Source organism: Chionomys nivalis, chromosome 19, assembly GCF_950005125.1.
Source record: "Chionomys nivalis chromosome 19, mChiNiv1.1, whole genome shotgun sequence".
In the NCBI taxonomy this organism is placed as follows: domain Eukaryota; kingdom Metazoa; phylum Chordata; class Mammalia; order Rodentia; family Cricetidae; genus Chionomys; species Chionomys nivalis.
In genome coordinates, this window is record NC_080104.1 from 62,880,968 (window position 1) to 62,984,865 (window position 103,898).

Below are 103,898 nucleotides of genomic sequence, written 5' to 3' on the forward strand. Positions count from 1 at the left end.
CCGCAAAGGGAGACAGGTCTCTGTGTAGACCAGGTCAGCTATGGTCTAGATAGCAAGTTCCAGGCTAGCTAGACCCACACAGCAAGACCTTGTCTCAAACACTAAAATCCAGCTCATGAATAAAATATGACTGCTAATAAAATAGTTTATTCAGACTTTCAGTGACTGTCTTTTTCTCTTCTGTGTTCATCTTTTTTTTTTTTTACGATTTATTTTATGTGCATTGGTGTGAAGGTGTCAGATCCCCTGGAACTGAATTTACAGTTGTGAGCTGCCATGTGGGTGCTGGGAATTGAACCCAGGTCCTCTGGAAGAGCAGTCAGTGCTCTTAACCGAGCCATCTCTCCAGCCCATTTTTCTTTTTGAGGGACAATTTCCCACCCACATCTAAGGGATGCCATTTCTAACTCCACGCACGCTGTTCATGGGAGAAAACTGGTGGACAGCCTGGGCTTTGTGCAGCTGGCCAACCACACACACACATTCTTCACACCAAGTTTCTCTTTAGCTTTTCCAGACAAGGTTTTTCTGTGTAGAGTGTTGCCTGCCTCTGCCTCCAGAGTACTGGATTAAAGGTGTGCTCACCACCCACTCACACCCACGTTCTTGGTATTCACTAGACAACACCCTGTCATTTCTGCAGTCTCATCTAGATGTGAGGGCATGTAGTGTTCTCCCCGGCAGCAGCTTTGGACTGACTACCATCTACTACCTCAAGAGCACACCAGCTCCGCTGTCCAGATGGGTACCAGGTCAGCCAGGATTTCCAGCACTGAAACTGGCTACACTGAAAATCCCTTCAGAGGTTCTACAGCTCACCACGCTGTCCACTTCTGGACTCCCTTCCAAGTGAGTGGATGGCTAAACCCCACCAGTTGTGCACCAGTTGTTCCGCACCGCTGATCTGCCTCTCTCGGGCGTGGACTGGCTTTGGTCCTCACTCCAGCTCCATGAGCTGTCACCAAATAACCCATCTCTGGAACTGTCCTTTTTGGACACATGGCAATTCTTAACCAAAATTAGGTACATGGCAGTCAGTTGTATCATAAATGTCCTTAGTTTTCAAGTCTTCTCTAACCATTCACGGAAGCAGAGCCTTTCTCTTCCCCGGTCTTCCGTAGTGCCACAATTTTAAGGCATGACTCATACAGCCAATGAGCTTCCCTGCACCCTTGGGCTGGAGCTACAGCTGTGTCCTGTGCCCACAGGGACTGCTGACCTTAGATCAGTGTTCTGGAGCCCTAAGCACAGGGTGGAGCACCACTTCATTCAAGGGGTGGGCTTGGTCATTTTCCCTTCCCTGAGGGTACAGCAGGCACACTAGCTGGGGAGGAGAGGAAACTCCACACAGGGACAGGGCATCAACACCCCTCTCCTTTATTTCCTCCCCTCTAAAAGGAGCTTCCAGTTCAGCAGCTCTCCTTTCCTGCCCGAGTCCCCACCAGACAAGTGACCACAGCTGCCTGTGGTTCCGACTGTTTGTGTCAGTGAGTCAGGACCAGACCTCCTTTCAGAAGGAGGACCGGACAGTGTCAGTTCTGAGTGGCAAGAGGGGACTCTACCACAGCAAAGGTCACCTCAGCTATCTGAGGGGAACAGCCCTTCAGTGGGAAGGACACAATCCACATATCAAGTCAACACTCCACCTCCATGGCCCATGGGCTGCAGTTGCAGCAGACACAGCAGGCTTCTAGGTGGAGAGAAAGGAGGTGGGCAGAGATTCTGGCCACAGGAGCTTGTCTCAGCAGGCTTCCAGGAGGGGAGATCAATCCCGTGGTCGATTGATCATGACTTCACCCAGGGCCTCCAACACCTCTCGCTTGTAGTCATCAAAGTCGCCATCGATTTGACTGACACTCTGCTCCTCCACCACCCACAATTGGCAGTTGGTTTCTGTGATGAGTCGGGCATCGTGGCTAACAACAATCACAGCTTTGGAGAAAGAAGGGAGTCAGAAGAGGAAAGGAGAGCCCAGCTCACACTTTTTGGGCTCCTCCTCCCATCCGAGCAGACTTACCTCCTTTGTACTCATTGATGGCCTCCCCCAGGGCGTCGATAGACTCTATGTCCAAGTTGTTGGTTGGCTCATCCTGTGGAGAAGGAGCAGAGCGTTCCATGTCCGAGCACTGCGGCTGTGTCTGCAGCGCTCACCCTCTAGCCCCTTCCTGTGACTGGCCACTTACCAGGATAAGAACATCAGGCTCCCGACAGGCCAGCTCTGCAAACACAACTCGAGCTTTCTGCCCACCTGCCACAGAAGGAAAGGTATTGAGACTCCGTTATGTGCTCAGGACATGGGGCTCCCCATTTATACGCCTCCTCCTGCCAGTCTCCAGAGAGAGTCGATGAGGCCACCTCCTCGGGCACCCGAGAGTGGTAGTACCAGAGAGTTTGCAGATCTGGATGGTGTGGGCGTGGCTCTCCAGGCCAAAGCGGCCCAAGCACTTCCGGGCATCCTGGTAGGGCAGGTTGAAGCTCCTCTGCAGGTACTCAGTGGGCGTCTCCTCCATGTGCAACTGCTCGGCATACTGCTGGTTAAAGAAGCCAATTTTCTGCCCAAGGGGAGAGGGAGGTGGTCAGTCCGAGTCCTGCTTCCTGCCAGACTTCCACACCTCAGTCCCAAGGCCAGCTTACCAGGCGATGGTTCTTTCTCATTTCCCCGTTGGTCTGCAAGGAAAATGCAAGAACAGGGAGGCAGAAGGGTTGTGCCACCGTAGCCAGTTTTCCCTTTTTCCTTCCCTTCCCTTCCCTCCCTCCCTTTTGGAGATGGCCTTATTCTACAGCCCAGGCTAGCAATACCCATCTCAGACTCCACAGAGCTACATTTATGAGTGCAAGCCACCAGGTCTACCTCAATGTTTTCTTAAGAGAAACAAATATCAGAGTTGGGCTGGGAATAAATGAACCCAAGAAAGTGAAAATGGGTGCAAGGGGGTGAGGAGGGCACTGAGGGAGACACCAGGTTCCCCTGCAGTGACCCAGAGCTGAGCTGGGTGGTGGCACACACCGCAATCCCAGCTACCTAAGGTGAGAAAGGACAAGGTAATTTAGCAAGACCATATTAAAACAAGCTGGAGGACACGGTGTGTCAGGGTCCCAGGTTCACTCCCCAGCATTACGGCCCTACTCTGGAGTGAGGGTGCAGCCCTCAGCAGTGCACACTTCTATCAGCCTACAAGGGTGGATACTGGGCCCTCTCCTCTCTCTTCTGGCTTTGGGACTCACTGGTGTCAGCTTGCCAGTCAGCAGCAGCAGCAGTGTGCTCTTCCCCACACCGTTGGGGCCCACGATACAAACTGGAAGGAGACAGGTGGTCAGAGAAGCAGCCTCAGTCTTGAGACTCATGCTCCACACCCCACGTCACCCAGGACCAACTCACTCCGCGAGTCCATGTCGATGCCAAAATCCAGGTTCTTAAAGAGGGGCTTCTGCCCCTCATAGCCAAATGTCACACCTGAGAAAAAGCAGCAATTTATAACTTCCCAGTCATTGTAGAGGCCTGACCTTGGAGGAAAGGGCTAGAGCTTTGGTGCAAAGCTAAGGCTCGGGGGCTCTGCTGTCCATGGCAGCAGTGGTCACTCACCGTGCAGGCCGAGCACAGGTGGGCTGAGAGGTGGAGGGTCTGGGAAGGTGAAGCGCACGGTGTATTCCTTGGGGCGCTTCAGGAGCTCAGGGGGCTCCTGAGACTCCTCATCCTGGTTTTTCCGACGGCATTTCTGCTGTTTTCGAGTCAGGACTTCCTTTGTTTGCTTTTCCTGGACGAGGGAAGAAAGCAGCAATCCATGCAGGCTCACTCCCACAGGCTCTCCCACCCTGCTCTCCATAAGTTTAGACACGCACTGCCTGCTTGGTAGACTTGCCCCCAGCCTTCAGCTCCTTCAGCTTCTTCTCCTGTTTCTCATATTGCTTTAACAGTTCTTTCTGCTTCTGCTGGTACATCTTCTTGAAGGTCACTGGGGGCAGAGGAACAGCCAGGGACAGGTGAATTGGGGAGAGAAGCCATGTATGGAGGTTTGAAGACACAGCACATCGCCAGCCCAGGGCCTGCTACTCAGGTCCTGCCCGGGGGTCCACCTGCCCCCCCCCCTGAGAGCTTCCTTACTGTAATTGCCCCTGTAGTAATGGAGCCTCTGGGCATCGAGGTGGATGATATCAGTGCAGACGTCGTCCAGAAAGCCCTGGTCGTGCGAGACAATCAGCAACGTCTTCCTCCAGCCCTGAAGGTAGCTGCAGTGTAGAAAGGGGTGTGGGGTGTTATAATAAGCGGCGGGAACAGGGAAAGCAGCCAATGGGAGCCAACGACACAAAGGTGGAGAACAGAGGCCACGCACTTATTGAGCCAGATGACAGCGTTGAGGTCCAGGTGGTTGGTGGGCTCATCCAGCATCAGCAGTGTGGGTTCCATGAACAGTGCCCTAAGGAGGAATGGAGGACAAGGTCAGCAGACCCGGAGCCCCTGGCTGGCAGAACTTAACAAGAACTTTCTATTAGACAGGGACCACAAGGGAGAATGCCCCAAGCTCTCGCAGTCCGCAGTGAGGGTAGTGTACCATGGCCTCGAACCTGATTGCTAAAGTGGCCTTGGAAGAAAGGAAAGGGAAGAGAAACGGGCAGAGTAGCAGTAGGGCCCACCTGGCCAGGGAGACGCGCATGCGCCAACCCCCAGAGAACTTCTGTGTGGGACGATTCTGCATCTCAGGGTCAAAGCCCAAACCAGCCAGGATCCGCCTTGCCTTGGCCTCTGCAGCCGCTGCCCCAGTAGCCCTCAATTCCTCATAGACCTGGGAGGAGGGAGAAGAGGACCCATGTCCAAGGGTCCCAAGACCCCCAGGCTCACCCTGCCTCCCCGCGGCAGCTCCTCTACCTTTTCCAGCCTCTCAGCGGCCGTGTCATCCCCCTGCTCCAGCTGCCCCTGAAGCTGCCGCTCTTCCTCCAGCAACTTGAGTCGCTTGGTGTCTGCACGAAGCACAGCCTGTACTGCTGGCGTTTCATCAGCCACCACCTCTAAGGAAGGGCAGGTTCAGATGTCAACGCCAGTCCTGGCCACCTGACTCAGGCAGAGCTCCTAGTGCCCCCCCCATCACCCCTCTCCCCCTCTCGCGGCCTCACCCTGCTCGCACAGCAGCACATCAATGTTAGGGGGGATGCTCAGGGCACGGTTGGCAATGTGCTTCAGGAGTGTGGTCTTGCCTTTGCTGTAGAACAAGAACCATGAGGATCCAGCCACCCAGAGCATCCTCCTTTCCCCTTCAGCCCCACCTTCTCACCCATTGGGCCCCACCAGCCCGTAGCGGCGGCCGGCGACGATGTACAGGTCAGCGTTGACAAACAGCTCCTTGCCATGGGCCGAGATGCTGAACTTTTCCAACTGTAGCCGACAGGTTGGAGGAACTCAGGACAAACATGCACACAAACACACACAGGAGAAATCTTCACTTTCCTCAGTGGGGCCAGCCTTTCTACCCCTTCCCTCCAAGCATGGGTCCTCTTATTTCTGCCACCTTGCTCAAGCCAGCAGAACCTTCTTCCCAGTGCATCCACTCCTTTACACGCCTTCTGGGGCTACCAAGAACCCGAGAGAAAGCGAGGACAGGCCTTTCCTGAGGTGAGTAAGTGGGCAAAGGCCTACACATCTCACCTTGATGTCAGATGCATTTTCTAGCATTGCCTGGCGAGAGGACACCTCTGCCTGGGACACTGAGAAGTCATTTTCTGCAGCATTAGCTGCTTTTAAAGACTCCACCTGGCGTTCATAATCCATCTGGGGAAGGAAAGGATGCTCATGTCACCACACAGCAGCTCCACCCTGTCATGGCTGAGAGGGGCTGAGAGACACACCCCCTCCTTTCAGCTGCTCTGTGTCAAGCAGTCCCCAAAGCTCTCCTCATACCTGGCCTTACAAACCCACAGACACCATGAAGAGCAAGGCTGACCTGTTTCTTAAGCTTTTTCTTTTCCTTTTTGCTAAGGTGGGCATAGGGGTCATTTGCCTTCGACTCCCCCTCCTCCTCTTCTCTCTCTTCCTCTCCGCCCTGTGAGAACACGTGGCAATCAAGAAACAATCAGAAGCAGCAGCAGCAGCACACACCAAGGACTGACATCCTAGAGAGCTGATTCTGGGCATGGTGGCTGAGACAGTGAGTGCTACCTCCTGGTCTACAGAATGAGTTCCAAGACAGCTAGGACTACACAGAGAAGCCTTGTCTTGAAAAACCAAATAAGGGGGCTGGAGAGATGGCTCAGAGGTTAAGAGCATTGCCTGCTCTCCCAAAGAACCCGAGTTCGATTCCCAGCAACCACATGGTGGCTTACAACCATCTGTAATGAGGTCTGATGCCCTCTTCTGGCTTGCAGGCATACACAGAGACAGAATATTGTATACATAATAAATAAATATTAAAAAAAACAAATAAAAAACAAATAACAAAAATAAAACAAAACAAAAAACCCAAACCCAGAAACAGACAAACAAAAGCTCCCTTCGCGCCTGCTATGCATCCAAGTGGGGCAGGGAGCTGTCCTCCCCACCCAGCCTGGTCCAGCTTATGGTCCGCTCTTACTCATCCCGAGCCACTGGTCTGCATACAGTCCTTGTTCAACACTGCCACCAGAAACCACCGGTGTGAGATGTGTGGCAAGTAATGAAAGGAAAGGCCTGTAACTAAAGAACTAACTTGCAAGTGTAACCGAGGGTGGGACAAATGAATTTCTGTCACTAACATGCAAAGAAAAAACTGCAGTGTGCAGCCTGAGGATGTTAGAGAGAGAGAGACGACAGCATCCAGACATGATAACTGAGACCAGCACACGACAAGGCATGTTCTAGATCACAGTGCCAGCGAATGGCACAGACAGAGGCAAGCTCATCAGAGGTAAACTCCAGGCCTTTTCCTCTTCCATTCAGTGCTGCAGCTCCAGCCTCTGGGCCAAACCTGACCCAATGTCTGTCTTCATGTGGCCCATGGGATAAAATGGCTGCCACTTTCCAAGAGTTGTAAAAAGATGAGACAGAGAGACAAACCTAAACACTACTTCAGTGCCCTTTCCTACAGTCCCGGCTGTGCTGGAACTCAGTTCTGCCTCTCTCCCGAGCACCGGGATTAAAGGTGGGCTCCACTGCCTCGCAGGACAGCAACAGACTTCACCCCTCCCGCCCTGGGCCCCAGCAGAACACAGACCTGCTCTGCCTTCTTGGCTTTTTCTCTATCCTTCCCTTGCTTGGGAGGCTCCTTCTCTTTAGTTAGTTCTTCATCATCTTCTCCTTCACTGTCTGGAGCAGCACATTTATTCTGAGGCTAACAAGGGAAAGACAGGCCTGAGGAAACGCTCCACAGATGAGAGCTGTCACCTGCAGCCGTCACCTGCAGCTCTCACCTTGGCCTTCCCTTTGGACTTTTCCTCCTTTCCTCCCCGTCTGTTCTTGAGCCCAGGCTGCTGCTCCTCAGACACAGCCTGCGGGACACACACAGATGACTTTGTTACTCTGTCACTTACAAACACATTTCCAGAGAGCCCGCCATGGTTCAAAAGGGCTACGGGGGGTGGGGTGGGGGGTGGACACACGACATGAGACCCAGAAAGCGCCACTCAAGCAGGAGTAAACCAGACAAGGGCTAGAAGGCTGGGGGGAGCAGCAGCAGAGCGGGCAGCAAAGGCTTAAGCAAGGAAAGGATGCAGCCAAACTGCTCAATGCCATGGCAGAGTCCCAAGGGGAGAGGCAGGCAGAGGGTCTTTGTTTCAGATTTGGAGTTTTAACCTCTGAAGACTGTGGCAAGACAGACAACTCTAATTAAAGATGAGTTTTGGTGGCACAACCAGGGCAAACTTAGGAGAGCTGGTTTACAAACAGGAAACCGCGCCTCACCTTGTTGATGCGATTCTTCTCTGGCTTGGCAGGCTTGGGAGCATGCTTTTCTTCCTCCTCCTCGTCATCACTGTCATCCTGAATCAGGGCTTCAAAAACATTCCCACCCTGCAGGAAAAGACCTCCGAAGTCAGTGGGGCTGCGGCGGCTGCCCTTAGGAGTCTCTGCTCGCCTGTTGACAGCTCACCTTGGCCTTCTTCCCTCCTCGGGGAACTGGCGCAGGCACTGAAAGGACAAGGAGAGGAAATGGTCAGGGGGATTCCAGTGTCTGGTTCCTTCACTTCACCAACACAAAGACCTTGCAAGGAATGAGGCCTTACTCCCCACCAACCATGAATTTTGGATGCCTCCCCGCCCCTCAGGTTCCTTCCCCCCCTCTTTTTCTTCTTCCTTTCTTTCTGAGACACAGTTTCTCTGTGGAACAGTCCTGGCTGTCCTGAACTTGCTTTGTAGACTAAGCTGGCCTTGAACTCAGAGATCCCTGCCTCTGCCTCCAGAGTTTGGGGTTAAAAGCGTGCGCCACCACCTCCTGGTGTCCCCTCCAGAAACTTACCCTCGTCCTCCTCATCACTGGCTGGCACAGAGAGCTGCTTAAGACGCTCCATGAGCTCTTTCTCTTCACCATCGTCGTCCGCATCCTTCTTCCGTCGGCCTTTTCGGGTGTCTCGCTTTTTCTTCTGCTGCTGAAACAATGTGGAATTAACTGAAGTCCTATCAGCCGAGGGCTCAGAGGGGCTGGTGGGTCCGAGATGTCCCGGGATTCCCAGCCCGTCATGGGTACCTGCTGCTGCTGCTGCTCCTTCTCCTTCTGGACTTTCTCTTCTTCCCCAGCTTGTTTATCTTCTACTGCCAGTTCCTCAAAGAACTGTAAAGGGGACAAGACGCAAGCTGCTCAGAGGCCGCCAGCTATGTGCATGGAGGCCTCATCTTGCCTCTCTCTCCTTTTCAAAGTACCAGTGGTCATCTTTTTATTATCTGAATTCACCATGCCTAACTCTCACTCATGTTTGCTCCCCAAGAACTTCTGGTTTCCACTTTTGTACAAGTATGACACACGCGTGCCCACTGAAGCCATGAACCCACTGAACTCCCCAACCTGAAGACCTGTAAGACAGCAGTATTTGTTCTTTTATGGTTTTTGTTTGTTTGGTTTTCTAGACAGTGAGTCTCTGTAGCTTTTGGAGTCTGTCCTGGAACTTGCTCTGCAGACCAGGGTGCCCTTCAATTCACAGATACCTGCCCCTTTCTGCTTCTGGGATTAAAGGCGTGTGCTACCACTGTCTGGCCACTGATTTTTTTTTTCTTCCTAGACAGGGTTTCTGTGTAGCCCTGGCTGTCCTGGAACTCACCCTAGTGGACAGGTTGGCCTTGAACTCAGACCTGCTTCTGCCTCCTGAGTGCTGGGATTAAAGGCGTGCAACACCATCATCACTGCCCAGCTCTTTCTGAATTGTTAAAAATATGAATTCTTTGAGACTCTCCCAGGAGCCCATGTGCCTCCTGCTTCCCGAGTGACAAAACTACCCAGCCACCCAGAGTCCCTTTTCTTAGCAAGCCCTTTCCCTCCTCAGACCTCACAGGTCCATTTATACACGTGGGAACACCCACAGCCACTTCTCTTCCTGGATCCTCATTTTCTCACCGTCTTTTTGGTCTTCTTGTCCTTTTTGCCTTTTTTCACCACTTTGTCTGGAAGATGAAACAGAAATCACATCATTAGGTCGTTACTAACACCCAGCAGCCTGAGCTTCAGCGGAGCTCCAGCTGGCTCTGCCCTGAAAACACAGTCTCACAAAACAGTCTGCTTTCGTTCGCTCTTCCAAACACTATTTCCTTAGAACATTTTTTCAAGCTGGGCAGAGGCAGGTGGATCTGTGAGTTCAAGGCCAGCCAGCTCTACAGAGCTGTTACTCAGAGAAACCCTGTCTTGAAAAACAAAAGAGCAAGGGCCCTGAGAAAAAGTAGATTTTTGGGTGGAGAGGAAAGGCTAGCTAGCCTCACACCTAGTGCCACACACAGCTCCTATGGAGGAAGCTTCAAGGAGAAGGCACAGGTGGGTCACAATGCCATGTCTAGACCAGCTGTGAGAAGAAACACTCATGTGGAAACACGCGGGTCAAATGGGACACGGTCAGGCTGCGGGGAAGGCTTTAGTTAGCCGAGGAGCAGTGTGTTATTGGTGTGACCTTTGGTACCTTCAAGCCTAGTGTTCACTTCAGAGTGGGGCAAGGATGGGAAGGAAAGTCTGTTGAGAGAATGTTACAGTATTTTCAGGGTGGTCTACTCTGGTGATGGCAAGGGGACGGACGGGCAGAACCCACAGGGTGGAGAGCACTGAGAGGTAGAGTCTTGCAGCACGAAGGACATTCAGGGAACAGCGGAAAAGAACGGCTTTTCCCCATCCCACTGTACTGTGTGTGTGATCCCCTACCCTACGGTACCGTGTGTGTGTGTGTGTGTGAGGGCTGCAGGCCACGACAATGACCATCTGCAGATGAACACCCAGGCTGTGCTGAAACTACAGTGTAAAGGACAACTGGTCACTTTCCCATGCAGTCTTCTAGCCTAGAGAGTTACCTGAAAGACTGTCTCTCAGGGCGCAAAGGAGTCTGGTCCACTGCTCACTTCTGCCCACTGTTACACATGCAACCCTCCACTCTCTGTGCACAGAGGAAGGGTTAATCATGACTTCCCTCCGTGGCCGGGCCACTACCATGGTTTCTGAAGGCCACACTCACTCAGAGACATCAAAGTCGCCTGCTAGCTGTCACTGCTTCCTTTTTAAAGGAAGGGGCGTCTATCTGCACGTGTCAGAATGCCAGCAGAGGGCACTAGATCCTTTGGGACTAGAGTCACACCTGTTGAACCTTTCCAGCCCCACAGTGAGCATCGCTGCATCCGAATCCCATGTGTTCCACACTCCTTATTTATCAGAAAAGTCTTACTGAATATCTGCTTTGCCAAAAACGAAACAAAACAGAACAAAAAGCCCTGGATATAATAAAAGACATTCTCTCTACTTTATAGCCTCAGAGGCTAACAGAGGCCCTACCCATCTTTCCTGCTTCCTGCCCCAGCTAGGCTGTGGACTCTTATCCTCCCAGGTACCTCACTAAGTCCAGACATAGAAACCTACACTAGTCTCTGCTCTACGCATCCTACCCAGAATGCTTTTCAAGCCTGAGCCTGGAACTCACTGGGTGACTGGAGCACACAGGTCAGAGGAAGTGGAGGGTTAACACTTAGGACCTTCACGTGCCAGCCAGCCCGTGGAACCCAATCTCAATGACCTAGGGCCTCACACAAACTGGCTCGTCACAACTCAACCACATCTCAGTCCTTTATTTCCACCTTTAACTTTGAGGCGGAGTCTCACTAAGTTGCCCAGTCTGGCCTCCAGCTTTGGCCTCCCACATATTTGGAATTACAAACCTGAGCCACCAGGTCTGCCCCGCGCCTCCCCACCCCCACGGTTTCTCTGTGTACCCCTGACCGTCCTAGAGTTCACTCTGTAGATCCTGCTGGCTTCAAAATCAGAGATTCATTTGCCTCTGCTTCCCGAGTACTAGAATTAAAAGTGTGAGCCACCATGCTTGACATCTTAGCTGGAGGAAGAAAAGCTCATGCTCAGGTCATCGCAGAGGTCTGCGGGACCAGAGCTCCACCGCGCCTCTCCTCTTCCTGCCCCCATACTACAGCTCTTTCCTTAAGCTTTCCTGAGTTACAAAGCAGGAAAAAAACACTTGAATATTAACATTCCTGGCCTATATTTGTAATCCAGCTAACAGGCTAAGGAAAGAGAACTGAGTTTGAGCCCTGCTTGGGCAGCTCAGCAAAACCTTGGTCTCAAACAACAGCTGAGAAAGAGAGAGAGCGTCCTGAGCAGTTCAAGGCCACATCTCCACTCAAGTCTGTGCTGACAACACTGCAAGGCCAGGCTGTGATGGAGGAAGGTCATTGGTTAATTAATAAAGAAACTGCTTAGCTGGGCGGTGATGGCGCACGCCTTTAATCCCAGCACTCGGGAGGCAGAGACAGGCGGATCTCTGTGAGTTCGAGACCAGCCTGGTCTACAAGAGCTAGTTCCAGGACAGGCTCCAAAACCACAGAGAAACCCTGTCTCGAAAAACCAAAAAAAAAAAAAAAAAAAAAAACCAAAAAAAAAGAAACTGCTTGGCCTCATAAGTTAGAACATAGATGGGTGGAGTAAACAGAACAGAATGCTGGGAGGAAGAGGAAGTGAGCTCAGATGCAGGGCAGCTCCTCTCAGAGGCAGACATGCTGAATCTTTCCCGGTAAGACTGGTGCTACACAGATTACTAAATATGGGTTAAGGCAAGATGTGAGAATTAGCCATTAAGAGGCTAGAACTAATGGGCCAAGCAGTGTTTAAAAGAATACAGTTTCCATGTAATTATTTCGGGGCATAAGCTAGCCAGGCGGCCAGGAGCCGGGTGGCAGGAACGCAGCCCGCAGCTCTCACTACAAGCGTGGTTAAGGCCATCCCTGGCCTGGGCTACATTAAAGCCTCTAAACTGTGTTTATAAGATGTATAAGAAGCAAAAGTGAATTTTATGTTTAGACTTGCATCCCATCCCTGAGACAGTTTATTACATACATGCAAATCTTAAACACTCAGAGGTCTAGAAATCTGATCTGGATAGCACGTCTTTTCCTTTTCTGCATGGTAGCCCTGGCTGTCCTGGAACTCACTATGTAGACCAGGCTGGTCTCGTTCAGAGATCCACCTGCCTCTGCTTCCCAAGTGCTGGGATTAAAGGTGAACGCCCCCATGCCTGTTGGGTAGTATTTCATAGATACTCCCCCCCATTTGTTCCTCTGGCTGTTCTTAGAGCCAGCCTGTCAGACTCCTTCCTGGTGAGGCTCTTTAGGCAGGAACCCCAATTCTCCAGGACTGCTTCATCTACGTTCTTACTTCAACTTTTCTCTCACTAGACACGTCTCTTTGTCATGTCTGAGAAACCTCTAACCTAGCCTTCAAAATACACTGGGCTGGCCAGGTGGCTCAGAAAGCACAGGCATTTGCTGCACAAGTTCAGAGAGCCACGCTCGATTCCCAGAACCCACATCCAGGTGGAAGGAGAGGCTCACTAAGTTCCTGGGCGCCACAGGCACTGGACTGCTGGCTTGGTCGTCTACAGCACTGGCTGCTCTTTCAGAGACCAGGTTTTGACGGCCAGCACTCAGACGGTGGCTCACAACTGTCTCTAACTACAGTTTCGGGGGATCAGACGCCCTCTTCTGACAAGGCACGGCACATGGTACACTTACGTTCACGTAGGCGAACTGTTCATACACAGCTAACGAGACACCAACACCATCTTTGCGTGCTTTCCATCCTACAGCCCAATACCACTCTCTCGCCTTCTTCCTCGTTAAAAACTTCATTTTCAATGGGTGGCGGTGGCACGCACCTCCAATCCCAGCATATGGGAAACAGGGGCAGGGGAATCTCTGTGAGTTCATGACCAGCATGCTCTACAGAGTAAATTCCAGGATAGCCAGGGATACACAGAGAAACCCTGTCTCAAACAATCCAACAAGCAAATTTAAAAACAATTATATTTTCAGGTCTGAAGAGACAGCTCAGCAGCTAAGAGCACTGGCTGCTCTTCCAGAGGACCTGAATCCAATTCTCACCTAACAACTCTCTTAACTCCAGTTCCAGAGAATCCTCTTCTTCTTCTTCTTCTTTTTTTTTTTTTTTTTTTTTTTTGTTTTTTGTTTTGTTTTGTTTTTCGAGACAGGGTTTCTCTGTGGCTTTGGAGCCTGTCCTGGAACTAGCTCTTGTAGACCAGGCTGGTCTCGAACTCACAGAGATTCACCTGCCTCTGCCTCCCAAGTGCTGGGATTAAAGGCGTGCGCCACCACCGCCCGGCCCCTTTTCTTACTTCTGAAGGCACTGCATGCATGCAGTATAAAGGCAAAATACTCATACAAGTAAAGTAATTTTCACCAGCATTCAAGAGGCAGAGGCACATGGATCTCTGTGAGCTCCAACCAGTCTGGTCTACATAGTGAGTTCTAGATCAGTAAGGCTACAAAGTAAGATCCTGGCTTAAAAAACAAAACACACACACACAAACCTTTGAATTAGAAATATTTTTTCCAAGTACTACTATCAACCAACATTCTGTTACCTACTCCTCTAAGGCATCTGGATTAGCGGAGCTCTCAGTCCACCTTTGTCTAGTCAGCCTCCAGGTACACGGCACTCCAGTCTTCACTGAACTATTTCCTTGCCCCTTCTTACAGAAGTCATTGCCAGAACCTGGCAAAAGGTGTTCCCGAGTCTATCTTGACCAAGGGAGTCTATCTTGACCAAGGCCATTCTCCGTTTTTCACTGTTACCGTAATAAGCCGATCATAAGAGATTCGTGGCAGTTTTGGCTACATAAAACTGAATTAAGCCGAGGTGTGGCGGCGCACGCCTTTAATCGCGGCACTTGGGAGGCGGAGGCAGGGGGATTCTAGAGAACAGAGCGGTCTACAGAGTGAGTTCCAGGACAGTTTGGGCTATGTAGAGAGACTGTTGTCTTTAAGTTTGTTTTAACTAAAACAAACCAAATGTGAAATTACTGTAGTCCTTCCTGTCTATGATCTCCCCCAAAGTGACTTCAAGCCCCTTCTTGTTCCCTTCATTCCACACACACACCACATCGCACAAGTACTAAAGTAATCCCTGACCACAGACCCTATCCGAACTCAAGGCTAACACTCGGGCAGTCCCGTCCGACCGAGTCCCGGCTCCTGTCCTCTCGTCCCTCCCTCGGTGCCATATGCTCCGGCTCGCCTCCCGTCGGCCTCCCGGGGCTCTGGGACGGCTCCGTGAGCGCGGCCTCTGCCCGCGGCGCACATGCGCAGGACCCACGCCCCACGGCGGCCGCCGTCGCTCTGGCCGTCCCCGCCTCCTCCCCGCTCACCCGCGGGGCTCGTGCCTTCGCCGTCCCCGATCCATTCGGGCTCGGGCGGCTGCTGCTTGGGACCCTTCGGCATCACGGCGGCAGTTGCGAGTCCTCCGCAGGCGTCTGGCGCCGTTTCCGCTTCCGGCGGCGTGGGGCCGCCAGTGGGCGGGCTCTCCATTAGTCACCGCCCCGTCCCCGGCGGCCCTGGCGCGCCCACGCCCTGGGCTGGGGGGTGTGGCCTGGGGTGGGCAGCGCCCTGTGACGGTCCCCACGCCTGAGCTGCTGATGGCGACGCGGTGACACCCGAGGAACGACATAATTTCTGGGTAGGGAGAAGAGGCTGAAGCATCTCTGATCTCACTGTGTCACCCTAGCTGGTCTGGAACTCGCTGTGTAGACCAGGGTGGCCTCCAACCCAGAGGTCCGTCTGCTTTTGGCTCTGGAGCGCTAAGTTGGTGGCCTGTGTCACCACATCCTGCTCAGGAAGCACACCTTTTGGTTGTCATTGAGACAGGGGCTCACTGTGTAGTACTTGGCTGTCCTAAACTCACAATGTAGACCTGGCTGGCCTGGAGCTCCTAGAGCTCCGCCTGCCTCGGCCTCTGGGAGAGCTGGGCTGGGATTACAGGTCGGCACTATTACGCGTGAGTGGCCTCTTTACTAAAACAGAACACCTCACCAATCATTCCCCACTACTTTCTAATCTTCTTGTATTTATTTTTATTTTAGACAGGGCTTCTCTGTGTAAGTCCTAGAACTCCCTTTTAGATCAGGCTGGCCTCAAATTCAGAGATCTGCCTGCCTCTGCCTCCCAAGAAGCATATGCCTTTTAAACCACAATCAGGGCTTAGCTGGGCTTCTAACTCTAAGAATGGCAGGCATAGGAGCTGGAGGGAGGCATAGGAGCTGGAGGGTGGCATCTCTACCACAGGGCCAGCGCCCATCCTTTGGCATGCCTCAAGGCCATTAAGTGGCCAAAGAGGACCTTGAATTGCCCCATTTTCTTGTCTCCACCTCCCTACTGAGTATTGAGATCACACACCTGTTTTTTTTTTTTAAAAAAAAAACTTTTTAAAACGTCTTATTCTTTTTTATGTACATTGGGGTGTTTTGCTTGCATGTACGTCTGATCTCCTGGAAGTGGCGTACCAGACAGGGGTGAGTTGCCATGTAGGTGTTGGGACTTGAACTCAGATCCTCTGGAAGAGCAGCTGGTGCTCTTAACTGCTGAGCCATCTCTCCAGCCCCAATTTATATGTTCTAAGAATTGCACCTAAGGTTTCATGCATACTATTCAAACATTCGACCAACTGGGCCACACCCCCAGACCCCCATGATGCTTCTGTCCCCATCAACTTTCTAATCTACTACCAACAGATCAGAAGCCAATGCTGGCTTTGTCCTAGTGACATAGTTGGGTCACTTTCCCCCCATTTCTCCAGAGACATATTTTTAGTGATGTGGTCCTCCTCCCTCCCTGGCTCGCCTCTGCTGCTGGGGTAGAGATGTACTTCCAAGCTCCATCTTTGACAGTCTAAAAAAAATGCTTTTATTTGTGTTTGGCTTGCATGTGGGCACTGAGTGCATGCCTGGTGCTCTCAGGCCAGAAGAGGGTGCCAAATCCCGTGCACCTGGAGTTACCGGGATTGGTGAGCTGTAGTGGGTTCTGAGCACCAAGCTCAGGTTCTCAAGAGCAAATGGCAGAGCCGTGCCTCCAGCCCCAAATGCTTTCGATTTGATTGCTCTACACACTGAAGTTCCTCCAGCTCCACTATTCAAGCCTGTGCCACCATTTTACTAACTCAAATATCCATTTCTGGGGCTGGAGACATTGCTCAGTGTTTAAGAGCACTTGTTGCTCTTGTAGAGGACCCTGGTTCAATTCCCAGCACCCACATGGTGGCTCACAACTGTCTGTAACCCCACTCCCAGGGGATCTGATGCCTTCTTCTGACTTCCAGGGGCACCAGGCACATAATCACACAGGCAAAATAGCTATACACATAAAATAAATTTTAAATTCTTGTTTTTTACATCTCCATCTCCAAGTCTGATCCCTGACCTGAGTGGACAGGCGTGTCCAATCTCTCCACAGTGAAACAGGAAGTCCTCACAAAGTCCAACATCATCAGATCCAAATGCTACGCTGTGTGTCTAAGGTCACTCTGTACTCTCCTTGGCCATTCCTGCTCTACCTGTGTCTCCTTCAGACCGCAATCCTTGCCATTACCTGATCTGCTCCCCGTTTCCAGAGTAAACTACTCTGTTGCCTCTGATGAACTAATGGGGTGAGGGGACCCTGGTGACCGGAACACAGAAACAAGGGAAAAAATACCGGTTTCCACTGTGTTTATTACTAATATAAAAAAACATTAAAAAGAAAAAAAAGTCACTCTTAGTTCTCCAACAACTCTCGCCCTCCTGCCCACACCTCCTGACCCACTTCCTCAGGGCCAGCTCAAAACCCAACATGTTCACTGCCGTTTTCACAGAAAACAACCAGTGTCAGGGACGTCAGAGAGGACGGTCAGAGGGGACAGTACTCACTGTCCAGGGGGAGAGTCACAGAGTTCAAATGAAAGGGCTGGTGGTCCCACAATGATAGGGCCCAACTAAAACAAGACAGGCAGGAGCTGGGTGGGGAGACCCGCCTGAGGCTTTGGAGGACATCACTGGCTGTGTCAGACCCAGAATAACTGACACCAGGGGAGAGGGCACGACAGGAAGTCTCACGTTCTCCCATGCTGGGAGGTAGGTGAAATCTGGAGGGCACCAAGAGCCTCGCTTGATTTGGCAGAAAAACTTATCTAGTGTGGGGAAGTCACAAAAATGCCACAGACACTGAGGAAGGCGACAGGGGATGCACAGTTTCACAAAGCACAGTGACCACAGGCCTTAGCGGTGGGACTCATGCTACCGACAAGAAGCTAGGACGTCCAAAAGCAGGGGTAGGCTGTTCGGGGAGCAAGCCTGGACCAGTCACTCAAACCTGACCCCAAGACCAGACAACCTGGTGCGCTTCCTGGGCAGCTGCAAACACTGGGGCTTCCCGTCAAAGGACTGCAGGCTGCTCCAGGGTCCTTGGGAACCGAGGGCAATACTGGGGGACAGGCCAACAGATGCACAAGAAACAGCACCAAAGGTTTCCTGTTCAGCAGTCACTTGGCAGAGGGGGAAGATCCAGGAGGCAGTGGAAGGGAGCAAGACGGGGTCCCAAAGGTCTGGAGCCTGGATCAGAAGACAGTGCACACCGCACACCAGTGACAACTACAACTCTGGACCCCAAACGGGGGAGGTGATGAATGGGGTGGACATGTCGCTGACTGAAGGTGATAGAAGAACCTTCAAGTAGCTATGATGGGGCCACAAGGTCAGCCTGTGTGGGAAGGCACAGTCTCACAGAGGAGGTCCATTGACGCCTGGATGGTAGAAGGCACAATGGTCTTCATATCGACAGTGGCCCTTTTTAGAAAAGTGTCGGCAGACAGGGCGGTCAGATTTGTCTGTGAACAAGGGAAAACAACAGCTTAACACCTGAGCGAGTACCCCAGCATTCAGGAGCTGAGACAGGAAGACTGCCACAAGTTTGAGGTCAACCTGTCTACTACCCCAAAAACCAAAAACAGCTTTCCTTCCCTAACCCCCCAAAAATCCTATGGAAGAAAATGAAATAGGATGCAGAGAGCCCAGTTCTCTGCCACACACACTCCCTTCTGGTTCTGGTGTTAGGGTAGAGCCCAGTTCTCTGCCACACACACTCCTTTCTGGTTCTGGTGTTAGGGGTAGAGCGTGGAGCTCAGGGACGCTATGCAGCTTGCTCAACCACTCCCAGACTACCAAGTATTTTTTTTTAAAGATTTATTTATTTATTATGTATACAACATTCCTTCCATGTATGCTTGCAGGCAAGAGGGCACCAGATCTCATTATAGATGGTTGTAAGCCATCATGAGGTTGCTGGGAATTGAACTCAGGACCTCTGGAAGAGCAGTCAGTGCTCTTAACCTCAGAGCCATCTCTCTAGCCCCGAGACTACCAAGTATTTTGGAAAGGCATTCTTTCTGAGGGAAGAAAGATGTTTAGTGCTACAAGTATCTGCCAGCTAAGAAGCTGGCAGTTCAGTGGCAGAGGAATCCTTAACTCGGGAAAAGCCATGCATTAATTCTCAATGCTGCTCAGACAGCCCAAAGGAGAAGAGACTGGAGGGAGCATGCTGGCATGCAGGACAAGGCACAGGCATAACAAGGTGGGCCTTACCTTCCATCACCGGGGGAATGTCCGGAGGTGGGCAGGTGTTCTTGACAAGAGACCAGCTTTTGAGCCTTCGTGGATTTCTTGGCTCTTTGTAAAAGCTTTCCCTAGAGGGACCCCCATAGCCTGGCCCAGGAAAAGGAGGCTCAGTATTGACACCCCACCAACCACGACCATATGGGCTAGCTCTAGGACCAAGGCCTCCTCGAATAGGGCCTCTACCCCGTGGAAGAGGTGGGAGACTCAGCAGTGGTGGAATCATTGGTCCCCTTGATCCTGGAGGACCCCTGTGAAGAGCTACAGAGAGAAAGACAGGGAGGTTGATTGGGGAGCAGCTAACCCCCGACAAAAGCCCTTCCCCCATCCATGGGGCAAAGCAGTCTGACACACCACTTCAAGTGCACAACTATCACAGCTCTACCTGGGCTTCCATCACCCAGGCAAAGAAATTAGTTTTCTTAGTGCTTCTTAATCCCATGCTGGGAATTGAACCCAGGACCCTGTGTATGCTAGGCAATTACTATACTACTGAGCTAAATCCCCAGACTCAAAGAGAGACATGCATCTATGTGCCCTTTCCTCTCACAGAAGGTAGCAACTATCCTGACCTTTTCCCCCCCGAGACAGGGTTTCTCTGTGTAGCTCTGGCTGTCCTGGAACTCCTGCCTGACTCCCAACTGTTGGGACTAAAGGTTTGCACCGCCACACCCGGGTTACATCAGCTACTTTCTAAGTATATGGTTCAATACTCTAAGTAAGTTCACGTGCCATGACACAGAATCCTAGCACCAGAACCAGAACGGGTTCCTCTGAACAAGCCCTTTCCTTATATACCCAGCAGCCCCAGTAGCCCGCATTCCACTGTTTCTACGAATCTGACTTTAGACAGCGCGTGCACTTATCTTTCCGTGCCCGCCGTGCTCTCAAAGTTCACCCATGCTGGGCCCTAACAACATTTCCTTCCTTTGTAAGATGAAACAATATCCCATTGAAAAGATACATACTGTTAGCTTTGATGGCAGCCTGGGCTACATAGCAACCCTTTCAAAAAAACCCAACCCCAAAAGACCACGCTTTCAATTCTTGTAAAAATACATCCCGAGCCGGGCAGTGGTGGCGCACGCCTTTAATCCCAGCACTTGGGAGGCAGAGGCAGGCGGATCTCTGAGTTCGAGACCAGCCTGGTCTACAGAGTTAGTTCCAGGACAGGCTCCAAAACCACAGAGAAACCCTGTCTCGAAAAACAAAAAAAAAAAAAAAAAAAAAAAAAAATCCCGAAATGGAACTGTTGGCTTGTGTGGCCGTTCTGTCCTTCTGCTTCCTTACACAGGGTCTGTAGCTCAGGCTAGCCCCATAACTGCTAGTCCTCCTGCCTTACCCTCCAATGTTGTAAACATTCGCCACCACGGGTTTTATTTTTAGTTTTCTTTCTTTTCTTTTCCTTAAAGATTACTTATTAAGTATACAGTGTTCTACCTGTATGCATGCCTGCAGGCCAAAAGAGGACACCAGATCTCATTACAGACGGTTGTGAGACACCATGTGGTTGCTGGGAATTGAACTCAGGACCTTTGGGAGAGTAGGCAGTGCTCTTAACCACTGAGCCATCTCTCCAGCCCCTTATTTTTAGTTTTGTAATAAATCTCTGTACTGTTTACACAGTAGTTATATGGTCTCAGGGCTAGCTTACAGTGTTATCTGATTAACAGAAATTCGTATTGTTTGATGCAGCTCCTTTATGACTAGCACAGTGTGTGTATGCATAGAGGCCAGAGCCTAGTAGGGTTTCCTTGAACCCGGCCCTCACTTCTTCAGCCACACTCACAGCTGGCAAGCCCTGGAGCCCCCACCTCTGCCTCCTCACCACTGCCCTGTACCTAGTTCCTGACACAGCTGCTGCAGTCTGACATCAGGTCTCGTTTGTGTGACGCAAGCACTCTGTCAACTGGGCACCTCCCCAGTACGTCTCCTCCCCAGGGTCTCATGTAGACCAAGCGGATCCTCAACTCCTAGCCCCTTTGCTGCCACTATGCCTGCCTGGTCTGGGTGTTGTTTACAAACTTTTTTATTTTAATCCTTTTTATTTTACAGTTTACTTAGACTTGATTTTTTATTTGGTATTTCTACAACGTCAAAGTTCATAGTTTTCCCTAAATGTCTAACTGAGACATCACCACTTTACTGACAGAACCACTTCTTTGGTTACATCTTTATACGTAAATGTTCATATATTAACAGGCCTCCGGATTATCTCAGATAGGGTCTCATGAATCCCAGGCTAGCTGGTCTTAATTTGCTATGTAGGAGAGGTGGCCAGGAGCTTCTGATCCTCGTGCCCAGTCTTTCAAGTATAAAAATTACAAAGAATGTCAATCATTCTATGAAAACCACAATGTCATAGCTACTATAGCTTTACACCAAATCTTCCTAAGCTCTTCCTAATTTAGTCTGTGTTTCCCTATAACGGAGGTTCATTCCTACACAAGTGGAACAGACAGGCTGTGAAAGCCTCAGACCTAGGAGTTAATTTGGAAGGAAATCGACATTTTGACAGCACCATGTTTCCAAATACATACACAATCACTCATTAAGGTACACACGCATCAGGGCCCGTTCCTCCTCACCTGACTTGGGGTCACCAGGCTTTCCATTAGCCATGGGGGGAGGGCCCAGAAGGCTGGGTGGTCCTAAGAGCAGACGTGAAAACACAGTCATCAGAATGGTGCAAAGGACTGATCATCTCGCTCTTACGTGGTCTTTAACACTCATTTTTTTTAACCAATAAAGTCAGATATATTCACTCAGCAGTACCGCAATCTCTCACCCCGTCCATCTGCCCGTCCCTCTGCAGAGTTGTCCGAGACTGAGCAAAACAGTGGAGATTCCATCACAGCTGCATCCACAACATGCCCAGTGATTCCACAAACCCCAAATCCCTCACCTTAACTGTTGGCCCATCATAGTTTTTTTCTCCTCTCCTTCCCTCGGGGGAGTAGTTCACAGAAGGCTGCACTTTCACCTAACCAGTGGAAGTGTGGTCACAAATTGTCTTCCCGGTCATCACAATCTGTAATAACGCTGCCGCCCCTCTCCCCCGCCATCCTGCGGCTGCGCAAGCCAGATCTTTAGCCGCCACCTCCCCTGCCTTCTCCAGAAAGGGTCAGGAGCCAGACTGAGGTGGAGGGTTCAAGCAAGCAAACTCCTCATTTAAGGTTCCACCAGCAGCCCTCCCCTAGCCCGCCCCCGCCCCACCTCCACGCGTGCGCCCTTCCTCCTTCCGTTCGAGCCCCCTCCCCCGCACTGCAACCCTCGCCTAGCCCCCGGCCCGCTGACAGGCGTGTGCACGCCCTTCCCCTCACCAAGGCGACTCTCGTCCTCTTCGTCTCCGGGCTCGTCCCGGTCGGACAGTGCGGGACGCTGCGGCGGCTGCTGCTGCTGATTCTGCTTCTTTCGTTTAGGCATCGTGGCTGCGGCAATGGCTGCAGCAGGATTTGGAGGGCAGTGAGGAAGGGGCACACTAGGTTTGTTTCCGCTTCCGGGTGGGCGGTGGGCCGGGAGACCGAGGCTTTCGCCATGCCACTTCCGGCGGGTTGTGGATCCGCGGTAGCATCCTCCTACCCGGGGCCTCGCTCGGTCTGCCGCGCAGCGGGAGGCTTTGCTTCCCCGATGTAGCCCCTGCTCGCTCGCGCACCTGGAAAAGCACCTCCGCCGCGTTACCGGGAGGCACTGGCCGGACTTCGGGCCTCCGGCGGCACGCGAGCGACCCGTCGCACCCTGAGGTTGCTACATCCGGTCCCCCGGTTACCATGGCAACAGCTGCAGTCACAACTCCGCGCTCTCTGACCTCCTCTCCAAAGTCCTTGCCCCGCTTGCGTTTCCTCCTCTCCCGTCCGCGCTTGCACGCGTGGCCCGTCGGCCGCCAGCCTCTCGGCATCCTCCGCCGCGAGTCCGTGCGCCGCGGGCGGCCAGCCCCTCGGGGCAGCCGGCGCGCCCGCGTCGCTTCGGCTCGGCAGCTAGGGGCCATCCCGGTGGCTGCCGGGCAGAGAGGCGTGTCCGGCTCGCCCCCTCCCGCCCCTCGCCAGGTGAGTGGCAGCTCCGGGAGAGCTCCAGGCAGGCGGGGATGACACTTGTCTCCCCTCCCGCGACTGCCACTTGGTAGCGCCCGTGACGGAGACGGCCCGGGCCTCCCACGCGCGCCTCCAGTTCGCCGCTCCGCGCCGCGCAACCCGGAGCCGCCGCCGCCGCCGCCGCCGCGGGCTCTCACGTGCCGCTTGCAGCCCGGCCGTCCCGCTCCCCGCCGCCCGCCCGCCGCTGACGTCACCTCGGCCCCGCCTCCCCAGGGCCCCGGGCCGCCGGCGGGGGCTGCCCGGGGGAGTCAGTTGCGGCGGCGGGGAGCTCGGCGAAGGGCGGGCCGGGGACGCCGGGGCCATGCCGAGGAAGAAGCCCTTCAGCGTGAAGCAGAAGAAGAAGCAGCTGCAGGACAAGCGGGAGCGGAAGCGAGGTCAGGGAGGGGGCGGGGCCGCTGCGCTGCTCGGGAGGAGGGGTGTGCCGCCGCACCGCGGGCGTGCGGGGTGTGGGGGGGAGCGGGCTCTCGCGGTCCCTCGTGGGCTGCCACGGTGGGGGTTTCCCGCAGCGGCGCGGGGGTGTGTGCAGGGGCCGGGGAGGGGAAGCCCTGCCTCTGCCACTGGGCGCGGTGACGACTTACAGGCCCATCCGGGAGGGAACTGGGGCGCGCGGTCGGGAGGATGGAGGAGCCTCTGGAGAAGTTGGGGCGGCTGAAGAAGGGCTTGTCCTACCGGCTCGGGGGGCTTTGGGTATCCCGAGAACCGGTCTACACTGGCGTCACCGGTCCCTCCCCTCAGGGCTTCAAGATGGGCTTCGCTCCAGTTCCAACAGCCGCAGCGGGAGCCGGGAGCGGCGGGAGGAGCAGACCGACACCTCGGATGGGGAATCCGTGACCCATCACATCCGCAGGCTCAACCAGCAACCTTCCCAGGGGCTGGGGCCCAGAGGCTACGATCCCAACCGGTGAGCGAAGGAGAAGGGCGCCGGCCCGTGATTCCTCGTCCTGAGCCTTGAGGAAAGCTTCTGAGGAAGGCTGGAAAGTGGAGCTTATTGAGGCCGGAAGCCACGGTGGTTCTCCCAGGGATGGGCCACAGTCGTAGAGTTTGTTTTCGGAGATTGGGGGGGGGAGGTTACCGAGAGACCTGAACTGCCAGGGGAGGAGGTTTTGCAAAGTTGCCTGTTCTGGCAAGAAGGCGAAGAGATTGTGGTCAGAGGACTCCAGTAGATGCGTGTGGTCCTTCTTCCCTCAGATACCGGCTGCATTTTGAACGGGACAGCCGCGAGGAGGTGGAGAGGAGAAAGAGAGCAGCCAGAGAGCAAGTGTTGCAGCCTGTCAGTGCTGAAATGCTGGAGCTGGATATCCGGGAAGTCTATCAGCCGGGCTCAGGTGAGTGAGTGCCCTCAGCTTGGGGAGATTGCTGGCCGAGAGAGAGGAGAACTGGGATCCAAGATGCACCATTGAGTTTGAAAAAAGACCTAGCCGTGTGGTGGTGGCACACGCCTTTAGTCCCAGCAGAGGCAGGCAGATCTCTGAATTCGAGGCCAGCCTGGACTATGGAGTGAGTTCCAGAACAGCCAAGGATACACAGAAACCCTGTCTTGAAAAACAAAGCAGAGAGAGAAGAAAGGAAAGAGTCCTCAGGTTTGTCTGTACTTTCTCTCGTTTCCCAGTCCTGGACTTTCCCCGCCGTCCTCCATGGAACTATGAGATGTCCAAGGAGCAGCTGATGAGCCAAGAGGAGCGGAGCTTCCAGGAATACCTTGGGAAGATACACGGCGCTTACGCTTCGGAGAAACTCAGCTACTTTGAGCACAATCTGGAGGTGACGGTGGTGTGGGGACAGGGTTGACATATTGTGTGTGGTCCTGGATAGCGTTCTGGGCTCAGGCAAGAGGACTCTAGGCCAAATTCCCTTGTGATGTTTGCAGACGTGGAGGCAGCTGTGGCGTGTGTTGGAGATGTCTGACATCATCCTGCTCATCACTGACATCCGACACCCGGTGAGTGCGTGGGAACCTCTGTGAGGAAGATCCTAGTGGGGGTGCTCAAAGGCAGGAGTGGGAAGACGGAGGGGGTGCTTTTCATTTTCCTGGTGAGTGTGTGTCAAGGGCTTGCCATCCACGGTGGTGTCACCTTGTTTTGTGGGCTGGGATCTTTTACTGGCCTGGAGCTCACCAGATAGCCCCGGGGATCCCCCTGGTCTCCTTTCTAGGTGCTGCGGTTACAGCAGCTTTCTTCCTTTCTCATTTCAGTTTTATGACTTGTTTTAAAGTCTTCAGTTAGAAGTGACTTTTTCTTTTCCTTTTGTTTTGCTCTGCTGAGGATGAAACCCTGGGCCTTGCATGTGCTAGGCCTGAGCTTTACCACCGAGCTACACCCCCAGGTTGAGGAATTTAGTGTTACATTCGTCTCTTATAGTCTGCCATTCCCCTGCTGGCCAGCTTACACACACACACACACACACACACACACCATTTTCCTAGTTTACCAGAGCTAGACCAGTAGAAAGTCCCAGTACAAAGCTCCAGGGAGTTCCAAGGCAACCGGTGACTTCTTAGGCTCAGCCCAAAGGTGCCTTTCTCCCTCCTCTCCTTGCCCCAGCACACCATCGCCACAGATCCCGCCTGCAGTGCTAGGGTAGTGGGCGGGCTGCAGCCCACTGCTGGACAGCCCTGACGGCCACCTCACTGTTGTTTCCAGTGCAGAAGGGGAGGTCTGTGGGGACCTTTAGGTCGGAGATCCCATGAGTGCACACATATGTACAGTTACAGGCGTGCATGTGTGCGTCCATATGAACCGTCACATGCACGTGTGTTACAGTCATACACACTTAACACAAATACGTACACACGTGCACATGCTTTTGTGCGTGTGGCTGTGCATATGTGTGGCTGTGCACGTGTGCACTTATACAGTTATGTGCACAAAGAAGCACCTGTTGCTTCTTATGCAGTCCGCATTCCTGTTCCTGATCCAGTTGGTGTTGTCGTATTTCCCGTCCCTCCTTCTCTCTCTCTCTCTCATTGTGACCTGCAGGAAGCGCCCTGAGACTTGCCTGGGTTGTCACTAACACCTGCTTTGCCTTTCTTGTTTGGTGTGGCTGGTTTACTGTTTTTGCCCTTACTCTGTCTACATCAGGCAGGGCCTTGCGTTTTTTGCTGTGCCTGGTGCCGGGAGCTGGACTCACGTCTCATCACTCTGACAGGTCGTGAACTTCCCCCCAGCACTGTATGAGTACGTAACTGCAGAACTGGGGCTGGCGCTGGTGCTGGTACTGAACAAGGTGGACCTGGCCCCGCCAGCTCTTGTGGTCGCCTGGAAGCATTATTTTCACCAGCACTACCCCCAACTCCACATTGTCCTGTTCACCTCCTTCCCTCGGGACACAAGAACTCCACAGGAACCTGGCAGTGGTGAGCCGAGGAGGCCGTGGAGAGGGGGCTGTGGGTGAGGAGAGCGGGGTGGAGGGTGCTGTGAGTGAGGAGAGTGGCACGGGTCAGTGAACAGAGAAGCTTGTTGGCAAAGGAACCTGCTTTGGGGTTAAGGGTTGCGGAAGAGGTGAGAAGCATGCATCTTCACCCTCTTGTCTCAGTCTTAAAGAAGAATCGGAGACGGGGGAGAGGATGGACTCGGGCGCTGGGGCCGGAGCAGTTGCTGAGAGCCTGCGAAGCCATCACTGCGGGGAAAGGTGTGTGGCCTTTGGAAGGGGTCCGTGGAACAAGGGTTCACTTCTCCGGATCTCTCTATTATACATGTTTGGGAAAGTTGTGGAAGAAGGAGCGACCTCTGCTGGTGGGAAGGACAGCATCAGAAGGTGGACAGGAGCCTCCATGGTCTTGTTAGATGCTTTGACAGAGAGTAGGGTCCAGTGAGGACTGGGAATTTCCGTCTGCTGTGGTGCACACTGGCATGCCGTGGTATTTCAGAATGCTGGTGACATCAGCTGGGCATTATCCGTAGTGGGGTCCAGTGAGGATTGGGGAACATGCACACTGGCATGCCATGGTATTTCGGGATGCTGGTGACATCAGCTGGGCATTATCCGTAGTGGCCACCTGGGGGTGAGGGAAACCCCCTTTATTTTTTTCTTCTTTGAGCAGTGGACTTGAGCAGCTGGCGTGAGAAGATTGCTAGGGATGTGGCTGGAGCCTCCTGGGGTAATGGCTCTGGGGAAGAAGAAGAGGAGGAAGATGGGCCAGCAGTCCTGGTAGAGCAGCAGACGGACTCAGCAATGGAGCCCACGGGCCCCTCCAGGGAGCGCTACAAGGATGGGGTGGTGACCATCGGCTGTGTGGGTAAGGACTCAGAGGCCTGTCATAACGGCCTCCTCCTTATGCAGTTTCAGTGTTTGTGGAGGAGGAGCTGGGCCTCCGTGGCCTCCGTGGGCTCCGTGTTCTCAAGGACAGAGCTCTGCTGTTGGTCCTGGGAGCTGAAGGGCACCAACTGCAGTGGCGGGCGTAGCACTGAGCTTCTCGGTGCCCAGTGCTTCTTAGGTATTGCTTTGAGTGACCAATAGATATGCCCTGGTTCAGCTGTTCCTCCTACAGGATTCGTAAGTCGTAGCAGGAGGGCAGTAAGTGTCAGCTTCCCCTGGATTGGAGCCCTTTGTCGCAGGGTCCCTTCACGGAGCCACGTGTCAGATGTCCCCACATGTCAGATGTCCCGCATATCACATGTTTATATTATCATTTGTAACAATAGCGAAGTTACAGCCATGAAGTAACAATGAGAGCAGTGTTTTGTTTGAGGTCACCACACGAGGAACTGTGGAACTGTGTTAAAGGGTCGCAGCCACTGCAGTCGAGGAGAAGTGCGATGTGTGGTTAGGGTAGGGTCTAAGGTTCCTTCTCATTGGACCCATGGGCTGAGAGGGGTATCTTAGCATTTGTGGGATTTTGTTTTGTTTTATATATTTATTTTATTTTTTATGTGTGTTAGTGTTTTGCCTGTATGTACGTATGTGCACGTGTGTGTGTGTGTGTGTGTGTGTGTGTGTGGTGACTGTAGAGGCCAGAAGAGGGCACTGGATTCCCTGGAGTTGGGGTTGTGGACTGTTGTGTTGTAAGCCGCTGTGTGGCTGCTGGGAACAGAACCCAGGTCCTGTAAGAGCAGTGACTTCCCTCAACACGGAGACTTCCCTCCAGCCCTGGCAGTTTGGACCTCAGCTTAAGTTCCGTGAGAAGCCCGTGGTGGGTGGCAGGATCTGGTCTCATTCAGAGGTTTGTTGTTTGTACTGACTGGAGGGAATGAGGGAGAAGAACAAGAAAGGAGAAGAGGATGCGCAGGGGCTTCTCTTCGTCCAAGGGACAGCCCAGAGCTGCCGGGAGGAGCTGGATGTGCTCAGCCTATAGCCCCAGATTTGGGGAGGCTGAGGCACGAGGGTTATGAGAGTTCAAGATCAGCCTGGACTGTGTGCGGAGTTCCAGGCCAGCTTGGACCCTCTCAAAGAAGAAGAACTCCCTCCAAGGAGTTGGTCAGAGAAAGGTGATAGAAGCGCGCGCGCGTGTGTGTGTTGGGGGGAGACTGAGACGTATTTGAAGGTGGAGAAAATGGGAATTCTGATGGCTTCACTTGGCACACAAGAGAAAGCAAGGGATAAAGAAAGCTTTTTGCTTGTTTGTTTTAGAAAGCCTGAGCAGCTGGGACTGTTGAGCCAGGGAAGCTGGGAAAGGAGCAGGTTTGGAGGGCTGGAGAGTGGAAGGATAACTGAGAGTTGCTGTGGACGGGCATGTGGGAGGATTTCAACTTAAGGAGCCTCTGAGGAGTATTCGGGGATGTAATACCATGGCATGGGAGAAGGTAGGCGGAGAGAAAGCTGGAGACTGAGGCAGAACAGTATTTAGTTTGGGCAAAGGAAAAGGAGAGTGGGAAACCCAGGGACAGTCTAGAAGTGAATACAGTGTGCTCACGTCTGTGGGGCAGGGCTGACTCGGGAGAGTACAGTGTGCTCACGTCTGTGAAGCTGGGCTGACTCGGGAGAGTACAGTGTGCTCACGTCTGTGAAGCTGGGCTGACTCGGGAGAGTACAGTGTGCTCACATCTGTGAAGCTGGGCTGATGGTGGCCAGGAGACGGAGGAGAGTTGTTTACCTGGTATGATGGGAAGATTAGGTTTTCAGAGGCAGGGAGGAGAGAGAACCACATGTATGATGGGAAGATCAGGCTTTCAGAGGCAGGGGGAGAGAGAACCACATGAGGACCACTTGAGAGAAACGGTACAACAGCATCCTCTGCCTAGTTCCAGCCAGATGGAGTGCACAGGCTGACCAATGGTGCCGTCTTGTTCTGAAACCAGGGAGCATGGGTTAAAGTTTCTAGTCATGCCAGGCAGTGGTGGCACACACCTTTAATCCCAGCACCTAGGAGACAGAGGCAGGCAGATCTTTGAGTTCAAGTCCAGTCTGATCTACAGATAAAGTTCTAGGACAAGCCAGGGCTACACAGAGAAACTGTCCCTCCCCCACCCCCCAAAAAAGTGTGCAGTCACAGGGGTAAGTTAGCAAATGGCGGCAGAATTAGATGAGCCTACAGCCTTTTGCACTGGGGTTGCGGTTTGTTGTTTTACATCGGGGTTTTGTTGTTTTTGAAGCAGTTTCCTCGTGCAGTGTAGGCTGGCCTCAGAGTCTCAGCAATCCTTCTGCCTCAGTCTTTGGAGTGCTGGGATTGCAGCATGTGTCGCAGTTGGTGGGTTTGTCCGGAGAGCTGCTGCCAGTGTCCTCTCTGCTTCTCCTTTGGAGGAGCCAGCCAGGCTGTGCATCTGTTCTCAGGTGTTCCACAGGGCCAGGCTTTTGTCAGGTGACTGAGATGCAGGAAAGCCAGGATCAGGAGTTTAAGGTCAGTGTCTAGACTTGTCAGAGAGCCAGAACCTGAACCCTGAGGTGAAGCAGAGAAGTAGGGCGTGCTGGGTGTTGCATAGTGTTGTGGTTACTAAGGCGACTTATCAAAGACGACATTTAATTGGGAGTGTAAGGTTTCAGAGGGTGAGTTCAGGGTCATGGTGGGGAGCATGGCAGCAGGAGTAGCCGAGAACTTCCATATGATCCACAAGCTGCAGGCATGGTGAAAAGCTGGGGCGGGGAGAGGGAGGGAGAGACAGACAGAGACTGTACCTGGTCAGTGGTTCTCAACCTCTGTGCATTTCGAGCCCTTTCCAGTCTGCGTATTAGTTACCCTGCATGTCAGATATTCACATCACATTACAGTTATGAAGTAGCAATGAGGAACTGTATTAAAGGGGCACAGCATTAGGAAGGTTGAGAACCATTGTCCTAGTCCTTCCCAGAACGGCCCCAACATCTAGGGACCAAGCACGCGAGCTTATGGGGTCACTCATTCAAACCACCAGTGTTGCCATGCTGGAGTCGCATACTGGGCTGCAGTAACTTGAAGGGTGCTTGTCAAGCCAGCCTTGGGCAGCTCATACAGGGAAGGAATGAACGTGGGTCAGGCAGTGAAGGCCTGAGTGGGACCGAGAGGTCTGTGCAGGTCCAGCACCTAGGCAAAAAGAAGGTGGTGTAGCCACGAGGTGGGTGAGCCAGCAGGCATCTCCTTGGACACGTCATGATGGCTGTTCTAAGGTACAGTTGTGTCTGGTGTCTAAATCCTGACTGATGTGGAGGGAGGCATCTGTCCTGTAAAGGGAGGAACGGACCCCCAGGAGGCCAGGGGATCGCCTGGGAGCCACAGCTGTGTCTGGTGTGGTGGTTGTGGTACTTCCTTAACTTGAGCTGGTGCTCTCCTGACAGCCCCTCTGGCCGCAGTCAGGGCCTTCCACAGTCCCTGCATTGTCTTCCTAGGTTTCCCCAACGTGGGCAAGTCCTCGCTGATCAATGGGCTGGTGGGGCGGAAGGTGGTGAGTGTCTCCAGGACGCCAGGCCATACCCGGTACTTCCAGACCTACTTCCTCACGCCCTCTGTGAAGCTGTGTGACTGTCCGGGCCTTATCTTCCCCTCTCTGCTGCCCAGGCAGCTGCAGGTCTGTTGTGGTGGAGGGGGCTGTGGGAGGGGGAGGGTGGGACTGAGGAGGCACTGAGTACTGTTTCCACAGGTCCTGGCTGGCATCTACCCCATCGCCCAGATCCAGGAGCCCTACACTGCCGTGGGCTACCTGGCCTCCCGCATCCCTGTGCAGGCTCTGCTACACCTGCGCCACCCAGAGGCCGAGGAGCCTTCAGCTGAGCACCCCTGGTGTGCCTGGGACATCTGCGAAGGTGGGCTTCCTTCATGTTCTCTGTCTACCCTGCCCGAGCTACTCAGATTCTGCCCTCGCAGAAGGAACCTAGTGCCTGGACTGTGTGGGCGTAGGGCTGACAGGACTGGAACCTGGTTCACAGGCATCCCTTACTCACGTTTTCTCCCTTCAGCTTGGGCAGAGAAACGAGGTTATAAAACAGCCAAGGCAGCTCGCAATGATGTGTACAGGGCAGCCAACAGCCTCCTGCGTCTGGCAGTGGATGGCCGCCTCAGCCTGTGTTTCCACCCTCCGGGCTACAGTGGGCAGAGAGGTGAGGCCCTGCTGACGGGTGACGCTAAGGGGGTGGGTGGACCTCAGGACCAGACAGCTCTGAAGAGAGTTATTGATCTGCATATGTGTGTGCCTGGGATGGAGGACAGCTCTGCAGACAGGTGCTCAAGCAAAGGGGTGCCTGCCAGCACTTGAGGAATTTCTTTGTCGCCACCTGCCCGTGTGTCTCTGTCTCTCTCTTACACGCGTCTTTGTGTTCCTCAGGCACCTGGGAGTCTCACGCGGAGACGGCAGAGCTAGTGGTGCTGCAGGGCAGAGTGGGGCCAGCAGGTGATGAGGAGGAGGAGGAAGAGGAAGAGCTGAGCAGCTCTTGTGAGGAGGAGGGAGAGGAGGACCGGGATGCGGATGAAGAGGGAGAAGGGGACGAGGACACCCCAACCTCGGGCCCTGGTTCCTGTCTAGCTGCCCGCAACCCGTACGCCCTTCTGGGCGAGGACGAGTGCTGAGCCCCACCCGGCCCAGTTTTCCTTCCCTAGCTTTGCTTTTGGACTGAGCTGGAGGCCCCTGTTTGCAACTCTGATTGTGAATAAAGATTGTCTGCTTTGTAGCCCTTCCCCGGGCGGCCTGAGTGACAGCTGTGGGAGGCAGAGTTATCTGAGGCCTGGTGCTCACATCCCCACGGGCTCCCCTGGAGTTAGTCCTCCAGCCTTTGAGCGCCCCCTGCTGCCTGACCTTGGTCATATCAGGGATTGGGGGGAAGTAACCACAGGTGTGTCTCCAAGAGAGCGATCCAGACCTCATGGAACACAGGTTTTTGGATTAAGATGGGTGTGCCAGGTTCTCCAAATCCTAGGGACTCACAGAGTACAATTCTGGAATTGACTGATAGACATAAGTGTGGCAAAACACTTGTGAAAGTGTGAGTTTGTACAGGTGGAGACTCAGTTTCCAGTGAGCATCCGTGCACACTCAGTTTGAGCGTTTCATTAGGAGCCTGAGAGCTGGGCTGGAGAGATGGCTCGATGATTAAGAGCACTGGCTGCTCTTCCAGAGGACATGGGTTCAATTCCCAGCGCCTACATAGCAGCTCACAACAGTGTGTTTCCTGCCTCAGGGAATCTGGCACCCTCACATAGACATGCATGCAGGCAAAACACCAATGCATTAAAAGCAAATCATAAAACCAAATAAAAGAGCCGGGCGGTGGTGGCGCACGCCTTTAATCCCAGCACTCGGGAGGCAGAGGCAGGCGGATCTCTGTGAGTTCAAGACCAGCCTGGTCTACAAGAGCTAGTTCCAATACAGGCTCTAAAACCACAGAGAAACCCTGTCTCGAAAAACCAAAAAAAAAAAAAAAAAAAACAAAAGCCTAGGAGCGAGAATCGCTAGACAGCACAGAACCATTTCCTGAGCTCTCTGGTTTGGGGATGGAGCTCAGATTGTTTTAACACCTCAGCTAGAAGTTGGTGCGTGGCTGAGGCCATCTTTAGTTCTCTATTCCTGCAGAGGTGAGAGCCCTAGACTGAATTCTTGGTGAAAAGGGAAAGGGAGGGGGCAACCACATTGTTGTCTAGGGTGGTGGCATGCAGACCGCAGGCCTGGCTTCCCATATGGGTCCTGGGGGCAGCAGCATTTTCTCCGATGTCAGCACTGATCTGCCAACCAAAGAGAAGGGAGCCTCCATCGAGAAGAGGCTGAGGCCTCGGGCCACACCTTCCTCCTCGTGTCCTGGCTTAGTGGCTCAAACGTGGACCTGAGTCCTGGCGGCTGTTACAGAGTTAGAACCAGAGCATGTAAACATGCAATGAAGGTCGCTCAGAATGTGCTAGAAAAGAGGAAGAGCTCAACTAAAAAAACCCAGTCTCCTATCTAGGACTCCTCAGTTTCACAACAAAACATCAGAATTCTGCTTGTCCCTTTCCCCTCGCTCCTGCTCGCTGTCTTCTGTTGGCTCCTAAGATTGACCAGGGGCATTCGGGTGGGTTAGGCTAGGATGGAGTCGACACTGGGAGGTCGCTGGACTTGAACTGAAGACCTCTCAGGAGGCAGTACTGTCTTAAAGGTTGGATCTCACTACGTACTCCAGGGCTCACTGTGTAGACCAGGTTGTCTTTGAATTCACATAGATCTAGAAGGAACTCAGTCCCAAAGAAATGTGGGACATATGTCCTCGGTCACTATCAGTGACTTGCTCTTTTTTTGTTGTTTGTTTTTTGTTTTTCTTTCTTTTTTTTTTTTTTTTTGGTTTTTCGAGACAGGGTTTCTCTGTGGTTTTGGAGCCTGTCCTGGAACTAGCTCTTGTAGACCAGGCTGGTCTAGAACTCACAGAGATCCGCCTGCCTCTGCCTCCCAAGTGCTGGGATTAAAGGTGTGCGCCACCACCGCCCGGCTTGTTTTGTTTTTCGAGACAGGGTTTCTTTGTGGTTCCTGTCCTGGAACTAGCTCTTGTAGACCAGGCTGGTTTCGAACTCACAGAGATCCGCCTGCCTCTGCCTCCCGAGTGCTGGGATTAAAGGCGTGTGCCACCACCGCCTGGCCTTTAAATGTGTAGCCCAGGCTGGCCTCGAACTCGTGATCCTCCTGCCTCTGCCTCCTTCAGCAAATCCTACCGGCATGTGCCACCACAACCGGCGACTTGCTCATTTTTTTTTGTTTTGTTTTGTTTTGGTTTTTCGAGACAGGGTTTCTCTGTGGTTTTGGAGCCTGTCCTGGAACTAGCTCTTTTTTTTTTTTTTTTTTGGTTTTTCGAGACAGGGTTTCTCTGTGGCTTTGGAGCCTGTCCTGGAACTAGCTCTTATAGACCAGGCTGGCCTCGAACTCTCAGAGATCCGCCTGCCTCTGCCTCCCAAGTGCTGGGATTAAAGGCGTGCGCCACCACCGCCCGGCGACTTGCTCATTTTTATAGGAAAATCATACCAGACAAAGAGCTGTCTTAGGGACGGCCAGGTAGGGAGAAGGGAAGACATGCCTTAAGTCAGCTCTTCAGTTTCCCTCCAGGCTCAGATGCCTGTAGCCTTCCTTGCTCCTTCTCACTTGGCTCCACCAAGTGGGGCCATAGTGACCTGGGGCTCTGGCTTGCCGCTAGCCAGGCTAGCAGAATAATCGAGTCTCATTAATGCAAGAACTTTGTTTCCACAGCTCTCATTCTGAAGCAACCATGTGTGGCCCAGGTGAGTTCAGTTATCCGGCCTCAGAGCCAACGATGCAATCAAGAAAAGTTGAAAACTATTTGTCAGAAGTTATGGGACGAAAAACTGTTTTAACTCCAGGAGAACATAGAGCAACAAGACATCACTGCTAACACAGTTACACGTGTCACGGAACTGTCACAGCTAGAAGAGTACAGCGAACCCCAGGGGCTAGTTTACCCAGTGAACATTTGTTGAGCAATTAGTGCCCGCCAATCACTGCTAGTTGGTAAGAAGGATAAAAACGGCCCTTTGTGGAGTTCGTGGTTTATTGGGTGAAGAAAGTAGTAAAACACTACTTTAAAAAGGGATTTATTTATTTATGTATTGTGTTCTGTCAGCATGTACAGCTGCAGGCTAGAAGAGGACACCAGATCTCAGTACAGATAGATGGTTGTGAGCCACTATGTGGTTGCTGGGAATTGAGCTCAGGACCTCTGGAGGAGCAGCCAGTGCTCTTAACCTTTAAGCCACCTCTCCAGCTCCTAAAACACAACTTTTTTAAAAAATGTGGTAAGTGCTTGGAGAAGAGTGGTAGGAGACCCCCTGGGGTCCTGATCGGGAAGTGTTGGGACACCGTGACTGACTCTCCCTGGACTTGGAGCTCACTGATTGGCTAAAGTGGGTGCCTACTGAGCTCCAGGGAGTCTCCGAAGTGCTATGGTTAACCCGCACCCTGCCACAGCTGGTTTTTTTTTTTTTTTTTTTGGTTTTTCGAGACAGGGTTTCTCTGTGGTTTTGGAGCCTGTCCTGGAACTAGCTCTTGTAGACCAGGCTGGTCTCGAACTCACAGAGATCCGCCTGCCTCTGCCTCCCGAGTGCTGGGATTAAAGGCGTGCGCCACCATCGCCCGGCCCACAGCTGGCTTTTTACAGAAGTGCTGGGGGTCTGAACTCAGTTCCTCCAGCTGGTGTGGTCATCTCTGTGCTCTGGAAGCTGGGTCTTAGAGCACTCATACCAGGCTGAGAAAAGTCAGCTGGCCATGGTAAGGACCGCTGTGGGAACTCCCGAGGGAGCAGCCAGGCCCCCCACATGGAACTGAAGAGGGCAGCCATTGGTACAACAGAGAGGGAGGAGAATAAGGCTCCATACAGTGTGGTGCGAACAGCAAAGCCGGGAGGTGAAGAAAGTGGAGAAATTACAGAAGAGAAGGCAGGGGGCAGTGAGCCAGGGACAGAGGAAAAGCTACCGTGCGCCCAGGTGTTGAAGGGCAAGGCCTCCTGGGACAGCGAGTGCAAGGGAGGTGGGAAAGGTGGCAGGGGTCTCCATCTACGGAAAAGATGCTTTCTAGTCCCTGGAGCTAGGTGTGATGGGGCATGCCTTTCACTGTTAAATTGTGTTACTTAGAAGGCAGAGGAAAGAGGATCTCCTGAGTTCCAGTCCAGCCAGAGCTTCACGATGAGACTCTGTTGCAAAAATAAATAACACAATTAAAAATGTAACCCTTTGACTAAAAGGCAGAGAATTAATTGACTTTAGACCACCGTGGTTGCAGCATAGACACTGGGAAGGGAAGCCCGGCTGGAAGGTTTTGTAGCCATCCTAGGAGGAAGCTGAACCAGAACCAGTGGAAAGAAGACAGTTAATTGTGAGCATGCTCAGGGTGGAAGGGCAGGTTGTTAGCTTGTTCTGTGGTGTGCGTGTCTGTTGGGTGGCAGGGTGGGAGACTAAGTCAAGAGCGTACATGGTGCTTCTGACTTGGCAATGGGGGGCGTGTGTCCTGGGCAATGGCTGGAGATATTTGGTACCAAAGACAGAGAAGTGGGAGGAGAGGAGTAGGGTCACCTAGAGTGCAGTGTGAACCAAGAACCTGGCCAGGAAGAAAGTGTGAAAGAAACAGTCATTTTACTTCCCATCTGGGGGGAGAATCCAGCCAGTTCGAGAAAACCAGGAATGCCCTGGAGAGGGAAGAGAGAGTGACCAGAGAAAGATGTTGAAGATAATTTCACAAGTATGGGGGGAGGTTTTGAGCACTGTGGTGCAATGGATCCATTGGAGACGTGGACTCAGAGGTCCAAATATCAGAAGAATACATAATAATCCAGTGGATGGAGGTACAGGCATTGGAATAGGGATGTAATTGTCAAGGAATTGGACTGTGGGGCGGAGAGAAGGCCAGTAGTCCAGGGTTCTCAGTACCCACATAGGACAGTAACCAGCTGTGCGAAGTACAGCTCAGCCATGTGTCGAAATATTTATGTATCAGTAGGTAGTGACGAGTAACTAACTGCAACAGTAGCCTGGTCTTCCCTCCGCACCTGTGACTTTGCAGTGCCACCTGCTGGTGAAGATGCGTCATGGCAGCACAGAGGAAATGCTAAAATAGAGTTTGTCCGAGCAGGGCTGTGGTGTTTGCCTTTAAACCCAGCACTCCAGGCGAGTCGAGAGGATTGCTGTGAATCTGTAGACTCTTCTGAGCTAAATAACAAGACCTTATCTCATAAAACAAATGAAGCCGGGCGGTGGTGGGGCACGCCTTTAATCCCAGCACTCGGGAGGCAGAGGCAGCCGGATTTCTGTGAGTTCGAGGCCAGCCTGGTCTAGAAGAGCTAGTTCCAGGACAGGAACCAAAAGCTATGGAGAAACCCTGTCTCAAAAATCAAAAAAATAGGGTTGGAGAGATGGCTAAGAGGTTAAGCGTATCGTCTGCTCTTCCAAAGGTCCTGAGTTCAATTCCCAGCAATCACATGGTGGCTCACAACCATCTGTAATGGGATCTGGTGTCCTCTTCTGGCTGGCAAGCATACACACAGACAGAATATTGTATACGTAATAAATAAATAAATAAATAAAAATCAAAAAAATAAAATAAAACAAATGAAAATTATCTTTCAGGTCTTGGGTTGCTACTGCTTTTAAACATTTAGCTTCATTCTTCTATTTGTAGCAGGTTTCAATGACTTGATTAAATATTAAAGCTGAACTTGAATGATAATATAACAAAGTTTGGGAAAATTAAAAAAAAATTATCTTGGGGATAGAAAGAGGGCTCAGTGGTTAAGAGTACTGGCTGGCCGGGCGGTGGTGGCGCATGCCTTTAATCCCAGCACTCAGGAGGCAGAGGCAAGCGAATCTCTGTGAGTTCGAGGCCAGCTTGGTCTAGAAGAGCTAGTTCCAGGACAGGAACCAAAAGCTACGGAGAAACCCTGTCTCGAAAATAAAAAAAAAAAAAAAAAGAGGGCTGGAGAGATGGCTCAGTGGTTAAGAGCATTGCCTGCTCTTCCAAAGGTCCTGAGTTCAATTCCCGGCAACCACATGGTGGCTCACAACCATCTGTAATGGGGTCTGGTGCCCTCTTCTGGCCTGCAGACATATATGCAGACAGATTATTGTATACATAATAAATAAATAAATAAATTAATTAAAAAAAAAGAGTACTGGCTGCTCTTCCAGAGACCCTGGGTTTGATTCCCAGCACCCGGGTACAAGGTGGCTCACGACTGCCTGTAACCCCAGTTCAGATCCCTCTTGAAGTGTGAGAACCTTTTGATTTTCAGGGGGAAAAATGACACTAATGAGATAAAGCTCAGGATTCTTTTGTGGTAGTGTAAAAATTAGAATGAAAGACCCCCCCCCAATGGGGATGTCTTTTTTCTGGAGAGACCTCCTACCCAAGGATCAGTCGAGACCACTGGTGCGGATGCAAACAGCAAGAGGTTTATTCAGATGCACAGGTACCTGGGGCTGCAAAGTCTTTTGAATGACTCGCGCACCCACCCGCTGGGGTAGGGGAATTTTTATAGGGGTTGAGAAGCAGAAGCGCGGGCACAGAAGCGAGAAGCGTAGTTACAGTTCCCATTGGTCAGTCTGAATATGGCCGAGTCCAAGGCTAAGTCAAATTCCCAAATATCAGATATGAACTGACTTGGCTCGGTCTAGGGTTTTCTCGGTGCTTTTCGTTCCTCCTTCAGACAAAATGTCTGACCACAGATATCTTGTTTTGGCTGTCTCTGCATTTATTTTTATTGGCAGCCTCTCATACTGTCCTCAGTTGAACCCTGAACGTGTAGTACAAGCCTTGCAAAATGGCGTTACTGGTGCTAAGCTGGGCAGGGGTCCTTCAAGAATAGTGTGGAAATTATTTCTAGCTTATGGTATGTTTTTTTTTTTTTTTTTTTTTTTAGGTGGGGGTCTCATTTAGCCCAGTCTGGCCTTTAACTTGCTGTGCAGCTGAGGCTGGCCTTGAACTCTTTTTTTTTTTTTTTAAAGATTTATTTATTTTTATTATGTATACAACATTCCTTCCATGTGTGCCTGCAGGCCAGAAGAGAGCACCAGATCTCATTATAGATGGCTGTGAGCCACCATGTGGTTGCTGGGAATTGAACTCAGGACCTCTGGAAGAACAGCCAGTGCTCTTAACCGCTGAGCCATCTCTCCAGCCCTGTTTTTGTTTTTTGAGACAGGGTTTCTCTGCAGCTTTGGAGCCTGGGCCACCACGGCCTGGCCTGTTTCTAATCTTTAATTTTTAATTTTGAAGAATAGGGCTAGAGAGATGGCTCAGCAGTTAAGAGTGGGCTTACTTGTAGCTGGGTGGTGGTAGCACACACTTTTAATCCCAGCACTTGGGAGGTAGAGACAGTTGGATCTCTGTGAGTTCTAAGTCAGTCTGGTCTACAGAGTGAGTTCCAGGACAGCCAGGGATATACAGAAAAACCTCATCTGGAAAAACAAAAAAGCCAAAACCAAAGCCGGGCGGTGGTGGCGCACGCCTTTAATCCCAGCACTCGGGAGGCAGAGGCAGGCGGATCTCTGTGAGTTCGAGACCAGCCTGGTCTACAGAGCTAGTTCCAGGACAGGCTCCAAAACCACAGAGAAACCCTGTCTCGAAAAACCACAAAAAAAAAAAAAAAAAAAAAAGCCAAAACCAAATGAAAACAAAACAAAACAAAAACCCAACCCAAACCAAACAAACAAAAAAAGGACCTGCTCTTGCAGAGGACCTGGGTTTGGTTCCTAGCATCCAGGTCAGATAGCTCACAACTACCTGTGACATCAACTTCAGAAGATCTAACCCCTTCTGGACTCTGTGTGCAACTGCTCTCACACGCGTATACTTAAAGACAGACAAACACACACACATACAGGTAAAATAATAAAAAGCCAGGTGTGGTGGTACAGAGTAGGGGCAGTTAGATCTCTGGGAGTTTGAGGCTAATCAGGTCTATGGAGCGAATTCCAGGCCAGCCAAGCCTATGTAGTGGCTGGAGAGATGCCTCAGCAATTCCAGAGAACTGGAGTTCGGTTTGGTCCTTGCACCCATGTTGGTTTATAACTGTGGTTCCATCTCCAGGGGACACAGATGGTCTCTGTGGGCAATTGCACTCACAATTACCCCATGGAGACCTACATGCATGTACATAGACCAGGCCGGCGTGGGACTCAGAGATCCGCCTGCCTCTGCCTCACGAGTGCTGGGATTAAAGGCGTGCGCCACCACCGCCCGGCTAGAGTTAATTTCTAGCCTATCTTCCGAGTGAAATAGTCCCCACTAGGTTCACGTCTTTAGAACTTTGAGCCCCGCGGGTAGCCGTCTAGCGGAACCTTTAGTGGGTAGGTGGAGCCGCGCCGACGGAAGTAGGTCACTGGAGGGTGGGGTGAGGCCAGCTTCGGTCTGGAATGGTGGCCATGGCGAGCTCCGTGCGTCCCGTCTTAAACGGTAAGCCAAAACAAGCTTTAAAATCGGTTCTTGTCAGGATCTTTGGTCATCTAAACAAGAAAGGAGTACAGACCTCAAGGCTTTCCAACTTGGAGCGCTTTCTCTAGAACTTTTGATTTTGTTCTCCCGGCCCAAGTTTTCATTTTCCCCAGCTTCCCCTTTTTAGGTCTAGTTGTCAGACTTGCTCGTCTTTGAAGTACGTAACATGGCGTTTTAGAGTACACTGTCTCGGGCGGCGGGGGCTGCTCGGTCGGTGAAGGGTTTGCCTCGTAGCCCAGCGCTTGGGAAGCAGATCGTAGAAATCACGTGAGATAGCGGAGTGCGGTGACTTGTGTTTGAAAACAGCTGAGAGGAAGGGGCGGGCCCGCTCGGCCGGCCCATCTAGCCCTATTGGACAGTGAAAAACTTCCTCAGAGCGGAGATGGAGGGCGCCTTCGGATCGCTGTGTGAGGCTACGAGTTCCTGACCAGCCAGGGCTACATAGTAAGACCCTGTCTCAAAAAAAAAAAAAAAAAAAAAAACCAGCTATTTTAATATTAGGAGGCAGAGACAGGTGGATCTCTGTGAGTTCGAGGCCAGCCTGGTCTACCGAGTGAGTTTCAGGACAGCCAGGACTGTTACACAGAGAAACTCTGTCTCAAGAGAAAAAATAAAAGAAGAAAGGAAAAAAAAAATGAGAGAGATGATCAGTAGGAGTGGGGGGTATGGCGGGGTGGATATGAACAAAATACACTCTATGCATTGTGAAAAGGTATTTTCACAATCTATTTAACTGTAAAAAAAATAGGAAAGGGAGGGGCATTTTTAAAAATTATTTATTTATTTATTATGTATACAATATTCTGTCTGTGTGTATGCCTGCAGGCCAGAAGAGGGCACCAGACCCCATTACAGATGGTTGTGAGCCACCATGTGGTTGCTGGGAATTGAACTCAGGACCTTTAGGAAGAGCAGGCAATGCTCTTAACCTCTGAGCCATCTCTCCAGCCCCCTGGGAGGGGCATTTTTAAAATGCAATGTGAACAAATTTGTTTTTACTTTTTTGTTTTTTGAGGCACGGTTTCTGTTTGTAGACTTGGCTGTTCTGGAACTGGCTCTGTGGACCAGGCTGGCCTCAAGCTCACAGAGATCCACCTGTCTCTGCCTCCCAAGTGCTGGGATTAAAGGTGTGCAGCACCACTGGGCAGACACAGCTACGAGCTAGACCTGGGTTCTTACCTAGCAGTGCTGGTGTTGCTGTGCCCGTTAACTATGCCTTGTGCTCGTCTGCTAAGGAGACCGATGGAGAACCTGGCCTGCTGCTCCCTTCCTCCCCTTTCAGGGAACATCTTGCTTTACAGGTGTTTGCAGGGGTTAACTGTGCCAGGCCCATCCCCACACTTCTTTTTGCTCCTAGGCTGATAATGAGGATGCCTTGGAAGGAGACGGTTACAGTAAAGAGTGGCAGGAATTTGCTCATCGTTCCCCACCCCTTCCCTGTTCCGCGTCCCGTGTTCTCTGGTTGGAGAGAGAGGGACCAGTCCCCCTCCCATCACATCTGTCACCTCTAGGTGATGCCATCCACTTTTAAGGTCCATGTGGTGATAGGAGCCAGGCCCTGGCATGCACGGGTGTATAGTTACAGCAGCCCAGAGTGTTTTCTGGTGGATGCCCCGATAAAACGGTCGCCGTATTGAACCTCTTGGTCGTACCCCCTAATGACCCTTCCCATCTGGCTTCCTGAGAGCTGGGAGAGAGTGGGGTCCACCTCATTCTACGTTTTCCTTATGGTTTATGGTGTTGGTTTTGCCACTGAAGCTGCTGGGCACTGATGGGGTTGAGTGATGGCACCCCACTAATTTTGTACCACTGGGGGGTGCCAGCAAGTCCAGCCTGTGGTGCAGGTTAACAACTCCAGGCAGTCTGGTGCCACCTAGCAGCGGTCGCTGTACACTGTTCTTGACTTTGGGACCCTGGGAGGTGGAGTCACAGTGAGTCTGGGAGGCAGGCAATGCCCTGCCACAGTGGTCAAGGGACTTGTAAAGCTCGAGACTGTAAGGTTTGAAATCCCAGCACTCAGCGATGGATCTCTGAGTTTGAGGCCAACCTGGTCTACAGAGTGACTTCCAGTACTGCTAAGGCTACGCAGAGAAACCTGTCTTAAACACCAAAAAAGAACAAGGAAAAAGTGCAAGGAGATAGTCTTGAATTAGCAAAATGTCCACTAGAGGGCAGCCTCCGATAGGAGGTTGAGTGTGAGCCGGTCTGGGGTCAGGTCAGACTGCCTGGGCGGCAGGGACAGAGGCCTGGCGGGTACCCCAGAGCACAGCCCTGTCACTCTTCAGTCCAGCCTGCTGGGGGTGAAGGATGTCTGATCAGAATTCTGGCGAGAAGCAACCAGTCTTTCACAGCTTTGATTTTATCTTTCTTTGAATGTGTCTTCACAGGATTAATGCCTGTTTTGTCTCACTTCCTGTCTTAAATGGTTATTTCTGCCAGAATTATCACTTATTCACCGTGTAACCTAGGGTTGCCCCAGCCCTCAGGGAGCTGTGTTTATAGGAATGCACCCCCACACCTACCCGGCCTACTAGCAGCAAACGCTCAGAACCTCGGCTGTCTCCCCCCACTTTGCTCTTCTCTGTGCTGGGGGGAGTCTTTGTCTATATTGTCTCTTTGCAGCTCATGTTCAGTCTCTGTAGTTTCGTTTTTTAAGATTTATTTATTATGTACACCTGCAGGCCAGAAGAGGGCGCCAGATCTCATTATAGATGGCTGTGAGCCACCATGTGATTGCTGGGAATTGAACTCAGGACCTCTGGAAGAGCAGCTGGTGCTCTTAACCTCTGAACCATCTCTCCAGCCCCGCCCCTGCAGTTTTTTCATCACATAAATGAGCAAACTGGGCCAAGCAGATAGTTCAGTCGGTAAAAATGCCTTTTCTGTTATCATGAGGATCTGATTTCAGATTCCCAGAACCCATGTGAAAAACATGGCATGGTGGCCACATGTAACCCCAGCCAGCGCTGGGGCGGCAGAGGCTTGAGGCTGCGGGGGCATCTGGGCCAGCTAGGCTTGTTGCTGGATTAGCCGGCTCCCTTGGGCTTGGGTTGCAGGAGCGCTCATCACTCTCTGCTTCCTGATTGACAGTGTCATTGTGACCACTGCTTTGCCTTCCCTGCTGTGGTGGGCTGCATCTTCTCAGAGGGGGAGCCAGGAGGAACACTTCTTCCATGGTGGGTTGTTTTTTTTTTTAAACCTTTCCTTGTTTTTCTGAGGCACTTTGTGTCAGTACTTCGAAAAGCAATGGACACATTCATAGGTCTTTTCCGACCTGTAATCTATTCATTTGGCTGCATCACTCTGTGGCCCATGGGCTCAGCTGAGTAGCTGAAGGTGTGGCCTTGGAGGGTGTGTGTCCCTCTGTCCTGCCTGTGGATCGTGATATAAAACTCTCAGCTACTCTTCCAGTTCCGTGTCTGCCTGCATGCACATCGTGGCAATAATGGCCTCTCACCCCCTGAAACTGTAAGCAAGCCTCCAGTTAAGGCTGTTCTTTTATTTACGAGTTGCCTTGGTCGTGGTGTCTCTTCACAGCAATGGAACGGTGCCTGAGACGCTCGGGAATTCCTGACTTAACCCACGAAGTTCACTGAAATGTCACAATAGTCACAGTATCCTATGCCTGGCACTGTTGGTAGTGGAAAACATCAGCAGAGTGGGGGAGAGGAGGGAGTGAGCAAGCGAGCGACTTGGGTTGTACAGGAATCAAAGTCTGTGTCACCATGTCAGGATCCCCGGCAGGTGCAGAGGCAGCACGGGTGGACACCAGGGCACCGTGATTGGCATCGTGAGTGGCATGGGGGCCCCAAACACCTGTGAGGAGAGCCGCACCTCTGCTCCCTGATGTTTTTCCTTTTCTCTTTTGATGCTAATTAATTCCCTAAATCGCTATGTTGTAGACTATATTATGCAGGGACGTCCCCATCTCCTGCTGTCCTTTGACTCCTAGGTTTGCTTAGATGGAAGTGAGGGAACAGACAACTGGGGAACGAGGGCTGGAGAGATCGCTCAGTGGGCAAAGGCACGCGTCACCAGTCTTGATGGAAGTCCAGTCTCTTGTGCCCACACTGTGGACAAGCTGTCATTTGCCTTCACGTGTGCACCTGGCGCCTGTGTCAAATTCCTAGCAGATGTATCAGCTGTACAAAATAAAACAATGATGGATGTTAGCGCACTATCTTAGTACTTTAAATAATAAACACGCTTCTTCAGATTAATGACTTTAGTGCACACGTCAGTGGCAGTGAGTCCACCATGTCTCTGTGTGACCATTCCCACTGTCTGCTCCCAGAACTTCTTCACCTTGTAAAACTGAACTCTGTACCCGTTAAACAGAAACCTCTCGATTCTGCCTCCCACCAGCACCCGACAGCCTCAGGTCGCCCTTGTGTGAACCTCCCATTTATTGTTAAGGCTGAGTAATAATAGCATTAACACCCACGTGTTTCTCTTTTTAAAATGACTGTCTTTTTTTTTTTTTTTTGGTTTTTTGAGACAGGGTTTCTCTGTGGTTTTGGAGCCTGTCCTGGAACTAGCTCTTGTAGACCAGGCTGGTCTCGAACTCACAGAGATCCGCCTGCCTCTGCCTCCCGAGTGCTGGGATTAAAGGCGTGCGCCACCACCGCCCGGCAAAATGGCTGTCTTTTAAAATGAGTGTTTGCCTCCCTGTCTGTGTGTGTACCATGTGCCTGCAGTGCCAGTGGAGGCCAGAAGATGGCGTTAGATTCTCTGGAACCAGAATTGTGGGCCGTTGTGAGCTGCCCTTCATGAGTGCTGGGAACTGAACTCAGGTCTTTTGCAAGAACAGGCAATGCTCTTAACCACTGAGCCATCTCTCCAGCCCCCCAGGTGTTTCTTGATCTAATCAAGCTGATAATTGGTATTTACTATGGCCACTCTGGGCCACTACCGCACGGGTCACCATATCTTTCCTTCCATGTTTTCTTCTAAAGACTTCATAGTCTTATTTCATTTGTCTGTCTGTCTGTCAAGACAGGGTTCTTCTGTGTGACAATCCTGGTTGTCTTGGAACTCACTATGTAGGCCAGGTCGGCCTTGAACTCACAGAGATTCCCCTACGACTATATAGTTTTACTTTTCTAGGACTTTGATCCATTTTGAATTAGTTTGTAAAAATACAGCATAGTCAAGCATTGTGGCACTTGTCTTTAGTCCCAGCACTCAGGAGGCAGATGCAGATTTGCACTCTTATGAGTTTGACCCCAATCTGGTCTACATAGCGAGCTCTAGCACAGCCAGGGCTACAAGAGACCCTGTCTCAAAAACCAGAAGAAATAAAAACACAGCGTCAGGGTTCAGCGCTATCTTTCATGTGTAAATCCCTGGCTTTGCAGACTGCTGGCTGGTCTGAGCAGTCATATATGTCTGAGTGTATTATTACGTGTGTCTGCGTGTGTGTGCACATGCTTCCCCCTGCAGGTGCATGTGTCTGAGTGTATTATTACGTGTGTCTGTGTGTGCGTGTGCTTCCCCCCACAGGTGCATGTGTCTGAGTGTATTTGTGTGTGTGTGTGTGCGCACGTGCTTCTCCCCCACAGGTGCATGTGTCTGAGTGTATTATTACGTGTGTGTGCCTGTGTGTGCACGTGCTTCCCCCTCAGGTGCATGTGTCTGAGTGTATTAGTGTGTGTTTGTGTGTGTCTCTGTGTGTGTGCACGTGCTTTCTCCCGCAGGCGCATGTGGGAGCTAACCGTTGGTGTCAGGATGTCTTTCTCAATCACTTTTCCACCTTGTTCCTTTCTTATTCTCTAAAGATTATTTTAGGTGTTTTGCCTGTATGTATGCCTCTGTGAGGGTGTTGGATCCTCTGGAACTAGAGTTACAGACAGTTGTGAGCTGCCTTGTGGGTGCTGGGAATTGAACCTGGGTCCTTTCGAAGAGCAGCCAGTGCTCTTAACCACTGAACCATCTCTCCAGTTCCCTTTTTAAAAATTCTTAATTATTAAATAAGTCTGAGCATGGTGGCACACCCTTTAATTCTAGCACTTGGGAAGCAGAGGCTGGTGACTATGAGTTCAAGGCTATCTTGGTCTGTGTATTGAGTTCCAGGTTAGTCAAGGCTACATAGTGAGACTGTTTCAAAAATAAAGTGTGTGTGTGTATGGGTGGGTAGGTGTATATATACACGTACCACTTGCGTACAGGTGCCTGAGAAAGCAGAAGAGGTCAGTGGGGTCCCCTAGAACTGACGTTACAGGTGGTTGGGAGCCATCCACCTTGGGTGCTGGGAGCTGAAGTCTGGTCTTTGGAAGAACTGCAGGCTCTCCTAACTGCGGAGCCATCTCTAGCCTCCTGTCATGCCTTTTTCGTACCGTGTGTTAAAAGTGATCGTGTTTTCCTTCGCCCTCTCAGTGTGTCACATGGATGACTTGTATGTTGCGGGTCCCTTCCCATGCTGTGCTTCTTGCTCATTGCATCACGTCACTGTGAACAAGATGCTTGCCAGACACCACCTAAGGGAGCTTTACTTCTGCTGCCATTGTAAGGTTCCACCCATAGGGGCTCAGCCTGTGCATTTGCTTGGTTTCCTGAGTAGCAAGGGTGTGGTGTAGAACAGCAGACCCAGCAACAGACTAGGAAATGGAGACTGGAGAACCTGCCTGGCTCTAAGCTTCACAGGCACACCCAGCTACCAGGGCACAGCAGGACCAGCACACGTGGTACCTGTGTGTGTGTGTGGGCAACACGCTTGCTTGAGTGCTGGTGGGGCACCCACATCCTGCTTGTGAGAAGCTGTCACATCAAGAACAAGAGTTAGCCAGGTGCTGGTGGCGCACGCTTTTAATTCCAGCACTGGGCAGGCAGAGGCAGGTGGATCTGCAGAGCGCATTCAGGACAGCCAGGACTGTTTCACAGATAATCCCTATCTTGGAAGAAAAAAGAGAAAAGAAGTTTTTAGAACATTACAGTAGAAGGTCTCTAGAGACCAAGGCAAAGCCAGCAGACATGGTGACGGAAATCAAGGAAAAGGTTTTAAGACTTGGGGAAAGCCCAATATGGGGGTGTCAGTTCCACACGTGGGAGGTGAATGCAGAAGGGCCAAGAGTTTAAGGTCACCTTCAACTGTACAGTGAGTGAGCTTGAGACCAGCTCCTCTGTGTGAGGGACACTTTACACTCAAGCCATAACTGTCGTAGTACGAAAGTCTTCTGATGTGCTGCTCAGTTCACTGTGGTGGCATTTTGTTTACAGAGTTTCGTTGGCTAGTGTTTTGTTGTGGGTTTTAGTGCTCATACAGCACAGAGATCTATACTGTTTTAAAATCTTATTTTTGTGTATGTATGTACATGTGTAAACACATGTTCAGGGATGCTCGGAAAGGCCAGAAGAGGGCAGGGCATTGAATTCCCCGGAGCTGGAGTTACAGGCAGCCGTGAGCTGCTCGCTCTGTTCAGGTGCTGGGAGCTGCACTGGGGCCTCTGCAAGAGCAAGACAGGCTCTTAACCCCACTGAGCCGTTCTCTAGCCCCTGTGGCTGTACTATCGGAAGTGTCTTTGGCTTTGGTGTGAGGAGGATTCTGGCCTCAGAGACTGAATATCCTTGAGGTTGAGCCTCCGGAGAGCTGGGATCACTATCGTGTGACCCCACAGCGGCCTTCGAAGTTTCCTTGCTCTGATATTAACATGGCCACCTCTGTTCTGTGGAACATAATCCCACGACTTCAGTCGTGGTCAGTTTGTGTCCTTTGATGTGAAGTGCGTCTGTGACAGGGCCTTTCAGTCACAGTTAGAGGGGGCTGGTGAAATGGTTCGTGGAGTCAGGGCTCTGCCTCCAGTCTGACCGTGCTCGTGGTAGGAGGAGAGAACTGTGTACCTCATGAAGAGCTTGTCTCACATCCTCCCTTTGTCAAGACTCACTTTCCGTGACTTCCTACTTCTGTGACCTCTAGCATGGGGAATTCCACACTGCAGGGCCTTGCTCAGAGTCGGTTTCTTCCCGAAACCTCTTTGAAGGGCCTGGCATGGTTTCTTGATATGTCAGTTCTTCACAAGTGGGCTCTGCTTAGCACCGTGTGCGCCAGTGTGATAAGCCTGTCCCCACCTCAAAGGCCGTTAGTCATTCCCAGGCTGTGACTAAGAGATTCAGAGGTAGCAGCAAAGTCCCCCGCTGTTTCATAGGCAGAATATGGTACCCAGATGACTCCAGCCTGTGTCAAGTTAACATAAAATGACCCAACACATATTACTTTTCATGGCAACTGGGATTTGCAGATGGAATTCTGGGTATGAAGGGGGCGAGCATCCTGGGCCAACCAACAAGGACCAGCGACTAGAGGTGTCCCGGAAAAGGCAGGTGTAGGAGAGAGAGCACGCTAAGCTGTTGGCTTTGGTAGAGGGCAGGGTCTCGAGCCAAGGACTGTTGGAGCCACTAGCTGGTGACTTTCAGGAGAGTCAGTCCAAGGATGATTCTTTTGGCTGCCAGGACACGTGATGAGATCCAGAGTACATGGTGCTTTGTTTTGGAATGTTTTCCTCTTTTGGCATTTTGAGGGGCTCGCCACCCAACTCCCAAATAAATCACACAGAGGCTTATTCTTAGTTATGAATTCCGGCCTTAACCTGGCTTGTTTCTTGCCAGCTTGTCTTATCTTAAATTATCCTGACTACCTTTTGTCTCTGGGCTTTTATATTTCTCTATTTCTGTATACCTTTCTTCTTTCTCCGTGACTTGCTGTGTAGCTGGGTGGCTGGGCCCCGATGTCCTCATCTCCTTGTTCTCTCCCTGCTCTTCTTCTTTCTTCTCCTTCTATCCATTCTCTCTGCCTGCCAGCCCCGCCTCTCCTTTCTCCTGCCTCGCTATTGGTTTTTCAGATCTTTATTAGACCATCAGGTGTTTTAGACAGAATCACAGCTTCACAGAGTTAAACAAATGCAGCATAAACAAAAGCAACACCCCAAAATAATATTCCCCAACAGTGCCTGTTAGCATAAAAGCCCAGTGAGCAGAGACCAGAACTGTTAGGGGCAGGGAGATGGTTCAGCAGTGAAGAGTGTGCACTGCTCTTCCAGAAAGCCCACGTCTCATTCCCAGTTGTTATAAGATGAGGCAGACAAGCCAGATGGACACTTCTGACCTTTAGAACTGATGAGGAACAGGAGACATGGTTAGTCATTTTTGTACTCTATGATATGGGGGCGATGGCTCAGTGGTCAAAAGCTGCATATTTTCTGCCTTGTTAGTATGTAAAAATGCCTTCGTGTGTGTTTTCTCTGTGTGTAGCCCTGGTTGTCCTGAAGCTCTGTAAACCAGGCTGGCTTCAAACTCACAGAGGTCTGCCTGTCTCTGCCTCCTGAGTTCTGCGATTAAAGGCACATGCCACCACCACCTGGCTGTGTGTATCTTCTTTTGAGCCTAAAACCTTTATCTGCTTCTAGAATTCCCAAGTGTAATTATCATGAGCCAATATTCGGTTTAAGGTTCAATCTTACATTGTATGTGAGCTGTGAACATATGAGTAAATGCTCCTGGCCAGCCTTCACTTCCAGGCACACACTCTTTCTCCTTCCCTTGGGCCTTTGTGAAAGAAGAGCTGCTGGCTGTTTCCCCAGTTCTTCAGGGCCTTTACGTCTCGTACAGGATGCACAGACATATTTTGGGCTCTTACAAGGTAATTCACTCACTGCCAACACATATCTGTACATTGTTAAACAAATGCAGCATAAGCAAATGTATTTGACACGTGTTTACACAGTTAAAATAATACCCCACAACAACACAAGAAGCATGGCTGTGTGCAGGCAGACATGATGTTAGGGAAGGAGCTGAGAGTTTATTTATTATGCAGTGTTCCTTCTGCATGTATGCCTGTATACCTGTATGCAAGAAGGGGCCCCAGGTCTTATTACAGATAATTGTGAGCTGTTGGGGTCCGGTGCTAGCCCGGACAGTAAATTATTTTCTCTCGACCAGACCCCAACATAAACTCTCTCTCTCTGGACCGGCTTGGAGACGCAGAAATACACAACTCACATGGTTTTATCAGGAGGGAGATTCTCAGTGGTCCCTCATGAAATCCTGAGTTCATGTCCTGAAGAATTTTCTCGTTTATTCTCCAAACAGTCTTTATACCAAAACTTAACCAAGGGGAAAATATATTAGCATTCTGTTTCCTAGGTAACCAGGTGAATGGCTTTCCGTCATGTCCACATCTACCTGTGTATGCTGGCTGTCACACAGGTTTGAATCGGCATCTCTATCAGGCATCCTCCAAATTACAAAGAAAGGAGCAAAACCACATCCTGACCTTTTGTTAGGTTGCAAAGGCCTGTCTGGTAGGCTACGTGTCCATCCTCAGATACTGACTATGGCTTCAGAGGCTGGCTGCCACACCATATAGAAATATAGTGAGCCACCATGTGGTTGCTGGGTACTGAACTCAGGACCTTTGGAAGGGCAGTCAGTGTTCTTAACCTCTGAGCCATCTCTTCAGCTCAAGCTGAGAGCCTTTGTAAGGGAGTGTGAGTGTTACAGCTCCGGGGCTGCAAAGATGCCTGAACCTAGAGCCTCAGCAGGACAGCCCAGCTGATAGGAGGGCCTTCTGGTGTGGGAGGGGGGAGGGTGGACAGCCCAGCTGGTGTGGGACGGGGAGGGCCTTCTGTCTGTGTGTTGCTTTCCCTGGTTAATGAATAAAGAAGCTGCCTTGGCCTAGTTGATAGGGCGGAACTTAGGTAGGCAGGGAAGACAGAACTGAATGCTGGGAGGAAGAAAGGCGGAGGAGGAGGAGGAGGGAGCCGCCATGGAGCCTCCAGAAACAGACATGCCGAATCTTTCCCGGTAAGCCACTGCCACGTGGTGATGAACAGATTAATAGAAATGTGTTAAATCAAGATGTGAAAGTTAGCCAGTAAGAGACTAGAAATAATGGGCCAAGCAGTGATTTAATTAATACAATTTCTGTGTGGTTATTTTGGAGCTAAGCTAGCCGAGTGGCCAGGACGAACAAGCAGGCCCTCTCTCCAGCAACATTCAGCCCTTGAGGGAAAGGTGTCCTGACTCGCTGGGAAGCCAGCTACCTGAAGCTGGGGTGCAGTGGGAATGGTATCCCCACAGGATATATCAATCCTGCTCCTCTCCAGCGCCCCTGCAGCTGAGCTCTGCTCTGTTCCCCTAAGGGAACATCCTAGAAGAGCTATCGGCTTCTGTGGCCCAAGATGTTACTTCTTGCAGAAATGTAGCCATCTTCTCCAGCTCCGGAGAAAAGTTGTTGCTTCTTCGGTCTAGTCTTGTTCACCTCTCTAAGGGAACGTCTCAGTAAGGTTCTTCTCTTCTGCATCGCAAAGGGCAAATGTAGATCTTCTTCCAAAACTGTTTTGAGAAAGAGATTTGGGAAGAAGGAATCCAAGAGAATGGTTGCCTCTGCCTCCAACAAAGCCACACTTAATCCAACAAGGTCACACCTCCCATTAATGCCAGGCCCTATGAGTGCACGATGCCATTTTAACTCAAAGTACCACAGAAATTAAGCTGTACTTGTGGCAAAGTATACATTAAGGGAGAGTCCTATAAATGGTGGGCCAAGTCTCAGCTTGTGGAATGGTGAGGACTAGTTCCCTTCAGCCTCCATCCCAACCTGTGCTTCTGACCTGTAGGAGCAGCCAGCATGAAGTTAACTGTGAGGATATCCGAGAGCAAAATGTATATGCACATACATGCTTATGTAAACAGATGCACATACGTGCTTACGTAAACAGACACACATACATGCTTATGTAAACAGACGCACATGCATGCTTATGTAAACACACATACATGCTTATGTAAACAGATGCACATACATGCACTTGAAAACAGACGCACATACATGCTTACGCAAACAGACACACATGCATGCTTATGTAAACAGATGCACATACATGCACTTGTAAACAGATGCACATACATGCACTTGTAAACAGATGCACATATGCATAGTAAAGGCTGTAATTCTCATATAGTTGCACATTTGTGCATATATGCATGCATGTGCACATGTGTGTGCACGCACACACAAAATGTTTTCATCCCATACTTCTCTCAGATTCACTGATTCACTTGGGGGCCTGGCTGCTTTCTGTGTAATCTCCTCTAAGAAATGCAGGCATTTGAGGGAGAGCCTGATACATTTCATCCCAGAGAAGTAGGCTCACTTCCCACAGGTGCTGCTGGTCCTGGAGTCCCGGCGCAGCCGTCCCAGCAGCTGCCGTTGGTGCTGGCACCTCTGACAGTGTCATGGTTACAGTCTCACCTATCAGCCTCCAGCCAGGACCCTCCCAGCCTTTTCTACAGCATAGAGTGTCGGCACATTGGGCCATGGCAGGAGTTACAACTTGACTCTTGGCACTCCTTCCAACATAGGCACCCGCACCTCCTTTTCCTACCTTCAGTGTGCAGTAGGTGACAGCAAGTGTCAGGAAAACAAACACGGGGGCACTCCAGGGCACTGTGGTGGTGGACTGAAGAGGCTCTGAAAAGGGAAAAGAAAGCTGAAGGGCCTCGCCCTGCTCAGCCTCTCCAGAGGGCTTTTGTTTTCCCTGGTAATAGGCTCTGTGCCCCCACTCCCTCCTTACCCCATCTTCGGATCAGGGGCTCCGGCAGCCCCTCATGCTGCACATGGCATGTGTATTTCTGCTCCTCCCCGGAAGGCACCACCACAGCTGCCCACTTCTGGAAGGTTCCGTCTCCTGCAGGTCTGGTCTCCACAAACTCCATTTCCTGGATCAGGTCCTCCCCATCCAGCTGCCAAGTCAGGGAGATCTCAGCTGGGTAGAAGCCCAGGGCCCAGCATCTCAGGGTGACATCTCCTTCAGGTTTGGGGTGGCGGGTTACTCTTATCTGGGGAGGGTCTGCAGTAAACAGATAGGTAGACGGTGGTGAACGCAGTTTCATGTCTCCAGTGGGAAAGGCCATGGGGTCCGGATGCCTCCCTCCATCCCTGTGCTGGAGGGGCCGTGGGAGCTCTCCACCCCACTGGCCACATGGAGGAGGGCTGGGCTTGGGGGGGTTTGTTTACCAGTTCGGTTGAAGTTCTCTCCTCCGAGGGTCAAGTATTTCTTCAGCCACAGGAGGCATTCCTTCTCCAAGTAGCTCTTTTCTCTCTCCAGCCAGTACTCATTGTTTTCCCACTTCCGCACGGTGTGGTCAGCGATGGACGTGGCTGCTATATATTGCATGGAGTCTAGATCCAAGGTCAGGTAGTCGCTGCCGTCATAGCCGTACTGCCAGTGTCCTGTGGCACTTCTGTCATCCCGCATCTCACAGCCGTATGTGAACTGGAGGGTGTGAGGGCCTAGAGCAAGCATGTCAGTGGCCAGAGAGGACTTCCCCAGGCCACTCTCTCCACTATGGCCCCTGTTACCCTAACTGCCATGGGATTCCTTGGGTTCTCCTTAGAGGGTGTTCGCGTTCTAGATCATATCGTCTGACCACTGATCCTTTCAGTGCTGCCAGCTCTGTCGGGGCCAGGCCTGCACTGCTTCAGGTCACAGTAAAGAGCCTTGGCCAGGGAGGGAGGACCCAGAGTGCAGCCCACAGGACTCCTGTGCTAGCAGCCCCGAGTCCAGGCGTCACCTCCCGGGGATGGGTGAAGGACGCACTGTGCTCAGTGCTTCTCCGTGAGGTTCTAGAGAATGAGCACTGACTGGGGGGTGGGGTGGGGGGTACACACTTGGAACCCTGCAAGCGGGAGGTGCTGGCAGGTCATCCTCAGCTACATAGTGAATTAGAGGCCAGCTTGGACTCCGTGAGTCCCTGTCTCAAAAAACAACAAAACAAAAAACCCAACAAACAACAAAAACAAAACGAACTGAACCAAACCAACCACTGACCAGCAAGAAAACAAGCTTTTATGCTGCAGAATTCTCTAATGAATTTCAAAGTCAGCTGTCACTGAGACTGCCTGGCTTGGAGTCACAAGGTCCCCCAACCCCCATGAGTGCTTTCCCAGAGATGCTGCAAGCAAGCACTTTAAGGACAAACGCTCAGTACTGCATGTGAGCTTCTAGATCTGTGACTCCAGACACATGACTGTCACACAGATTGCTACAGTCTGTCAGGACACTGAGGGCCTCCTGTCCCCCCACCCCCTCCAGGCACACACCTGCTCGCCGGCTCTGGGCCCCCGAGCTGTTGTAGTACTGCTCTATGTTTCTCAGGCTTAGCTGGAAAATCTTCATCCGGTTGGTGAAGACCTGAGTCTCATCAGCAAAGTAACTTGGATTTTCCCTCAGCCAGTCAACAGCAGGCTCTGCCTTCATGCGGACGCTGTCATAGTGGATGAAGGGCTGGCCATCTACGAAGCCAGTGGCAAAAAATGCAGGGACTCCCGGGCCCGGGTTACTCACAGCAGAGTACGCGTACAGCAGAGAGTGTGATCCTGAGGTGGGAATCAGGGTTTGGTGTGAGGTAGTGACTGAGGGTCGGGGGGTGAGTGTGCCCCACCACCAAGTGAGCCAAATTCCACACTGTACTCTAGGGTGATTCCGAGAATTGACGAAGAAGTGTAAGGGGCCGGAGAGATGGCTCAGTGGTTAAGAGCATTGGTCACTCTTAGAGAACACCTGAGCTCCCTTCCCAGCACCCACATGGCCCCTCAAACTACCTGGACCTCCAGCTCCAGGAGTTCTGACATCTGGCCTCCCAGGGCGCTGTCTGCATGTGGTGTGTGTCAGGAAATGCAGGATCTCCCTCCATCCCCCGCTGGTTCTTCCCATATTAGAGATGTTTGTTTTATTGTTTTTTTTTTGTTGTTGTTGTTTGTTTGTTTTTTATTTTCGAGACAGGGTTTCTCTGTAGTTTTTGGAGCCTGTCTGTAGTTTTTGGAGCCTGGAGATGTTTGTTTTAAATTAAAAACTTAGACTATAGAGTAATGGGTTTCATCTTAGTATCTGTGCATATGGACCATTATGTTTGGGTACAGGCTTCATTTTGTTTGCTGAGTGCTGGGGATTGAACTCCGGACTCCTACGCGCTTGAGAGTTGCTCTCTTACTGATCTTCATCCCAAAACACTTTTTCTCTTTGTAAATATTACTTTAGGGACTGAGAGATGGCACCTGTTGCTTTTGCAGAGGACCCAAGTGTAGTTCCCAGCACCCACATGGCTGGAACTCTAGTTTCGGGCGATCTGATGTCCTCTTCTGGCCGGTGCAGGTACTTCACAGGCACCACGGAGGCCAGAAGAGGGTGTCGGATCCCCTGGAAGCGGAGTTGCAGGTGGTTGTGAGCTGCCCCGTGTGGGTGCTGGGGACTGAGCTCCCGTCCTTTGCAAGAACAGTGTATGCTCTTCACCAGTGAGCCCCCTCTGCAGCCGCCAGTGAGCTGCCTCTGCAGCGCTGCCGCTAGGCTTCTCCCTTGTCGCTCTGCCCTGCGTGCCTGCTCCTTCTCCAGCCTCCTAGTTAAGTCAGTTTCTGCTGCTTGTTTTATCCCTGTGATCTGCCTCTCCTGTCTCCTTGACTCCTTCCTTCCCTGTCATGATTCCCTTCTGTCTAGTTTTGCAATCCCCTCATAGAAAGGCACTTGCACACAGGTGTATATAATCTCATGTTTATTTTTTTCTTATTTATTATTGAGACAAAGTCCCTGTGTGAGGCTGGCCTTCTGCCTCCACCTCCCAGATGCTGGGGTGAGAGGTGTGCACTGTCGTGGTGAGAGGTGTGCACTGTCGTGGTGAGAGGTGTGCACTGTCGTGGTGAGAGGTGTGCACTGTCGTGGTGAGAGGTGTGCACTGTCGTGTTCAGCACACACAGCATTTTTTTTAAACTGGATTTCCAGATGTGAGAAAATATATAGTATTTGCCTTTCTGGGGCTTGTGTCTTAGTGTCCTGATTCCAGTTGTATCTGCTTCCCCACAATGCCGTAATTTCATCTTGCTTAAAGATGGCATGAGAGTCCACTGGATGACTGAGTAAGATTCGTTGTATTGTATCAAAGTCTGGGCATTTGCTGGGCGGTGGTGGCGGCTCACACCTTTAATCCCAACACTCGGGAGGCAGAGGCAGGCGGATCTCTGTGAGTTCGAGACCAGCCTGGTCTACAAGAGCTAGTTCTAGGACAGGAACCAAAACCACAGAGAAACCCTGTCTCGAAAAACCAAAAAAAAAAAAAAAAAATAGTCTGGGCATTTGAGCGGCATTTTCTTTATTCAGGCAGGATGTCTGGAACACTGTGATGGTTTCCTGATGTGGGATTCCCTGGTGTATATGTGTTGGTTAATGAATAAAGAAGCTGCTTTGGCCTGTGGTGGAGGGCGGGGGTGGGGTGGGGCATGGATACCACTAAAGTGAATGCTGGGAGAAAGAAGGCGGAGTCAGTGCCAGAGACAGGCACCAGACGGAACTTTACCTGGTAAGCCACAGCCATGTGGTGATACACAGATTAATGAAGATGGGTTAGTTTAGGATATAAAAGCTAGCTAAAAATATGTGTAAGCGCCGGGCGGTGGTGGCGCACGCCTTTAATCCCAGCACTCGGGAGGCAGAGGCAGGCGGATCTCTGTGAGTTCGAGACCAGCCTGGTCTACAAGAGCTAGTTCCAGGACAGGCTCCAAAACCTCAGAGAAACCCTGTCTCGAAAAAACCAAAAAAAAAAAAAAAATATGTGTAAGCTATTGGCCAAACAGTATTGTAAATAATATAGTTTCTGTGTGATTATTTCATGAGTTTGGGCGACTGGGAAGCAAACAAGCAACCTCCCCCAACAGTTTCCTGGCCACCTACACCCTGAGGTACATACCATAGTTGTTTTGTGTGTGTGTGTGTGTGTGTGTGTGTGTTGGGGGTGGGCAGAGTCTTAGAGCTCAGAGCAGTCCCACCTCAGACTCCCGATGCTGGGATTACAGGGTCACAGGGGAGACACTGCTCTTGGCTCCATTCAGCGTCTTTCTGTATAGAAGAAAGCTGATAGGAAGCCAGGCTGCCCCAACTCTAACATTCTAGAACCCAAAGCCGCTGGAGCCTCACCCACGAGCCCTCTTTTGTCCCAACCTTTCTGTTTCTAATTCTTGTGGTAGGAGGGATGGACCACAAGACCCGGACAGACACGCTTCCAGCTGAGCTACATTTTCAGCCTCCATTCTCTCCTGTCTTAGGATCCTCACCTCTTCACCTACTTCAGCTACTGCGTGGTTCCCCGTTGGAGCTGCACATGTCCTTTTGTGAACACCCCACTAAAGCATAGTCCTCTCTCTGTCTGCCTGACTTCCTGCCTCTCTCGTGCCCCAACTTGTGGATGTTCTCCCCTTATAAATCTGTTGCGTGTGGTGTCTTCTCTTGGCGGCATACCTTGGCAGGGTCTGCCACAGGTACCCACTTGGCCACTTTGTATCCTGTCATCACTGGCTAGCACCCAGATGGTGGAAGGAGAGAACCAATCCAAACAGGCTGTCCTCTGACCTCCACATCTGCACAGATGTTAACTACAATGTGGGCGATGTGTACTTATTAAATAAACATGAAGTTCAGCTGGGTGGTGATGGCTCACGCCTTTAATCCCAGCACTTGGGAGGCAGAGGCAGGCGTATCTCTGTGAGTTCAAGACCAGCCTGGAGCTAGTTCCAGGACAGGCTCCAAAACCACAGAGAAACCCTGTCTCAAAAAAAAAAAAAAAAAAACAAAAAAAACATGAAGTTCAGAAACACATGGTGGCTCAGCTGTTCAGGGCACGCGCTGCTCTCCCAGATTCATTCATTCATATTCTCTCTCTCTCTCTCTCTCTCTCTCTCTCTCTCTCTCTCTCTCTCTCTCTCTCTCTCTCTCGGTTTTTGAGACAGAAACTCTGTGTAGCTTTGGCTGTCTGTCCCGGAACTCACTCTCTGTACTCACAGAGATCTGGTTCTGCCTCCCAAGTGCTGGTATTACAAGTGTGTGCCACCACTGCCCGGCCTGAGCTTCAATTTAGGACCCAGTGTGGCCTCGAATTTGCCAAGTATCTGATGGCCTTGAACTCCAAATCTCCCCACCTTCATTTCCCAAGTGCAGCCCTTCTGCAAAATAGTCCGAGGAGGTCGGGGTTGGGGTCATTCCTGCCTTGAATTTGCCCAATGAATCGGCACAAACTCCCTTCCCCACACAACTCACGGGCTCCGCTGTCCGGGGGGCGACTCAGGAACCAGAGGATAAGAGCCCACATGGTGTCAGGCGCAGTCCATGTCTCTGCGGTTTAACCAGGAAGGCAGGAGGGTGTTAGCAACTGAAAAGGGGCGGGGTTTAAGGGTGTGTCTATTTTCAGGGGTCCTGGCAGGGCTTCCCACCAGGATGAGGGCCTTCTTGCCTGGAAATGTGCCCCCCACACCCACCCCGGCTCTGAGCACTGCAGGCTAGCAGGCTACTGGCTGCTGCAGTCGGTCCTTTGGTCGGTTTGAGCCCTCACTCTTGCCAGCATCTCCAGCTTGTTTACTTTTGAGCTGCTTTGACTCCGCCTCCTCCTCGGCTCTGGTCCGCTGCTGCTTTCAGAGCAGATAGGCTGGGTGGCACAGTTAACTACTTCTTGAGTAGTTAACAGTCTCTGTCTGTCTGTCTCCCTCCCTTCTTCCTCCTCCTCTTCCTCCTTCTCTTCCTCCTCCTCTTCCTCCTCCTCCTCCTTCTCCTCCTCCTTTCTTTTTTGAGATAGAATTTCTCTAAATAGCCCTGGCTGTACTGGAACTCACTCTATAGACCAGGTTGCCTGGATCTCACAGAGATCCGCCTGCCTCTGCTTCTCCCTCCCAAATGCATCTCCTGGCCCACTTCCTATTCTTTTTTTTTTTTTTTTTGGTTTTTCGAGACAGGGTTTCTCTGTGGTTTTGGCCCACTTCCTATTCTTATAGAGGGCCCAGGTTCAGGTCCTAGCACCTGCCTGCTGGCACACAACCCTTTGTAACTCCAGGGGATCTGGTGCTCCCTTCTGGCCTTCATGGTTACTGCATTTATGTGGAGTACATTTGTAGAGAAGGCAAACATACACATAAAACAAAAGCATAAATTGTTGTGCCTAGATTATGACCCCCAAAGAGAGACCACCAGAGAGGCCCAGACTGTAATAAGCAAGGTTTAATCAGCATAATATAAGCATGTTTGGAACCCCTGTCTCCAAATGACCCTGTTACAGCGAGGTAGAGAGAGGAGTTGTATCTCCTCTGTGGGGTAAGCTTTTAAAGGCATAACTACAAAGAGGCTTTTTGAAGCTGCTTTGGCATGTTTGCAAGGACTTTTGCTCCCTCCCATCCTGCTAAGTCAGCTTTCTCCTTGTTCTTAGAGCAAGGCCACTGTTCCTGAGTTAGGCCATCTTTATCAGCCTGTACCAGGTGGCTGTCTGGGCTGAGCTCAGTGACCTTGTGCTCGGAATCTCCCGGGTGGGAGAGGGGAAGGCCACTATCTTCCTGGGAAAACATTCTGCTAGGAAATTTCTTCTCGCCCCTTTGAGAATAAGAGGTGAAGGTCCTACAAAATCTGATCTGAGAGGTGGCTCAGTGGTTAAGAGCACCTAAGGACCTGAGTTGGTTTCCTAACCCCATGGCAGGTGACTCACAGCTGTCTGTAACTCCATTCTGGGGGATATGCTCCAGCAACCACATGATGGCTCACAACCATCTGTACTGAGATCTGGTGCCCTCCTCTGGCATGTGGGCATACATGGAGGCAGAATGTTGTACACATAATAAATAAATCTTTTTTTTTTTTTTGGTTTTTCGAGACAGGGTTTCTCTGTGGTTTTGGAGCCTGTCCTGGAACTAGCTCTTGTAGACCAGGCTGGTCTCGAACTCACAGAGATCCGCCTGCCTCTGCCTCCCAAGTGCTGGGATTAAAGGCGTGCGTCACCACCGCCTGGCCTAAATAAATCTTTTTAAAAAAAAAAAAAAAATTGAGGGGCTAGGGAGATGGCTCAGGGTTAGGGTTTGCCGTGCCAGCATGGACACTGGAGCTGGATGCTGGGTGGGTGTGTCGGCCTGCTCGCAATCCCAAACTCCAGCCGTTGGAGGTGGGGTTCCCCAGAGCACGCTGGCCTGCCCTATCAGTGGGCTTTGGGTTTGATTGAAAGACTGTTGTGATAAATGGTCCTCGCTGTCTTGTTCCTTGTGACTTAGATTAGGTTTTGGTCTCTTACCCAGCTGCAGAGCAAGAACTGGCTAGGCTTTTAAGTGGTTTTGCTTTGATTTGTTGCTGTTGGATTGCTGATGGGGCTGTGTTGCGTGTGTGCTGTGGCGCGTGTGTGCATGTGTGTTGCATGTGTGCTGTGGTGTGTGCATGTGTGTGCAGCACGTGTTCTGTGGCGTGTGAGTGCTGTGGCGTGTGTGTGCAGCACGTGTTCTGTGGCGTGTGTGTGCTGTGGTATGTGTGTGCAGCACGTGTTCTGTGGCATGTGTGTGTGCTGTGGCATGTGCGTGTGTGTTGCACATGTGCAGTAGTGTGTGTGGAGGTCAGGGCTCATCTGTAGAGTTGGTTCTCTCCTTCCACTTTTACTTGGTGAAATTCCAGGTCCTCGAAGAGGAGTTTGGAGAGGGCTCTTGGCCCTGAGTCCTGTCTTTCTTGCCAGAGAGAAGAGACCAGGAGCTGTCCCAGCCTTCATCTGACCCCCCAGTCACCTTTGGATGCAGGGAGTTCCGTCAGTGGCCTGTAACAGCCTTCAGTTTGTTTGGCAGGGGAGGGAAACTCAGGTCATCGTTGGGCTTCAAAGCCAGCACTTTAACCCACAGAACCATCTCACAGGCCCCTGGTGGGTTCAAGCTGCTTTCACTGGTGCATTCTCAGCTCCCAGGCTGTGGGGAGACCAATTCTGGGCACTTCCTGCAGCCCACATGCTCTGAGGCTCTGAACTTTCCAGCTCTGGAACGTGCGATTTTGCTGTTGGCCACTGCTGGGTCTAACTGGTATTCCAGAAGAATATTGAACGATGTGAACAGGAACTAAGGGGGTAATGTCACTTAACTCTTTAAACCTGTGACTGGTGATGTTTCCCAGTCCTGTTAAGGGGCTAAGTTTGGGGTGGGAAGGTAGGCATCTAAAGCGTGTACAGGAGGGCCCTGAGATGGTTCTGAGGAGGTCAGGTGGGGAAGAAGTTTTGCCACCAAACCTGATGACCTCAACTTCAGTTTGATTCCCAGAACCACATGTTGAAGGAGAGAACCAGCTCCCTAAACTTAGCCTTTGATCTCTACACATATTCTATGTCATGCATGCATCTACATAATATACGTACAAAATAAATGCTTAAAAAAAAAACAGGTGTGATGGTGCCTGCCTTTAACCCCAGCACTCAGCAGGTAGAGGAAAATGGATGTCTGTGAGTGAGAGGCCAACCTGGTGTACATAGCAAGACCATGACTCGAAAAATGAAATAAATAAATACCCTCCCCCCAGGAAAAACCCCTTGAGCTGGCCAGATGACTCCGTGGGTGAAGCAGCCACCCCCGAGCCTGATGCTGAGTGTGATTCCTAAGGACCAAGTGCCCCCACACAAACACACACACAAAACAAGTCAGAAAACAGCTAAAACCCTTGTGCATGAAAGTAGAAATGGGGTCATTTGGGGAAAGGAAGGAGACAGGGAAGCGGGGACGGAAGGGCAGTGGCCATGGATGCAGTATGCTTAGGTGAAAATGTCACTGCCATGGATGCGGTATGCTAAGGTGAGAATGTCACTGTGAAGCCCTTCACATTGTGATTGTGCCCTAACTTTAAAACCTTAAGGAAACTAAGAAAAGGAAGCAAAGGGGGAAGCAGACATTTAAAATCATGTGATACTGTATTTGAAATAACAGAGTGGACTTCAGGAGTACAGTATCAAGCCGGGCGTGGTGGGTCGGATTGTCTAAGCACTTGGATGTGAGGATGGTGGCCCAACCGTGCCAGCGGTGAAGCTGAGCCTGTCACCCAGCACGTGCTCGTGGAGGTGGAGCCCAGACGGGAGGAGTTGAGGCCAAAGCCACAGGAAACCCTGTCTCAAAAACTCAAAACAAAACAAAAGCCCGTTTAAACAAAACAAAAAGCCATGACTGATGTTCCCAAATATTAAGTAGAGTTAGCAGATGCACTTGAATTAATGAAGTTGGGCATGTGGCTATTTCCGGGATAAAGGGAAGGCTGGACAGATGGCTCAGATGTTATGAGAGAGAGCACAGCTCTTGCAGGGGACCCAGGTTCAGTTCCCAGGACCCCTGCTGGGTAGCTCACAACTACCCCTGCGCATACCCCCCCACACACACAGTGAAGAAGGGTTTAAACATGCGGATGGAGCGGCTTCCCTCCTTTACTCCTCCCACCCCCACCCTCAGACTTCGGCTTTCCCCCTGGTTTAGCTGCAGGCATATTTTACAGCATGAGTGATCTCGGGAAACAGCTTGAACTGGTGTATCTAGAGTTCTAGAGAGATCTGATTTGGAAACAGATCATTTCCTGACAGCCTGTGGGGAAAAAGAAACTTAACCAAGAAACGAGAGTGAAAGTTGAGGAGGCTGGAGGGGGCAGCTCTCCCAGGGAAGCTCTGCTGTTCCTGCACAGCAGGGGGGCCTTTTCCTGTCTACGTCCTCCCGCCTCTGAAGGCCAACTGTGGGTGACAGCCTGGCCTGGCTGCATGTCCTGGGGGCAGGGCTGAGATAGCTGCTCACATTATCCCACTGAACCAGCTCTAGGGACAGCAGGGAGCTTGGACCCAGCAAAGCTGGGCAGAGTGTGAGGTTGAGAGGCTAGAGCCGTTCTTTCATGTCCTCCCTCGCCCCCTGTGGGGTTTGTCTTCAGTCCTTGCAGGCTAATAAATTCCTAAGCCAAGGTTTCTCTCCTCCCCTTCTTCCTTCCTTCTTTGCCAAGTGCGTGCGTGCGTGCGTGTGTGTGTGTGTGTGTGACCGTGTGACTGATGAATTTTCTGGGTGTTGGTTTTTGAAGGGGAAGGGACAGGCAAGGGCTGACATGTATGTTTGTCACGTGTTTGCACACAGGTCCGCTGGAGACAGGAGGAACGCATGACCTTACTCGGTGAGGTGACCAAGGAGACGCCAAGACTCATGTTTGTTTTCCTATCCAGATCCAACCTGCACTTCAACTTTACATCTGAGTTCTCCAAGAAATCCCCACTGCTCTTGCCTTCCCGTTTGGTACTACGTAGGGGACTGGCCGGCTCCCCAAACCTTTGTACGGAGTCCCCAAAGCCAAGGCTGTCTCTGCTCACACTAGCAGGAAATGGAGGAATTGAAATCACTGTGCAGTAATATCAAGAGGTGGGTGAGTGGGACTGGAGAGATGACTCAGTGGTTAAGAGCACTGGCTGCTCCCTCCACGGGATCTGAACTCAATTCCCAGCACCTTCATGGGGGCTCATGACCGTCTCTTAACTCCAGTTCCAGGGGATATAATAACCTCTTCTGGTCTCCGAGGATGCCAGGCACACAAGCGGTTTACAGACATACATGCAGACAAAATACCCATGCACATAAACTTTAAAGAAATTCTTAAAGGTGGATTTGGGAGATGTGGTCCTCCGAGCTTTGCCTGACCATCACCATCCTGGGACATGAGTTACCATGGCGACTGTGCAGAGACCCCAGCTTGTGACCGGGACATAGCAGAACTTAAATAAAATTGAGGGGATAATGAATTGATACTGAGTCTGTTGATATTTTTCTCTTGGGAACACGTGAGAAAACGAGAAAACTGCCCTCCTAGAATTCATTAGCCACCACCCTTCCCTGCTTGCTGTCATAGACAGCAAAGATTCTGTCCGTGCATATAAAAGAAAATCGCTGACCAGGGGGTGGGACTTGGGTGGTGCAACTGCCTAAGGTTGTGTCCAGTAATCTGTACACTGCCTTGAATCATGGCTAAACTTAGAAAAGTCATTCTTTGAGGGTTTGGTGTTGTCCAAATTTGGAGGTAGAGAACTTCTCCCTTTCCCCAGGAAAGCCATGTGACACTGAGTATCTGATGATTGGTGTGGTCCTACTGTGTGTGATGACAACGCCCTACTAGGTGTTGGGTACTTGGTTTTTTGTTTTTAATAAAATATCCTGACAAGAAGCAGCCTGTAGGAGAAAGGAATTCAAGGCTAGCCTGGTCTACAGAGTGAGTTCCAGGAGGACAGCCACAGCTACACAGAAAAACCCTGTCTTGAAAAGCCAGGGGAAAAAAAAGAAGATTATGGGGAAACTTGAATGCAGCTTATGGGAACCCCAGTGGTGTCTGCAGCATGTGGGAGGGTGTGGTGTGAGCTGCAGTGCTGCAGAGGAGGGCAACGTGTCCCAGTTAATGTTAAATGTCAACTGAGGAATTACCTATGTCAGGCTGACCTGTGGCAAGTCCGTCCGTGGGGGATTTTTTTGATTGCCAATTGATGTGGGAGGCTCAGCCCATTGTGGGAAGCACCGCTCCCTAGGAGGAAGTCCAGGCTGTATAAGAAAGCTAGCTGGGCACAGTAAGCCGTGCCTGCCAGGGAACATCTCTCATGGTCCCTGCCAACCTCTCTGGCTGAAGTTGTGGAACAGCATGCAGGCAACTTGGGTGCATGTTTCCCTCTGCCTTGACTGGTGGATGTGATGTGTGCAGCTGTCCCAGTGACTCCCTTAGTGATGGTCTGTGCCCTGGAGCTGTGTGCCCAATAAACCGTCCCAGTGACTCCCTTAGTGATGGACTGTGCCCTGGAGCTGTGTGCCCAATAAACCCTACGTTGTTTTTGGCTACAGTGTTTTGTCATGGCGTCAGAACGGAAACTTGGACACACTGCTAGTGTGACTTACAGCAACGTGACGGAGCCCAGCATGGAGACTCTTGGCTCTGCACTGTGTGACCAGTGCGGTGGATCATGAGCATAGTAAGAGGTCTTTGGATGCACAAGGACCAAACTTAACTCGGGTTCAAAAGGTATAGTGTGCAGTTAACGCTGCAGCAGTGCAGGCTCGCCTTTGTCACGGGACGTCACTGCAGCCTCCGTCCTGAGCACTCTGTGTTCACGCCACTCTGCATCCAGGGAACAACGCTTGAAATTTCCCAGCTCGGCTCTGATGCTGCCGTATGTTAGGAATCGCGGTGTTTGATTGGACATGGTGTTTTGTGCTCTTACAGAGACATGGTTTGATTACAGAAGGTACAGACAGCATTTCCTCACATCGAAGTGTATTGCGTTATATTAGAATGTTTGATTTCAAAGTTCATATTGGAAAGGCTGAAGAGATGGCTCAGCAGTCGAGAGCACCAGCTGCTCTTGTTGAGGACTTGGATTCAGTTCCCAGCACCTCACGCCGGCTCACAACTGTCTCTAATTCCAGTTCCAGGGATCTGATGCCCTCTCCTGGCCTCCAACAGCACCAAACACACGTGTGGTTTACGGATACACATGCAGGCACTCACACAAAATAGAAATAAAAGTCTTCTTAAAACTTAGTATTTGGCCGGGCGGTGGTGGCGCACGCCTTTAATCCCCGCACTTGGGAGGCAGAGGCAGGAGGATCTCTGTGAGTTCGAGACCAGCCTGGTCTACAAGAGCTAGTTCCAGGACAGGCTCCAAAACCACGGAGAAACCCTGTCTCGAAAAACCAAAAAAAAAAAAAAAAAAAAAAAAAAACTTGGTATTTGAGTTGCTGACTTGACTGCTCCAGTTTAGGATTTAGCGGGTTAGTAGAGCCCTTGCCTAGAACACATGAAGCCCTGAATTTCGTGGTCAGCCCTGCCTGAAGCAGGGATTGCTACAGAGCAAGTTCAAGGCCAGCCCGGGCTACTTGGGACCCTGTTTCGAAAAACAAGCACAACAAATTGCTGAATGGACTGAGGTGTGGGATTAGGTCACAGTTCCCGAAACGGCCTGGAGCATGCTTCTGTGATTCTGTGCCATGGATTTATAGGAGTGGCATCTTCAGCGTAGATGACGATAACATCAAACTCTCTGTAACTATAAAAAACGCTGAAGATGCTCTGCGTTCTTCAGGATCAAACACTTGACTGAGACTTAATCGTGTGTGTTTTGAGAGGGGTTTTCATGTAGCTCTGTAGTCCAGGGTGGCCTTGAACTTGCTGTATGGGTAAGGATGACCTTGAACTCCTGGTCCTTGTGTCTCTACTTCTCAATTACTAGGATTACAGGCACGGACCACCACACCTGACAAAGTATAATTCTTTGAAATAAGCATATCCATAGGCAAATTTTTTTGAATCTATAATAAGTGGTAAAATTCTATACATATACTAAATAATGGATTTTAGGTAAATTATTAATATTTTAATAGTAGTATTTCATTTGAATACCTGTTTTATACACCAAAAGCCCAAGGCCATGTAAAAATATCCTGGGTGGGCCAAGTGGTGGTACACACCTTTAATCCTAGCACCTGGGAAGCAGAAACAGGTGGATCTCTGAGTTCTAGGCCAGCCTGGTCTACATTATGTGCGTGTGTGCACGTGTGAGTGCAAGTGTCCATGAAGCCCAGAAGAGAGTATCAGGTCCCCTGGAGCTGGGGTTTCAGGAGCTGCTGGAGTTGAACTCGGGTCTCCTGGAAGAGCAGCAAATGCTCAACCACTGAGCCATCTTTCTAGCCACCCTGTACCCCAGTCCTTTAGTGGCCTCGTGTGGGCAGTAAGGAAACTAGATGACTAGTGATAAATAGACACAGTTAAAGTTCCGTGACCGTTCATGCCGTCTCTTCAGCCCCTCTTCCCCTTTTTAAAAACAACCTAAATTGACCTAAGAGGGACGGTGGGCTCATAGCGTGGTCTACCTGCAGGAATGAAAGTATGTCACATACGGAGCACACACATCTGTGCAGTGGTCGCTGTCGCTGCAGAACACTGCTGCTTTACATGGCTGAAACTGTTTCCATTGGCCACAGACAGTAACAATGGGAAACGCCCGACTAAGAATCAGACTCTTATTTTCAGTAGGGAAGTCAGGACCTGTAATTCAGGTAGCAGGGAGGTAGCAAGATGGAGCTTGTCCCCTGTTGCATAAATAATAAAAACCCAGAGACAGATACTGGTGTTCAAGATGAAGATCAGAAAAGCAAAGCAGCCAGTCACTGGCTCTAGCTTCTACCTCAGACCAAAAGTGGGTGATCCTGCCTCCAGGAGTCCTCAGATTCAGACTGAGACTGGGCTGAGATCTGTCTCCTCCTATTTTATATCCCTCTCTAGTGCTGGGATTAAAATCGTGCACCACCCCCACCTGGCCTCTATGGCTACCTAGTGTGGCTGCTGGGATTAAAGGTGTGTGCTACCACTGCCTGGCCTCTGTGACTGGCAAACATGGCTGCTTTGCTCTGATCTTTAAGCAAGCTTTATTAATAGAGTCTCTCCTGTTAGTACTGGAATTAGGAAGCTTGGTCCTGGAAAGGAACTCAGGGTCAGTGTCCTGGTAGGTAGGGATGGTCTCTGCAGATCTTCATCATCCCCAGAGATCTGGTGTTTCCTGAGTCAGCACTTACTGAGTCCCGCGAGGCAGATGTCTAAAGCTATAGGACAAGAGTCGTGAGTAGTCAGTATAAAGATGTCTCAGAGTTCCGCCATGACTCAAAATCTCTAAATCTGAGAAGCCTTGGGAACCAGTCCTGTCCTCTGTATCTCAGCCCCATTCCCAGGCCCCCAGGGTGTCATGTTTTTAAACCTCCAGAGACAAGACAGCTCTGGGCACTGTCCCTGCCTGCAGAAGAAGAAATGACAAGGTGTAGTAGGAGGCCTCTTGTTTGTTCCTGGCTGCCCAGACTCCCAAAATAACTACACAAAAACTGTATTAATTAAATCACTGCTTGGCCAATTACTTAAGCATACAGCTAGCTAGCTCTTACATCTAGAATTAACCCATCTCCATTATTTTATATTTTATCACAAGGCTCGTGGCCTACCAGTAAGGTTCTGGCGAGTCTGTCTCCCACAGAGGCTCCATGGCTTCCCTGACTCCACCTCCTATCTCCCAGCATTCAGTTTTGTTTTCCCTGCCTAGCTTAATTCTACCCTATCATGGGCTCAAGATAGTTTCTTTATTAAGCACTGGTATTCACAGCATACAGAGGGGAATCCTCATCAACAAGACACATTCAGGAGACTGAGGCTGTGGCTGGAGGAGGAATTAGGGGCTCCCCACCAGCTCCAGCTCCACCCCAAAAGCCCCAGGGAAATCCTGCGCCCTCCCACTTACCTACAACATGATCATAGCCTCCTTTTCCACCTGTGAGAAGAAAAGCTGTGAGAGACCAGGGAAGTCCCCGACCCTAGGAAGTTTCCAGAACTGACAGCAGACTCAGGGTAGAGACAGCAGCAATGAGGGGTGTGAATGTGTTTCCCATTAATGAGGCAGAGCACACTTCTAAAGGGGCTGAGAGAGAACTCAGACCCTGCCCTTTCCTACCTGTGTTTCTCCTCTTCATCACAACAGCAACCACAGCTACAATGATCACAGTTCCAGGGAGAACCAGACCAGCAATGACTGCCATGATGGGGACTGTGGACTGAGGAGGGTCTGGGAAGGGAAGAAGGACAGGAAGGGAAGGTGAGGGTCATGACCACAGCTCTCAGCCCTGACCCTGCTCAGAGTCCACAGAAGGCTCCAACTTTCCCTGACCCCAGCTCTGCACCCACTCCCTCCTTACCCCATCTAAGAGTGAGGGGCTCAGACAGCCCCTCATGATACACATGGCATGTGTATTTGTGCTCCTCTCCAGAAGGCACCACCAGAGATGCCCACTTCTGGAAGGTTCCATCCCCAGAAGGTCTGGTCTCCACCAGCTCCATGTCCTGAGTCTGTTCCTCCTCCTCCCTCTGCCAGCTCAGGGTGATGTCAGCAGGATAGAAGCCCATGGCCCAGCACCTCAGGGTGACATCACCATTAGGTCCAGGATGATGGGTCAAATGTGCCTGTGGGGGGTCTGAGGAAAAGAGTTGTAAAGATGAGACATCTTGCTTTCTTCTGGGGACTCAGCCGTGTCCATGTGGCCATTCTGGGAATGGACAGGAGAACTGGACAGGATTATGGTGTCCTGATATTAGTTGACCCCAGCTAGAGCTCAGGCCCTGGGGTCAGGTGCTCTTTTGGATGCTCTAAGATGTGAGTGACAGTTTGGGGTAGGAGGCTTCAGGGCTCTGCAGACTGATGGAGGGGAAGGGATTCTGGTCCTGAGCTGAGTGAGGGCCGAGAGATTCAGAAGAGCTGGAGTCAGACTCCAGAGACACCGAGTGTGGGGCACAGAAGAGACCTGAGAGAAAAAGCTCCTGTGGTCCAGGGCCATGGTCAAGGCTGACCTGCTGTACAAGGGTTAGTCTCCCAATGGGAAGAGCAGTCTGGAGTCTCCCTGTCCTTATTCCTCAGCCCCGTGCCTGCGGGGCAGTGTTCTTCCTCTGAGGATGCCCAGAGCCTTTCTCCCACACTACCGAGGAAAAGAAAGGATGGGCCTCCAGGTACCTGAGCGCAGCAGGGTCGCTTTCCCCAGCTGCAGGTATTTATGGAGCCAGTCTATGCAGGGGCCCTGCAGGTATGCTCTCTGGTGGTCGGCCTCGTTCACGATCTCTGACTTGCGCTTAGAGATCTGAGAGGCCGTGTCAGTTGTGGTCCAGGATTTCAGGTCCTCGTTCAGGGAGATATAGTCCCGGCCATCGTAGGCCTCCTGACAGTACCCACGGAGCAGGCGCCCATCGGGACCCATGTCACAGCCATACATCCACTGCAGAGTGTGAGGTTCTGGTGGGGACACAGTGGTTAGCGCCGCCTTGCGGCCACCCTGCCCCCTGTCAGTCCATCCGCAACCCGACCTTTCAGAAACAAAAGTGCAACCGAAACCTGAGCCAAACTATGCGGGGTCCTTCCTGTTTGAGGGTCTGGGCAGGAGTTTGGCTGAAACTGTCGCTCAGCGGGTCAAGATTACCCAAACCTGTTCAGGGGAGATAGAGGGGTTGTGTCTGTGATCGGGGCCGCGGTCACTCACCGTCGTCACTCTGATTGTAGTAGCTAAGCAGGGTCTGGAGATTCAATTTGAAGTTCTTCCCCGTGTTTCTGGCTTTCCGTGTCTCCCTATCCCAATACTCCGGCCCCTCCTGAGCCATCCACGGCGCCCGCGGCTCCATCCTCGGAGTCTCCGCGTCGCTGTCGTAGCGCACGAACTGCGTGTCGTCCACGTAGCCGACGGAGATGAACCGGGGCTCCCCGAGGCCGGGCCGGGACACGATGGTGGAGAAATACCGCATGGAGTGCGAGCCTGGGGGCGGCGCGCGGTGAGAACTCGACCTCCTCCAGGCAAAGACAGGGGAGATAGGGGCTAGGGCAGTAAGATGCGTTTACTGGGTACTGCCCCCACCAGGTTCCCTGCTCCTTCCCGCAGAGTCTCCCCACCCCTTACTCACTAGCCTGTGTCTGGACCAGGACTATGGCGCTAACCAACAGCTTGAGCCAGGAAGCAGAGGACATGGTCCTCAGCACAGGGGCCAGTGAAGGGTGTAGAATTGATTTCTGTAAACTGCTCTACTTGGAACCTCTGTGTCCCTGATTGGTTTCTTTAGAAACTCTGTGTCCAATGAGAACTGAGTTCATCATTTGTTCCGAAAGAGGAACTCGATCGGAGTTGAAAGTGAAACTGTGTATATTATTTATTTATTATTTATTATATTATATGATTTATTCATTAAAGATTTATTTATTATGTATACAATATTCTGCCTCCATGTATGCCCGCATGCCAGAAGAGGGCACCAGATATCATTACAGATGGTCGTGAGTTACCATGTGGCCGCTAGGAATTGAACTCAGGACCTCTGGGAAAAGAACGAGTGCTCTTAACCACTGAGCCTTATCTCCAGCCCTTCTGGCGTCTTTAACAAAGAAAATGCTGTCCAAGCCACTGCAGACCTAGGACTTTAAGGGGACCCGTGTCCTCTTCACTCTGGGGCAAATGTGAATGTCCTAGATAGTGTGGGCCCCTGGCCCCGTACCCAGCCCGGCCAACCCGATACCACCCACCCGCAGGAACAGTCCCCAAACCTAAAGCAAAACTCTGACACCCACAGCCCGCTGTGGAATCTCAAATTGGGATCAAGGGATATTCGGGACCATTGTGTGGGGGGGTGTGAGGCGTCTTGACTTCCGACCTAGAAGTCACTCACCGCCCTGACTCTGGTTATAGAGGTGGAGCAGGTTCTGAAGGCAGGTTTGGAAATTCTGTCTGTGCTCCTGTGGGTCCCCAGTGCTCCAGCTCCTTCTGCTCGCTTTACCCTCCATACTCCGGGTTCACACCGGATGAACGGCCTGGTGTCCCTGTAGTCCACTGCATTGGACGGGGCTGGAGGGGGCAGGATCGTGGGCCACAGCTGTGGCAAAATAGGAAGCAGAGCCTCGGAATAGCGCGCAGTGAGATCCGGACTATCCTCTTAGGACAAACCTGGAAGCAAGAGAGAGCAAGATTGAAATCACCAGCAGTTTACACAAACCAAACCACACCTTTATGCTCTCAGAACCTGAAAGCCACTTCAGAGGGGTTGAGACTTTGTCCTGACTCCATAAAGCCATAAAGCGCTCTCTCTCTCGCGCGCTCTCTCTCTCTCTCTCTCTCTCTCTCTCTCTCTCTCTCTCTCTCTCTCTCTCCCTCCCTCCCTCCCTCCCTCCCTCCCTCCCTCCCTCCCTCCCTCTCTCTCTCTCTCATTGATTTTTATTGAGCTCTACATTTTTCTCTGCTCCCCTCCCTGCCCTCTCCCCTCCACTTTCACCCTCTACCAAGGTTCCTATGCTCCCAATTTACTCAAGAGATCTTGTCTTAGGCCGGGCGAGGGTGGCCCACGCCTTTAATCCCAGCACTCAGGAGGCAGAGGCGGGCAGATCTCTGTGAGTTCGAGACCAGCCTGGTCTACAAGAGCTAGTTCCAGGACAGGCTCCAAAACCACAGAGAAACCCTGTCTCAAAAAAACAAAAACAAAACAAACAAACAAAAAAAGCCGGGCGGTGGTGGCGCACGCCTTTAATCCCAGCACTCGGGAGGCAGAGGCAGGTGGATCTCTGTGAGTTCGAGGCCAGCCTGGTCTACAGAGCTAGTTCCAGGACAGGCTCCAAAGCCACAGAGAAACCCTGTCTCGAAAAAACCAAAAAAAAAAAAAAAAAAAAAAAAAAAAAAGAGATCTTGTCTTTTTCTACTTCCCATGTAGATTAGATCTATGTACGTCTCTCTTAGGGTCCTTATTGTTGTCTAAGTTCTCTGGGATTCTGATTTGCAGGCTGATTTTCTTTGCTTTATGTTTAAAAACCACTTATGAGTGAGTACATGTGATAATTGTCTTTCTGGGTCTGGGTTATCTCACTCAAAATGATGTTTTCTAGCTCCATCCATTTGCCTGCAAATTTCCAGATGTTGTTATTTTTTTCTGCTTTGTAGTACTCCATTGTGTAAATGTACCACATTTCCTTATCCATTCTTTGATCGAGGGGCATTTAGGTTGTTCCAGGTTCTGGCTATGACAAACAATGCTGCTGTGAATATAGTTGAGCACATGTCCTTGTGGCACAATTGAGCATCCTTTGGATATGTACCCAAAAGTGGTATTGCTGGGTCTTGAGGAAGGTTGTTTCCTAATTTTCTGAGAAATGGCCACACTGACATCCAAAGGGGCTGTACCAGCTTGCATTCCCACCAGCAAGTGTTCCCTTTTCCCCACAACCTCTCCAGCATAAGTTGTCTTCAGTGTTTTTGATCTTGGCCATTCTTATAGGTGTAAGATGTTTGCTGCAGAGAAGTTATATCAAGTAGAATATACCAGACCAGTATCTCTCAAGCTAGCATTGCAAGCTGGATCATTTTAAGGCAGAGAAGTACTCTGCTATCTTTCAGGCTTTCACTCAGCACGCAGAATTACAGATAATTCTAGGTGTGTTCTGTGTCCATCGTGGCATGCTACTCTGAGGTCTGGAAAACAAAGGCTCAGCTCTCCATGATAACAACATAAATCAGACAAGTTGTAGGTAGGGCGTTAGACCCTCCTTAATTCTGTAGTCTGATGTGGGATTCCCCTCTGTACGTTGTGATTACCATTAATGACTAAAGAAACTGCTTTGACCTATAGCAAGACAGAACTTAGCAAGGCTGGGAAAACTAAACTGAATGCTGGGAGAAAGAAGGGTGGAATCAGAGAGAAGCCATGGAGTTGCCAGAGACAGAATTGGGAACTTTACCCGGTAAACCACAGCCACTTGGCGATATACAGATTAATTAAAATGGGTTAAATTAAGATGTAAGAGTTACCCAAAAGGAAGCTAGAGCTAATGGGCTAAGCAGTGATTTAATCAATACAGTTTCTGTGTGGTTATTTCTCGGGTAAAGGGCTGGGAACAAACCAGTATCTCCTTCTACAGTTGTGAGCTGGTGGTCACATACATTTGCTAAACTTGAACTGACATTATTTGCTGCAGCATTAAGGAATTTGATGATATGGGTTTCAAGAAAATAACATTAAATGCAACGATTATATCTATGCTTTTAGAAAGACAGCTCATGGAATTCCCACTAGACCAGCAGCACACTCAATTTGGATATGTTATTTTTAAATCATTTTAAAAAGGAGTTTTTCCTTTGCTCATTCTTTCTTTTTGCCTTTATAAAGATTATCTTCATTTTTAAAATAAAACATGCACTGATGCTATCTTGATTTTTAACATCAAAGTTCATTTAGTGACCATGGACCGTCTATAATGCAATTGGAGTAAAATACTGATGTTTAAACAAAGAATCATTCATGTAATAGTCATGTCATAGCATGTACAATTCAGTGAGAAAATTCACGGTCCCCAAAAGCACTGTGTCCTGTGACAGCTTGGGAACATGGTCTCAGGTTTATGGAGGACAGAGCAAAATTCACAGTGGGGCTGATGACACTCTTGTCACTGAGTACCTTAGAAACTGATGCTGAGAACCAACCACTGGGACTCCTTATAACCAATACTCTGGTTTCCCAGTATGTCTGCTGGTCACTTGCGTCACCAATAACTTAACTGACAGAGATCAATGCAAAGACCAGTAACTCTACAGGCCAATTAAAATGAGAGGTGTCCACAGCTTTATCTCCATTTTCATGGGTGGAAGATGAATCTGTATTTTACACTTAAAATTTATTCAAAAGCCAAGTCCCAAAGTATCTTCCCCAAGATAACAGTTCTAATATTAAACTCTTAAAAGGGTGGAGGGTGGGGCTGGAGAGATGGCTCAGCGGTTAAGAGCATTACCTGCTCTTCCAAAGGTCCTGAGTTCAATTCCCAGCAACTACATGGTGGTTCACAACCATCTGTAATGAGATCTGGCGCCCTCTTCTGGCCTGCAGGCAGAGTACTGAGAATACTGTATACGTAATAAATAAATAAATAAAAATAAATAAATTTTTTTTTTAAAAAAGGGTGGAGGGTGGAGTTAGCGTGTGGAAATAGTTTTGCTTACAGAATTTGAACCTGGCACCTCTCTGCTCATGACTGCACCTGAGCCTTCTACATCTAGCATGACCTTCCCCTGGAGATCCCCACTGGAGACGAGGTCAATGCTGGGAAGTCTTCACAAGTGTTGGTGCGAGAGGAAGAATTCAACACAAAGTCATCATGTAGATGTTTGTCCTCAGGACCAGAAGCTTGAGATCGATCGTAAGGTTGTGAACCTGCCAGGCATGTTTCTGAGTGTGTGGGTGTGTGGGGGGGTGGATGTTGTAAAGTGGAGCAGAGCAGAACATAGTCCCGCAGGACCGGATCCATGTTGAGACCCTGTGGATCAGTCCTCTCTGCTGATCCTACAGACAGGGGTTAGATTCTGAAATATGGGGAGGGGAGAACCTCCGGGCAACAACCACGGAAGGAGGCAGGAGCTCAGGAGACTGAAGCTCAAGTTCTCATCCCACAGGTTCCTGAGTGCAGGGGCCTAGCTGGACCTTGGGGGGACAGGGATGGAAAACACCTCTTACTGCTGTCACTCAGGGACCCGACAGGATAGTGAAGCAGGCACCACTCACAGGAAAAAGAACAGGCCCAGACCTCCATACTAACTAAAAAGACAAGAAATAAACACAGAAGACAGGGGAAAGAGCCACAGCGGCATGAGTTCAGGGTAACCTGTCAGAGCAGCCCTGTTGCTCATAGTCCTGGACACGGACAGGGCTGTGCCCATCCCTGTGTCCCTGTGACCAGCACTGAGTTCAGGGTAACCTGTCAGAGCAGCCCTGTTGCTCATAATCCTGGACACATGACAGGGCTATGCCCATCCCTGTGTCCCTGTGACCAGGCTCTGTCACCATGTGGTTGTACTAAGTGACAGGACAGAAGAGCCAAGGAGGACATAGCTGAGGAGTGACCACAACACATGGCTGAGCGCCACCTGGCACAGCCCCGTCCTCACTCAGCTCCCACAGACTCCTCCTGTCCCCACCCTGACACTCAGCACAGCTAACACAGATCCTGGAAGGTTCTCCATGCTGCCATTTATTTTCTCTATCACACTCTCGAAATTCTCTCCTTTAGGTTGACCTGCTAATCTCCCATGTCAAGGACACATGAAGAATCAAGTTCACATTCATATTTTTATTTTCAGTGGGGTAGTCAGGGGCTGCAGCTCAGGGCAGCATGGAGGTGACAGGATGGGGATGTGACCTCCTGCCTGGCTGGACAAGGAAGTTGGCTGGGAAGGGAGCACAGGGCAGTACAGGGACAGGTTCCAGGTATGCAGGGGTGAGGTGGGCTCCCCATTTCTTCACATTGTTTCCACAGGAGAAAGCAGACAGCTTCAGACATTTGTTGATTCTTGAGTCAGAACAAGTCCCCGTGAGGCAGCAGTCTGAAGCTAGGAACTAAGAGTCATGAACAGTCAATATAAAGACATCTCAAAGGCCTGCTGTGACTCATTCAGATTTTTCAAATATCTGTATCCTGAGAATCCCTCGGACCCAGTCCTCTCCTCCTTGCTTCACCCCAGCCCCATTCCCAGGCCCCCAGGGTGTTACCTTTTCAGGCGTCCAGAGAAGACAGAACTCTGGGAACCGCCCCTATTTACGGAAGAAGAAAGGACAAGGCACATTCAGGAGACTGAGAGAATGTGGCAGGAGGAAGAATTAGGAGCTGGCTGTCCTTCTTACCAGCTCCATCCCAAGGGTCTCAGGGACAATCCTGCTCCCCAAACTTACCTAAAACATGAGCATAGTCCCCTCCTTTTCCACCTGTGAGAAGAAAAGCTGTGAGACACCAGGGAAGTCCCCAACTCTAGGAAGTTTCCAGAACTGACAGCAGACCCAGCTTAGAGACAGCAGCAATGAGGGGTGTGGATGTGTTTCCTATTAATGAGGCAGAGATTCTTCTAAAAGGGACAGAGAGAGAACCCAGACCCTGCCGTTTCCTACCTGTGTTTCTCATCTTCTTCACAACAGCCGCCACAGCTCCACTGCCCACAGCTTTATTGGCCACAGCTCCAATGATCACAGCTCCAAGGAGAACCAGAACAGCAATGACTGCCATGATGGGGACTGTGGAGTGAGGAAGCTCTGGGAAAGGAGGGACAGGTAGGGAAGGTGAGGGTCATGACCCAGCTCTCAGCCCTGATCCTGCTCAGGGTCTGCAAAAGGCTCCAGCTTTCCCTGACCCCAGCTCTGCACCCAGTCCTTCCTTACCCCATCTCAGTGTGAGGGGCTCAGGCAGCCCCTCATGGTAAACATGGCATGTGTATTTGTGCTCCTCCCCAGAAGGCACCACCAGAGATGCCCACTTCTGGAAGGTTCCATCCCCAGAAGGTCTGGTCTCCACCAGCTCCATGTCCTGAGTCTGTTCCTCCTCATCCCTCTGCCAGCTCAGGGTGATGTCAGCAGGATAGAAGCCCATGGCCCAGCACCTCAGGGTGACATCACCTTTAGGTCCAGGATGATGGGTCACATGTGCCTTTGGGGGGTCTGAGGAAAAGAGTTGGAAAGATGAGACATCTTGCTTTCTTCTGGGGACTCAGCCGTGTCCATGTGGCCATTCTGGGAATGGACAGGAGAACTGGACAGGATTATGGTGTCCTGATATTAGTTGACCCCAGCTAGAGCTCAGGCCCCGGGGTCAGGTGCTCTTTTGGATGCTCTAAGATGTGAGTGACAGTTTGGGGTAGGAGGCTTCAGGGCTCTGCAGACTGATGGAGGGGAAGGGATTCTGGTCCTGAGCTGAGTGAGGGCCAGGAGACTCAGAAAAGCTGGAGTCAGACTCCAGAGACACCGAGTGTGGGGCACAGAAGAGACCTGAGAGAAAAAGCTCCTGTGGTCCAGGTCCATGGTCAAGGCTGACCTGCTGTACAAGGATTATTCTCCCAATGGGAAGAGCAGCCTGGAGTCTCCCTGTCCTTATTCCTCAGCCCGGTGCCTGCTGGACAGTGTTCTTCCTCTGAGGATGCCCAGAGCCTTTCTCCCACACTACCGAGGAAAAGCGAGGATGGGCCTCCAGGTACCTGAGCGCAGCAGGGTCGCCTTCCCCAGCTGCAGGTATCTATGGAGCCAGTCTATGCAGGGGCCCTGCAGGTATGCTCTCTGCTGGTCGGCCTCATTCACGTCCTCTAACTTGCGCTTAGAGATCAGAGAGGCCGCGTCAGTTGCGGTCCAGGAGCGCAGGTCCTCATTCAGGGAGATATAATCCCGGCCATCGTAGGCCTCCTGACAGTACCCGCGGAGCAGGCGCCCATCGGGACCCATGTCACAGCCATACATCCACTGCAGAGTGTGAGGTTCTGGTGGGGAGAAAGTGGTTAGCGCCGCCTTGTGGCCACCCTGCCCCCTGTCAGTCCATCCGCAACCCGACCTTTCAGAAACAAAAGTGCAACCGAAACCTGAGCCAAACTCTGCGGGGTCCTTCCTGTTAGATAAGGGTTTGGGCAGGAGTTTGGACTCAGCGGGTGAAGATGACCGAAGCCTGTCTCAGGGGAGATAGAGGGTTTGTGTCTGTGATCGGGGCCGCGGTCACTCACCGTCGTCACTCTGATTGTAGTAGCTAAGCAGGGTCTGGAGATTCAATTTGAAGTTCTTCCCCGTGTTTCTGGCTTTCCGTGTCTCCTTATCCCAATACTCCGGCCCCTCCTGAGCCATCCACGGCGCTCGCGGCTCCATCCTCGGAGTCTCCGCGTCGCTGTCGTAGTGCACGAACTGCGTGTCGTCCACGTAGCCGACGGAGATGAACCGGGGCTCCCCGAGGCCGGGCCGGGACACGGCGGTGTGGAAATACCGCAGCGAGTGCGAGCCTGGGGGCGGCGCGCGGTGAGAACTCGACCTCCTCCAGGCAAAGACAGGGGAGATAGGGGCTAGGGCAGTAAGATGCGTTTACTGGGTACTGCCCCCACCAGGTTCCCTGCTCCTTCCCGCAGAGTCTCCCCACCCCTTACTCACTAGCCTGTGTCTGGACCAGAACTATGGCGCTAACCAACAGCTTGAGCCAGGAAGCAGAAGACATGGTCCTCAGCACAGGGGCCAGTGAAGGGTGTAGAAGTGATTTCTGTAAACTGCTCCACTTGGAACCTCTGTGTCCCTGATTGGTTTCTTTAGAAACTCTGTGTCCAATGAGAACTGAGTTCATCATTTGTTCCGAAAGAGGAACTCGATCGGAGTTGAAAGTGAAACTGTGTATATTATTTATTTATTTATTTATTTATTTATTATATTATTTATTAAAGATTTATTTATTTTGTATACAATATTCTGCCTCCACGTATGCCCGCATGCCAGAAGAGGGCACCAGATATCATTACAGATGGTTGTGAGTCACCATATGGCCGCTAGGAATTGAACTCAGGACCTCTGGAAAAGCAGCGAGTGCTCTTAACCACTGAGCCATCTCTCCAGCCCTTCTGGCGTCTTTAACAAAGGAAATGCTGTCAAAAGCCACTGCAGACCTAGGACTTTAAGGGGACCCGTGTCCTCTTCACTCTGGGGCAACTGTGAATGTCCTAGATAGTGTGGGCCCCTGGCCCCGTACCCAGCCCGGCCAACCCGATACCGCCCCCACCCCCCCCCGCAGGAACAGTCCCCAAACCTAAAGCAATACTCTGACACCCACAGCCTCCTGCGGAATCTCAAATGCTGTGATCAGGGCATATTCGGGACCATTGGGGAGAGGGACGTGAGGCGTCTTGACCCCCGACCCGGAAATCACTCACCGCCCTGACTTTGGTTGTGGAGGTGGAGCAGGTTCTGAAGGCAGGTTTGGAAATTCTGTCTGTGCTCCTGTGGGTCCCCAGTGCTCCAGCTCCTTCTGCTAGCTCAACTGTCTGTACTCAGGGCTCAAAGCGCTTGAAGTTCATTGTCGTCCGTGTAGCCTGAAGCAATGAAAGCGCTGGAGGGGGCGGGATGCTAGGACACAGTTGTGTGTGAAGCAGAGCCTGGGAGCAGCACAGTGAGATCCGGACTATTCTCTTAGGACAAACCTGGAAGCAAGAGAGAGCAAGATTGAAATCACCAGCAGTTTATACTTCCCAAACCAAACCACACCTTTATGCTCTCAGAACCTGAAAGCCACTTCTGAGGGGTTGGGACTTTGTCATGACTCCATAAAGCGCTCTCTCTCTCTCTCTCTCTCTCTCTCTCTCTCTCTCTCTCTCTCTCCCTCTCTCTCTCGTTGATTTTTATTGAGCTCTACATTTTTCTCTGCTCCCCTCCTGCCTCTCCCCTCCACTTCAACCCTCTCCCAAGGTTCCGATGATCCCAATTTACTCAAGAGATCTTGTCTTTTTCTACTTCCCATGTAGATTAGATCTATGTACGTCTCTCTTAGGATCTTCATTGTTGTCTAAGTTCTCTGGGATTCTGATTTGCAGACTGATTTTCTTTGCTTTATGTTTAAAAACCACTTATGAGTGAGTACATGTGATAATTGTCTTTCTGGGTCTGGGTTATCTCACTCAAAATGATGTTTTCTCGCGCCATCCATTTTCCTGCAAATTTCCAGATGTTGTTATTTTTTTCTGCTGTGTAGTACTCCATTGTGTAAATGTACCACATTTTCCTTATCCATTCTTTGATCGAGGGGCATTTAGGTTGTTCCAGATTCTGGCTATGACAAACAATGCTGCTGTGAATATAGTTGAGCACATGTCCTTGTGGCACAATTGAGCATCCTTTGGATATGTACCCAAAAGTGGTATTGCTGGGTCTTGAGGAAGGTTGTTTCCTAATTTTCTGAGAAATGGCCACACTGACATCCAAAGGGGCTGTACCAGCTTGCATTCCCACCAGCAAGTGTTCCCTTTTCCCCACAACCTCTCCAGCATAAGTTGTCTTCAGTGTTTTTGATCTTGGCTATTCTTACAGGTGTAAGATGTTTGCTGCAGAGGAGTTATATCAAGTGGAATATACCAGACCAGTATCTCTCAAGCTAGCATTGCAAGCTGGATCTTTTTTTTTTTTTTTTTTTTTTTTTGGTTTTTTGAGACAGGGTTTCTCTGTGGCTTTGGAGCCTGTCCTGGAACTAGCTCTGTAGACCAGGCTGGTCTCGAACTCACAGAGATCCGTCTGCCTCTGCCTCCCGAGTGCTGGGATTAAAGGCGTGCGCCACCATCGCCCGGCAAGCTGGATCATTTTAAGGCAGAGAAGTACTCTGCTATCTTTCAGGCTTTCACTCAGCACGCAGAATTACAGATAATTCTAGTAGTGTTCTGTGTCCATTGTGACATGCTACTCTGAGGTTGGGAAAACAATGGTTCAGCTCCCCACGATAACGACATAAATTAGACAATTGTCCTTAATTTTGTTGTCAGCTGCTGTTGACGCACATTTTCTATAGTTTGAACTGACATTGTTTGGTGCAGCACTAAGAAATTTGATGATTTGAGTGTTTAAGAAAATAACATTAGGGGGCTGGAGAGATGGCTCAGAGGTTAAGAGCATTGCCTGCTCTTCCAAAGGTCCTGAGTTCAATTCCCAGCAACCACATGGTGGCTCACAACCATCTGTAATGGGGTCTGGTGCCCTCTTCTGGCCTGCAGGCATACACACAGACAGAATATTGTATACATAATAAATAAATATTAAAAAAAAATAACATTAAATACAATAATTGTATCTATGTTTTTAAAAAAGAGAGGTCATGGAGTTCCCAGTAGGCCAGCAGCTCACTCAATCTGGATGTTGTTTTTAAGTTAAGACCTTGCGGGCTGGAGAGATGGCTCAGTGGTTAAGAGCATTGACTGCTTTTCTAGAGGTCCTGAGTTCAATTCCCAGCAACCACATGGTGGCTCACAACCACCGGTAATAAGATTTGGTGCCAACTTCTGTCTGCAAGGACACATGTAGGCAGACCATTGTATACATAATAAATAAATAAAAATCTAAAAAAAAGAAAAAGAAAAAAATTAAAAAAAAAGACCTTGCATTTTCAAAAAAGGTGTTTCCTTTGCTCATTCTTTCTTTTTCACCTTAATACAAGGTTATCTTTTTTTTTAAAAAAAGAAAAACTTTTAACATTTGTTTTATTTGTTAGAATAGCATATCCATATAAATAAGAATATGAGGAAAAGAGTTGGAAAGATCAGGAATTTTTCGTTCTTTCTGGAGACTCCAACAGGGTCCATTAGACCTTCCTGGGAAGGGTCAGAAATGGGGTGAGGAAGAGATGACCATCCCCTGGAGCTTAGACACAAGGTTCTAGATAACCTTATCTTTGGGAAATTCTAGATAGGGGTGAAAGAGCCCAGGGTCACAGAACTCTAGGTGCCACATCAGGAAAGGGACTTCTGTCCTGACTGGGTGCGACTGAGGGGTTCAGCATCACTGAAGACTCCAGAGACCTTGGGTGTGGGTAAGAACTGGGCCTAAGCAAGACTCTGTCCCACACAGGACTGCAGACTGAAGGTTAACTGCCGTGGTCATTTCTGGACCTTCTCTCCTTCCCTGCTGAGACACAATCTGTTTTGTCCCGAGAGAAGGGTGAGCTCACTGTCAGTCCTGATAAATGGTCCAGAGAGTCAATGGAACTTTCCACCTCCCATATGTGAGAGACAGGGGACAGGTGGATACGATGTCAGAAGAGAGGCAGCCTCAGTTTCCTCTAAAGCCAGGAAGTAGACAAGGGAGTACAATCTCCACCATCCTATCTGATACAGTGATGATTTATATAAGCTATCAAAATTCGACGGAAGATAGGCACAAAAGGATCAAAAGAGGAAAGGAAGAATTCATACCACCTCTATTTCCAGACAACACCATTCTTTACTTAGAAGATCCTGTTGAGTCCATAGGAAAACTCTGGGACCTAATATAAACTTATGGTTTGCAGATACAAAATCAATAGAAAAGAGTAGGCTTTATTTATGCTAGTACTGTATATCCAGAAAAAGACACTAGGAAATGTACAACATTCAAAGTAACTAGAAGAAAGGGAAGGAGTCTACAATGAAAACTTCAAGACACAGACACAGGAAATCATAGAAGACAATGTTAGAGAATGGAAAAATAATCCTGCTCCTGAACTGTCAGAGTTAACATTGTGAAAGTGCCCATACTACCAACATTAATCTACAGAGTTATTAATGCAAGTCTTTCCAACTCTCAGATATTTCATAGCTTTAGAGAAAAAAAAAACATGCGAACTAGTATGGAATGAAAAAAAGGCTATGAACACCAAACAATCTCAAGATGTTACACTTCCAACCTCAAATTACCCTGCAGAGCTATAGTGACAAAGACAGCCTGGAACTGGCATAAAACAGGCAGGAAAATCAAAGGCCTAGGATAGAGATCCTGGACATCAAACGACAAAGCCATGCAGGCTTAATTTTAGACAAAGACTGCAAACACATCGGATAAAAGCCCATTCTACACACGATGCTGCAACACTGTTTTCCTACCTGAGTAGATGAATTTAGATTTTCACCTTTCACCTTGTACAAAAGTAAACTTGAAAGAGAGCAATAACTTTATTTATTTATTTTTTATTTTTTTATTTTTTTGGTTTTTCGAGACAGGGTTTCTCTGTGGCTTTGGAGCCTGTCCTGGAACTAGCTCTGTAGACCAGGCTGGTCTCGAACTCACAGAGATCCGCCTGCCTCTGCCTCCCGAGTGCTGGGATTAAAGGCGTGCGCCACCATCGCCCGGTGAGCAATGACCTTATTATGTTCAAATATTGAAACACTGAAACTTCAAGAAGACAGCCTAGGGAAGGCCCTTCCAGATACTGGGGTAGGCAAGAACTTAGGATAGAACAGCAATACCACAGAAGGTAGTGAGGCCACACAGCAGCATGAAAACAAAGTCTCTCCACAGCATAGGGCACAATTAGCAGAGAGAACAGAAGCCACAATAGGAGGAAACCTGTAACCAGCTCCACTGTAGACAAGGGGCTAGAGCTCTCAATTTAGGAAGAACTGCAGAAACTAAATATGCAGGACCTAACATTGCCAATCAACCAATGGGCAAGAGAACTGAGTAGACAGTTATCTTAATAAAAGAAAACCACCTTTGGTCACTATTATTAGTGTATTTAGTATGCCTAGCCCTCATGAAATGCAGATAAAACTTTGAGGGGGCTGGAGAGTTGGCTCAGAGGTGAAGGCACTTGATGCTCTGCAGAGGACCTGGGTTAGATGTGCTGTGTGTAACTCCAGCCCCAGGGACCTGACACCCTCTTCTGAGCCCAGACACCAGGCACACACATGGTGCACATGCAGGCAAAACCCTCATCCACATGAAAGAGTGAAATAAAGATGAAAATTAAAACTGCTAGTCAGGTGGTGGTGGCACACACCTTTAATCCCTGCACTTGGGAGGCAGAGACAGGTAGATCTCTGTGATTTTGAGGCCAGCCTGGTCTACAAGAGCTAGTTCCAGGACAGGCTCCAAAGCTATAGAGAAACCCTGTCTTGAAAAACCAAACCAAGCTGGGCGGTGGTGGCGCACGCCTTTAATCCCAGCACTTGGGAGGCAGAGGCAGGCGGATCTCTGTGAGTTTGAGACCAGCCTGGTCTACAGAGCTAGTTCCAGGACAGGCTCCAAAACCACAGAGAAACCCTGTCTCGAAAAACAAAAAAAACAAAAAACAAAACAAAACAAAAAAACCAAAAAAAAAAAAAAAAGAAAAACCAAACCAAACAAGAAAAAAATAAACCTGCTATGTGACAGCACTTCACCCCAGTCAGAATGTCTGTCACCAACAAATCTGACAGCAAATGTTTGAGAGGTGTGGAGAGAGGGGAAATATTCACTATTGAGGGGCTGCAAATTAATACAGTCTTTGTGTATCATTGGACATTTCTCAAAAAAATTAAAAATAGAACTACCATATGACCCAGCTATTTTATTCTGGACAGAAGTCCACACCCTACCGGTGGGATATTTACACCCCATGGTTATTGCTGCTTTATTCAGTAGAGCAAAGAATTGGATTTAACCCAGTTGTCCGTCAACAGATGAATAAATAATGAAAATTTGGTACACAAATAAAATGGAATACTATATGAGTTATGAAACAGAATTTCCCCTCCCTCGTTCCCACCATCCCCTTCCCTTCCTTTCTTTCCTTTTGCATATAGGTGCTGGATAAGTGCATGAATCATATTTGATAACGGGTGTGTAAAATACAAACGGTCTCTCCACACGTTCATAATGGCTACTGTAACTACTGAAATTTACTGAGCTGTACAGTCTTTGTTCTGGTTAATTTCGGTGTGTTTTTTTTTTGTAATAAAGTTTAAAATATTAAAAACAAGAAAAGGGGCTGGAGAGATGGCTCAGAGGTTAAGAGCACTGACTGATCTTTCAGAGGTCCTGAGTTCAATTCCCAGCAACCACATGGTGGCTCACAGCCATCTATAATGAGGTCTGGTGCCCTCTTCTGGCATACAAGCATACATGGAAGGAATGTTGTATACATAATAAATAAATAAATAAATCTTAATGGGCTGGAGAGATGGCTCAGAGGGTAAGAGCATTGCCTGCTCTTCCAAAGGTCCTGAGTTCAATTCCCAGCAACCACATGGTGGCTCACAACCATCTATAATGAGGTCTGGTGCCCTCTTCTGTCCTGCAGGCATACACACAGACAGAATATTGTATACATAATAAATAAATAAATAAATATTAAAAAAAACCAAGAAAAAAGGGTGATGACCCCAGTGAGTGTTTCCTCTTCCTCAGGACTGAGCCCAGCCCGAGGACCGAGGGAGGAGTTGCCCGCGGCCCCCGCACCTGTGCGCAGCAGCGCATCCTTCCCATTCTCCAGGTGCCTGCCGAGCCACTGCACGCACGTGTCCTCCAGTGAGACCCTCTGTTTCTGTGCAAACCCATCCTGCTCCCACTTGCGCTGGGTGATCTGCGCCGCCATGCCCGCCGCCGTCCACGTTGTCAGGGAGAGGTAATGGTGGCCCCTCTTTTTTTTTTTTTTTTTAATGTATTTAGCCTGCATGCCTGCACACACACCAGTAGAGGGCACCAGATCTCATTATAGATTGTTATGAGCTACCCTGAACTGAACTCAGGATCTCTGGAAGAGCATCCAGGGCTCTTAACCTCATCTCATCTGACCAGGGACACAGCATAGTGAACACAGGTTCCAGAAGGTTCTCCCTGCTGCCATTTATTTTCAATTTACGGACCAATGAAGCCTCAGGTGAAAAATCTGAACCATCGAGTTCACGTTCAGATTCTTATTTTCAGTGAAGTCATGAGCTGCAGCTCAGGGCAGCATGGAGCTGACAGGATGGAGACGTCCCCTCCAGTTGGCTGACAAGGAAGGTTGTCTGGGGAAGGAAACACAGGACGGTGTAGTGACAGGATCCTGGTGTGCACGGCTGGGTTGGGCTCCCCAGTTCTTCACGCTGAGATCACCGGGAACATCACACACTGACTGCTGGGCTCTGGGCATCACAGCAGAGGCCTGACCAAGTCTTCTGTCGTTCAGTGCACACCAGGCAGCTGTCACCACACTACAGAACAAGAGTCATGGGCAGTCACTGTGAAGACGACACCCACCCTCACTCACAGATGGAGATTCTGAGTCCCTGTGAACCATTCATGTCCCCTTTGTCCCACCCCCACTTCATCTTCAATGTCTCATTTTTACAGTCTGTGAGAGACATCATAGTTCTGCGCTGTCCTTGCTTATGGTAAAAAAATTAACAGTCCACACTCAGAGCCTCAAGAGAATTTGTCTGAAGGAGGAATTATGGTCTGGCTGAGCTCCCCACCAGCTCCTGCTCCACCCAAAGGCCTCAGGGGCAAGCCTTCCCTAATCTTTCCTGGAGTCTGATCATGGTGCCCAGTGATTCCACCTGTGATAAATGAAGCTATGACACCAGGGAAGTTCTGAACCCCTGAAGTTTTCAGAATGAACAGCAGAGCAGGGGAGGGTCAGGAGACGTGAGGAAGGAGGTACACAGGGAGTGAACCAATTTCCAGCCTGTGAGTCCTCAGCAGAGACCTTCTCCTCTGACCTCTGACCTCTGAGGACCAGGTCCCCATCACTCCCATCATCAGGCTTATGAATCTGTCCTTCATTTCCCCTGTGTTGTGTAGTAAGGTGATGGTGATTCCAGAGATGGGCATGGTGTGCGTGTGTGTTGTGTGTATGTGCATGCTTATTGACGGTGCTGAATGAGAAAACAAACAAAAAAGCCAACTGTGCCCCTTCCATGCCTCTGCTCTTCCTCCTCCACATCATAACACCTCCAATGATAAAAACTAAACTCGCAGCTCCAAGCACAGCACCAACAATGGTCCTGATGGTGATGGTGGACTGGGGAGGCTCTGGGAGCAAAGACAACAGAAGGGAAGGTGAGGCTCATGGTTCCAGCTATCAAGCCTGATCCTGCCCAGGGTCTACAGAAGGCTCCAGGCTTTCTTGACCCCAGCTCTGCACCCAAACCCTCCTAACCCCATCTCAGGGTGAGGGGTTCAGGCAGACCTTCATGTTCCACATGGCATGTGTATTTGTGCCCCTCTCCAAATGTGTGTGTGCACGTGTGAGTGCAAGTGTCCACGAAACCCAGAAGAGAGTATCAGGTCCCCTGGAGCTGGGGTTTCAGGAGCTGCTGGAGTTGAACTCGGGTCTCCTGGAAGAGCAGCAAACGCTCAACCACTGAGCCATCTCTCTAGCCACCCTGCACCCCAGTCCTTTAGTGGCCTCGTGTGGGCAGTAAGGAAACTAGATGACTAGTGATAAATAGACACAGGTAAAGTCCCGGGACTGCTCATGCCGTCTCTTCAGTCCCTCTTCCCCTTTTAAAAACAACCTAAATTGACATAAGAGGGACGGTGGGCTCATACACAGGAAGTAGTTGGGAGGGACTTGGAATGTGGCTGTCTTTTTTGGTTTGGTGGAGCCAAAGCATGCTCTTTCTGAGACACCAGTGAAGAGGAAACATCAGTTAATAGTGCCTCAATCTCTCGAAGCTAGCAGGTTTTCATCCCAATGTCCGACTACTAAGTCTTTATTGGTAAATAGAATGATAGATATAAACAACACCTGTATCCCATAAAATTGGAAAGTACAAAAGAAATGGACAATTTTCCTGATAGATACCACTTACCAAAGTATAATCAAGATCACACAAACAGCTTAAATAGACCAAAAAACCCTAGGGACAAACAGTTTAGCACAGACTTTCAAAGAAGAGCTAATTCCGGTACTCCACACAACAGAAACACAAGGAACACTCCAAATTCATTTTGTGAGATCACAGTCACCCTGACACCCAAACTACACAAAGATTCAAAAAGAGTGAATTATGAACCAATTTCCCTTATGAACATAGACACTTTTAAATATTCAACAAAATACTTGCAAACCGAATCTAAGATCATATCAAAAAGAGCATCCAGCCGGGCGATGGTGGCGCACACCTTTAATCCCAGCACTCGGGAGGCAGAGGCAGGCGGATCTCTGTGAGTTCGAGACCAGCCTGGTCTACAGAGCTAGTTCCAGGACAGGCTCCAAAGCCACAGAGAAACCCTGTCTCAAAAAACCAAAAGAAAAAAGAAAAAAAAAAAAAAGAGCATCCACCATGATCAAGTAGGCTTCATCCCAAAGATTCAGGGATGGTTCAATATATATATATATGAAAATAAATCAATATAATCCATCATATAAACAAACCGAGAGAAAAAAAACCACATGATCATCTCATTAGATGCTGAAAAAAGCCTTTGATAAAATCGAACATTCCTTCATGATAAAAGTCTTGGAGAGATCATGAATACAGGCATACCAAAGCATAATAAAGGCATATACAGTAAACCTACAGCCAACATCTAATTAAATGCAGAGAAACTCAAAGCAATTCCACTAAAATCAGGAACAATACAAGGTTGTCCACTCTCTATAGCTATTCAATATTGGAGTGGAAGGTGTAGCTAGAGAATTAAGACAACAAAGGAGATCAAGGGGATACAAACTGGAAAGTAGGAAGTCAATAAATGATTTCTTAGGATCTTTAAACATTTCCTATATGTTATCCTCTGGATAACACCACACTGGACACCTATTTAAACAGCATTCCTAGGGCTGGAGGGGTGACTGGGGCACTCATACATAGTCCCTTCTGCTCCTGGGGAAAACCACCTTCAGTTCCCAGCACCCACACCCAGGGGCTCTGACACCCTCTTCTGACCCCCAGGACCACTGCACTCACCTGACCACACAGAGATGCCACACATCCACTGTCCTCATGGTCTTGGGTAGTTGAACTGTGTTCCCTACTTGGTGGTGCTATTTGGGAGGTTGAGGTTTAAGAGGCATGGTCTTACTGGCTGGAAGAAGTATGATATTGGGGGAGGCTGTGAGAGGAAAATTCCCATCTGCCTCCATTTTGCTCTCTCCTTCCTCCTTGCCACTGAGGATGTGAGCTCTCAGCTTCCTGCTCCAGCCACCATGCCTGCGGCTCAGTGCACTGCTTGCCTGTCATGGTGCACTCCTATCCATTGGAGCTGCGGTCCAAACAAACTCTTCTCAGTGTTGCTTTGGCCGTGGTGATTATCCCAGCAACAGAAAAGTGGTTAACACACACACGATTAAAACATATTTTTGAAACGCGTCAATATGTAGAACAGGATGGCCATGAACTCACAGAGAATCACCTGCCTATTCCTTTAGAGGGCTAGGAATAAAGGAATGTGTCAGCATGCCACACTAAAAATATAATACATCTTAAAACAATAGCTCTCTACCTTGTTCTTCTCACCTGCACTCTAGACACCTTCCCTTCTGCCCTCCACCTCCTGAGACAACCTGTCCTTGTTTATTCCCTTACACTGTATCACAGGCAGCTTCCCACCAGAGCTTGCTCTAGGGACCAGCAAGACTGTATTCCTTCCTAGAGTGTCTCAGAAACAGGATTTACATCTCACATCTGGAACAGACTCTGTGCAACAAGCAAAATGGACACAGCTATGTCCCCTGCTTGAAGAGTGGACTTCCTCCACCCAGATAGAGACAGTGACAGCAGACCAAGGAAAACATCCATCCATGGTCAGTTCGGTGAGCCCTGCGCTCACTGGTCCCTCACAGAAGCCTGGGTGAGTCAGGGATAACCACTGACAGCCACCACAGTGCGCATGTCCGCTCACACAGCTGCACCACTGCAGTCCCCTGCACAGCTCCCAGCAGCTCCACTCCATATCTCCTCTCCCTCAGGAACTGCAGCTGGTTTAACCCTGAGAGGGAAGCGCTACATTGTGTCAGCTCTGTGAACCTGTAGCTTCCTGTGTTTCCTGCGCCTCATCTGCTCCTCCTGGCTCCAGCAGGGATGTTTCAGTCCAGAGGAAAATTCACAGTCACCTCTGTGTTCTACAGAAGCTCCCTTTGTTAACACAACCTCAGGCCAAGTGCTGTGGTGTCACGTGCAGCCCCAGGTCCCCTCACACTGAGGTCACAGTCACCTGACCTTTCCCCTCAGCAAAGCCCTCTCTCCCTCTCCCCGCCTGCCCTTCACTCTGCGATCCATGATCCTCCTTATGTTTATTTATTCATTAAACATTTATTGGCTATGAATGCTCGCTGGGGCCCAGGCACTGGAAGTCAGTATCCCTCACAAGATACAGATGGCAGCATCATGACAGAGATGATCACCTTCTTGGTCATCAGACATCTCTGCTAAGGCTCCTGGAGCTCCTGACTCAAAGTCACAAAGCTAGAAGAGAAAACTGCAGGGGACAGAACCTCGAGCAGGAAATGGAGGAATTTACATTTCTGGTGTTCTCACAATCTATTTCTTGAAAGATTTATTAATTAATGTCTATGTGTGTTCTTCTTGCTTGTTTGTATTTGTACCATATGCCTGTCTGGTTCCCAGAGGGACATTGGATGCCCTGGAACAGGAGTTAAGAATGGTTATGAGCATCAGGTGGGTGCTGGGATCTGAACCCGGGTCCTCTGCAAGAGCAGCAATTGCTCTCAAGCCCTGAGCCATCTCTTCAGTCCCTGGATCATGTTTTTTAATAAACATAAATCTAAAGTAGACTCAGCCTGTAAATCCTTGAGTCTCCACTGGAGGGAGGACCAGGATTCCCAGAGGCAGAGAGGGAGAGGGGACCTTGGGCAGAACACAGGTTAGATCTGAGATGAGACCCTGTGGATCCCTCCTCCCTGCCCATCCTACAACCTGGGTTAGATTCTGATAGATGGGAAAGAAGGAGAGAATCTCCAGGGAGGGGCCTGAATGGAAGCAGGAGCTCTGGAGACTGAAGTTCATGTTCTCATCCCACAGTCTCCTGAGTGCAGGGGCCTAGTTGGGCTTTGAGGGGACAGGGATGGAAAACACCTCTTACTGCTGTCACTCAGGGACCCCACAGGATAATGAGGCAGGCACCACTCACAAGAACAAGAACAAGCCTAGTTCTCCATACTAACTAAAAAGGCAAGAAATAAGCTCAGAAGAAAGGGAAAAGACGATAGCCAGGACAGCAGCCCTGTGACCTGTAACAGAAGCCCTAGCAGCTCATAATCCTGGGGACAGGACAAGGCTCTGGTCATCCCCATATCCCTGTGATCACAGACTCTCATCTCAGCACATGGTTCTAAGTGATGAAGAGAACAGACCAGGAGGTGACAGAGTTGACAAGTGAACATGTTGCTGTGCCCAAGTTGAGACCCCCAGAGAGACACCACTGGAACCCAGTCAAGTCCACAAGGCAAAAGCAAGGTTTATTCAGTGCAGACATAGTCCAGCTAGCTAGGAGCTGAAAGTCACCAAGTGGGGAGAGCTCCCCCTCCTCATTTGGGGTCGACATATATAGGCAAAAACTGCAAGCCAGGTTTACTCAGGGTCAAGGGGGTTGGTTTTGCTGAGTACAGGGTAGGGACTCCTTCTGCAGTGCAGGGTATGGACAACTTCTGTATATCCTCTTCCTCCTTTAAGTATCTACTTCTGCTTCTGTGATGCCCCTCTGGCTTCCCACCAAGCACTTAGGTCTGCTTCTGTCTAGACCACAAAACTGGGTATCGACAGGTAGCTAGCTGCTAGGAACATTTTGTGGTTTATACGTTTGCAGAGGTTTCAGTTTTCAACTAGCTCTTGATGCTGCAAAGTTTTTTGAACTCAGTGTCTTAACTAGCTCCTGATCAAGCAAAGTTTCTTAAAATTCTCCATGTCCTTACACATGTCACAGCGAACAATAGACTGAGCTCCACTGAGACACAGCCTCCCACAGCTCCCACAGTCTCATCCTGTCCCACCAGATGCACACAGCATAATGAACACAGATTCTGGGAGGTTCTCCATGCTGCCATTTATTTCCTCCACAAACTCTACGTATCTCAATTCTTTATTTTACCTGCCAATCAACCTTTGAGATCAAAGACGTGAACAACCAAGTTCACATTCAGATTCTTACTGACAGAGGTATTTTCATTTTGCTTCCTCTGTCAACTCCAAACTCAGCCACACTATTTCCTGCCTGGTCGCCATGCCTATACTTCCTTCTTGGCTACTGGCCAATCAGCATATTATTAAAAAACAACACAAGTGACAGGGTACAGACCATTGTCCCACAGCAGAGTCTTATTTTCAATGGGGAAGTCAGGGGCTGCAGCTCAGGACAGCATGGAGGAGACAGGATGGAGATGTCCCCTCCTGTCTGCAGGAACAGGAAGGTTGGCTGTGGAAGGGCAGTGCAGGGACAGGGTCCTGGTGTGCAGGGGTGGGCTGGGCTCCCCAGTTCTTCACATTGAGCCCCTGAGATCACAGGGACCATTACGCACTGTTGGGGACCCTTCCCCAACCTCCTCGGTTATGGATGACCATGGGTAGTGCCGCAGAAATCAGGACACAGGGGATGCAGAGTAGGAGATACAACTGCATACTTTATTGCAAAGCAAGTGCTCTTTTTATAATACTCAAATCACGATTCAAACTAGGTTCCCATAATACATGAAAATAGTTTCATAGACTAGTCACTTGGTTGCAACTAATTTTGAGGGCTTCGTGCCCTAGCTAATCTAAACAAAAAGCTCGGTGTTATGGGAATAACTCTTGTTGTAATATAATATGTAAAAACACATCATCAGAAGACAAACCACAACCTAATCAGAGCCTTTGAATTACAGTGCACATCTGTGTTCTCAAGGACCGACCATTGGCAAGGCACTCTACTGATGGGAGAGGTTTGCCTCCTACCAACTTGGTTTGCCAAGCCTATCAGCAAGAATGCTACCTCAAGTCTCCCTTGCACAGAGTTTCTATGCAGTTCAAACCCAGCCATCTACAACGTACTATTGTTGAGAGTGAACTGGGAGGCTCTGCATGTCACAGGAGAGACCTGAACACATCTTCTGTCACTCCATCCACACCAGGCAGCTGTCTTCACGCTACAGAACAAGAGTCATGAAAAATCACTGTGAAGACAACATCCCAAAAACCCAGCACTCACTCAAAGGAGATTCTGGGGGTCCCTGAAACCCAATCATGTCCACTCTGCCCCTCCCCAAGTCAGGTCCCAGAGTGTCACCTTTACAGTCTGGGAGAGACACATAGGAGCTCTGGGCACTGTCCCTGCCTGGGGTAAAAATACATATATATTCATGGGAAAGTAAAAACAGGGACCCCAGAATATTTTGGTGGAGATACTATGGATTTCCAGACCTCCCCAAAAAATCCAGCTTCAACCCAAAGGCTTCAGGGACAATCCTGCCCCCCCCCCCACTCTTACCTGAAGCTGGAGCATAGTTCCCTCCTTTTCCACCTGTGAGAAGAAAAGCTGTGAGAGACCAGGGAAGTCCTTGACCCTAGGAAGCTTCCAGAACTGACAGCAGACCCAGGGTAGAGACAGCAGCAATGAGGAGTGTGGATGAATTTCCCATTAATGAGGCAGAGATTCTTCTAAAAGGAGCTGAGAGAGAACTCGGTCCCTGCCCTTTCCTACCTGTGTTTCTCCTCCTCTTCCTCACAACAGCTACCACAGCTACAATGATCACAGCTCCAAGGAGAACCAGACCAGCAATGACTGCCATGATGGTGACCGTGGACTGAGGAGGCTCTGGGAAGGGAAGGACAGGACCTGAAGGTGAATGTCATGACCCCAGCTCTCAGCTCTGACCCTGCTCAGGGTCTACAGAAGGCTCCAACTTTCCCTGACCCCAGCTCTGCACCCATGCCCTCCTTACCCCATTTCAGGGTGAGGGGCTCAGACAGCCCCTCATGGTACACAAGGCATGTGTATTTGTGCTCCTCTCCAGAAGGCACCACCAGAGATGCCCACTTCTGGAAGGTTCCATCCCCAGAAGGTCTGGTCTCCACCAGCTCCATGTCCTGAGTCTGTTCCTCCTCCTCCCTCTGCCAGGTCAGGGTGATGTCAGCAGGATAGAAGCCCATGGCCCAACACCTCAGGGTGACATCACCTTTAGGTCCAGGATGATGGGTCACATGTGCCTTTGGGGGGTCTGAGGAAAGGGTTGTGAAGATGAGACATCTTGCTTCCTTCTGGAGACTCAACAATGTCCATGTGGCCATTCTGGGAATGGACAGGGGAACTGGACAGGATTAGGGTGTCCTGATATTAGTTGACCCCAGCTAGAGCTCAGGCCCCGGGGTCAGGTGCTCTTTTGGATGCTCTAAGATGTGAGTGACAGTTTGGGGTAGGAGGCTTCAGGGTTCTGCAGACTGATGGAGGGGAAGAGATTCTGGTCCTGAGCTGAGTGAGGGCCGAGAGATTCAGAAGAGCTGGAGTCAGACTCCAGAGACACCGAGTGTGGGGCACAGAAGAGACCTGAGAGAAAAAGCTCCTGTGGTCCAGGGCCATGGTCAAGGCTGACCTGCTGTACAAGGGTTAGTCTGCCAATGGGAAGAGCAGCCTGGAGTCTCCCTGTCCTTATTCCTCAGCCCCATGCCTGCGGGGCAGTGTTCTTCCTCTGAGGATGCCCAGAGCCTTTCTCCCACACTACCGAGGAAAAGCGAGGATGGGTCTTCAGGTACCTGAGCGCAGCAGGGTCGCCTTCCCCAGCTGCAGGTATCTATGGAGCCAGTCTATGCAGGGGCCCTGCAGGTATGCTCTCTGGTGGTCGGCCTCGTTCACATCCTCTGACTTGAGTTTAGAGATCTGAGAGGCCGCGTCAGTTGTGGTCCAGGATTTTAGGTCCTCATTCAGGGAGATATAGTCCCGGCCATCGTAGGCCTCCTGACAGTACCCACGGAGCAGGCGCCCATCGGGACCCATGTCACAGCCATACATCCACTGCAGAGTGTGAGGTTCTGGTGGGGACACAGTGGTTAGCGCCGCCTTGCGGCCACCCTGCCCCCTGTCAGTCTGTCCTTAACCTGGCCTTTCAGAATCAAAAGAGCAACTGGAAAAAAAAAAAAAAAAAAAAAAAAAAAAAGAGCAACTGAAACCTGAGCCAAACTCTGCGGGGTCCTTCCCGTTTGAGGGTCTGGGCAGGAGTTTGGCTGAAACTGTCGCTCAGCGGGTGAAGACGACCCAAACCTGTTCAGGGGAGATGGAGGGGTTGTGTCTGTGATCGGGGCCGCGGTCACTCACCGTCGTCACTCTGATTGTAGTAGCCACGCAGGGTCTGGAGATTCAGCTTGAAGTGCTTTCCTGTGTTCCTGGCTTTCCACGTCTCAGTCTCCCAATACTCCGGCCCCTCCTGCTCCACCCACAGCGCCCGCGGCTCCAACCTCGGAGTCTCCGCGTCGCTGTCGTAGCGCACGAACTCCGTGTCGTCCACGTAGCCGACGGCGATGAACCGGGGCTCCCCGAGGCCGGGCCGGGACACAGCGGTGAAGAAATACTGCAGCGAGTGCGAGCCTGGGGGAGGCGCGCGGTGAGACATCGACCCTGCTCCCGGGACCAGGGTCCCAGGTGAAGGCAGAGGAGACACGGGCTAGGGCAGTAAGAAGCGTTTACGGGGTACTGCCCCCACCCGGCTCCCTGCTCCGTCCCGCAGTCTCCCCACCCCGTACTCACTAGCCTGTGTTGGGACCAGAACTATGGTGCTCGCCAACAGCTTGAGCCAGTAAGAATACATGGGCCTCAGTACACGGGCCTGTGAAGGGTGTAGAAGCGATTTCTGTAAACTGTTGTACTTGGAACCTCAGAGTCACTGATTGGTTTCTCTAGAAACTCGGTGTCTAATGAGAACTGAGAGTCATTTGTGTCCGAAGAAAGGAACCCGATCAGACCTGAAAGTGGAACTGTGTATATGGAAAACAGTGCCGGGCGTTGTTCTGACATCTTTAATAAAGAAAATGCTGTCAAAAGCCACTGCATGACCTAGGACTTTAACCGGATCCGTGTCCTCTTCACTCTGGGGCAGCTGTGAATGTCCTGGATAATGTGGGCCCCCTGGCCCGTACCCAGCCCGGCCAACCCGATACCGCCCACCCGCAGGAACAGTCCCCAAACCTAAAGCAAAACTCAGACACCCACAGCCCCCTGCGGAATCTCGAACACTGGGATCAGGGAATTAGGGACCGTTCTGGAATTAGGGACCATTCGCGGAGTCGTGAGGGGTCGTGATCTCCGACCCGGAATTCACTCACCAGCGGACTTGGGTTGTAGTGTTCGAACAGGTTCTGAAGGCAGGTTTGGAAATTCTGTCTGTGCTCCTGTGGGTCCCCAGTGCTCCAGCTCCTTCTGCTTGGTCTACCCACCATACTCTGGGCTCAAATCGCTTGAACTTCCTGTTGTCTCGGTAGCCCACAGCAATGAACAGCGCTGGAGGAGGCAGGAAGGCAGGACACAGCTGGGGAAAAATAGGGAAGCAGAGCCTGGGAGCAGTGCACAGTGAGATCCAAACCTTCCTGTAGGGACCTGGAAACAAGAGAGAGCAAAACTGAAACCACCAGCAGTTTATACTTCCTAATCCAAACCATGCCCTTACGCTCTCAGAAACTGAAAGCCACTTCTGAGGGCTTGGGACTTTGTCCTCACTCAATAAAGCTAGGTCTCTCTCTATATATTGATTTTTATTTAGCTCTACAGTTTCCTCTGCTCCCCTCCCTGCCTCTCCCCTCCCCTTCAACCCTCTCCCAAGGTCCCCATGCTCCCAATTTACTCAGGAGATCTTGTCTTTTTCTACTTCCCATATAGATTAGATCCATGTGAGTCTCTCTTAGGGTCCTCATTGCTGTATAGGTTCTCTGGGATTGTGATTTGTAGGCTGGTTTTCTTTATGTTTAAAAACCACTTATGAGTGAGTAATACGGTAATTGTCTTTCTGGGTCTGGGTTACCTCACTCAAAATGATGTTTTCTAGATCCATCCATTTGCCTGCAAATTTCAAGATGTCATTATTTTTTTCTGCTGTGTAGTACTCCATTGTGTAAATGTACCACATTTCCCTTATCCATTCTTCGGTCGAGGGGCATATAGGTTGTTTCCAGGTTCTGACTATGACAAACAGTGCTGTTATGAACATAGTTGAGCACATGTCCTTGTGGCACGATTGAGCATCCTTTGTATATATACCCAAAAGTGGTATTACTGGGTCTTGAGGAAGGTTGTTTCCTAATTTTATGAGAAATTGCCACACTGATATCCAAAAGTGGTTGTACCAGCTTGCATTCCCACCAGCAATGCAGAAGTGTTCCCTTTTCCCCAAAAAACTCTCCAGCATAAGTTGTCTTCAATGTTTTTGATCTTGGCCATTCTTACAGGTGTAAGATGTAATCTGAGAATTGTTTTGATTTGCATTTCTCTGATGACTAAGGATGTTGAACATTTCCTTAAGTGTCTTTCAGCCATTTTAGATTCCTCTGTTGAGAGTTCTCTGTTTAGGTCTGTACTCTATTTTTTGATTGGATTATTTGTTCTTTTGATGACCAATTTCTTGAGTTCTTTCTATATTTTGGATATCAGACCTCTGTCTGATGTGGGGTTAGTGAAGATATTTTCCCATTCTGTAGGTTGTCATATTGTCTTCTTGACTGTGTCCTTTGCTTTACAGAAGCTTTTCAGTTTCAGGAGTTCCCATTTATTAATTGTTTCTCTTAGTGTCTGTGCTGCTGGGGTTCTATTTAGGAAGTGATTCTCTGTGCCAATGTGTTCAAGTGTACTTCTCACTTTCTCTTCTATAAGGTTCAGTGTGGCTGGCTTTATGTTGAGGTCTTGATCCATTTGGACTTGAGTTTTGTGCATGGTGATAGATATGGGTCTATTTTCATTCTTCTACATGTTGATATGCAGTTATGCCAGCACCATTTGTTAAATATGCTTTTTTTCCATTTGATACTTTTTGCTTCTTTGTCAAAAATAGGGTGTTTGAAGGTGTGTAGATTAATATCTGGTTCTTCCATTTGGTTCCATTGGTCCTCCTGTATGTTTTTATGCCAATACCAGACTGTTTTCAGTACTGTAGCTCTGTAGTAGAGTTTGAAGTCAGGGATTGTGATGCTTCCAGAAGTTCATTTATTGTACAGGATTGTTTTGGCTATCCTGGGTTTTTTGCTTTTCCATATGAAGTTGAGCACCATTCTTTCGAGGTTTTTGAAGAATAAAGCTAAGTCTCTGTATGATTATGTAATGCATGATTTAAAAACAAAGCAACTAGATGAAGGTATAATTAACTGGGACTGATGTACTATTATTCATCATTTTGATAATCCTTTTGATGTTTTGATAATTCTTGGTTTATCTCGTAAAAAGTTGTTTGATTTGACTGCCAAGATACAGACCTTAGAAAAACTTAATAAAACAGATCACAGAGATATTCAGATTCAGACAGAGGAATTTAATGGAGAACCAATTTCAGCATTTCATTTTAAGGTTAGAGAGGAACAGCCTAAGGTTCTCAAACAACCAACCTTAATATATCCAGTAACCTTACAGGAATTGCCAAACGTTAGAGGTTCTGTAAGAACTGACTGGACTCCTGTGCCAATGTCAGATTTAAGGAGATTCAAGAAAGCAATGGTCTCATATGGTATGCATTCACCTTTGGTGAAGCAATTGTTAAACTTGTGATCAGCTTGTAATAGAATTGTCTCTAAAGACTGGACAAACTTGGTTAAAGTTGTTTTAGAGCCTGGTCCACAATCACAGTGGAGAACCTGGTTCAGAGAAGAGGTCTAGATTACTGAACAACAGAGTAAAGCTAGAGGCATGGTATGGAAATCTCCCAAGACCAACTTCCTGGAGAAGGAGACTGTGCTACCATAGAACAGCAATCTCTCTAGGATGACCATGCTCTGGCTTTATGCTGCGCAGCAGCTTTGAATGCTTGGGACAGAATTGAAGAAGCAGGAAAGAAAATTGAGTCCTCACCAAAACCCCAGTCTGAGGCTGTGGTCCTGGTGGCTCGCAGAGGGCATGTTGGTTCCTAGAGCTGGGGACAGGCTGGGCAGGTGGATGGGAGGGGACCAGCCTGGCAGGTCCCACTACTGGATCTTCAACCTGCAGCCCTCAGATGGGGGCCCTGGAGCAAAACACCTGCTTTTGTCATCCACCAAGAAACCATGGCAGAATGAAGAACTGAGCTCCCTGGGCTCTGGGGGGAGCTGGGATCCACAAGCACACAGAAGCAGCAGCAGCAGGTGGCACAGTTGGCTCTGAGTTTTTTTTTTTTTTTTTTTTTTTTTTTTTCGAGACAGGGTTTCTCTGTGGTTTGGAGCCTGTCCTGGAACTAGCTCTTGTAGACCAGGCTGGTCTCGAACTCACAGAGATCTGCCTGCCTCTGCCTCCCAAGTGCTGGGATTAAAGGCATGCGCCACCACCGCCCGGCCTGGCTCTGAGTTTGAGAGCTCATGGGAGCTGAGAGATCCTTGGTGCAGTTCATCTATGTCAGCCAGAAGCCTTGGCCTCTGGAATTGCTTGATGCAGTCAGACTGGTCTACAGAATTCTGGGATTGAACTGGAGAGGAAAAAGCTTCTTGGTTCTGGGAGGGAAAAGAAAAGCTTTGCTACCAATTCTCATGTTGGAGTTCAGTGCCTTCTCAATGGAGCAACGACCCACAGGCCAGCAGCAGGACCTGATGGAGCCTCACAGTTACTGGGATCTTGCTGTCGTTGGCTCTTGGGGATTCATCAGCAAGGTCTCCTGGTCCTGTGTAACAGGGCTGTTGTAGGTAAAACCAACCCTCCACCCTGCCAGGAGCTGACCCCAGACTGGCATTCAGCCTGCAGATCAACCAGAACTTCACTCAGAGTTGCCTGGTTTGCTTGGGCAGCACCACCTGCATCCAGTGCCTAAACTTCCATCTCACATACAGGACACAGGAGCCGCCAAGGCAGTCAGTTGCACAAGCTCCACCCCTACCACATCCCTCCCTGCTACTGTGTCTTCAACCTGTCCCATATTTTGTCAAGCCAGCACCTCACAGCCAGAGAGGATCCGGACCACCTTGAACTACCTGATACAGGAAGGAGTTCAGCACAGTCACAAATACAGTCCAGAGGAGCTGAGGGTCTCCATTCCCTGGTTTGCATAACACCCAAACCAAAGGACACTTCTCCCAATAGCTTGGATTTGGTTTGCTGTGGACTGGGGGACCTGGGCTGCTCCTCCAGTAAGAACCTCTGAGTTCACCCTCACTAGCTTTCCTGGGTCCCTGCAACTTCAGCCATGAAAGGGAGACGTCCCTGAACTCAGTGCAGGCCCGCAGGCACCTTTGCTCCTACACAGCTTGAAGAGAACCACTACACTGTCGGGGGTCAGCCTCAACAAAATCCTTGTTACAGAGTGGAGGCGTGGGAATTTAGACATATAGTAAAAATAGGAAGATGTGAACGAAAATAATAAAATTCAGAAACACATAGGATAGTATCGGGAGGGAATTTCAGTGAGTACTAAATATTTGCCCTGTTTAATTTCCAGCAGCTTGATATACCCCTGGTTTCAAAAGGTAGGGGCAGAACAAAAGGAAAGGACTGCATGAACACACAGATTGAAAGTCACGGAGTACAGTCATAGTTCAAGCACTTGACTCATGCCCTAGACCAAACCCTCTGTAGACAAACCACTCCCTGTGTGGAATCCAAGTTATTTCCACACAAGGAACTAGAACCTAGTTGGATCCTCAGACTTTTGTTTTAGGTAGGAACCAACTACTTCCCTATTTCAGGAGCAGGAAGTCTGGCAACAAGCCACACCTGTTGACAATAGTCTTGAGAGAGCAGAACTCTAATTTACAACTAGGTGGGACCTTTGTTTGAGTTAAAAGCACCTTTGGCCACTTTGGGCCTCCACACTTCACCAACCAAAGACCGTGAACAGCCCACACTGTGCAGTGCAGGCTGCAGGGTGCTGAGTCTCCCCATTGCATCCAGCTGCAGGAGCCCAGGAGACTGTGATGCCTGTGGCTGTCCCAGAGGACAAGGAGTCAGCAGCTGAGATCAAGGTTAACAGCAGGGAGGACTTCACCCCTTGTCATCCTGGCTGCTCTCTGGGTGCCTTTCCCCTTCCAACTCCCAGCTCTCAATGGCCCCAATTGCCCAGGTGAGCCCATGGCTGCTCTGGATGTTGTGGCCCATGCTGCTGCCCTGAGCTGGCTGTGGGCCTTGGAGTGAAGCCTGAACACCAGGAATCCAGAGAGAGGCTCCTGTGTGAGAGGCGGCCTGTTGGTGTGAGCAGTGACTTCATGCTCAGCAGCTCTGCAGATGGTAAAACAGGGTCTGCAGTGGGAGGAAGGTCGCTGGCCATTCCCACCTCTGAAGACAGTCAGGGAGAGGAGCAGACAGTGCCCCAGAAGTCAGAAGTCAGTCACCTCAGCCCTGAGCAGGACATGGGCTTTCTGTGTTCTGCCTGTGCTCCAACACTGCTGTTCCTGCAGCCCCTGGCACCCAGCAGTGCCAGAGTGAAATGTTCACTCACTGGAGTTCTTTGGATTCTGTCCTTAGTTTTTCAAAGCAGTAGCCTGGGGCTCTAGAGGTCTTGAGTTTGCACAGTAATCTGTACAGAGGGCAAGACACCAGCCACTAGAGAGAGCTGATGATGGAGGTGGGTCTTGTATCTTATCTGTTGTTTTTATTGGTTAATTAATAAAGAAACTGCCTTGGCCCATTTGATAGGCGAACCCTTAGGTGGGTGGAGTAAACAGAACAAAATTCTGGGGAAAAAAAGTTGAATCAGGCAGTCGCCATGATTCTCCCACCTGACACAGACAAAAGTTAAGATCTCCCTGGTAAGCCACCTCGTGGGGCTACACAAAATATCAAAAATGGATTAGATCAATATGTAAAAGCTAGCCAATAAGAGGTTAAAACTAATGGGCCAAACAGTGTTTAAAAAAATACAGTTTCCGTGTAATTATTTCAGGTAAAGCCATGCAGGCGGCCGGGTGCCGGGGATGCAGCCCCGCCACTCTTATTACAACAGAGTGGCGCCCAATGTGGGGCGACAAATGTGCCGGCGTAAATGAATGCAGACAGATTATAAAAATATATACAGCTTTAATAAGGAAATAGACTTACAGGACCAAAGGTTCCCACGGAGAACAGGAAAAGCAGAGAAAAATAGGGCTGCTGGGATCACGGCCCGGCAGATTTATCAGTAAACATTAGCCTGAGGCAAACACGCCCCCAATGGGTGGGGCTATATCCCTACAAGCTGACTCCAGTGTGGGTGTGGGTTCTAAGGGGGATCCCAGGCTGGCCTCAGCCATCTCTGTGTTGATGGGGACTATAGCCCACCCCTCTGTTAGACAAAAATAATCCTCTCTCCCTTCCTCTTTGCATCATCCCTACCCCTCCTCTTCTGTCTTTCTCCATCTCTTTCTTTCTCTCTCTATCCATCTGTCTCCCCCCCCTCACAAATTCCAAGGCCACACACAAGCCTCAGGCAGGTATCCTTTTAATGTCTGAAAATACATTAATAAAAAGTGTTAGTTTAATTGATGAGTGCACCTAACTTCCCACCTCTCCTGTCTCCCGGAGAAGACTGCACCTCCTCTCAACAAGCTCTGCACAGCCCTCTCCCCAGTCACCAGCAGTGGCTCCTAATACATTCCTCAAGGGCTCCATCTGCGCTGGGAATAACAGTCCTGCTCCCTGGTGCCAGATTCTTGGATTCCTGATATTTCCTTCATGCTCCAGCTTCCTCCCTTGTCAGTATGACTTCCTTCCCTGTCCCCTAATTCCTTAGGAGTCTTCTTCCTGTGTGGAGCTAATGCCTGCCTGTCTGCTGAGACCTGGGAAGATGTTTTCACCACTGCACTAATAAGTCCTGATCTAACTTGCCTGGAGCAACCAACTCCCCTTCCTGCTGTTCATTTCTCAGGCCTTTTAACATTTGGAACTGTTCATCTATACAGATCTTAGTCTTCTTATGCTTTTTATGCACACACACATGCACACACACACACACACATCCTTGCTGTCACCATGGCATGCTGGCTTCCCTTTCTCACCTCATTGCTTCCTGTGGTCGATGACTCTGTGAGCATGGCTGTTTCTTTCCTCTGAGCTCCCCAGCAGGGCTCATATCATGGTTTCCACTGCTGCTCAGTTTTATTCTCTATAATTGATGGGGGAGAGTCTTCTGTTTTGTGTTAATTTCATTGGTTAAATAAAGAGACTGCCTTGGCCCTTTAATAGGACAAAAAATTAGGTAGGCGGAGTAGACAGAACAGAATTCTGGGAGAAAGCTGAGTCAGGGAGTCGCTATGATTCTCCTCTCTGAGACAGACACAGGTTAAGATCTTCCTGATAAGCCACCATCTCGTGGTGCTACACAGATTATTAGAAATGGGTTAATCAAGATGTGAGAGTTAGCCAATAAGAGGCTGGAACTAACAGGCCAGGCAGTGTTTAAAAGAATACAGTTTCCATGTAATTATTCCGGGGCTAAGCTAGCCGTGCGGGGAGCTGGGCAGCGGGAATCGGTCCACAGCTCCTTTTACATATAATAACTCTGAAGTCTTTTCTGACAACTTTGAGGCCATTTCTGAGGCCTCTCAGCCTTAGTGCTTTCCCCCCTCTCCTGGGAACCAAATAGCTATACATGCACGTACTGGAATATTGGGGACTCTCTATCTCCCTGTGTCCTTGTGGATGTTCTTCAAATAGAGCTCTGCTCCTAGAATTAGGACAAGATAACCCACAGATGTCCACAGATGTTTTGGCTCAGTCCTGGGAAAGGGACCAAAGTCACCCTCAGATGTTCCCTCTTATCTCGCCTGATCTGGCTACAGCCCTCCAGCCCTGGC

The 103,898-nt window shown here is 50.2% G+C and overlaps 7 protein-coding genes and 1 long non-coding RNA gene across 18 annotated transcripts; 2 read left to right on the forward strand and 6 right to left on the reverse strand.

The window, feature by feature from the left end:
* Positions 1–229: 229 nt before the first annotated feature.
* Positions 230–14,929, reverse strand: Abcf1 (ATP binding cassette subfamily F member 1). 3 transcript variants are annotated; one of them, XM_057751663.1, is made up of 25 exons: positions 14,809–14,929; positions 9,507–9,553; positions 8,646–8,729; positions 8,418–8,544; positions 8,052–8,089; positions 7,865–7,972; positions 7,375–7,452; positions 7,179–7,295; positions 5,934–6,032; positions 5,639–5,761; positions 5,268–5,368; positions 5,110–5,195; positions 4,865–5,004; positions 4,633–4,781; positions 4,332–4,415; positions 4,103–4,227; positions 3,841–3,953; positions 3,584–3,755; positions 3,380–3,454; positions 3,226–3,296; positions 2,635–2,667; positions 2,384–2,552; positions 2,184–2,248; positions 2,018–2,090; positions 230–1,932 (listed from the first exon to the last, which is right to left on the reverse strand). In XM_057751663.1, exons 1-25 carry the CDS (start codon positions 14,879–14,881, stop codon positions 1,766–1,768), a joined length of 2,517 nt encoding a protein of 838 aa, XP_057607646.1. In that variant the 5' UTR covers positions 14,882–14,929; the 3' UTR covers positions 230–1,765. The 3 variants fall into 3 exon arrangements, with proteins under 3 accessions (XP_057607646.1, XP_057607645.1, XP_057607644.1); XM_057751662.1 differs by having other exon boundaries at positions 8,418–8,547; XM_057751661.1 differs by having other exon boundaries at positions 8,418–8,550.
* A 2,195-nt stretch (positions 14,930–17,124) lies between these two features.
* Prr3 (proline rich 3) lies at positions 17,125–23,083 on the reverse strand. 4 transcript variants are annotated; one of them, XM_057794770.1, is made up of 5 exons: positions 22,401–22,720; positions 21,983–22,060; positions 21,666–21,728; positions 19,048–19,338; positions 17,125–18,293 (listed from the first exon to the last, which is right to left on the reverse strand). In XM_057794770.1, exons 3-5 carry the CDS (start codon positions 21,697–21,699, stop codon positions 18,187–18,189), a joined length of 432 nt encoding a protein of 143 aa, XP_057650753.1. In that variant the 5' UTR covers positions 21,700–21,728; positions 21,983–22,060; positions 22,401–22,720; the 3' UTR covers positions 17,125–18,186. The 4 variants fall into 4 exon arrangements, 3 of the variants coding, with proteins under 3 accessions (XP_057650753.1, XP_057650752.1, XP_057650754.1); XM_057794769.1 differs by lacking the exon at positions 21,983–22,060; XM_057794771.1 differs by lacking the exon at positions 22,401–22,720 and having other exon boundaries at positions 21,983–22,249.
* On the forward strand, positions 22,968–32,177 carry Gnl1 (G protein nucleolar 1 (putative)). Its single transcript, XM_057794768.1, has 12 exons — positions 22,968–23,542; positions 23,904–24,069; positions 24,357–24,493; positions 24,778–24,929; positions 25,036–25,107; positions 26,313–26,520; positions 26,700–26,795; positions 27,208–27,402; positions 30,903–31,081; positions 31,154–31,316; positions 31,470–31,610; positions 31,835–32,177. The coding sequence occupies exons 1-12, from the start codon at positions 23,470–23,472 to the stop codon at positions 32,074–32,076; spliced, it is 1,824 nt and encodes a 607-aa protein (XP_057650751.1). The 5' UTR covers positions 22,968–23,469; the 3' UTR covers positions 32,077–32,177.
* An 8,166-nt stretch (positions 32,178–40,343) lies between these two features.
* LOC130862380 (uncharacterized) lies at positions 40,344–64,022 on the forward strand. The gene is made up of 2 exons (XR_009055633.1): positions 40,344–40,417; positions 63,363–64,022. It is a non-coding gene; the product is annotated as an uncharacterized LOC130862380 (long non-coding RNA).
* Positions 49,156–58,785, reverse strand: LOC130862379 (class I histocompatibility antigen, Non-RT1.A alpha-1 chain-like). The gene is made up of 7 exons (XM_057751955.1): positions 58,749–58,785; positions 58,531–58,605; positions 54,555–54,830; positions 53,469–53,744; positions 53,026–53,301; positions 52,837–52,922; positions 49,156–51,784 (listed from the first exon to the last, which is right to left on the reverse strand). The coding sequence occupies exons 2-7, from the start codon at positions 58,580–58,582 to the stop codon at positions 51,728–51,730; spliced, it is 1,023 nt and encodes a 340-aa protein (XP_057607938.1). The 5' UTR covers positions 58,583–58,605; positions 58,749–58,785; the 3' UTR covers positions 49,156–51,727.
* A 3,363-nt stretch (positions 64,023–67,385) lies between the features above and the next one.
* LOC130890637 (H-2 class I histocompatibility antigen, D-37 alpha chain-like) lies at positions 67,386–70,848 on the reverse strand. Of its 3 annotated transcripts, none has more exons than XM_057794841.1 (7): positions 70,732–70,848; positions 70,317–70,618; positions 69,797–70,072; positions 68,988–69,263; positions 68,747–68,857; positions 68,537–68,566; positions 67,386–67,853 (listed from the first exon to the last, which is right to left on the reverse strand). In XM_057794841.1, exons 2-7 carry the CDS (start codon positions 70,573–70,575, stop codon positions 67,816–67,818), a joined length of 990 nt encoding a protein of 329 aa, XP_057650824.1. In that variant the 5' UTR covers positions 70,576–70,618; positions 70,732–70,848; the 3' UTR covers positions 67,386–67,815. The 3 variants fall into 3 exon arrangements, with proteins under 3 accessions (XP_057650824.1, XP_057650823.1, XP_057650822.1); XM_057794840.1 differs by having other exon boundaries at positions 70,317–70,586; positions 70,732–70,816; XM_057794839.1 differs by having other exon boundaries at positions 70,317–70,646; positions 70,732–70,816.
* Positions 70,849–75,909: 5,061 nt separating this feature from the next.
* Positions 75,910–78,861, reverse strand: LOC130890630 (H-2 class I histocompatibility antigen, D-37 alpha chain-like). 3 transcript variants are annotated; one of them, XM_057794821.1, is made up of 8 exons: positions 78,736–78,861; positions 78,321–78,650; positions 77,808–78,083; positions 76,999–77,274; positions 76,732–76,872; positions 76,519–76,551; positions 76,339–76,384; positions 75,910–76,185 (listed from the first exon to the last, which is right to left on the reverse strand). In XM_057794821.1, the coding sequence occupies exons 1-8, from the start codon at positions 78,797–78,799 to the stop codon at positions 76,179–76,181; spliced, it is 1,173 nt and encodes a 390-aa protein (XP_057650804.1). In that variant the 5' UTR covers positions 78,800–78,861; the 3' UTR covers positions 75,910–76,178. The 3 variants fall into 3 exon arrangements, with proteins under 3 accessions (XP_057650804.1, XP_057650805.1, XP_057650803.1); XM_057794822.1 differs by having other exon boundaries at positions 78,321–78,590; positions 78,736–78,860; XM_057794820.1 differs by having other exon boundaries at positions 76,339–76,380; positions 78,736–78,843.
* A 14,149-nt stretch (positions 78,862–93,010) lies between these two features.
* On the reverse strand, positions 93,011–96,565 carry LOC130890465 (H-2 class I histocompatibility antigen, D-37 alpha chain-like). 2 transcript variants are annotated; one of them, XM_057794389.1, is made up of 9 exons: positions 96,300–96,565; positions 95,725–95,803; positions 95,296–95,565; positions 94,737–95,012; positions 93,929–94,204; positions 93,688–93,801; positions 93,475–93,507; positions 93,274–93,321; positions 93,070–93,133 (listed from the first exon to the last, which is right to left on the reverse strand). In XM_057794389.1, exons 1-9 carry the CDS (start codon positions 96,411–96,413, stop codon positions 93,129–93,131), a joined length of 1,215 nt encoding a protein of 404 aa, XP_057650372.1. In that variant the 5' UTR covers positions 96,414–96,565; the 3' UTR covers positions 93,070–93,128. The 2 variants fall into 2 exon arrangements, with proteins under 2 accessions (XP_057650373.1, XP_057650372.1); XM_057794390.1 differs by lacking the exon at positions 93,274–93,321 and having other exon boundaries at positions 93,011–93,133.
* Positions 96,566–103,898: the final 7,333 nt, after the last annotated feature.

What these genes read in the sequence shown, in the direction of transcription:
- Abcf1 (XM_057751661.1), bottom strand. Translation starts at nt 14,881, where the DNA reads ATGCCGAAGGGTCCCAAGCAGCAGCCGCCCGAGCCCGAATGGATCGGG. An exon ending in AGAAGAATCGCATCAACAAG is followed by an intron (nt 7,453 to 7,864) that starts GTGAGGCGCGGT and finishes TGTGTCCCGCAG; the next exon opens with GCTGTGTCTGAGGAGCAGCA. An exon ending in AGTCCAAAGGGAAGGCCAAG is followed by an intron (nt 7,296 to 7,374) that starts GTGAGAGCTGCA and finishes TTCCCTTGTTAG; the next exon opens with CCTCAGAATAAATGTGCTGC.
- Prr3 (XM_057794769.1), bottom strand. Translation starts at nt 22,503, where the DNA reads ATGCCTAAACGAAAGAAGCAGAATCAGCAGCAGCAGCCGCCGCAGCGT. An exon ending in GCCTGGTGACCCCAAGTCAG is followed by an intron (nt 19,339 to 21,665) that starts GTGAGGAGGAAC and finishes TTCTCTCTGTAG; the next exon opens with CTCTTCACAGGGGTCCTCCA. An exon ending in CATTCCCCCGGTGATGGAAG is followed by an intron (nt 18,294 to 19,047) that starts GTAAGGCCCACC and finishes CCTTGTTCACAG; the next exon opens with ACAAATCTGACCGCCCTGTC.
- Gnl1 (XM_057794768.1), top strand. Translation starts at nt 23,470, where the DNA reads ATGCCGAGGAAGAAGCCCTTCAGCGTGAAGCAGAAGAAGAAGCAGCTG. An exon ending in ACTTTGAGCACAATCTGGAG is followed by an intron (nt 24,930 to 25,035) that starts GTGACGGTGGTG and finishes TGATGTTTGCAG; the next exon opens with ACGTGGAGGCAGCTGTGGCG. An exon ending in AGCCATCACTGCGGGGAAAG is followed by an intron (nt 26,796 to 27,207) that starts GTGTGTGGCCTT and finishes TTCTTTGAGCAG; the next exon opens with TGGACTTGAGCAGCTGGCGT.
- LOC130862379 (XM_057751955.1), bottom strand. Translation starts at nt 58,582, where the DNA reads ATGTGGGCTCTTATCCTCTGGTTCCTGAGTCGCCCCCCGGACAGCGGA. An exon ending in AGAGAACTTCAACCGAACTG is followed by an intron (nt 53,302 to 53,468) that starts GTAAACAAACCC and finishes TGTTTACTGCAG; the next exon opens with ACCCTCCCCAGATAAGAGTA. An exon ending in GCCCCTGATCCGAAGATGGG is followed by an intron (nt 52,923 to 53,025) that starts GTAAGGAGGGAG and finishes TTCCCTTTTCAG; the next exon opens with AGCCTCTTCAGTCCACCACC.
- LOC130890637 (XM_057794839.1), bottom strand. Translation starts at nt 70,795, where the DNA reads ATGTCCTCTGCTTCCTGGCTCAAGCTGTTGGTTAGCGCCATAGTCCTG. An exon ending in CCTGGTCCAGACACAGGCTA is followed by an intron (nt 70,647 to 70,731) that starts GTGAGTAAGGGG and finishes TTACTGCCCTAG; the next exon opens with CCCCTATCTCCCCTGTCTTT. An exon ending in AGCGACCCTGCTGCGCTCAG is followed by an intron (nt 69,264 to 69,796) that starts GTACCTGGAGGC and finishes TCTTTTCCTCAG; the next exon opens with ACCCCCCACAGGCACATTTG.
- LOC130890630 (XM_057794821.1), bottom strand. Translation starts at nt 78,799, where the DNA reads ATGTCTTCTGCTTCCTGGCTCAAGCTGTTGGTTAGCGCCATAGTTCTG. An exon ending in TCTGGTCCAGACACAGGCTA is followed by an intron (nt 78,651 to 78,735) that starts GTGAGTAAGGGG and finishes TTACTGCCCTAG; the next exon opens with CCCCTATCTCCCCTGTCTTT. An exon ending in CTACAATCAGAGTGACGACG is followed by an intron (nt 78,084 to 78,320) that starts GTGAGTGACCGC and finishes TCTCCCCACCAG; the next exon opens with AACCTCACACTCTGCAGTGG.
- LOC130890465 (XM_057794389.1), bottom strand. Translation starts at nt 96,413, where the DNA reads ATGGTGGGTAGACCAAGCAGAAGGAGCTGGAGCACTGGGGACCCACAG. An exon ending in TCTGGTCCCAACACAGGCTA is followed by an intron (nt 95,566 to 95,724) that starts GTGAGTACGGGG and finishes CGCCTCCCCCAG; the next exon opens with GCTCGCACTCGCTGCAGTAT. An exon ending in GAACTATGCTCCAGCTTCAG is followed by an intron (nt 93,322 to 93,474) that starts GTAAGAGTGGGG and finishes TTTTTACCCCAG; the next exon opens with GCAGGGACAGTGCCCAGAGC.